Source organism: Dromiciops gliroides, chromosome 6 (assembly GCF_019393635.1).
Source record: "Dromiciops gliroides isolate mDroGli1 chromosome 6, mDroGli1.pri, whole genome shotgun sequence".
Lineage (NCBI taxonomy): Eukaryota > Metazoa > Chordata > Mammalia > Microbiotheria > Microbiotheriidae > Dromiciops > Dromiciops gliroides.
The window spans coordinates 258,740,911-258,885,089 of NC_057866.1; the positions used below are offsets into that span (position 1 = coordinate 258,740,911).

Consider the following 144,179-nt stretch of genomic DNA (forward strand, 5'->3'; position numbering starts at 1 on the left):
TCCTCATGACAACCCTGGGAGGTACGTATTGTTATTATCCCCATTTTTCAGATGAAGAAATTGAGGCAGAAAGTAAGTGACTTGCCCAGGGTCACACAGCTAGTAAGAGGCAGGATTTGAATTCAGGTCTTCTTAACCCCCGAGCCCAAGACTCCATACCACATCACCTCAGCACCTCTATGAGGGTTACAGAGCTAGTAAGTATCTGAAGGGGAATTCGAACCCAGGTCACAATCATTCACTCTCCTCTGTCGGATATGTCCTCTCCTGCAGGGCTTCTTAAACTTTTACCACCCACTACCCCTTTTTGCCCGAGAAATTTTTACACGACCCCAGACACACCGGTATATAAAATAGATATGCCCAACCTTTTACTGTTGCCCGATTTTCCTCGGCCCTCCCATTCAGTTAAGCTCCCCACAGCTGAAGAAGCTAGACTCTCCTGTAGGTTTTTCACATCGCTCAGTAAAAGGTGGATCTCACACTGCAATGGGTGTGCTAATTAACAAGTTTATTTAATGATTTTGACAACAAAGGAGGAGGTGGGGAAAGAGTGGAGGAGAAAAATCCTTCTGCTTTCGATTTCTTCCTTCTGCCTAGCTTCCCTTCTTGATTCTTTTCTTTACCTTCCCCTTCGCCTTCGCCTTTAGGTGCAGCTGCACCTGCGATGATTCTGCGGAGTCATTTAGACCGTCTTCCAGGATGTTTTTGTTATCCTTCTTGGAGAACAATCTGGAGAGGAACTGGTGACCACACCCAAAAGAAGCAAGCAGCGGAATTAGCCTGCAAATTGGAAATTTATGGAGCGCTCCCCCAATACACCCCCCACCCCCACCCCAGAGACTCTGACACCTCCCCCCACACACACACAGACCCCTAGATACACTCAGACACACACACATCCAGACTCACAGACACACCCAGAGACACACACACCCGCAGACATACAGACACACACCGAGGCACACACACCCAAACACACCACACCATTCCCTCCTTCTGTGCTCCTCCCCCAATATTTATTTAGCTTTTGGGAATGCAGTCACACAGAATCAAAAATCCACTAGACATACATATTAGTCCATTTTGGCCAGATAATCCCTATAATTGGTAGCCTACTCAACTGAGTAAAGCGGGACGAGGGGCATGAATTGTTATAGAGAATGGGAGGGGGGGGCAGTATATGTGTGTGGCTATCTCTGTTTGGAAAGGGTTTGGGTGTGTCTAAGTGTAGAGAGGCAACACCTCATAATGGAATGAACATTGGACTTGTAATCAGAAGACCTAGCGAAAGCCAGCACAGCTAGATTGAGTGAAAGGCTCTGGGTTCCAATTTTGACTCTGCTGTTTACTACTTTTATAATTGGCATGTCAGTTTCCTTATCTGTAAAATGAGAGGGGATGAACTAGGTGGCCTTGATGGGCCCTTCCAACTTTAAATCTGTGGACCTGTGACCCTGCAGTGAGGCACCATGGATTTGAAATCCTGCGACTTGGCGCCTCTACTTGCTAGTTCTATCACCCCAGGAAAGCTAGTGTCTGAGGCTGAGTTTGAACTCAGGTCTTCCTGACTCTATCCGCTGTAGTGCCACCTAGCTGCCCATATCAATATTTATAGACCTATAAAATAACAGAACAGGCTTAAGGATGAGTATTTATACAAATAAAGAAACAGCAACACAATGTATAACTAATAGACAACAGTGGCTACAGTACTTGCACAGCATTAGTTTATAATCAAGTAAATCTATTTCAGAGCATGCTGTAATTAACCTATGCATCACTAGACATATGCAATTATACACAAAGCACATATTACATGGGTATACATTAGTTTTACCTGTAGCATCTTAGGTTGATCTAGATTTAGCTCAAACTAGACTCTCCATTTTCCATCAATGATTTTCTATTATTTCCCAGTGCCAGTTTTCCCTCTGGTGCCCTCCTCTCTCCTGCTCCTTTTTACACCCATTAGACTGTAAGCCCTTGGAGGACAGGGACTGTCTTTTTCTTAATTGTATTCCCAGTGCTTGGCACATAGTAGGCACTAAAATGTCTATTAAATCGAATTAATGTGCCAGGGATGGGGCTTGCTGCTGGGGGTACATGTACAAAGAAGAAAACAACTCCTACCCACAATAAGTTTACATTCTAATGGGGGAGATGACAAGTATATGTAAAATATATATATACAGCATAAATCTGAAGTGAATAAATACAAATATATACAACCTAGTTAAAATATAATATAGCTTGGGAGGGAGAGAATCAGGCAAGTCTTTAGTGATTTATTAGATGGTACTTGAACTGCATCTTAGAGGGAAAGACTCTAGAAGATGGAGGTAAGGGGGGAAGGGATGCATTCCAGGCATGTGTGCCAAGTCATGGAGATGGGCAATGGGCTGTTCCTTGAGAGGAACAGAAAGGACAGTTGGCAGGATTTAAGAGGGCAGGAGGGGAAGTCATGCCCAGTGAAGTTGGAAAGCTAGCTTGGGTGCAGGTTGTGTAGGCTAATAAAAGCTAAACAGAAGAATTTGGATTTTATCCTAAGGGACAACAGGAAGCCAATAGAATTTATTGAGTAGGGGACTCATATGGTCAGATCTGCATTTAAGTCAAATTTTTGGCAGCAGTGAGGAGAGAATAGCGTCATGGACCAGAGGACCCAGAGAGGAAGGAGAGTGTATCCAGGATGAGAAGGATGGTCAACAGCATATCAAAAGCAGAAGATAGGTCAAGAAGGGTGAGAACTGAGAAAAAAATCATCCAGTGTGACAACTAAGAGATCATTGGTAACTTTGAATAAAGTAGTTTCAGGTGAGTGGTGAGGTTGGAAGGTCCATTTCAAAATATTAAGGAGCAAGGCAGTTAGGTGGTGTAGTGGATAGAGCATTGGCCCTGGAGTCAGGAGGGCCAGAGTTCAAATCTGACCTCAGATACTTATTAACTATGTGACCCTGGGCAACTTATCTAGCCTTGATTGCCTCCCCCAAAATTGACTAAGGAGAGAGAGAGAGAGAGAGAGAGAGAGAGGGAGGGAGAGGCAAAGAGTGTAGACAAATCTTTCAATAAATTGGCTGAGGAAAGGAGAGTTCTGGGAAGAAAGCTTGAAGGAATGGTATGGTCTAATAAAGGGTTTTTAAAAGAGTCTTGAGGATATTTGAAGGCAGTAGAAAGGGAACCGATTGATAGAGATAAGTCAAAGATTTGAGAGGTGACTGTCTCAGGATACAATCTGTAGGAGAAGATAAGAGGGCATGGGATCAAGTGCCCATACCCATCTGGTTGGTCTTAGTATGGAAAAGGGTCACCACTTTTTTCTAAAGAAACTTGGAGAAAAGAGAATAGAGTGAAGGATGATGTCAAAGGATTTTGAGGTGAAGAAAAGAGAAGATATAACTGGCATCAATATAGCCCCTGAGGTAGCACCTGAGAATGATGAGGACCTAGCAAAGTTAATTCACTCCAATCACTTACTGCCAAAGGATGATTTGGTTGGACTCTTTAATGAGAAGGTGAAAAGTTATGAATACTTTCCCCACCAACTAAATGAAAGAGACCACCCCTGAGTAGCACAAGGACTACCTAAATCAGACCCTGGCTCAGGCAGTAACATCTACAGTGAAGAAAACACTGTATACTGTAACCCAATAGACTTGCATAGGCCTAGTTTTGTCAAAAGTAGTAGAATGAATCCAGAAGCAGTAAGTAACTTTTCTTCATAGAATTTCAACTGTAGACACTTTTAGGGTAACACTTATGGGAATAACACTGCTGGTTGGTCTGGGCTCTTCCTTATAAGTACAGGTCTCAGAAAACAATTCTAATGAAGACTGTGTTTGGCCCATACTATGAACTGGTCAATCAACAAACCTTTATTGAATGTATACTATGTTCTAGGCACTAGGGATACAAAAAAAGGTAGGGGGCATGAACAGTCCCTGCCCTCAAGGAGTTCACAGTTTAATGCAGGAGACAACATGCAAACTGGAAATCAGTCTGGAAGAAAGTATGGTTAAACCAAATCCTACACAGTATATCACAATAAGCTGCACATGGGTATACAATCTAAATATAAAAGGTCACATCTTAAAAATTAAAGGACAGGGGCGGCTAGGTGACGCAGTGGATAGAGTACTGGCTCTGGATTCAGGAGTACCTGAGTTCAAATCCGGCCTCAGACACTTGACACTTACTAGCTGTGTGACCCTGGGCAAGTCACTTAACCCCCATTGCCCCACAAAAAAAAAAATTAAAGGACAATGAGCAGAGATACCTTTCACAACTATGACTGGGGGGAGAATTATTAAAAGATAAAGCAAATAATTTTCATTACACTAAATTAAAAAGCTTTGGCACAAAGTAACTTTGATTAGAATAAGAAAACAGTTATTGATTGGGAAAAAACTTCACACTAAATATCTCTGATAAAAGTCTGATATCTAAGATGATAAACCTGAGGTAAATATACAAGATCAAGAGCCATTCCCCAATAGGTAAGTGGCAAAAAGATGTGAATGAGCACTTTTCAAAAGAGGAAATGAACAATTAGCTATTAACAATCATGTTAAAGAATTCTACAAATAACTAATAAGAGAAATGCAAATTAAAACTCTTCTGTGTTTCACCATTCATTAGAAGGGAAAAAATAACAAAGACAGCAATGGAACATAAATCTGGAAAACAAATTGAAACTACTCAGGAAAAGTCACTAATTTATATTTGCCCTTTATCCTAGTGATACCCCCACTGGACAATACACCAAAGAGGTCAAAGATTGAGCAAAACATGGCATATATACAAAAATATTTATCAATCTCTTTTTTTATGATAGCAAAAAACTGGAAACAAAGTTGATTCCCATCAAATGGGAAATGACTGAAGAATTGTGGAATATTTAATGTAAATAATACAATTTAATTTGGGAATTTTCATGTGAAAATGTTATCATTAAGAAACAATGGGACAGCTAGGTGGTGCAGTGGATAGAGCACCGGCCTTGGAGTCAGGAGTACCTGAGTTCAAATCCGGCCTCAGACACTTGACACTTACTAGTTGTGTGACCCTGGGCAAGTCACTTAACTTTCATTGCCCCCACAAAAAAAAAAGGAAAGAAAAGAAACAATGAATATGAAATTTGGGAAGATTTCTACAAACTTATGCTAAATGAAAAAATCAGAACCAACAGAACAATTTAGACAGAAAGCACAAGAATATAAGAGAAAAATAAATCACTGAAAGATGTCAGAATTCCAACTAAAATAATGATCAATCTTCCACCTGAGTAAGGTGAAACATCCCTTCCTCCTCTTGGCAGAGAGGAAGTGAAATATGGGTAGAGAGTGAGGCATATTATTAGACATGGCCAATGCATTTGGTTTCTTTTGTTTAAAAGAACTTATTTCTTATGTAGCCCTGCATACCACCTGCTACTAATTCTGCCAAGAAGAAATAACTCTGGATACCCTGGCACTGACTTCTGCTGTGGAGGAAGAAGCCTGTAAATTGGATCAGACAAGGTGGTTTATGCCATGGACCAAAAAGAGGTTGTATCTTTTTTTTTTTTTGGTGGGACAATGGGGGTTAAGTGACTTGCCCAGGGTCACACAGCTAGTAAATGCCAAGTGTCTGAGGCCGGATTTGAATTCAGGTCCTCCTGAATCCAGGGCCGGTGTTTTATCCACTGTGTCACCTAGCTGCCCCAAGAGGTTGTCTCTTAAAGAGACAACATTGTTTTCTCTCAATCCAGGGAGAAATAAAGTATCTAAAGTTTTGAGTTGGAAATTATTGGGAAAGGGTCTATGTCTGCCTCAGGGACTTAATGATGAGCTGTGGCAAAGAAAAAGCAGGTGGCAGCATGGGGGCAGAGACAGACAGAGACAGAGAGACAGACATACACCCGCAAAGAGACAGAGAAAGATGGACAGAGACAGACACAGACAGATAGAGATGCTCTTATGAATTAAGCCAGTGAGCAGTGCTTGTGTGCTTGTGTGTGGGTTTTAGTGACTCAGTCTCCCTGTCTCATCTAGGTTGGAAGTCCAGGCCTGTTCCCACTTTAGCCATCTTTGTCCTGCTGTTTCTGACTTGGGCTGATTTAAATCCCCGTAGGCAATCTAGTGCTCCCCTCTTCTAGGGGTTCCCTATGTTACTGCTGAATTTAGTGTGGACACATCCTATTAACTTAGCCCACTGCAGCTCAGAATTCCTGAACTCAAGAGATCCATCAGCCCCAGCCTTCCAGGAGAAGAGGATGCAGGTATGTGCCCCCATTGCTAGCCTGTGCTTATGTTTTGAATAGGGATTAAGAGTATGGTATTGAGTTGACTACATGGACAGGCAATTTGACTGGTCAAATTTCTGGTTAAAAGGTGCCTGATCTGATATGGAATAGGACCTTCTAAATCTATCTACATTTATCCCTGCAGGGCATATTTCTCAGGTCCTTGGAGCCTCCCTGCCCCTGTGGCTTCAGGTTAAGTCCCAAGGCACTATTCTGTTATACACAGAAAAAAGAAAATGTGTCCAGGTAATTCCTGAAGAGACAACAGTATTTACAGGATATCTGACACAGGAATCAATGATGAACACCAGGTAGCACTAAATGGCCGGGAACATCTCTGTCAAGGTCATACAGGTTTCACAAAACAACATCTGAGGTGCTTTAAGACCCAGAGTTACTTTAAGGACTTGGGAGAAAGTTCAGGGTTTGGATTTTAATTAATTAATAAATTATAATAATAATTTATATTATTAATATAATTAATTATTATATAATAATAATTTATACAATAATTTATATTATATTAATTTATATTATTATATTTATATTATTAATATAATTAATTATTATATAATATTATATAATTATAATATTATTAATATAATTAATTAATTAATAAATTATAATAATGAATACATTTACTGCTAATTTTTCTGTTTGGTGCAAAGAAAAATCTAGAAGGATTATTATGATCTGTGATGGTCCCAAGGAATGGGCCTACAGAGTCAAGAAGGAGAACTCATGAAAATCTTGCACAAGCCTAACAAACTATTGACAAGTGCAGAAATCTGTCACTGCCTTTGGGAGGGTAGGTAATCACTTTTTTTTTGTTTACAAGCATTTATTAAGCATTTGTCAGGCACTTTCCAAATATTATCTCATTTGATCCTCACAACAACCCTGGGAGGTATGTGCTTTTTTTTAAATTAAATTTTATTTTATTTTATTTTTGCGGGGCAATGAGGGTTAAATGACTTGCCCAGGGCCATGCAGCTAGTAAGTGTCAAGTGTCTGAGGCCAGATTTGAACTCAGGTCCTCCTGAATCCAGGGCCAGTGCTTTCTTTATCTACTGTGCCACCTACTTGCCCCTGATAAATACTATTATTATCCCCATTTTACAGATGAGGAACTGAGGCAGAGGTTAAATGACTTGTTCAGGACCACACAGGTAGGAATGATGCATGAGTAAGGGATTGATCATGGTTGTCCTTCCCCATCCAACTCTCCACACCAACTCTCATGCTCCAAGTTTGGCAAGGAGTGTGCAGGGATCACCCCTTTAGTATCCATGGAATTCCTCCTCAGCATGCAATGAAAAGACTTGTAGTCACTAAAGACTACGAACTCCTGAGTTATCATTGCTGACAGGAAACAGTCAGAGGATGTCTCGTCTGTTCATTCTCTGAAAGAGGGTTAGGTGAGAAGGGGAGGACCCCTTTATCACACTTGCCCAGTAGCAGGCTCACCACAGACTTCCACATGCATAACTGGAATGTTGGCTGAGTATGTGTCAGGGGGTATACTGGAGTAGGGAAAGAGGGAAAGATTGGGGGGCTATAATCAAGTTCATGACAATTTTTAAAAATTGAAAATAAAAACAGAATAAACTCCCCAATAAATTAGATAAATTTTAAATAGTACTCTTCCATAATTGGAATAGCAATCAAGAAGGGAAATAATAAAAGCTATGGTTCTTGTGGTTTTAAAAAAGACAGATGAAGCTCTGAGAAACTCATGCCTGGCAACTGAGAAGAGAGACAGATAAGAAGGGAAAGCCCTGTTCTTGAGATGTCTTTCCCAGAGTTCAATTGTCCAGAGGTGTTAGCTTTCAGTATACAGTATCCAGAAATGATGGTGGCATTAAAAAACAAAAAGGAGTGGAGAATGGAGATTATAAATAATTTGCTTAAGGATGACTTGGTTAACAATGAAATTATATAAACTTAAAATACACAACTTTGTAGGATGGAGTTAACGTAGTTCTAAGAGAACAAAAGAGAAAAACAGAAGATTAATAGCTATTTTTCAGTTTAAAAATTAGAAAAACCAGCAAGTTAATAATACTCCAAAGCATTTTTGATCACTAAGATCAAAGGGGAAATGAACAGAATTAAAAGCAAAAATTTTGAATTGATCAATTAATAAGCATTCATTAAGTGACAAAACTTTTTTCTATTTTGTGGTTCAGTTGTTTCATTCATGTTAGACTCTTTGTAACCCCATTTGGGGTTTTCTTGGCAAAGATACTGGAGTGGTTTGCTATTTCCTTCTCCAGCGTCCCCATTTTACAGTTGAAGAAACTGAGGCAAATAGGGTTAAGTGACTTGCCCAGAGTTACACAACTAGTGATTGTCTGAGACTAGACTTGAATTCAAGTCTTCCTGACTCCAAGCAAAGTGCTCTATCCACTATGCCACCTAGCTGGCCTCTAGGGTAATACATACATACATACATATCTACATACATACACATGTATATATGTATGTATATGTTTATGTATATACCTAGCACAGTGTGTGTATATGTTTATTAGAGAATGCTCAAGGAACTTGTGTTTTTTGTTAGGACAAGGAATTCTTGAATTATTTAAACAAGTTTCTGAAAATGAAAAATGGGGAATGGAAAAGAAACATGACATTCAGGGAGGAAAATGAAAAGAGGACTACTAGCAGAAGAAAAATGGAAAAGATTTGCAAAAATTATCATAAGGTTTCTCAATCAAGAATAATGGAACCACCACATTTGGACCCTAACATTACAGATGCTTACAAAGAAATTATAAATGGCACTAATAATGGATAGAGCCTCAGGGCTTAGAGTTAGGAAGACCCGAGTTCAAATCTGGACTCAGACACTTCCTAGCTGTGTGACCCTGGGCAAGTCACTTAACCTCTGTTTGCCTAAATTTCCTTATCTGTAAAATGGGGATAATAATAGCACCTGCCCACTCAGAGTCACTGTGAAGATAAAATTAGATAACAGTTATAAAGTACTTGGCCTAGTACTGACACATAGTAAATGGTATATAAATATTATTATTATTATTATTATTATTACTCTATACTATAGTGAAAACAAAATGAACAATGTTAGCTTTTTAAACTCCCAAGTAGAAGTGAATGCCACTCTCAGCCCTGAAATCTCCACTTTGTAGTGGTATTCCACAGATGTATCTGAATGTTTTTTAGGGATGAACTCTCCAATACTTCACTTTCAGAATCTAAAGGAGAAAAGAGGAAATTACCTGATTGCCCCATGTTCCTGGTAGACAAGTTAAGTGAAGGTCATCTGGCATTTTGATTCAGCAGAAGGAACACCAGAGATTCAGAGATTGATGCTATCTGGTATCTTCTTTCAGGGTTTGCTTTCCCCCAGTCAGTCTAAAAAGAGTGACCATCCCCAAGTTTTCACTATAAACCTAATTTACCCTGGAGATCATGGCTATTCACATTTCTGACATCTTTCTTATAAAGCATGCCATTTCTTTTTTTTTTCTTTAAATATCCTTGTCATGGGTATAGGATGGGCTCAACAAATTATGGCATATGAATAGAATTGGATACTACTGTGCCATTTCAGAAAACCTCAGAAGATTTATATGAAGTGCAAAGTGAAGTAGTAGAAACAAGAGATCAATGTCTAAAACAGCAACAACATTGTAAAAACAAAAAACTTTGAAAGACTCAAGAACTCTGATCCACACAATAGTCAACCACAATTTTAAAGGACTCAGGATGAAACAGGTTATTTCACTTCCTGAGTGAAGTAACTTTAGAGTATCTCACTTTATTGCAATGGTCTAGAACTGAACTTGAAAAATATTTGAGGTATTCCTGTATATCACAGGAGTAAGTTAAGAAATACTTATTAAGTAACAACTATGTGCCAAGTAGAAAGAAAAGCAAGTAGGAGTGGCAAAAATACATAAATGCCTTGAATCAGTATTTTCTCTACTCTCATCATACCTCTGTGAGGCAATGACAGTTGAGAAAAGACCTACTATTAACAAATATTCTTAGAAACACTATTTTTAAAAGAAAAACCTCAAAAAACCAAATTAGGGGTATGTAAATTTAAAATGTTATATTAATTTAATCAAATAATATTGTGTCAAAAGAAACTATTAATATAAAGTGAAATAAATATGGAAGATGTATATAAAAAAGATGCACATGGAAAAAAAGAATCAAAAGAACAATATCACAATAAAATCATGGAGTTCAAGACAACAATAATAGCAAGAATTTCCTATAGACACAAGGTAAAAAGGTTTAAAGGGACAGTGGAATTTTATGGTCTCTGAACATTTCCACCAATTGTTTGACTAAATGTAGTTAAATATAACATCTAGTTTTAGATGTCTGAAAGGCAGTTGGAGATGTGAGATTTATAAGTAGAGAGAATTGGGTAGGAAAAATTGTTTTGAGAGTCATCATGGTAATTAAGTATATGAGAGCTGATGAGATCACCAAGTGAAAGGTGGTGGGTTTGGTGCCTACAGTGTATATAGGAGCACCTAGGTGGTTCAGTGGATAGAGCACTGACTCTGAAGTTGGAAGGACCTGAGTTCAACTCTCCCCTCAGACACTTATTAGCTGTATGACTCTGGGCAAGTCACTTAAGCCCAATTGCCTTAAACATCCAGGGTCATCTCCAGTCATCCTGATACCTATCTTGCCATTGGACCCAGATGATTCAGGAGGAGAGAGTGAGGTTGGTGACTTTGCACAGCCTTCCCTCACTTAAATCCAATTCACTGTAAGTCATGACACCACCCTGATGTCATGGTCCTTTGCGAGAATGAAGGACAAACAACAAACAACAACAGTGTTTATAATAACAGAATCAAAACTAAAAAAAAAAAAAGATCCAGAAAAACATCCGGCCATTTTGCATTCTCTCTGGCAAAGAATCCAGAAGGTCTTTTGGCAATCCCCTTCTCTAAAAGACTTATTTACATTCTGTAGTGACCTTCAAATCAACTGTGTACCATGCAACTCCTCCAGTGGGTTCTTTTAAAATGCTCAATTACATGATGGCATACTTAGAGAACCCTAGAGAATAAACTAAAAACACTAGTCAAAACAATAAACAACTTTAGCAAGATTGCAGAATATAAAATGAATCCACACAAATCATCAGCATATATCACCAACAAAATCATAGCATAAAGAGAGAAATTCCACTTAAAATAAATGCAGACAACATAAAAATTCTTAGGAGTCTACTTGGCAGGACATGTAAGGAACTAGATGAACACAATAACAAAACACTTCACAGATCTAAACAATTGGAGAAATAATAATTTCTCATGGGTTGTCTGAGCTGATATAATGAAATGACAGTTCTACCTAAGTGAATTTACTTATTCAGTGACCATACCAAACACTACCAAAGAATTATTTTATAGACCTAGAGCTAGAAAAAAAAATTCTTCTGTAAGAAAAAAAGTTAAAAAACCATTGAAGGAATCAATAAAAAAGGTGACAAGAAATACCAGATTTCAAACTATACTACAAAGTAATAATCATGAAAACAATCTGCTACTGGCTAAGAAATAGAGTGATTAATCACTGAAATAGATTAGGTACACAATAAATAGAAGTAATGTAGTGTCTGACAAACCCAAGGATCCAAGCTATTGGAGCAAGAAATCACTATTCAACAAAAACTGAAGGGAAAATTGGAAATCAGTCTGGTAGATCAACAACTTAGACAATATACCAAGATAAGCTCAAAATGGATACACAATTTAGACATAAAGGGTGATATAAGCAAATCACAGGAACATGATAAAAATTACCATGTACGTATAAAAGAAGACTATATGAGGAAACAAGGCAAAGAGAGGATTAGGGGAAGTAAAATGGATAATTTTAATAAAATGGATAATTATGAAATTTAAAAGGCTTTGCATAAACAAAACCAATGCATCCAAAATTTAGAAGGAAAGCAGTAAACTTGGAGAGAAAATCTTTGCAACAAATTCTTCTGATAAAGGTCTCATTTCATAAAATATATAAGGAATTGAGCCAAATTTACAAAAAATAAGAGCCATACCCCAACTTATAAATGGTCAATGAATATTAATAGCTGGTTTTTAGAAGAAGAAATCAAACCTATCAATAGCCAAGTGAAAAATGCTCTAAATCACTAATTAGAGAACTGCACATTAAAATAACTCTAAGGTACCACAAATGGAAAATGGAAAAATAGGTACCTTAATGAACTGTTGGTGGAGTTGTAAACTTATCCAACCTTTCTGGAAAACAAGCTGGAACTATGCACAAAGGGCTACAAAACTGTGCATACCTTTTGATTCAGTAATAGCAATACTAGGTTTGTTCCCCAAAGAGATAAAAGGAAAAGGACTCATGTACAAAGAATTCACAGCAGTTCTTTTTGTGGTAGCAAAGAATTGGAATTTTATGGGATACCCATCAATTGGGGAATGGCCAAACAAGTTATGATATATGATTGTGATGGCATAATTACTGTGCTGTAAGAAATGTTGAAAGGGATGGTTTCAGAAAAATCTGGGAAAACTTATATGAGCTGATGCAAAGTGAAGTAAGTAGAACTAGAACACTGTACACAGCAACAGTAATATTGTAGTAATAATAAAATGTGAAAGACTTAGCTACTTTGAGCAATATAGTGGTCCACAACAATTCCAAAAGACTCATGATAAAAAATGCTACCGATATCCAGAGAGATGAACTCTGAGTGAAGATTGAAACACATTTGTTTTCACTTTATTTTTCTTGCTTTTTTGGCAACATGACTCATGTGGAAATTTGTTTTGCATGACTTCATGTGTATAATGGGTATCATTTCTTGCCTTCTCAAAGGATGTGTGATAGGGTACAAGGAGAGATATAATTTGGAACTGAAAACAAAAACTTTAAACATTTTTAAGTGTTTATTCATGGAGCCTTCATCTGTAGGAATCAGAAGATCCAGGAAGACTTCCCAGGAATTTTAGAGACTTTGAACTGGAATGTGTGTGGGCCTCACATTTTCCAAGAATTCCCATATTCCTGGCTCTGTTTGAGAAAGGTCCATAGGAAAACTTGTGACAGAATTGTGCATTTTGGGTAATATGTGCTACATTCCAGATTCTACTCACTAGACTGACTTTGAACCTGGAGAGAAAGAAAGAAAGAAAAAGAACCTGTGACACTGTATGTTTCTCTCCAGGTCCACCTTTTAACTCTGCAGCACTCCATCTAATATAGTACTCAACAACAGGCTTTACATGATAACCCAGGTCCCTGTTTTACTCACAGTAGGCATCCTGTATCCTTTTCTTTCAATGAATTCTTTGAAAGCAACTGTTCCATGAAGGTCCATGAGTGTTGCATCCTGAAAAGGAACCAGATATAGTTTAAGAGGTGAGTCATCAAAACTTTATTTTTATGACAGCTCTGAATAAGAGTACTGCTTTGAAACCACACAACCAATGAATGTGAGGGGTAGAAGGGAAGCATTTTTTCTTCACATAGAAGAAATGCAAATAATAGCAACCAGATGAAGATAAAGCTTTCACATCATGCAACTAGTAAAAAAAAAACACCAAATTCAAAGAACTGTTTAGCTGTATGTAGAAAACAATCTAAAAATGATCAATTCAGTTCTGGCAGCCTCATAATAACTGCATTTTAGCTCAATGACATACTATATCTTGCTATATCAAGATATTGAAAAGAAGTTTCATTTTTGACAAAGATAAATTTGTACAATAAAATATCAAAATTATATTTTATGGTGGGATATTAAGGCTTTAAAATTTATTGAACATAAACATTTTGGTTTCTGTTTTTGAAAATATTTTAATGTTTTAAAAACCATTATTAGGACATCAACAAAAATGACCAGTTCTTTATAAGAAAGGGAAAGAAAAAGAAGTTTGTATATAACATTTTAAATCTTTATTCTGCGTAGTAATTCCTTAGGCAGTGTGATAGAGTGGACAAGGTATTGGACTGGGAATCAGGAAGACCTGGATATAAATTCCACCTTAGACATTTTTTAGTTATGTAATCCTGAATAAATTACTTAATCTCTATGTGCTTAAATTTCCTTATTTATAAAATGAGGGGCTTGCAGTTTATGACAGTTAAGGTCCTTTCTTGCTTTATGTCCATGATCCTATTATTCCTTCCTTCCTTCCTTCCTTCTATTCTTTCCTTCTTCCTTTCTCTCTCCTTCCTTCCTTCCTTCCTTCCTTCCTTCCTTCCTTCCTTCCTTCCTTCCTTCCTTCCTTCCTTCCTTCCTTCCTTCCTTCCTTCCTTCCTTCCTTCCTTCCTTCCTTCCTTCCTACCTGTGGTAAAAAGTTTTAACAGTCGGTTAGATAATGGAGAGACGCCAGGTTTTTTTTTTAGGACCACCCTTTTGGGGAGGAGACCAACAGCATGAGCTACACACACCAGTCCGCCTGCGACGCACGCCAGATTGCCTGCTGAACACTCGACTTCCGGGGTGCGAGCTTAAAAGGCAAGGAGAGAACGGAAGTGAGGCCTTTTTTCCTGCTCTGCTGTTCTCCTGGCTGCGCTGCACAGACAGACGCGGACTGGAGTTTGACTCGGCCCGGCTCTCGGTTAACAGCACGCGCTTGACTCGGTCTCTCTCCCCAAAGGTGGCCTTGGGTTTTGGTGAGTTTTATACAGAATATAGACTAAGCCTAGACTTAAGACGATTTGTATTGTGTTTCTACTTTCCTATCCTTCTAATCAATATCACCTTGTGACTACCATACAATAAAAGGTCTATCTAGAAAACTAGAAGCTTCTTCCATTTACTAGTCTGGGAGATAAATTAAGGGAAAGGTTAAGTAGGGTAGATTTATGATCTAATATCCAATTTTAATCTCACATACCTTCCTTCCTTCCTTCCTTCTATTCTTTCCTTCTTCCTTTCTCTTTTCTTCCTTCTTTCTTTCCTTCCTTCCTTTCTTTTCCTTCTACTTTCTCTCACAATTCACGCCTCCTCCCTAAAAGCTCACCCATGTAGCAAATAAATTAATAAGTATGGAGGAGTGTGGGTGCTGGCTCCATTGTACCCATGTAGGTTATATGTTCCCACATGGGTCTGCTTAGATGTGGCTCATAGGGAGAGCAAAAATACACACATACATATATGTATATATGTGTATACACATACACACACACACACACACACATATATATATATATATATATATATATATATATATAAAATCTCCTCCTTCATTTCTTTAAGGAAAACTTTGATTACTGCCAAGAAAGGAAGCAGGAAGTTGGGGATAGTGGCTACCACTTTGCTCTCCCCAGAGGGGGGTAATGGGTTAGAATTATGTCTAACTCCTTCCTTAAATATTGTTAGTCTAGGGGAAGTAATTTTTAGGTTCAAGAAATATTACTGATCTCTATTCCTCAACAGGAAGGAGGGTCCCAAGCTGTATATAAAAGACTTGATTTCCTTTCCATCAAAAGCCAGTTTTATAATGGACACACATAGCAAATAGCAAGTAAATCAATTTATCCAACTCTACAGCAAAACAGAAATCAGAGACAAGTATAGGACAAGCATATAGGAAAATATATACCAGACAATACAAAATGAGTGAGCTCCCATTGGGAGAAGTGTAGTAATTCATTAGGCAGTATGGTGGAGTGGACAGTTTTATAAGTCTTTGGGCATAATTCTCAATCAATTGCTCTTCAAATTGGTAGGATTAGTTCATAATTCCCCCAACAGTGTAATTAGTGTCCCAGTTCTGTTACATTCCTTTCGACATTTGTCTTTCTATCATTTTAGCCAATCTGATAGGTATGAGATGGTATCTCAAAGTTGTTTTAATTTGCATCAATACTGATTTAAAGCATTTTTCATATGACTATATATAGTTTTGATTTCTTCCTCCCCAAACTACTTCCTCACATCCTTTGACCAGTTATCAATTGGAGAATGACTCATAGTCTTATAAATTTGACAGTTTTCTATATACCTTAGGTATTTTGTCTGTGGTTATTTTAAATGAACTATCTCTTGCTATCTCTTTTTGCAGGGCATTGTTGGTGATATATAGGAATGTGAATTTTTTCTGTGGATTTATTTTATATCCTGCTACTTTGTCAAAATGATCATTTATTTCAACTAGATTTTGTTTTGTTTTGTTTTTGTGGGGGCAATTAGGGTTAAGTGACTTTTCCGGGGTCACACAGCTAGTAAGTGTCAAGTGTTGGAAGCTGGATTTGAACTCAGGTCCTCCTGAATCCAGAGCTAGTGCTTTATCCACTGGACTACCTAGCTGCCCCTTCAACTAGCTTTTTAGTTGAATCTCTAGGATTTTCCAAGTATCCCATCCTATTATCTGCAAAAAGAGATGGTTTAATTACGTCAGTGTCCATTCTGATTTCTTCAGTGTCTTTTTATTCTCTTATTGCTATTGCTAACATTTCTAGTACAGTGTTGAATAATATTGGTGATAATGGGCATCCTTGTGTCACTCCTGATCTTATTAAGAAGGTTTCTAGCTTTTCCTCATTACAAATAATATTTGCTGATGGTTTTGGGTAGATGTTTCTTATCATTTTAATGAAAAATCCATTTATACCTATGCTTTCAATTGTTTTTTTTTAAATTGGGTAGTTTTCAACATTCATTTTCATAAGATTTAGCGTTCCAAATTTTTCTCCCTCCCTCCCTCCCTTTCCTTCCCCCTCCACAAGATCACAATCAGGTTATATATGTACAATCTACAAGTGTTCTTTTTATCAGTTCTTTCTATAGGGGTGCATAGTAAGCTTCCTCATTAGTTCCTTGGGATTGTCTTGGATCATTGCACTGCTGAGAGTAGTTAAGTCATTCACAATTACTCATTGAACAATACTGCTATCACTACACACAATGTCTTCTCAGCTCAGCTCACTTCACCATACATCAATGTTCATTAGTCTTTCAAGGTTTTTCGGGGATCATCCTGTTTGTCATTTCCTGTAGCACAAGTCCATTCCACTACAATCATATAACACAGCTTTTTCCATCATTCCTCAATTGATGGACATTCCCTTGATTCTCAATTCTTAGCTAGGACCAAGAGTTGCTATAAATATTTTTTGTATAATTTTTCTCCCTTTTCTCTTTTTCATGATTACTATTGTTAACTGTTTCCCTTCCATCCTATTCCCTTCCTCATGATATTTATTCTATTATCCATCTTCTTTCATCCTATCACTCTTCAAAAGGGGTTTGCTTCTGTCTGTCCCCTCCCCCAATCTTCCCTTCTTTCTTTTGCCCCTCTCTCTTTATCCCCTTCCCCTCCTATTTTCCTGCAGGGCTAGAGAGATTACTCCATCCAATTAAATGTGTACATTATTCTCTCTTTGAGCTAATTCTAATGAAATTGAAGTCTTTGAGCCAATTCTGATGAGTGTTAGGCTCATTTACTGCCCAGATTAAATAGATTACTCCACCCAGTTGGGTGTGTCTGTTAGCCCCTCCTTGAGGCAGCTCTGATGAGTTTAAGGTCTTTGAGCCTTTTCTGATGAGTGTAAAATTCATTTATTGCCCTGCTCCTCTCCCATCTCTTCCCCAGCTCCATAAGCCTTTTCCTGTTACTTTCATGTAGGATTTCACCTCTGCCCTTCCCCCTCCCCCAGTGAATTCCCTTCACCCCTCATTTTAACCCTATAGATGTCATCGACTAGGTAAGTGACACAGTGGACAAATCATCACCCCTGGACCCAGGGGGATCCCAGCCAACACCCAGCCTCAGACACAAGATAGTCGCCCACTGTATGACCCCAGGTATGTCCCCCAGCTCCAGTTTTTTTAAGGTTCTCTAGGGTCTTGTATTTGAAAGTCAAATTTGCCATTCAGTTCAGGTCTTTTCATCACAAATATCTGAAAGTCTTCTTTTTCATTAAAGTCCCATTTTTTTCCACTGAAAGATAATGCTGAGTTTTGCTGGGTATGTGATTCTTGGTTGTAATCCCATTTCCTTTGCCGTTTGGAATATCATATTCCATGCCCTCCAGTCCTTTAATGTAGAAGCTGCTAGATCTTGTGCTATCCTGACTGGGGCTCCACAGTACTTGAATTCTTTCTTTTTGGCAGCTTGCAATATTTTCTCCTTGACCCGAGAGCTCTGAAATTTGGCTATAATATTCCTAGGAGTTTTCTTTTTGGGATCTCTTTCTGGAGGTGATTGGTGGATTCTTTCAATTTCTATTTTAGCTTCTTTACTTCTAGAATTTCAGGGCAATTTTCCCTGAGAATATCTTGGAAGATGGTGTCTAAGCTCTTTCCTTGATCATGGTTTTCAGGTAGACCAATAATTTTCAAATGATCTCTCCTGGACCTATTTTCCAGGTCAGCAGTTTTTCCCAGAAGATATTTCACATTGCCCTCTATTTTTTTATTCATTTGGATTTGCTTTATTGTGTCTTGGTTTCTCATAAAGTCACTGGCTTCCATTTGTTTAATCCTAATTCTTAGGCAGTTATTTTCATCAGAGAGCTTTTGTACCTCCTTTTCCATTTGACTTTTCAAGCTGTTGACTTTTTTCTCATGTCTTTCCCGCATCACCCTCATTTCTCTTTCCATTTTTTCCTCTACCTCTCTAATTTTATCTTCAAAGTCCTTTTTAAGCACCTCTATGGCCTGAGACCAATTCGTATTTTTCTTGGAAGCTTTAGATATAGGGGCCCTGATGTTGACATCTTCCTCTGAGGGTGCCCCTTGGTCTTCCTTGGTACTGAAGAAACTTTCTATGGTCTTCACCTTTCTCTGTCGGCTCATCTTGCCTTTCTTTTACTAGACTTTTATCTCCTTAAAGTGGGGCACTGTTTCCAGGCTGCAGTATCCCAAGCTTAAGAAGTCCCAGGTGGTATGATTTAAGGAGAATCAGGTTCTTCACTCACCTGGCCTGTTCCCTGGTCTGTAGATGACCCCAGACCAACTTGCCAATCAACCAGCTTTGTGTGTTGTGGTTGTTAGCTCTGATGAGCCTGTGCCCCTCCCCCACCTGGGCCACTTCTACTTGAGCCTACCACCTGGTTCTCAGCAGGGGTGTAAAATCCAAGTTCTGCCTTAACCCCAGCATAGACCCCTATAGTCTCTCCCCTGCCCAGGACTCAGCCCACTCACTAGACTGCGAGCTTAGTTCCAGATGACACTGGTGCTTCAGCTGATTCAGAGGCTCTGGGGGTCTCCTTCTCTGGTGAGGCCTTCCTGGAACTGGATCTGTGTCAGGATGACTGTGGGGTTGGGCCTGACTCCTGTATCAGCACAGCAGCTCCCTCCTTCTGACCTTCCAAGCTGTTCTTGGTTAGAAGATGATTTCAGCATATTCTTCTGTGAGTTTTGCTGCTCCAGGCATTTTCCTATGACCTTATTTGGATGTTTTTTGGAGCGATCTTGTCATGAGTTCGGGAGCTCACTGCCTTTCCTCTGCCATCTTGGCTCCACCCTGGAAGTCCCTCAAGTGTTTTAATAGGAATGCGTGTGATATTTTGTCAAAAGTTTTTTTCTGCATCTATTGATATAATCCTGTGATTGTTGTTCTTTTGTTATTTATATGATTAATTGTGTTAATAATTTTCCATATATTGAAGCAGCCTTGCATTCCTGGAATAAATCCCATGTGGTTGTAATGTATAATCTTTGTGATCCAGTGTTGTAGTCTTCCTAGCTAGCATTTTATTTAAGTTTTTTGTTTTGTTTTGTTTTGGTTTTTTTGGTGAGATAATGAGGGTTAAGTGACTTGCCCAGGGTCACGAAGCTAGGAAGTGTCAAGTGTCTGAGACCAGATTTGAACTCAGGTCCTCCTGAATCCAGGGCCGGTGCTTTAAGCTCCCCCCCCCACCCTATTTTTTATTTCTTAATGGCTTGTGAAGTCATTAGCTTCTCCTTGCCCAATTCTAATTTTTAAAGTGTTATTTTCATCAGCAAATTTTTGGATATCTTTTTCCAATAGTTGGCTTTTTCCATCATTTTCTTGCTTTTTTTGCATCACTCATTTCTTTTCTCAATTTTTCCTTAACCTCTCTTCTCTGAATTTTAAACTCCTTTTTAAGCTTTTCCAAGAATTCTTTTTTTTTTTTTTTTTGGCTTGTGACCATTTTACATTTTTCTTTGAAGTTTTACAGGAAGCTGCTTTATCTTCTTCCAAGTTTGAACCTAGATCTTCTCTATCACCATAGTAGCCATAGTACTTGGGCTCTTTGTTGGTTTTTTTTTTTTTACTCATTTTTAAACAATAGCCTATTTTGGGGGCTGTTTACTTAATGTTAAAGTTGGGCTCTGTTGCTGTCTGTGTGAGATAATGTCTCAGGCTTCAGGTTCATCTAATTTGAGCTCTATCTGGGGGCCTTTGATCTCTTGGTTCTTCCAATGTTCTATAATCCAAGGCCAGGTGTGGTCACTGCTCCTCCAGCTTATGCCTTGGCCTCAGGTATTCCTTTCTACTCCTGAGTCACAACGAGGGTCCCCAGCACTGCTGCAACCTCAAACACTTTTTCTCCCTGCAGTCCCTTAAGTGGCTGCAAATGTCACCTCACCCCTCTGCCTTAGAACCAAAACTAGGGACTTTGCTCTTCTGTGGCTGAACACAACCAACAGTGTCCTTGGCTCTCTGCTATTGTACTCATCCTGTGTGCTTGCTTCTCCTCATTTGCAGCCACAGTCTGTTACCTCATCTGGTCAGGGCACCTGGGCTACATGTCCAAAACCAGTGGAAGGCTACCACAATCTTCCTCTGAGCAGTGACCCATCCCAAAACCATCTATGGGACAAAAGCTGCCAAAGCTAAGGCTGCCACCACACCTGCCCCCTGGACTTGCTGTTTGTTGACTCAGTGGTATCTGTCTGGAGGTATCTGCACTTCAGTCAAGCCAGACCTCCACCCCAAGAGGTCAGATCTTTCCTAACATCCTCCCAAATTGTCTTAGGCTGGATGACTGCTTTATCCTGACTTTTAATTAGTTCTGCTACTCTAAAATTTACTTCTAGACATTATTTTAAGTTATTTGTGGAGGAACTTAGGAGAGCCAGGTAGTTTCCTGCCTCATTCTGCTATCTTCCCACAATTCTTCTATACCATGACTTTGATCTCTTTAGTTTAGTTTACTCTTTAGTTTAGACTTTATTCTTTTGGGGGAAATCTAAGGGAGCCCTGAGTTCAAGTTTTAGGATTTTACTAGACAGAGTTGTTGGGTCATTCATAAAAACTAAATTGTGACTCCATTGCTCCCTTGCATGCCAGAATCATGATCTGTGAAGATAGAGAACAAGACATGCTTCAGCTCCACCCAAATGGGTAGATGGAGGAGAAAGGGGGAGACATCTTTCACCCAAGTGGGAGGAAGTCAAGAGTGAATAAATTGGGGAGGGAGGGAGAAAAATTTGGAACTAGAAATCTTATTAAAACCAAATGTTGAAAACTATCTATACATGTAACTAGGAAATAATAAAATACTTTAATAATTTTTTAAAAAGAGTGAATAAATTGACCAGGTTCCAGTGTGAAGTAATCACATTCAGAAAAATGGCAAGTTCTGTCTTGCAGATCACTCATTAAGCAGATCAGTGTGTCAGACAAGGCTCCAGCTGCTCATAATTATGTTTAATTTGGTATAACAATATTTTCACATCTTGTATTTGAAATTGGCTCACTGATATATCTACCCTGGGCCTTCTTCAGAGGTCAAAAGTTCCTAAGATCCTCCCATCTAGAATAGCTCCTGCCTCCTACACTGCTTTGGTCCTTCCTTCCAGCTGAGAAACTTACACTTACCATCAATCAACTTTCCTATATGGGACTATACCTAATTATGGTCCTGTTGGGTCCAAGGTAAAGCACAATTTAGTGACATTTTGGGTATAGTTCCAAATAGCATTCCAAAACTGATGGATCAGTTCATAGCTCCACAAACAGTACTTTAGTGTGCCTGTTATCCCACAGATTCCTCAATAATTGTCACTTTCCTCATTTGTCATCTTCATCAATCTGATGGATATGAGATGGAACCTCAGAGTTATTGTAATTTAAAATTTTTATTATTAGTATTTTTATTTGTGGGGCAATGAGGGTTAAGTGACTTGCCCAGGGTCACACAGCTAGTATGTGTCAAGTGTCTGAGGTCAGATTTGAACTCAGGTCCTCCTGAATCCAGGGACAGTGCTATATTCACTGTGCCACCTAGCTGCCCCCTATTAGTAGTATTTTTGAGGATTTTTTTTCATATGCTTATTGATAGCTTAGATTTCTTCCCTTAGACCTGCCTGTTCATCTTCCTTGACTATTTATTTAATAGTCAGATTCCTAAATAGGAATGGTTCTTGTTCTTATTTGCATCAATTCCTTTATATCTTGTATATCATTCATTTATTAAATAAATTTGCTATAAAAACTTCCCTCCTCCCTTAATTCTTTTTTCATAGAAGGATTTTATAGAATCCTTTCTTTTCCTATTTTAAAAAATAATTTATGTGACATTGGAATTATTTTTTCTAATATTTCATAGAATTCACTTGTTAACATATCTTGTCCTATCTAGGGAAGAGGGTGTATGTTGAAGGGGCAGGAGTGTTCAAATTTTTTTTCCTGAGATATCTCTATTTATTTAATTTCATCAATTAATCAATCAATTAATTAATTAATTTCACAAATCTGGATACTTCCACATACACAGTATAACAGAAGAGATGAGTATAGATGAAACTACTGATCTTTATTGAGTACAGCTTGCTTTTGGGGGTGGGAAAGTAGAATAAATTCAGTTTTAACCATTAAAACTATCCTGCCTATCTGGATCCCTTCTAGCCTTCCTTATGCTTTTTTTTTTTTTTTGCACGTTTAAAAATGCTTCAGTGACCTTTTTTCCTTTGGGGTGGGGCAATGAGGGTTAAGTGACTTGCCCAGGGTCACACAGCTAGTAAATGTTGTCAACTGTCTGAGACTGGATTTGAACTCAGATCCTCCTGAATCCAGGACCAGTGCTTTATCCACTGTGCTACCTAGCTGCCCTCTGTATCACCCAGCTGCCCCTGCAGTGATCTTTTCTTTTTCTTTCTTTTTTTTTTTTTTGGCAGTCCTATACTTAGCTCTCTGTCCCTCCATCTCTATCCTGATGATAAACAAAATACAAAAGAATTCTTTTCTAGAGCTAGAAAAAATAGTAACAAAATACATCTGGAAGAGCAAAAGGTCAAGAATATCAAGGGAACCAGTGAAAAAATATTAAGGAAAGAAATTTAACAGTTCCAAATTTCACACTGTATTTTTCTTTCTTTCTTTCTTTTTCTTTTTCTTTTCTTTTTTTTTTTTGTGTGGGGCAATGGGGGTTAAGTGACTTGCCCAGGGTCACACAGGCCGAATTTGAACTCAGGTACACCTGAATCCAGGGCCAGTGCTCTATCCACTGCACTACCTAGCTGCCCCCACACTGTATTTCAAAGTCACAATCATCAAAACAATCTGTTACCATTACAGCATCCTTTCTTGTGTTACCAAAGAATTGGAAGCAAAGTAGATGCCTATTGATTGGGATATAGCTAAACAAATTTTAGTACATGAATGTAATGGAATAATATTGTGCTATAAGAAAGGAAAAATGTGATGAACAAAGAAAACCAAAGAAAAATCTCCATGAACTAATGAAGAGTGAAGTAAGCAGAACCAAGGAAACAATGCACATACTGATTACAATAAGGTGAGTCAAAAGAACAACCACATGCACACATACACAAAGTCAAAAGTGAATATTGAAAATTACCAAGAATAAGTATGACTCAAGTGAAGAGATTGGAAAACACTCCTACCCTACTCTTTTGTAGGGATGAAAGATCCACAAGCTTTGCACATTGCACATCTTTTCTTTTTCTTTTTTTCTTTTCTTTATTTTGTAAGGCAATGGGGGTTAGGTGACTTGCCCAGGGTCACATAGCTAGTAAGTGTCTGTGGCTGGATTTGAACTCAGGTCCTCCTGAATCCAGGGCCAGTGCTTTACCCACTGCTCCACCTATCTGCCTTCTTCATTGCATATATTTTTAAGCTTTTTTGAGCAGTTATGTTGATATTTTCCTCCTTATATTTTTTGTCTTTAAAATACTATTTATTATATGGGATGGCTCTCTGGGAGAGAGGATATCAGAAGGTATTGAATACTGGGCATTGGAGGGAGTATTAGAGGATACTGGGAGAAACTATATAAAAAAGATATCAATAAAAATATTTTTTAAAAATCATGCCCTTTTATAAATTCCATTATATTAATTGAGGTGGAGGAATGGAAAGTCCCAATTACAAATTGATGATAAATGATATTTATCAGACCCTGGGCTAAACCATCATCTATGAATATTATTCAAATATTCTTCGGGCCTGTCCTATAACCAGGGAACTTAATATAATCTCTCTAACAATTAATTTATTATTTTAAGTGTAGAAATGATGGTATGCATTGTTATTACATCTGAAATTACATATTTCTCAAAAGATCCTAGAATCAGGGAGAAGCATCACAAATTGACTAAGGTAATTTTTAGCCCAAATGAAAATGAGATTATGGATCATGTGACATGTGAACATACCTTTTCTAGAAGATTCTTTTTCAACTTTTCGTATTTGGAATGAACTTCCATTTTGGGATCCAACAGAGGTTCATTTGCTCTTCGTTTCTTCCATAACTTGGTGTGCAGATACCAGGCCCCATAGCTGAACTTTTCCCAGTCTGGTTTGTAAGGATTCTGTAGAAAAGAAAGCAATTCCTAACATCATTTCAGATGCTCTAGTTTGTTATTACAGTTCAAAAAGTAAGTCCTTGGTTCCTTGATTCAGTTGCTGTTTGAGAAGACCAACAATATTGTGAGGGTACTTAAATTTAGTTCCTGTCCTTGTATTTTAAGGAAGACACTTTTCATTGGTTTGAGTTTATATCAATAACCAAAACATTTAATCTATTAGATAATAGCTTCATGTTGTTTCCAGAACAATTTAAATTTTACATGTAAGCAAACCAATAATCATGTTTATTGTCAAAGATTCCATTGATTACTCTAAAAACACCTCCATCCTGTGGCAAAACTTAAATAAAAATAAAAGCTAAAAATAATAAAAAATTATGATAAATCTCCTCCAGGAGTCATGTTGTTGACACTGGACTTGCACAATATTCATTAAGAGACAAGTATTTACTTAGCCTGGTACTGTAAGTCATATGCCTTTATTTGGGAAGGGGAGAGGAAAAGGAGGCCTTGTGCCAACTGTGAGGCCCTTAGGAAGGAAAAATTTGCTTCCTTCTAAGCCAAAGTTTCTTAACCTGGGGTCTATGAATGTTATTTTTAATTGATAACTGTATTTCAATATAATTTGTTTGCTTTGGAACCCTATGTATTTTATTTATGCATTCAAAAGCACTATTCTGAGAAGGGGTCCTTTGGTTTTAGCAGACTTCCAAAGGAATCCAGGACACACAAAAAATAATAACCATTATTTATGTTATGTTTACAATAACCATTTGTTGTCGTCAAATGAAACTCCAGGGCATGGCAGAAGAACTAGGCACTATTGTAACCCTACCAACTTTCACATCTGATGTTTTCCCTAGAAAAAAATGATGTGTTGATAGTTCTCTTCTGGATGTTGCAAAGTGGAAAAATAATTGTAGGAAACTCAGGAGAGACATTCTCTCAGTTTGACCATATGAACTGGAATAGTTGCAAAGGTAAGCTCTTCTCATGCCCTTTTAAAATATGATCAAAGGTCATCTGAAACCAAGATATTTTCTTACTTGCAATGAAGCAAAACTAGAAGGTTACTCAGTACAAAGAGTCCATCCCTTCTGCCTACTTTTGTTTTACATAGTTCTAGAAATGCTAGCTATAAGCAAAACAAGAGAAAGAAATGAAAGGTATAAACTGAGACAAAGAGACAGATGGCATAATAATTTACTTAGAAGACATCTAGAGAACCAGCAAAGGAACTAGAGATGATTAAGAGTTTTAGTAAGATAACAGTATACAAAAATAGATTCACAAATCCCATTAGTATTTTTCATAAAGAAAATGTAAAACCTAAAAGGTGATAAAATGAGAAATTCCATACAGAATACATAGTCAAAATTCTTTTTGGGGGGGGTTGGTATTGGTCAGACTATATGGTTGTAGAGGTTTTTTCCAACACTAAAATTCTGTGACTTGGGGGAAATATCTGGGAGCTTAACTACAAAGATAGATAACATTCCTGTATGGTCCTTTCCCCCCCAAAAATTATATATTTGTGAAAGTTCCATGTGATGTTGAGAAATATGTATATTCTTGAACAATTCCCATTTAGAAAATGCCATACACCTATACAAACAACTACCAAACACTCTTTACAAAAATAAAGGAAGACAAATAATTGGAAAGATATGCTGTGTTCATCGTTGAGGCGTGTCAATATAATAAGAATCATGCTACCTAAATTAATTTGTAGGTTTAGAATCATACCAATCAAATTTCCAAGGGCATACTTTACAGACCTAGAGAAAAAAATAACAAAATTCATTTGGGGGAACAAAAGGTATTGCATGGGAAATAATGAAAAAAGTAGGAATGAAGGGAGCATAACATTACCAGAACTCAAATTATATTACCTTCTTTTCTGGACTACCCTCTTGAATTTTCTTTACCATGTCCCATAAATGTCTTCATCCTAGAAGGTCACTCTAGTCCTGAATTCATACACTGGAAGCACCCTCTGATCCTGTAGTCTCTCTCTCTCTCTCTCTCTCTCTGATTGGCTGGCTCCTCCCAGAACCTTCATTTAAGGAGGTCATCCATCAGCCATGTCTAATTCTTCAGCATGCCGTTGGGACTTTTTGTACCATTTCCTCTCACCTCTCCATGAGATACCTTTGCCCACCCCCTTTTCAGCTTCCTTTTATATGGTGTCTTTCACCATTAGAATGTAAGCTCCTTGTGCCAGGAATTTTCTTTCTTCTTGTATTTGAATTCCCTGGTATTAACCATAATAAGCACTTAATAAATGATTGCTACCTGACTGGCTGACATTACAAAGTAATAATCATCAAAACTATTTGGTTCTAACAAAAAAAAAAGTAAGCCAGTAGAACATACTAGATAAAAAAGACAAATCAAACACAACTCTTTACTGTTCGGTATGTAGCCTGAGCCACAGAGCCTATTGGTGTGGGACTCTCTTTTCATTGGTGGAGATTAATCCCCTCCACCTGTGTGAGGGATGGGGCCGAGTTGGCAAAAGTGGGAGAGAGGAGAACACCAGGCTCTTTCAATCTCTTTGAGTATCTTGGGCTCTTCAGCCTCTTCAGTCTTTGGGTTTCTCTCACTTCCAGCTGCAAGAGTGAAGATGGATGATGCCAACCCCACTTCAGGTTGCTGAAGGGAAAATAAGACTGGGAAGAAACCAACATGAAAGGAATTGGCAGTCCCCAGTGTGCCCCTATCCCCAGCTTGCTACATTAGAAACATCAAGGAACGTCCCCCTGCTCCCAATGGGAGATTTCCTTCACTCTGTATTGTCTGGTAAATATTCTCCTATGTATGCTGATTTCTATTTGGTTATGGGATAAATTGGTATCTTTGCTAGTTGCCATGTGCCTGTGCTCATTGTGGAAGTAGTATTTGACTGAGAGGAAGTAAAACCTTGAACATAAAACTTGGAGCCCTCATTTTCCCATTAAGAAGCAGTGATCAGAAGATTAGCTTGAAGCTGAAAAGCATATCTGCTAGACTAATAATATTTCATGGAGTAGATAGACATAATTCTAGCCTGGTACTCCCTCTCTATGAGGAGAGCAGAGTGGCCAAGCTTCTAGACCCAACCTCCTGCTTCCCCTCCCGTTAGGAAATAAGGTCTCTGGGGGCAGCTAGGTGGCGCAGTGGATAGAGCACCAGCCCTGGATTCAGGAGGACCTGAGTTCAAATCCGGCTTCAGACACTTTGACATGTACTAGCTGTGTGACCCTGGGCAAGTCACATAATCCTCATTGCCCCACACACACAAAAAAAAAAAAGAAAGAAAAGAAAAGAAGGAAATAAGGTCTCCCTTGGAGAAAGAGTGGTAGGGAGAAGGGCTAGAGATGTTTATTCTGCCTCACTTTGAGCCACACAATAACAACCCATACTACATGTAGGGAACAGTCCTTGCTACACATGGGGGCTATTTCCATAGAAATATAATTTTTAGTGTCTTATTTCTGCAAGAATTTTTTTTCTTTCTAGTCTCATTTTCCCTTTAGTAACCTGAAGTGTGGTTGGCATCATTCATCTTTTCTCTTGAAGCTGGGAGCCAGAAGAGCCCCAGACCTCAAGAAATTGAAGAGCCCAAAGAAAAGAGACCAGAAAAGCCTGGAGCTTTTCTCACTCCCTCTCTCACCAACTTTGCCCCATTTCTCATGCAGGCCCAGGGCGTTGACCTCCAACAGTGAAGAGAGAGTCCCATACCAATGGGCTTTGGGACTTGGGTACAGTTGGGATACAGATAGAACTAAGAACAACAATTTATGGATCAACTTCTGGGAAAGCTGCAAAGAAATCTGACATAAATTATTTATAGACCATTATCTTATGTTACATATCACAATAAACTCCAAATGAACACATGGCTAGGAAATAAAAACATTTCATCATTTTTTTTTAAATTAGAAGATAACAGACACTAACATTCATACTTATAGCTAAGAGAAGAATCTTAACCAAGCAAGGGATAGAGAAGATAAAAAAGATAAACAATTTCAAATATATAAAATTTAAAATCTTTGGAAAAACCAAAATGAGTATGTGAACCAGAAAAGAAACTGTGTTATGGGGGGGGGGAATCTTTGCATCATATTGTGAAGATAATTCTTTGTCAGGTATAAGCTATTATATAAATTTTATCTATTACTGTTGTTGCAATAATCAACCTCATGGGTTTATTGTAAGGAAATCTCTCTTTAAAGTACTATATATGTAGTTTACTATAAAAATGGCAAGCAGGATGCTATCAGAAAAAAAATAGACTTACATGAGCTGACACAAAGTGAAATGTACTGTATACAAAATAACAGCAATATTGTAACATGATCTGCTGTGAATGACTTAGTTACTTTGAGTAATACAATAATGCAAGACAACTCTGAAGGACTTAAGAAAAATGCAATCCATTTACAGAGAAAGAACTGATGGTATCTAAATACAGATTGAAGCATAATTGTTTTTTAGTACCTTTATCTGAAATTTTGTTTTTGTCTGTTTTCTTTCGCAACCTGGCTAATGTGGAAATGTTTTGCATGGCTAAACATGTATAACTTATATTGAATTTCTTGAGTTCTTAAGAGGGGGAGGGAGGGAGGAAGAGAATTTGGAACACAAAGTTTTAAAAAATTGATGTAAAATTTGTTACCTGTAATTTGGGAAAATAAAATTCTAAATAAAAAATTTTTAAATCTTTGCACCAAAGTTTGATATGCAAAATGTAGAGGAAATTGATATATAGATATATATATAGATATAGATATGACCAAGAGTTATTCCCAATTAGATGTGTTCAATACACATGAAGTCTTCAGAAGAACTGCATATTCTAAACATTATAAGAAGCACTAGTAATAAGAGAAATGCACATTAAAACAACCTGGACATGTATTCACTCTATGATCTTTAAGCTTACCTTCTAAGTCTAAATTTATGGTCCTGTGATCATTCTGAAAATGGGATGCTCAGGACCAAACAGAGAAGGAATTTTGTTACCAAAATTTTCAAAGAAATGAAATAAAGAATAAAATCACACCTAAAATAAAGCAACCTGTACTCACAAAATTGATGAAGACAAAAAGCAGAAAGTCAATATTGGATGGACTATCAGAAGACAGGCATATTGTTGTTGGAGCTGTGATTTGGCCCAACCATCCTGGGAAACAATTTGAGATTATGGGGGAAAAAAGTCACTAAAATGTTCACACCTTTTGTTCATTCCCACTATCCAGCATGATACGCCATATCTAATACATGTCATACATTTTGTGGTAGTAAAAAAAAAAGTGGAAATAAAATGTGTGCCTATTGAAAGAAGAATAGGTAAGAAAAGAACTGTGGGATACAATAGTGCAGTCAGGAATGAAGAATATGTAGGGATAGAAGGATGATTCAAAGAAGAAAAACGAAAAAGGATGTAGGTAGGCAGAAATTCTAACCAGTGCTGGGGGATGGAGGGTGAAAGAATGTGGCTTTGGGCAATTAAACCATTCAGTTTTGGAACTCCATCTTTGGATCTAAGTCATTTTAATTAGTGAGTACAAACTTCCCTAACCTGTTGTATTTAGCCAGCCTCAGACCATGCTTCACATCCCATATAATCATCAAATAGGGCATCTTGCCATTTGCCCTGAATCCTACCCCACCTCCCTCCCTCACCACCTGCTTTTCATCTCTTGCTATGGAAATAGGAATCAACTCAAAATTACCAACGGGACTAGAAAGACTGCTTCCTGGCTCCACTCACCACCTTTGTGACTCGGAAAACCAAAGTTTCCTTCCTTAGCCACCCTTCCTTTACATGTGCTGTCTCTCCCTATTGATCCTTGAGAGTAAGATGCCTTAAGACCTCAGATTCTTAAAAGCTAAGAATTAAAATGAAAAGAGTAGACAACCATTTCAAGCTCAAGAATTTGGCAAAGCCTCAGAGATCTGCCAGTTCTTCTTTCCTCTGGTACCTGCTCTTCTTTCTCCTAGAAGAGTTTTGGAAGGGGAACTTACCTTCGTCCTCTTCATTTTTCTCTCATAGTCAATCTCCTCCAGGACATATTGCATCTCTTGTAGTGTTGTTAGCCCCACACCCTCCTTTAGGTCCAGTGGCATCTGATTCATTTCCATCAAGTGGAAGATGTTGTAGCCCTTTGGATATTCATAACTGGTTTCAAACAGTTTCAGCACTGTGGCCACATCCATTTTGTCACTCTCTCCCTAGTACATCAATATCACATTGTAAGCATTACTCTTAGGCAATTGAAAATCAAACAATCTCCTGCTTTTTACCTAGGAGGGCATTACAGTGCTTCAGGATATTTTGTAAAGGAAGGGGAAATTATTGAGAGAAAAGTTTCAATCAATAGATAAGCATTTATTAAGTATCTGCTATGTGGTGGGCAGCTAGATGGAGCAATGGATAGATAGTGTTGGCCTTGGAGTAAAAAAGACCTGACCTCAAATCCTTCCTCTGATATTTATTAGCTAATGTGCTCTCTTAGAGACAATATGGCCCTGGGGATTTTTTGCTTGTGTTAACTGCCACATGGTCAATACTTTACTAATATTCAATATTAATTAATAATAAATACTTACTGCCTAAAAAACATTTATTAGCTGGATGATTCTGGGCAAGTTACTTAACCTCTGCCTGCCTCAGTTTCCTCATCTGTAAAATGGGGGTATGAATAGTACCGACCTCCCAGGGTTGTTGTGAGCATTAAACGAGATATGTAAAGTGCTTTGCAATCTCTAAAGAGCTATATAAATGTTGGCTAGAAAAATAAGAGTTCTTGCCCTCAAAGACCTTATTACGTTTTACCTGGAAGACAATATATGGGGATATGTACGCACATTTTGTGTACTGTGAGAGTTGGAATAATTCCCCCTGCTGGGAGGAACATTTTGTGAGCTCTGGCCTGAGGACATACCCATGTGGCCTTGGTGTTAGGAAGTGATGTTTGCTCATGAGTACTGCCGATCAAAGCTACCAGCCAATTAGCTTGGAGCTGTGTGTGTGGACAGCCCTGTTTCCTGTTGGAGAAGAGGTTTCTGGGAGGAGGAAGGGACGAGGGTCTCTCTTTCACCCAGGACCTCGGTTTGAGTGGAGTTGAGATGCTGGCTCCCTGAGATAGATAAATGAAGGAATTTTGGCCTCTTTCTCACTGATCACTAGATCCTAATGTACCTTAATAATTGCTTAAAAGTCTAAACTCTTGCTAAAGCTTCTAATTTATGGCGACCACTCAATAGATTTTTAGATAGTCTAGCTAGAATTTTAGCCCTGTCCAGATAGCAACTTTACAGTACATATGTACAAAAATAAATATAAGCCAATGGGATGGGAATAAGGATGAGGAATGGAGCAATAGCAGTCAAGAAGATCAAGAAAGTCTTCATATTTCATCTGAAGTGAGCCTCAAAGGAAGACAGGAAAAGAGGGGGGAGAGCATTCTAGGCATGGGGAGATGGTTAACGAGGCCATGGAGACAGATGGAGTATTGCATGAGAGAAACTCACTTTGCTGGCCCCAGGATTTTCCAAAGGGAAGTAGCCTTAGAAAGGCAGACTAGGGACAAGTTGTATAAGGTTTTAAATACCAAACTGAGGAGTTTGCATTTGATCTTAGAGGTAATAGGGACCCATCGAAGTTTCTTGAGCAAAGGAGTAACATTTCAAATCTGGATTGCTACTTCTCAGTGCTGCTTTAGTGGCATAAAAGAGACAAGGTAACATAGTCTTAAAGACTATATATACGGGGAACTAATTTTCTGTTTCAACAAAAAATCTTTACTCTCATTTTGTAAAGATGAAACTCTTAGTAGTGCTATAAAATTGTTCTAGCATACCTGGACCTGTGACCCCTTCTACCCAAAGCTTCTCTGCAACTTTTAACCCTTGAAATTTGTTGGGCGCACTGCAAGGTCAAATGATTTGCCAAGGGTCTGTGCCATAGCCAGTCTATGTCAGGGATGTGCCAACCCCTGGTGCCTCTAAATGTCTCTAATTCAGTGGTTGATTCAGTGAATGAGATTTTGCATTTCTGGAACAAAGGGCCAGTAAGACAACCCCATCCAGGAGGGAGGCACCAAAGTCTGTGGCATCAGCTTTGCCATCCTGGCTGCTCTTCTCTTCCTAACGTGGCCCAGAGATCTGAGAGCAACATTGCTAACATGTTCTGACCTGGGCAGAGCAGAGCAGAGCAGAAATGTCACCTCTGCACTCCTAGACAGCAGTTCCCTTTGTGTATTCTGATCCCACTAATTTTCTTGGCTTTCTTATCACACTGTTACCTCATATTGAGCTTCCAGATCATTAAAAAAACAAAACCAAAAAAACCTCACATCATTTTTTCCCAGATAAACTACTATGCATCCATTGTTCCCTATCTTGTACTTAAGAACCCAAGTATAAGACTTTACATTCATTCCAATTAAAATTCCTATGTTTTGATTCAACATTCCAGCCTTTGGGATCCTGATTCCATCATTAAGTGCTCTAGTTCTCCCTCCCACCTTTGTGTTATCTGCAGATTCGATGGCTATGCCAGCTATGTCTTTATCTAAGTCACCATTAAAAATGTTAAGTGGCACAGAACCAAGCATTGATTCTTGGGGCACTCCACCAGAGACCTCCTTCCAAAATGACATGGAACTATCAATGATGACTACTCTCTGGGTCCTACTATCCAACTAATTGGAATCTACCTAATTATAATGTCATCTAACCTACATCTCTCTTTTGTCCCCCAAAGGAAGGGCATGAGAGACTTTGTCAGATGCATCATCATTTAAGCATATCAGTAGCATTCCACCCGATTCATCAGTCTAGTAACACCATCAGAAAAGGAAGTGAGAATGCCCTACTATTCTGCATAGGTCTGTGGAACAGATTGGGCTAACTGGAGGGGTGGGTTGCTTGTCAATCCAACCATTCTTAGTGCCACCCTCTTGAAAGATTATTGTTACAGTTCTAAATAAAGGAGTAGTATCCCTTGGAGAGGTTGAACTCCCCATAGGAAGACGTTGCTGTTTTAAGAGCAATGTCCTAAAGCCTTCTTCCAGACAGGTTTGACCGGTTTTATTCTGGAAGGCCACACATCTATCCCCAGGATCTGAGTAAGTGTAGGGGACTAAGTATTATTGGGCTTTCTGGTCACATAAGGGCATAAAATGCCCACCCCCTTGTAGTCACAGCTCTCCAGACTTGACAGATGTCCCCAAACCTCGTGGGTCACTGCACCCTGCCCTGCTGACCACATATATTTCCATATAGAGGCAAGGGAGGCAGTATGTCTACAAACTAAGTACAAAGTCTCCTTGAATATTCTTTCTATGGTCTGGCTAAGTAAACTTCCTTTTGTTAACATTTCAATGACCTAAGGTGCCTTCTTTTGTTTCCACATTTAACCTGAATGAACAGGGTACAAGGCTGAGTAAGGTCCACTCCTAATAGCTGTTTAGATGCCTAGCAAGACTAAACGCTTTGCTTTCCATGTACGTGTGTGTGTGTGTGTGTGTGTGTGTGTGTGTGTAGGCAGAGTGAGGGGGAGTGTAATTTCATTCCCAGTGTTGTGCTATAATAAGCCCAGAGGATTGGATCAGTGCCCAGGGAGGTAGAAGCCCAGAAAAGAAGGAAGATTTGTTTCCACCATTTCTAGGCTTAGGCAGGAATCTTTTATGCTTTTTTAAAAAAGTGTCAGGTTAAATAAAATCTATTCTCTATTCAACATTTTGTTAGCCTGAGACCTTTTTTTTTTCCCCAGAGACTAAGACATGAATCAGATTTTGATGTTTCTAAGGGAAATTCTAGTTGGGGGTATGAGTGAAAAAAGGTGATTGAGAAGCCTTCAAGAATAAACCTTGTTTTTGTAAACACAGTGATTCAGTCCTGGCATATGTTATTTTTATATACCTAGCCACATTTATCTGAATGTGGTTCATTAGGTGCTCTCTGTCTATAAATTAAATGACAAGAAAGTCAACAGAGGGTACTTGAAAGAACACTGGGGAGCAGCTAGGTGGTAAAGTGGATAAAGCACTGGCCCTGGATTCAGGAGAACCTGAGTTCAAATCTGCCCTCAGACACTTGACACTTACTAGCTGTGTGACCCTGGGCAAGTCACTTAACCCTCATTGCCCCACAAATAATAATTTTAAAAAAGGAACACTGGAATTGGTGTCAAAAAGGCTTGCATTCATATCCTAGTTCTGTCACTTAATACTTGTGCAACCCTGGTCAAGTTCCCTTATCTGAGCCTCAGTTTCCCCATTTATAATATGGAAGCAGTTTGGTGGCAAAGTAAATAGAGCAGCAGGCTTAGAATCAGAAAGATCTGAGTTCTGGCCTTAGATACTATCTTTGTGACTCTAAGCAAAGTCATTTAACCTTTCTGTGACTCAGTTTCCTCTCAGGGCTGTTGTAAAGATAAAATGAAAGAACACGTGTCAAGTTCTTTGCAAAGCACTACAAAAATATTAGTTTTATTGCACTACTTATTTCACCTAGTTGCTCTGAAGACAATGCTTTATGATCCTCAAAGAATTATAGAGGTACAAATTCTGAATTGTGTGAATTATTGTTATGAGAAAATTCGTTTGGTGGTTGGGGAGGGGTTATATTCAAAATCTGCTGATTTTCTTTTGAGTTTGTCTCTAAAGTGGTAAAGTTCAATTTCCAAGTTGACCCTAATGAAGGAAGTTCATGGGGGGCTGCCAACTTACAAAAGCAGAAACCCAGTCACAGAATTCCTTAGCAGTCCGTTGCAAATGTTCTTCCAGCCCTGGGAGGTAGCTAAATTCTTCCTCTTCTATCTTTTCTTCCCCACGCAAAAGCCTGTATGGGTTCTTCACTGGTGGTGGCTTGGGACTAGGAAAGAGAAGATGAACAAATCAAAACATAGAGAAAGTCAGCCATAGAAAAGCCTGGTGTCGTGTGAAGCCTTGGGGCTACAGAGAAAGGGAGGTGCAGAGCCCAGAGGTCTACCAACAGCCCCTCTTTCTTTAGGTCAGAGACTATCCAAGGAAATCTTTCAGTCATATTATGGTTGCTGGCAGCACTTTGGGACAGTATCCATATAAACTATGACAACAATGCATTCTTTTTAAAATTGTTTTTGTTTTTGTTTTTGTTTTAAGTGAGGCAATTGGGGTTAAGTGACTTGCCAAGGGTCACACAACTAGTAAGTGTTAAGTGTCTGAGGCTGGATTTGAACTCAGGTACTCCTGACTCCAGGGCTGGTGCTCTATCCACTGCTCCATCTAGCTGCCCCTCTTTTTTTAATTTAAATTTTATTTTTTTGCGGGGCAATGAGGATTAAGTGACTTGCCCAAGGTCACAGAGCTATTTAGTGTCAAGGGTCTGAGGCCGGATTTTAACTCAGGTCCTCCTGAATCCAGGGCCAGTGCTTCATCGACTGTGCCACCTAGCTGCCCCCCAACAATGCATTCTTAAAACCAGGGGCTCTTACATTTTCTTTGGCACTTTGGTGAAAAGTATAATATTAATGTTGTACATAATAACATTGTTGTTGTTGAGTCATTTAAGTCATGTCTGACTCTATGACCCCATTTGGGGTTTTCTTGGTAGGTCTGTCATTTTCTTCTCCAGCTCATTTTACAGATGAGGAAACTGAGGCAAACAGCATTAAGTGACTTACCCAGGGTCACGCAATTAGGAAGTGTCTGAAACCAGATTTTAACTCAAGAAGATGAATCTTCCTGACTTTAGGACTAGCACTCTAACTACTGTGGCCCATATAATAACATATACTATTATATATTATATATCATGGCATGTAATATTATGTACTAGAATATTATATACTGAATATTATAATAGATAATATTATGTATACTTAATTATATAGATAATCTTATACCCAAAATAATAATGCATTCTTAAAACTGGGGCCTCTTGGGGGGCAGCTAGGTGGCACAGTGGATAAAGCACCGGCCCTGGATTCAGGAGCACCTGAGTTCAAATCCGGCCTCAGACACTTAATGCTTACTAGCTGTGTGACCCTGGGCAAGTCACTTGACCCCAATTGCCTTATCGAAAAATTAAAAAAAAAATCTTAAAACTGGGGCCTCTTAACTTTTCTTTAGTATTAAGCACTCATTTGGCACTCTAGTGAAAAGTATAATAACAATAATATCATTTTACATAATAATATACTAATAAATATCATGATATATAATATCATATACAACATAATATACATCATGTTATATATCATATACAATATCATATCATTATTTTTATACACAATAATATATAACATATTATATATTACACACAAGAATATATAATATGCTACATAACAGTATATAGTATAACACAATTATGTATACATATATATGTAATATATGGTAATAATTCATTCTTAAAAACCAGGGGATCTTAACCTTTTTCATGTCATAGACTCCTCAGAATAATGTTTTTAATTCAGAAAATAAAATATTTCGGATTAAAAAGGAAAACAATTATATTGAAATACAATTATCAACATATTGAAAAAAAGACAAGTTCATAGACTCCAGGCTAAGAGTCTCAGCTTTAAAGCAATGAATTATGGTTCATGATTGAACCCAGAAGCAGACGAATCTCCCAGTGTTGCTCATTAACAAAACACTCATCGTGAATGTGAAATATTGTTATTAGGAGATTTTGTTTACCCATACAACTACACAAATAAGTTTTACTCAGTGTGGTAGTAATGAGAAGAACAAGGTAAGGCACGATGGAGTTATGAGGTTAATGAAATCATAGACCTCTGGAATCCTGAAGTATGACTCCAATGAACTAGCCTGACTGAATTGTTCAGCTCTCAGTCACCCATCTGGGAGTCCTTGGTCTGAGTCCCTTCCAGTCTTCACAATTCTGCATCATTCTACCTAGTGAGAGAAGTGGTTGCTCAGTTGGCCCAGGCAATGCTCTTTCCCCTTCATTATTAGTAAGAGATTTCACTTAGAAGCATCACCCTGCTCCTAAGGTTCTAAACCTTACTATATGGCAACCTTACTTAAGAGCAGTCTGGGAAGTGAACCAACAAAATGTCTTGTCATTTGACCAAGGGTGTCCCTGAGGAACAATACTCACCCTTCCAATGGCAAACACTCCCGAGTTTTCATCATGCCATCCCAGGGTTTTCTCGTTATTTCTCTGCCCTCCTCACAGTAAGCCCATTCATCCTCCAAGCACTTTTCTGGATCGAGGATTTTCAGAACCTGCTTAAAGAGCTACAAAGATAAAGTATACACCTTCACCAGGATGAGAAGAAAAGGTGGAATGAAATGGGGCCTACTTTTAGAAACAAAACAAAATCAGTCCACTCCCTCTACTCTGTTGCATTTACTATGCCTTGTCAGTCAGCGCCATTTATTGAATGAAATGTGGAGCTGATGCAGGTTGGTCAGACTTGGTCCCTTTCCCCACAATGGAGGGGAAATACGATGGCTTCAGACTATTTTTTCAGACTGATTTCACCTTATCGCTCCTCCCCACACTATGAATTCTGCATTCCAGTCAAACTGGCCTACTTCCTCTAGCTATAGCAATATTCCATTTTGCCTGTTTGCACAGGCTGTCCCCCACGTCTAGAATACTCTTCTATCTCCCAGACGACTCCTGGGGAGCCCTGACTCTCCTCCTGCCTCATCTCATGTGTCTTCCCTGATTCTCTCAGTCATTAGTGTTCTCTTTTGCTTAAAGAGCAATAGAGGAAGTTGAGTCATGTGGCAGCAGGAATAGGGAGTATGGTGTTCAAACCACCCAAACTGGCTGCCAATCCCACTCGCCATGCTCCATGATCACACGCAGCTCTTCCTGCCTCCTAGAGAAATGCCTGTTGATTACGTATGCTGCCAAATTCCATTATTTTACCACATTACTAAGCATCGCACAAAGTTTCTAGTGATCCAATTCTGCCCCAGACATATTCTGAATTCATTTGATCTCAGTTAATTATCTCAGTCAACAAATTGGGCAGGATGACTAAACCAGAAACTGCAAGGATAGAGAAAATCAATCATTGATGCTTTAATTTTCAACAAATATTTACTCAGGATTGTGGAGGCAAAGAAAGAGGGGCCTTGTATCTTTCCTTTCTTAACTGGAGTCACTTTGTTTTAGAATTAACTTCCATGTTGGTTTAAATTGAGCAAGTCACGTCTGCCGTAGCCCTTTTTGCAAAGCCTTTTGAAATTGTGTTCTAGTCCTCACCTTATCACTATGCTCAGCAAGGCTGTAAGAGATCACAAAACCATGTCAACACTAGGTCTGTGTATTCTGTTACTGTATGGGACATCGTAACCCTAAGTTTAGTAAAATTCTGTGGTCCAGTGTATTTGCTCCCTGCTTTGTGTATGTGTGGATAATATTTTGGATACATTCATATATAAACATATCATATATTATATTTTGCTTTTGTATGTTATATTGTGTTATGATGTGATTGTGATTTATGATGTTGTATTGTGTCATGCCGTTATGTTTTCTTGTGTTATGATTTGATATAATGTGATGCTATGTCATATTATACTGGAGGGGAAGAGCTTATATTGAGAGCCTACTTGCCTGAAAGGTTTTCTCTGTAAGCTAACTGACCTCCTCATGCCATGAGATAAAAGCTTCATTAGTAAAGTATTAATTTTTTACTGACTTATACCTCAGACCTTTAACAATGGATCTTTCTGGGGACAGCTAGGTGGCGTGGTGGATAAAGCACCGGCCCTGGATTCAGGAGTACCTGAGTTCAAATCCAGCCTCAGATACTTGACACTTAATAGCTGTGTGACCCTGGGCAAGTCACTTAATCCTCATTGCCCCGAAAAAAACAACAACAACAACAATGGATCTTTCTGACACATTACCTACTATAGGCTATGCTATGGAGGATCAAATGATATATAAGCCATGGTCCCTGGCCTCTGAGAACCTATAATTCAGTTAGAGAAATAAGACATGGACATAAATGATGCTACCAGGAAGAATTTAGGGAGCATTATTGCTGGAATTTGAGGGTCTGAGTAAGAAACTGAAGATTTTTAAAACAATAGTGGTGTTTTTTTTGAATGTAAGGGCTACAGGGGCAGCTAGGTGGCACAGTGGATAAAGTACTGGCCCTGGATTCAGGAGGATCTCAGTTCAAATCCAGTCTCAGATACTTGAGACTTATTAGCTGTGTGACCCTGGGCAAGCCACTTAACTCTCATTGCCCCACCAAAAAAAAAAAAAGAAAGAAAGAAAGAAAGAAAGAAAGAAAGAAAGAAAGGGCTACAGAAGAGAAAGACAGGGGCAGCTAGGTGGCACAGTGGATAAAGCACCAGCCCTGGATTCAGGAAGACCTGAGTTCAAATCCAGCCTCAGACACTTGACACTTACTAGCTGTGTGACCCTGGGCAAATCATCTAATCCTCATTGCCCCTAAAAGGAGGAGAAGGAGAAGGAGAAGGAGAAGGAGAAGGAGAAGGAGAAGGAGAAGGAGAAGGAGAAGGAGAAGGAGACAGATATGGGAAGTAAACAAATATTCAGGAAGATGTTATCTTGAAAACAGGAGATAGATTTCTGGACCACCATTTAAAATATAGGAATGAAGGGCTTGTGGCTAGGGGTTGGGAGTATTAAATGAAGACCAAGAAGAATATATTTGTTATAAGTGCCTGAAGTAGTGTGAAGGTGATTTAAAAAAAAAAAGACTTGGAATGAAAGATTAAGGAAGGAAGAAAATTGTTCATGAATACCTACCTGCCAAGGCAGATACTACAGAGTACATCAAGGTCTGCAAATAAAGAAAGACAGTACAGAAGATAAAAGACGATTTCCAAGAAGATCAACAAAAACAATAACACATTTTCTCAGATGTCTTTACACTAAATTGAATTCAATCTGGTAAACATGATCTAAGCACATACTGTGTTCAGAGCAGCGTGCTAAATGCTAAGGAAGATTACCATGTTTACCTAAGACATGGTTCACTACTTCAGAGAACTTACAGACTGGCAGGGAGATAAGACACAAAGATGAGCATAATAGACAGCATTACATTATACATGCATTAAAGAATCACAAGCCAAAGTGCTCTGGGAGGTCAAAAGGGAAGGATGAGTTTAGAGGTCAAGTAGTAGTATGAGACAGACTCAGGCTTGAAAATAGAAACCAAAAAGGGGAAGCCACATGGAAAGCATTTTGGAGATCAACAGGGACAGAGTGAGAAGAAATACTGTCCACAGAAAATAATATAATTCTATTGGCTACCTTGACAGAAAGAGGAAGTATATGAGGAGTTGGCAAAAAGGATCACAGGTCTAGTACAAAGATATGACAAGGTAGAAATTACCATTCTATCTTGTATTTGTCACATAGGACAAGAGGAGAGCTGGACACATTGTAACATGAATATAGGTTTTCCTTTTCTTTCTTTCTTTCTTCTTTTTTTTTTTTTGCAGGGCAATGAGGGTTAAGTGACTTGCCCAGGGTCACACAGCTAGTAAGTGTCAAGTGTCTGAGGCCGGATTTGAACTCAGGTACTCCTAAATCCAGGGCCGGTGCTTTATCCACTGTGCCACCTTGCTGCCCCTCAAAGAGTAGTTACTAATGGTTTTATGTCAAATTGGAAAGTGGACTATACCCAGCATCTGTGCTTAACTCAGCTACTTAACATTTTTATCAATGATTTGGAATAAAGGCATGAATATCACATTTATCAAATTTACAGATGATACAAAATTCAGAGAGATAGAAAACATATTGAATGACAGAACCAGGATCCCAAAAGACCTTAATAGGTTAAGACAGTGAGTTAAATCCACTAAGGCAAAATTGAATGGGGATATTATGTAACTCTTATATTGGGTTCAGAAATCAAATTTACATCTATTAGATGAGAAAGGTGCAGCTAGACAGCTATTCCTCTGAGAAAGTTGTGGGTGGGGTGTTGAGTTGATTGGAAGCTTAACCAGAATCAATGGCATTATATATAAATCAAAAAAATTTACTGCACTCTTAGGCTGTCTCTTGCCCAGACTACAACTGGTGAATTTTGTGTCATTCTGAGTGACACATATTATGAAGGATATTAATATGAGATTGAGGAAATGACTAGGAAAGAAACAATAAGGCTAAAACAATGTCAGGAGAAATTTCTTTAAAATGAGAATAAATTGGGGGCAGCTAGGTGGCGTAGTGGATAAAGCACTGGCCCTGGATTCAGGAGAACCTGAGTTCAAACCTGGCCTCAGACACTTGACACTTACTAGCTGTGTGACCCTGGGCAAGTCACTTAACCCTCATTGCCCTGCAAAAAAAAAAAAAAGAACAAATTTGCAATGATTACTAATGGAATTTCAGAAAAGAAAATGGAATCACTATGAAAGCTCTGAGACTAGACAGTCTACTTTTAAAATTGAAGAAGAGATAATGAACTTAAAGTTTTAATTTAAAAATTGACACCTTGAAAAACAAATATATCAGACAGAACAAAAATGCAATGATAAAACAAAAATTATTAAAATAGAGTAAAAATATAGTTTAATTCCATGTTCAATCAAAAACAACTAACTTAGAAGACAGGGTTCAAAGGGGGTAATGTAAGACTCATTGGCCTCTCAGAAAACATAAGGAAAGAAAAAATCTGAGTACCATATTTCAGGAAATCATAAAAACAATGTCTAGAAGAAACCAAGTGGTACAATGAAAAGAGCACTGGGCCTGGAGTCCAGAAGATCTGAATTCAAATCTAGCTTTAGACACTTAACATGTGACCATGTGCCAGTCACTTCACTTCTGTCTGCCTCAGTTTCCTCAATTGTAAAATAGGGGTAATAATAGTACCTCCAAGGATTGCTGTGAAGATGAAATGAGATAATATTTATAAAGCAAGTTAGCACAATGCCTGGCACATAGTAGGCAAACAGAGTAAAGTAAAAAAATCTATAAAAAATATAATACACTGCCCAAGGAGTACCACAGATTTAACAAACCCAGATATGAAATGTCCACCTCAAACACTTCTATGTGTGTATGCGTATGTGTATATGTATCCATACATGTTATGTGTATAAGTATATATGTGTATGTATCTATGTGTATTGTATATGTACATATATATTGTCAGAAGGAATAGCAGGATTAGGAAATAAGGAATACCAGTCAGAATCCCTCAAGACTGTCATGGAAAAAGAAACCTCTGGGGAAGAAATAAACTATTAACAGTATTTATGACTTCCAAGTATTTTGCCTGAGAAAATCTTTGCTCAATCTCTGAAATATTCATACAGCAGATAAAAGAAAAGAAAGGTAAATAAATATAGATACATTAAAAAAGGTAGGTGATATTCCACCTTGTATAAGGGTCATTGATGGAAGAAAAAGAGAAAAGATATGTATTTTAGTTTTCAAAAAGAAATAATATGAAAAAAGGAAGAGTAAGGGAAAGAAGGGAATTAACATTTGTTGAAAGTGGGATGCCACAGATAAAGGCATATTTCAGATATAGATAAGGAGAGAAGGGACTTCATGAACTACAATCTCACTAGGACTAGGCAAGGCAAGGTTAAATAGATTATAGTAACAGAACTTAAATAAAATGAATTGGAGTATAGGGTTGGGAAAGGGAATGGCTCAAACATTCAACTATGGAGATTTGATTACCAAAAACAAAAATTGGGGTGCAAAATTCAGTGACTTGAGGGTACAGGAAAAAGAAAGGAAGATGGCTAAACTAAGACTGCCCTATGCAATACAAACTACATTTTCCTACTACTAATTTCTTATTTTTTTAATTGGAGAAAAAAGAAAAGTATATAACAAAATTCAATGGAGGAGAAAATACTTAACAATCATCACTTTTAATATTAATGGTATGAATTCAGATGTAAACAAGAAGATGGTAGAAAAATGATTTAGGAAGAGGGGCAGCTAGGTGGTACAGTGGATAAAGCACCAGCCCTGGATTCAGGAGGACCTGAGTTCAAATCCGGCCTCAGAACTTGACACTTACTAGCTATGTGACCCTGGGCAAGTCACTTAACCCTCATTGCCCCACCCCCAAAAATTATTTAGGAAAGCAAACCGCAGTAATGTACTGCATAAAATAAACACATTTAAAATGTAAAGATTCACAGGATAGAGATTGGAGCTAAGATTTCACTGGTACAGCAAATGCCCAAATAAAGAAACTCCCTGTAACCTTACAGATCAACATCTCTCTAATTTATACACTTAAAAAGTTGCTGAGTGAACTAAGCACTTAAGTGAATCTCCCAAGATCACATGCCAGCATATATCCAAAGTGGGACTTGAACTCAAATCTTTCTGGATTCAAGGATGGCTTTCTCACCACTGTGCCAAAGTGAGTTAAAATGCAAAGTTGGAATAGAAAGAGGAAAAAAAACCACTTCAGGATCAGATAGCTTCACAAGTAAATTGTGTCAAACATTCAAAGAACAATTAATTAAAATATTACATGAACTATTTGCAAAAATAGCAAAAGAGGAGATCCTATAAAATTCCTTCTATGACAAAGATACGTTTCAAAAAAGAAAAAGAAAACGATAGACTCAAATCCCTAATGAATATTAATGCAAATATTTAAAATAAAATGTTAGCAAAAAGTCCAAAACAACATATCACAAAGATTATGCAATATGCCTAGTCTGGATTTATCCCATGAATGCAGAATATTTACTAATAGTAAAAATGTAAACTTAATTAACCATACTAATAATAGAAACAGTAAAAGTCATGACTGTGTTATTCGATTTTGAAAAGGCCTTTAACAAAATACGACATCCGTTTCCTTTAAAAAACACTAGAAAATAGGAATAAATGAACCTTTTCTTAAAATTACAAATAATATCTATTTAGTAGAATAACAGTATAAATGGGTAGCCAAACAAATTCCCTCCTTGGCTATGTAATGTATATTTTGCATATAACACATATGTATGTATGTATGTATGTATGTATGTATGTATGTGTGTGATTTCATTACCTCTCTGTAATAGAGTGGAGAGCACATGCCATCATCATTCCTCTGGAATCATTCCAAAGATTGGTTTTGTTTTGTTTTGTTTTGTTTTGCTCTACTCCTCCATGGAGGTCCTTTCTTCATGTGTCTCTCCCAAAGTTTTTCTAGGACCAATCCATTAACTCTCTTGTGCAGGTATAATGATAAGTTCACTATCCTACTTCAATTAGGAGTCAGAGCTCCCTTCATGTATGTAACACATAGCACACGGTTATATTTTGATGTACAACCCAAGTGGGTATTATAGTCATATCAATGGAACAATAGAGAAAAATTATCTGAACATACAGCTGAAAATTAAAATCAAATTAATAAACCCAAAACAAACCCCAAAGAGGACATTTAGAAAATTTAAGGCAAAATAAACAGAATTAAATGTTTAAAAATGAAATTAGTAAATAAAGCAAAGAATTGTGTTTTTAAAATAGAAATAAAGTTGATAAAGCATCAATAATGTGGTTTTTAAAATAGAGCTGAAAACCCAGTTATCAAAATCAAAAAGGAAAAGGAAAAACCACAAGCAGACAGAAATATTTTAATTATTTGAAATTTTTACTATGTGCCAGCAAAAAGACCTTTAAAGTGGAAAGATATCTACAAAAACATGAAATACACAAAATGAATAAGAAATAGGTAACCTAAACAACAGAATCTGAGAGAGGTTGAATAGACCATATATAAAGTGTCATGGAAAAAAACTTGATAGAGCTAGTCATGTTGACAGGTGAATTGAAATAAAAAAAAAATGTATATATATATATACACATTATTGCTTCTAGAAATAAAATAAGAAAAAGGAATTAAAGTAATAAACATTACCAGCAAAGAGGATAAATTATCTCTGTTTACAGATGGTATAATGGTTTATTTAGGAAACTCCAGGGTACCAACAAAAACTAACCAAGATTATGAATAGCTTAAGCAAAGTAACAGGAAATAAAAACATTTTAGAACTTCTGATTTTTAAAAATACTCCAGTGGACTTATGATCTAATCAATGTGGAACATTTCCCCCATCAGTATAGAATCCAATGAATCAATGCCTCCTCATTCTGTGTGTTTTTTCTTCATATTCTTCCATATATTCTCCACAAAGGATTCAACTAGTGTGCTAGATGTAGTTGTGAGGACCAAATAATTGAAAAATAGCATTTGAACAACAACAAAAAATATCAAATATCTGGAAGTTAATTTCTGATATGTTCCTTTCTAATTTCATCTTTTATGGATTTCATTATTTTTGAACCATTCTGCAGGTTTTTGTTTTATTCCATGATCTCTGAGGAATTTTCAGGATGATGTCTCATATCAGGCATTATTGATTCTCATTCCTTTATATTATACTATTAAGAGAACTTTGCATCTTGTATTCTTTCTTCAGTTTTTAGGTTCTTTTGTTGAATTGCCTGCTTACATACTTGGCATTTATTAAGATTTTTTATCTTGATTTCTTCCCCCCTTTTCTAGTGAACAGAGCCTTTGAGGCTAGCACACACTGGGTGACCAGTTTGGGTCCCTGCCCTGAGTAACCTCAGGGAGGACTTGTCCCAGATGAATTTTACACATTTTTCAGGACTGATACAACTGCCTGCACTGGCAATCTGGAGATTTCTCTCTTTTCCTTCACAGGGAGGAACCGACACATGACACTTCTTGTAGGGTAGAAAGGCAACAGAGATATGGGTGCAGAGAGTAACTGCAGTAGCTGAGGGACTCGTCCCCATACCAAGGCTAGGCTACACACAAGTTCACAAGTTTGCTTGTGCTCCTGCTTTAGATACATAGGGAGTATTAGGAAGAGATGTTGAATGAGGGCTCCTAGTAGTAGGTTCTCCAATATCAGTTACATTCTTTGGAGATTCTGTCTGATGCTGCTGTAAGTATGCTACAATTGATGCTTTATTCCTTATCAGAGGCTTTAGAGGGTTGACAAAGTTAAAGAAAGTGATTCCTATGCTGTCTTGCAGATTGATTACATGGCATGCTAATGATCTTTTAAAAATTTTTGTTGATATATTTTGTTTGTCCATTTGTTTAGAATTTTCCCTATGTCCCTTCTCTTAACCCCATCCCAGAGAGTTATTCCTTAAAAGGAAGAATTTTTTTGGTCGGGGGGGGGGGGGGGGCAGGTAGGTGGTGCAGTGGATAAAGTGGATAAAGTGAAGGAAAATTCAGGAGGACCTGAGTTCAAATCCAGCCTCAGACACTTGATACTTACTAGCTGTGTGACCCTGGGCAAGTCACTTAATCCTCATTGCCTCACAAAAAAGGAAGATTTTTTTTCAAAAAAGAAAAAGGAAGATTAAAAATTCATCAAAAGCAATCACCATATCTAAAAAAAAGGAAGAAAGGAAGGAAGGAGGGAGGGAGGGAGGGAAGGAAGGAAGGGAAGTAAAGGAAGGGAAGGGAAGGAAGGAAGAAAGGAAGGGGAGAGAGAGAGAGAGAGAGAGAGAGAGAGAGAGAGAGAGAGAGAGAGAGAGAGAGAAAGGAAGAAAGAAAGAAGTGTTTATTGAGTGCCATGTGCTGCTGACCACTGTGCTAAGCACCTTACAAATATTATCTCATTTGATCCTTACAACCCTGCATGGAAATTGAGACAGACAGAGGTTAAGGGATTTGCTCAGGTGCACATAGCTAGTAACCTATCTCCCTCCAACCTTATTTCCCAACATATATTCTTCCCTCCAGTGGCACTGACCTCCTGGCTGTTCCATGAACAAGACACTCCATCTCTCAGTCCTGGGCATCTTCTTTGACTGTCCCTCACACCCAGAATGCTCTCCCTTCTCATCTCTTTCTACTGGCTTTCCTTTAAGTTCTACTAAAATCCTCCTACTGAAAACCTTTGACCCTGAGCAAGTCACTTAGTCCTATTTGCCTCAGTTTCCTCCTCTGTAAAATGAGCTAGAGAAAAAAATGGCAAACCACTCTAGTGTCTTTGCCAAGAAAACCTCAAATGTGTTCCCAAAGAGTTGAATACATTTGAAACAACTGAAAACATAAAGAAAAATTGCAGAATAGGGGGTGCATAAGTGGAAAGTGGCAAGATAGAGGATAAAATGGACTGTGTGATGTATGATAATCAAATCCATGGGTGAATCATGCCAAGTCTCTCAGCAAGAATAGATGCTACAGGTGAATGGGAGAGATCGCATAAGGGTGAGTGAGACTGAAATGGGAAATAGCAGTCCTTTTCTGATGCAAAGAATTCAAAATTGAGGAGATGCCCATCAATTGGGGAATGGCTGAACAAATTGTGGAATGAGATTATGATGGAACACTATTGTGCTATAAGAAATGATGAGGAAAAAAAGAAATGATGAGCAGGATCCTCTCAGAAAAACCTGCAAAGTCTTACATGAGCTGATGCAAAGTGAAATGTACTGTATATAAAGTAACAGCATTATTATAGGATGATCAGCTGTGAATGACTTAGCAATTCTCAGCAATACAGTGATCCAAGACAACTCTGAAGGACTTATGAAAAATGCAATCCATCTCCAGAGAAAGAAATGATGGTGTCTGAATACAGATTGAAGCATAATTTTTTTTTAGTTTCTTTTTCTTAAGTTTTCTTGTCTGTTTTCTTCCACAACCTGACTAATATGGAAATGTCTTGCAGGACTACACATGTATAATTTATATTGAATTGTTCATGTTCATGACAGGGGGAAGGGAGGGAGAGAATTTGGAACAAAAAGTTTTTTAAATGGGCATTGAAAATTGTTTTTACATGTAATTGGGGAAAAATAAAATTCTAAAAATTATTTTAAAAAAAGAGAAAAGTAGATAAGTGGAGTAGACTAGATAAAGAAGAATCAGAAATAACTGAACTCAGTTAACTTAGTGTTAGATAAACCTGAAAACATATATTTTCTTTTCTTCTTTTTTTTTTGCGGGGCAATGAGGGGGTTAAGTGATGTGCCCAGGGTCACACAGCTAGTAAGTGTCAAGTGTCTGAGGCAGGATTTGAACTCAGGTCCACCTGAATCCAGGGCTGGTGCTTTATCCACTATAGCACCACCTAGCTGCCCCTGAAAACATATTTTCTAGGAAAGAGCTCCCTATCTGGTGAAAACTCATAGATAAATTGGAAAGAAATCTGGCAGAAAGTAGACTTCAATCAATATCTTATACTATATTCCACATTAAATTCATATGGTCATATGACATGAATATTAGAGATCATACCATAAAAAATGAGATGAGAAATATATTGTATATATACATTTCAGAGCTATGGGTATGGGACAAAATCTTAAGTATAGGGATAATTCCAAAAGATAAAATAGGCATTTTGACTACATAAAGTTAAAAGGTTTTTGCACAACAAAATTAAAACATCTAAGATATCAAGGAAATCTGTCAACTTAGAAAAATCTTCATAATCAAATATCTCTTATAAGTGTTTGCTATTCAACATAAAAAGAGAAATAACAGAAATACATATCACCAAAAATCATTCTCTAATAAAGAAATCAACAGATATGAACAGTTCTCAAAAGAATTACAACAACTGTATGAGAGAGTGATCTAAATCACCAATAATAAAAGAAATGAAAGTAAAAATGTCACAGAGGTTACACCTTACACAAGTTAGCAAAAATGATGAAAGAAAGTAATTGCAAATGTTGGAGGACTTGGCAAAAGACAGGCACATTAATGTATTCTTGGTGGATTTATGAAGCAATACAACCATTCTGGAAAACTACTGGGAATTATGAAAAAGAAATGACTAAAACTTTTATAGTTCTTGAGCCAGAGAATCCACTTTGGGCATATATAATATAGAGTTTATTAATAAAAAGAAAGGCTCCAATATCAAATACCCACTATGTTAATATCAGTTTTTGTGGTAGCAACGAATTGGAAACAATCTAAATGTTCATCAATTGGAGAATGTTTAAACAAATTATGGTACCTGAATGTAATGGAATATAACTGCTGTAAGAAATGACAAATATGATTGATACAGAGAAGCATGTAAAGAGCTATACGAAGTGAAAAGAACAGAGCTAGGAAAACAACATACACAATGACTACAACATGTAAATGGAAATAACAGCTGCAGAACACTTGAAATAAAATGTTATGACATTATAAAAAATAACCTGGGTCTCAAAGAACAGATCCCTCCCTTTGCCCTTTGTGGATCATGGGAAGCTAAGCATATGATATCAGATTTTTTCTGATGCATTGATTGGTCTTACTGATTCTTTTTCTCTTCCTCTTTTTCTTTCTTTCTTTCTTTCTTTTTAAAATTTTTGTTATAAGGTATGGTATTCCAGAAGGAAATAGGAGAGAGCAATAAGGGGAAATCAAGATGATGAAAAAGGAAAATATATCAATAAATTATCTTTAAAAAAAAAAAAAGCCTGGGGCGGCTAGGTGGTGCAGTGGATAGAGCACCGGCCCTGGAGTCAGGAGTACCTGAGTTCAAATCCGGCCTCAGACACTTAACACTTACTAGCTGTGTGACCCTAGGCAAGTCACTTAATCCCAATTGCCTCACTAAAAAAAAAAAAAAAATTTAAAAAAAAAAGCCTGAAGGCAGCTAGGTGGCATAGTGAATAAAGCACCGCCCTGGATTCAGGAGGACCTGAGTTCAAATCCAGCCTCAGGCACTTGACAGTAGCTGTGTGACCTTGGGCAAGTCACTTAACCCTCATTGCCCTGCCAAATTTTTTTTTAATTAAAAGATACATGGTTATCTATTATTTAATACCTGTTACTTGGGTGTTATGAGGAAAGCATTTTATAAACCATAAAATGCTATGTAGATGTCAGCTTTCAACAGTTGTAGAAAAAAATAGCCTTCCTTTCCCTTATTGTCTCCCAGCCAAAGAAAAAAAGAACCTTTTTAAAGAAAAATCAACTGGTCTGCCACTGTAACTCCACTAACCCTGTCATCACAGGAAGCAAAAGGGAGTGAAGGGTGTGATTGCTGCCACTTCAAAGCAGCAAAGATGAGAAGAATGTGTGTTCAATTTGTCTAAACACTTTTTCCTCGCTTCCCTGAAGTGTTTTCCTTTCAGGGAAGTTGTCTAGCCACACAAGTGAGTAGCAATTTCTATGGCCACAATAAGACACTGACACATTCAAAGTAGTGGGTGGAAAACAAGAATGAGATAGTTACCTCTAGAGGCAAACTTTCTTCTAAGTTGGGATAGACAGCCAGAGGATGCTGAGTCAGGAAATACTCAATCTTATCCGCGTTCTCCCTCTGTGTTCTCTGGGTTGGGGAGAGCCTTGAAAAGAACTCTGATATTGCTATTGACTTTGGCTGCCTCTTCTGGACAGAAAGATCTTTTCTGTGGCAAATGAGGGGGAAGAAGGGCTCTTTTGGCTTATGGGTGATGATGTCCTTACAGGGAGGGGTACTGCCTTTCCGGAAGTCATCCACACCACTTTTGAGGAAGATCCACCGCTGACTGTTTAGAGCATCTGGGAACTTTAGTCCTGATTTGGAACTTCTGAAGCACTTGGAAGATAGTTTCTCTCTGTACCTGGAAAACATGGCATCTGGTTACTATGTATAATAAAGGTAGAGAAGGAAGGGGGAGGAGTGGAAGATGACACAAAGGGGCTGCAATGGGAATCCAAGGAAGGGTAGGTGTCCATCCTGGCCTCAGCAAAATGTCTCTCCAGAATGCTAAACACGGATACTGAGAGGCATTGTGGCACAGACTGGAAGTCAGGACACCAGGTTTAAAACCCTCCTTCAGGAGGAAAGACAGTGAGCTCTCGAACTCATGACATGATCTCTCCAAAAAACATCCAAATAACACCATAGGAAAATGCCGGGAGCAGCAAAACCCACAGAAGAATGTGCTGAAATCATCTTCTAACCAAGAACAGCTTGGAAGGTCAGAAGGAGGGATCTGCTGGACTGATACAGGAGTTGAGCCCAACCCCACAGTCACCCTGACACAGATCCAGTCCCAGGAAGGCCTCACCAGAGAAGGAGACCCCCAGAGCCTCTGAATCAGCTGAAGCGTCAGTGTTGTCTGGACCTAAGCTCACAGTCTGGTGAGAGGGCTGAGCTCTTGGCAGGGGGAAAACTATAGGGGTCTATGCTGGTGCTGAGGCAGAACTTGGGTTTTTCATCCCTGCTGGGAACCAGGAGGTATGCTTGAGTAGCAGTAGCCCAGGTGGGGGAGGGGCACAGGCTTGTCGGAGCTGACAACCACAACACACAACACACAAAGATGGTTGATTGGCAAGTTGGTCTGGGGTCATCTACAGACCAGGGAACAGGCCAGGCAAGTGAAGAACCTGATCCTCCTTAAATCATACCACCTGGGACTTCTGAAGCTTGGGATAGGGCAGCCTGGAAACAGTGTCCCACTTTAAGGAGCTAAAAGTCAAGTAAAAGAAAGGCAAGATGAACAGACAGAGAAAGGTGAGGACCATAGAAAGTTTCTTCAGTGACGAGGAAGATCAAGGTGCACCCTCAGAGGAAGATGTCAACATCAGGGCCCTATATCTAAAGCTTCCAAGAAAAATATTAATTGGTTTCAGACCATAGAGGTGCTCAAAAAGTACTTTGAAGATAAAGTTAGAGAGGTAGAGGAAAAAATGGAAAGAGAAATGAGGGTGATGCAGGAAAGACAGAAAAAACTCAATAGCTTGAAAAGCCAAATCGGCCAAATGGAAAAGAAGTTACAAAAGCTCTCTGATGAAAATAATTGCCTAAGAATTAGGATTGAACAAATGGAAGCTAGTGACTTTATGAGAAACCAAGACACAATAAAGCAAATCCAAATGAATAAAAAAATAGAGGGCAATGTGAAATATCTTCTGGGAAAAACTGCTGACCTGGAAAATAGGTCCAGGAGAGATAATTTGAAAATTATTGGTCTACCTGAAAACCATGATCAAGGAAAGAGCTTAGACATCATCTTCCAAGATATTCTCAGGGAAAATTGCCCTGATATTCTAGAAGCAGGAGCTAAAATAGAAATGTAAAGATTCCACCAATCACCTCCAGAAAGAGATCCCAAAAGGAGAACTCCTAGGATTATTATAGCCAAATTCCAGAGCTCTCAGGTCAAGGAGAAAATATTGCAAAATGCCAAAAAGAAAGAATTCAAGTACTGTGGAGCCCAAATCAGGATAGCACAAGATCTAGCAGCTTCTACATTAAAGGACTGGAGGGCATGGAATATGATATTCCAGAGGGCAAAGGAATTGGGATTACAACCAAGAATCACCTACCCAGCAAAACTGCCCATAATCTATCAGAGGAAAAAATGGGATTTTAATGAAAAAGAGGATTTGTGATGAAAAGACCTGAATTGAATGGCAAATTTGACTTTCAAATACAAGACCCTAGAGAACCATAAAAAATTGGAGTTGGGAGACATACCTGGGTCGTGCAGTGGGTGACTGTTTTGTGTCTGAGGCCAGGTTTTGGCTGGGATCCCCCTGGGTCCAGGGTGGATGTTTTGTCCACTGTGTCACCTATCTGCCCTATGATGACATCTTTAGGGTTAAATTGAGGGGTGAGGGGAATGCACTGGGGGAGGGGGAAGGGCAGAGGTAGTATGAGGTAAAATCCTACATGAAAGAAACAAGGAAAGGGCTTATGGAGTGGGGGAAGAGATGGGAGGAACAGGGAAGTAAATGAATTTTACACTCATCAGAAAAGGCTCAAAGACCTTAAACTCATCAGAGTTGCCTCAAGGAGGGACTAGCACACACACCTAATTGAGTGGAGTAATCTATTTAATCTGGGCAGTAAATGAGCCTAACACTCATCAGAATTGGCTCAAAGACCTCAATCTCATCAGCATTGGCTCAAGGAGGGAATAACAAACACACTCAATTGGGTGGAGTAATCTCTCTAACTCTGCAGGAAAATAGGAGGGGAAGGGAATAAAGAGAGAGGGACAAAAGAAGGAAGGGAAGATTGGGGGAGGGGACAGACAGAAGCAAATCCCTTTTTTTTTAGGGCAATAAGGGTTAAGTGACTTGCCCAGGGTCACACAGCTAGTAAGTGTCAAGTGTCTGAGACTGGATTTGAACTCAGGTACTCCTGAATTTAGGGCCAGTACTTTATCCACTGCACCACCTAGCTGTCCCACAAATCCCTTTTGAAGAGGGATAGGATGAAAGGACATGGATAATAGAATAAATATCATGGGGAAGAGAATAGGATGGAAGGGAAACAGTTAGCAATAGTAATCATGAAAAAGAGAAAAGGGGGGAAAATTTTACAAAAAAAATAAAACTCTCCTTCAGGAATTGACTATGTGTCCATGAACAAGTCATTTAACATCCCAGAACCTCAGTTTCCTCTTCTGAAAAATGAAGATAATAAAGCATGCCACCTCTCTTACAGGCTTGTTGTGAAGAAAGTACTTTACATATATAAATTATAAAATGCTATATGAGAGCCAAGATGGCAGAGAGGAAGCAGCAAGCTGCCTGAGCTCTCCTTCTGTTCCCTCAAAAAGAACATTAAATCAGACCTCTGGATGGATTCTGAAACTACAGAACCTGCAAAGGGACAGAGAGACACAGTCTTCCAACCAGAGATCATTTAGAAGTCTTCAGGAAAAGGTCGGTCTGACTCGGGCAAAAGGGAGGCCCAGCACAGGGCAGCAACCCAGCGCTGAGGGGGTCAGGGCAAGTCAGCAGGAGCTGCAGTCCACAGCCAAACAACTGAGGCCCCTGGAACCTGGCTCAAAAATCTGGTGGCCAAGAAGGACAGTGGAAAAACCTATTTGCACCGGCCGGGAGGGCCACGAACAGGGCAGGTGGGATCAGACACCAGGATCAGGCAGGTGCCTGGCCGAGTGCACTAAGACAGGAAGTGCAGGGGGGCGAACTACACACACTATAAAGGCCTCAGAGTAAAAAGCCGGTCACACAGCACCTATACCCCTGCACAAGAAGCCCAAAACAGGGACCCTGGTGCCCCCAGAGCAGACCTCAACTCAACTTAAAAAATAAATAAATAAGCTGCAATAATGAGTAAGAAGCAAAAAAGAGCCCTCTCCATTGAGAGCTTCTGTATCAATAGGGAAGAAGACAATGCAAACTCAGATGAGGACAATACCCTCAAATTGCCTACATGTGAAGCCTCACGAGGGAAGGTGAATTGGTCTCAAGAACAAAAAGCCTTCCTGGAAGAGCTTAAAAAGGATTTTAAAAATCAATTGAGGGGCAGCTAGGTAGCGCAGTGGATAGAGCACTGGCCCTGGAGTCAGAAGGACCTGAGTTCAAATCCGGCCTCAAACACTTAACACTTACTAGCTGTGTGACCCTGGGCAAGTCACTTAACCCCAATTGCCTCACCAAAAAAAAAAAAATCAAATGAGAGAGGTAGAAGAAAAAATGGGGAGAGAAATGAAAGCAAAACAAGAAAACTATGAAAAAAGAATCAGCAGCTTGGAAAAGGAAGCACAAAGATTGACTGGCCAAATGGGAAAAAAAGTGCATAATTTCACTGAAGAAAACAATGCCTTAAAAAATTCATCTGGCCAAATGGAAAAAAAGGTGCATAATCTTATTGAAGAAAACACTGCCTGAAAAAATTCACTTGGCCAAATGGAAAAAATGGTACATAATCTTACTGAAGAAAACAATGCCTTAAAAATTAAAATTAGACAGTTGGAAGATAAGGAATCCATGAGACAACAGGAATCAGTCAAGCAGAATCAAAAGAATGAAAAAATAGAAGAAATGTGAAATACCTCATTGGAAAGACAACTGATCTGGAAAACAGACCCAGGAGAGACAATTTGAGAATCATTGGACTGCCTGAAAGCCATGACCAGAAAAAGAATCTAGACACCATACTCCAGGAAATTATTAAGGAGAACTGCCCTGATATCATAGAATCAGAGGATAAAATCATCATTGAAAGAATCCACCGATCACCTCCTGAAAAAGACCCCCAAAGGAAAACTCCAAGGAATATTGTAGCCAAATTCCAGAATTATCAGGTGAAGGAGAAAATACTCCAAGCAGCCAGAAAGAAGCAATTTAAATATCATGGAGCCACAATCAGGATTGCTCAGGACCTGGCAGCTTCAACATTAAAGGACCGCAAGGCTTGGAATATTCTGGAAGGCCAAGGAGCTTGGATTGCAGCCAAGAATCTATTACCCAGCAAAAATGTGCATTTTCTTTCAGGTGAAAAGATGGACATTTAATGACATTGGGGACTTTCAATCTTTCCTGGTGAAAAGACCAGAACTGAATAGAAAATTCAATCTCAACATACAAGACTCAAGAGAAGTTTAAAAAGGTAAACAGAGAGGGGGAAAAAAAGGTTACCCTATTAGGTTAAACTGTTTATATCCCTATACGGGAAGATAATGCTCATAACTCTTAAGAATTGTAAATGTATTTGGGCAGAGAGAAGGACTTTACATAGAGGGTATAAATATAAATTGTCTTTGAGGTGATGATACAAAAAAAGAATTAAGGGGTAAAAAAGGGAATCTATGGGGAGGAGAGGAAAGGGGAGGTGGAATGGGATGAATTATATCATATGAAGAGGTAAAAAAAAAAAACTATTACAATAGAGGGAAAGAAAGGAGGGGTGAACATTGTCTCAACCCTACTCTCATTAGATTTGATTCAGAGAGGGAATAACATATATGTTCACTGGGATAAAGAAACTTAACTCATTCTTTAGGGAAGCAAAAGGGGAAGGGAAAGGGGGGACTGATAGAAGGGAGGACAAAAGCAAGGGAGAAAAGGGTAAAGAAAAGAGAGGGGGGTGATAAAAAAGAAGGGCAGATCGGGGGAGGCAAGGGTAAGAAGTAAAACGTCGGTGAGGAGGAATAGGGTGAAAGAAGGGGGGGGAAGTACAAAGAGGGTAAATAGAATGGAGGGGAATAGACAGTCAGTAATAATAACTGTGAATGTGAATGGGATGAACTCTGCTATAAAATGGAAGCGAATTGCAGAGTGGATTAAAAACCAGAACCCTACAATATGCTGTTTACAAAAAACACATTTGAAGCAGAGAGATACACACAGAGTAAAGGTAAAAGGCTGGAGCAGAATATATTATGCTTCAGCTAAAGTAAAAAAGGCAGGGGTAGCAATCCTTATCTCACACAAAGCTCAGGCAAAGATAGATCTCATTAAAAGAGATAAGGAAGGAAATTACATTTTGCTTAAAGGTACTATAGATAATGAAGTAATATCAATATTAAATATGTATGCACCAAGTGGTATAGCATCCAAGTTCTTAGAGGAGAAGTTAAATGAGTTACAAGAGGAATTAGACAGTAATACTATACTAGTGGAGGATCTGAATTTCCCCCTCTCAGAATTAGATAAATCTAGCCGAAAAATAAATAAGAAAGAAGTGAAAGAGGTGAATAGATTGCTAGAAAAGTTAGACATGATAGATGTCTGGAGAAAATTGAATGGGGATAGAAAGGAATATACCTTCTTCTCAGCAGTACATGGCACATTTTCAAAAATTGACCATGTATTAGGGCACAAAAACATCATAGTCAAATGTAAAAAGGCAGAAATAGTAAATGCATCCTTCTCAGATCATGATGCAATAAAAATTACATGTAAGAAAGAGCCAGGGAAAAGTAGAATGAAAATCAATTGGAAACTAAATAATTTCATTCTAAAGAATGAATGGGCCAAACAAGAAATCATAGAAACAATCAATAACTATATCCAAGAGAATGACAATAATGAGACAACATACCAAAATCTATGGGATGCAGCCAAAGCAGTGCTTAGGGGAAAATTTATAGCTCTAAATGCTTACATGAATAAAAAGAGAAAGAGGAGATTAATGAATTGGGCATGCAACTTAAAAAGCTAGAAAAAGAACAAATTAGAAATCCCCAATTAGATACTAAATTAGAGATCCTGAAAATCAAAGGAGAAATTAATAAGATTGAAAGCAAAAAAACTATAGAATTAATCAATAAAACTAAGAGCTGGTTTTATGAAAAAAAAAACCCAATAAAATAGATAAAATATTGGTTAATTTGATTAAAAAAAGAAAGAAGAAAACCAAATTACCAATATCAAAAATGAAAAAGGTGATGTTACCACCAATGAAGTGGAAATTAAATCAATAATTAGGAATTATTTTGCCCAACTGTATGCCAATAAATTTGACAATCTAAATGAAATGGATGAATATTTACAAAAACACAAACTGTCCAGGTTAACTGAAGAGGAAATAAAATCCTTAAATAAACCCATATTAGAAAAAGAAATTGAACAAGCCATTAATGAACTCCCTAAGAAAAAATCCCCAGGGCCAGATGGGTTTACGGGTGAATTTTACCAAACATTTAAAGAACAATTAATTCCAATATTATATAAATTATTTGGAAAAATAGGTGAAGAAGGAGTTCTACCAAATTCATTTTATGACACAAATATGGTGGTGATACCAAAACCAGGCAAAGCAAAAACAGAGAAAGAAAATTATAGACCAATTTCCCTAATGAATATTGATGCTAAAATCTTAAATAAGATATTAGCAAGGAGATTACAGCAAGAGATCACCAGGATAATACACTATGACCAGGTGGGATTTATACCAGAAATGCAGGGCTATTCAACATTAGGAAAACTATTAACATAATCAATCACATCAATAAGAAAACCAACCAAAATCATACGATTATCTCAATAGATGCAGAGAAAGATTTTGACAAAATACAACACCCATTCCTAATAAAAACACTGGAGAGTTTAGGAATAGGTGGAGCTGTCCTTAAAAATAATAAACAGTATCTACCTAAAGCCATCAGCAAGTATTATATGCAATGGAGATAAATTAGAGGCCTTCCCAATAAGATCAGGGGTGAAACAGGGATGTCCATTATCACCCCTATTATTTAATATTGTACTAGAAATGTTAGCTTTAGCAATCAGAGAAGAGAAAGGAATTAAAGGAATTAGAATAGGCAAGGAGGAAACAAAACTATCACTCTTTGTAGATGATATGATGGTATACTTAAAGAATCCTAGAGAATCAACTCAAAAATTACTTGAAACAATTAACAACTTTAGCAAAGTAGCAGGATATAAAATAAATCCACATAAATCATCAGCATTTCTTTACATGACCAACAAAGTCCAGCAGCAAGAGATAGAAAGAGAAATTCCATTTAAAGTAACAGTAGATAATATAAAATACATGGGAGTCTACTTGCCAAGACAAACTCAGGAACTCTATGTACACAACTACCAAACATTCTTCACACAAATCAAATCAGATCTAAATAATTGGAAAGATATCAATTGCTCATGGATAGGCAGAGCTAATATAGTAAAAATGACAGTACTGCCTAAATTAATTTACTTATTCAGTGCCATACCAATCAGACTACCTAAAAATTATTTTATAGAGCTAGAAAAAATAATAACAAAATTCATCTGGAAAAACAAAAAATCAAGAATATCCAGGGAAATAATGAAAAAAAATTCACAGGAAGGTGGGTTAGCGGTACTAAACCTGGAGCTTTACTATAAAGCGGCAGTCATCAAAACTATCTGGTACTGGCTAAAAAAATATAGTGGTAGATCAATGGAATAGGCTAGGCTCAGGAAATGCAGTAGTAATTGACACTAGTAATGTAGTGTTTGATAAACCCAAAGACTCCAGCTTCTGGGATAGGAACTCAGTATTTGACAAAAACTGCTGGGAAAACTGGAAGATAGTATGGCAGAAATTAGGCATAGACCAACATCTTACACCTTATACTAAAATAAGGTCAAAATGGATACACGATTTAGACATAAGATGTGATACCATAGGTAAATTAGGATTGAAAGGAATAGTCTACCTATCAGACCTTTGGAAAGGAAAACAGTTTATGACCAAAGAAGAGATAGAGTATATTATAAAATGCAAAATGGATGATTTTGATTACATTAAATTCAAAAATTTTTGTACAAACAGAAGCAATGCATCCAAAATTAGAAGGGAGGCAGAAAGCTGGGAAACAATTTTTGAGGTCAGTACTTCTGATAAAGGCCTCATCTCTAAAATATATAGGGAACTAAATCAAATTTATAAGAATCCAAGTCATTCCCCAATTGAGAAATGGTCAAAGGATATGAACAGGCAGTTTTCTGATGAAGAAACCAAAGCTATCTATTCCCATATGAAAAAAATGCTCTAAATCTCTAATGATTAGAGAGATGCAAATTAAAACAACTCTGAGGTACCACCTGACACCTATCAGATTGGCTAAAATGACAAAAAAGGAAAATAATAAATGTTGGAGAAGCTGTGGGAAAATTGGAACACTAATTCATTGTTGGTGGAGCTGTGAACTGATCCAACCATTCTGGAGAGTAATTTGGAATTATGCCCAAAGGGCGATAAAGCTGTACATATCCTTTGACCCAGCAATCCCACTTTTGGGTCTTTTTCCCAAAGAAATCATGGAAGGGGGAAAGGGACCCACATGTACAAAAATATTTATAGCTGCTCTTTACGTGGTGGCAAGGAATTGGAAGTTGAGGGGGTGCCCATCAATTGGGGAATGGCTGGACAAGTTGTGGTCTATGAATACAATAGAATTGTGCTGTAAGAAATGATGAGCAGGAGAAGTTCAGAGAAACCTGGAGGGTCTTGTGTGAGCTGATGATGAGTGAGATGAGCAGAACCAGAAGAACATTGTACACAGTATCATCAACATTGAGTGTTGATCTACTGTGATGGACTATATTCTTCTCACCAATGTAATAGTACAGGGAACTCATGATGGAGGAGGATCTCCAAATCCAAGAAAAAAAAAAAAGAACTGCATAGTATGGATGCTGAGTGAACCATACTGTTTCTTTTGTTTTTGGTGCTGTTGTTTTTTTTTTTCTATTTTGAGATTTTTTCATCAGTGCTCTGGTTTTTTCTCTTATGGCATGACTCATGCAGAAATAGGATTAATATTATTATGTGTATATGTGTATGTATGTATATATGTGTGTGTGTGTTTGTGTGTATATATATATATATATAAATAACCTATATCAGATTACCTGCTGTCTAGGGGAGAGGGAAGGGAGGGGAGGGAGGCAGAAAAATCTGAAATTGTAAAGCTTGTATAAACAAAAGATGAGAACTATCTTCACATGTAACAGAAAAAAAAATACTTTATTAATTTTTTTTAAATTCTATATGAATACTCAGAGTCCTGTTACATTTATTAAGCACCTGTTAAAAGCACTCACTCAGTTCTGCACTGGGGGGTACAAAAATAATTGTGACAGCTAGCACTTAAATAGCTCTTTTTTTTCTTTTTCTGTGGGGCAATGAGGGTCAAGTGACTTGGCCAGGGTCACACTGCTATTAAGTGTCAAGTGTCTGAAGCCAGATTTGAAATCAGGTCCTCCTGAATCTAGGGCCAGTGCTTTACCCACTGTGCCACCTAGCTGCCCCACTTATATAGCTCTTAGAGGGTGGGCATCAGAGCCAGCTAGGTTGTAAATTGATAGAGGGCTGGAGCTCAATCAGGAAGACCGGAGACCTGTACTACTGTGTGGTGCTGTGCAAGTCACCTCACCTCTGCTTACCTTAGTTTCCTCATTTGTAAAATGAGGGTAATAATAGCACCTAACTCCTCTGGTTATTATGAGAATGAAATGAGATAAGCTCTGTAAAGTGCTTTGCAAACCTTAAAGTGCTATATAATTATGGTAACGTTATTATTATTATTACTGTTGTTGATAATAATAATAATAATAATAGCAATAATAATGGCAGCTAGGTGGTACAGTGGATAAAAGCACTAGCCCTGAAATTGTAAGGACCTGAGTTCAAATCTTACCTCAGACACTAGCTGTGTGACCCTGGCCAAGCCACTTAACCCCAATTGCCTTAAAACATTCAGGGCCATGTCCAGTCATAGTCACATATATTTTGCCACTGGATCCAGATGGTTCTATAGGAGAGAATGAGGCTGGTGACCTTACACAGCCTCCCCTCACTTAAATCCAATTCACTGCAAGCCATGACATCACCCCAATATCATGGTCCTCTTCAAGAATGAAAGATAAACAACAACAACAACAATTACTATTATAGTGTTAGCTATAATTATTATCTGATTTGATCTTCACAACAACCTTGGGCAGGTAGAAGCTATTATTTTTCAAAGATGAAAACCAATTCAGATTGTAATATATAACCTAGATCAAGTTGCTTGCTGGCCTCGGGAGGGGGGAGCAAAGGGAAGTTGGGAGAAAAATTTGGAATTCGAAAAATATCTTTACATTGTGAGTGAGATTTTCCCCACCCCTTAGAGATGAGTGATTTAACTATGGTAATAATCAATTTATAGGCTAATATGCTTGGGTATTCTTTAGTAGCTTAAGCTTATAATAATGGAGTAAGTAAAATAGAAGGCTGTGTTGTCAAATGGTTCTGAAAACACTAGGAAAATGGTTCTGAAACCATTTCAAATGAAACCATCAGCTAAATCCACTGTGGTTAGGCATCTACCAATCAGTCTACAGGTCAAGTACCAAGAATAACTCCCAAGTTAGAACTGGCCAATCAGAATCTGAGGAAAGCCATCTAATGGAAGTGGATGGATTCTGCTGTCTGCAGAAAACCATTTAATGGAAGTTGAATTTATCAGTACTAGTGGTTTCAAGCACCCTAAGTAAAATCGACTATGTTAGACTTCTGTTCCGTTCACTCTATGTATACTCATTCTACATGCACTACTTGTATTTCTGGTATCGAGAATGTTTCTGGAAGGAGTTTGTCTAAAAATAGTATGTATAAATACCTTTGAGCCCTTATTGTGTATAAAAACCCAGGGGACCTGTTGCTCAGGGTCTTTTGGTCCTAGACCTGAGACCAGCTTTATTGTGAGTCAGGTACCTTCTCTCAATAAACCTCTTTTCTATGGCTTGGAGACTGTTTTTTCTTCATCTGACCTTGCAACTTAGAAATTTTTGGGGGAGCAGCTAGGTGGCACAGTGGATAAGCACCGGCTCTGGATTCAGGAGGACCTGAGTTCAAATCCAGCCTCAGAAACTTGACACTAACTAACTGTGTGACCCTGGGCAAGTCACTTAACCCTCATCGCCCAGCAAAAAAAAGAAAAAAAAAGAAAATTTCGCGACAACATGTAATTGAGAAAAATTTAAAATAAAAATAAAATGTCAAAAAAAGAAGCCAAAGCAATCCAAACCAAGGGGCTTACAATCTAACTGGGGGCGGGGGCTGGTTAGGGAATGTCACATGTAAGTAGGGTGATACAATGGATAGAGTGTTAGACCTGGAGTCCCGAAGACCTGAATTCAAATTTGGCCTCACTTCTTAGCAGTGTGACCTTGGGCAAATCATTTAGCCTCCCTCAGCCTTAGTTTCTTCATCTGTAAATGGGAAGAATAGCCCCTACCTCACAGGGTTGTTGTGAGGATCAAATGAGAGAGCATCCATAAAGCACAAAGTGTTGAGGAATGATGTAAGTGCTAGCTATTGTAAATATATGGAAATAATAAAAGATGAAAGTGGTCAGAATAAAGGAGGGAGCCTGACAAAATATTTAGGAAGGGACAGTTGAATTTCAGTTTTCAGGATCTGGGATGTCTGCAGGGAGGAAGTAGCACCTAATATGGGCCTTGAAGAAAGAGAATTCAAGCAGGAGGAGAAAAGGAGGGAAAGGATTCTGGGAATAAGTGATGGCCTAAGCAGATTCAGGAGCATACAGAGTTAGGGTAGGGAATGGTCAGCAGTATAGTATATGTGAAACAAGGCCAAAAATGTCTACTGGAGCCAGATTTGGGGGTGGAAGGGTCTTAAATTCCTGAGCAGGGCAATAATATTGTCAGATATGTGCCTTAGGCAGATTATTTTAGCAGCTATGTGAAGGGTAAAGAAGTAGGTTTGTGGTTAGACTGTGCTGCCACAAGGCTTAAAGAGAATCTTACTTGTTGGGAGATTATCCAGACTCCCTTTCTCAAAAGGATAGCTGGTTGTTATCCTTCATGCTTGAAGAGGACCAAAATGACACCACTATGTTAGGGTCAAGGTACAGTGTGCCTAACTGTGGCTGATCAGACCAATAGAAGCTTGGAAGACTCTACCATAGGTCGGGCACAAATAGTCCGTATGAACATTTGGAGTGGAGCTGTCTAAATTTGTGCCTCTTATATTTCTTCTGAGCTACCACAATTCTGCTTTGCTCATAGGGCACAGCTCCTTTGATGGGGTCACACCATGCTAGGCGGTCCTGTGCCAGTGTCTCCCATGTCTCATTATTGATTCCAAAGTTCTTCAGACAGTGTCCTTGTATTGTTTCTTCTGATCTCCATGTGAGCACTTGCTTTATGTGAGCTCTCCATAAAATGGTTTTTTAGGCAAACATGTGCTTGGCATTTGGGCGATGAATGGAACTCTCTGCAGTAGAGTTCAAAGAATTCTTTTTTTTCCCCATTTTTTTTCAGGTCAGTGAGGGTTAAGTGACTTGCCCAAGGCCACATAGCTAGTAAGTGTCAAGTGTCTGAGGCCGGATTTGAACTCAGGTTCTCCTGAATCCAGGGCCAGTGCTTTATCCACTGTGCCACCTAGCTGCCCCCTGCAGTAGAGTTCAAGTTGAGAAATGACTCATTGTCTGGTACCTTATCTTACCAGGTGACCTAAGACAATTCAAATGGAAGCAATTCAGTTTCCTGGCATAGGACTGGTATCCTGTCCTGGTTTCATGGGTATACAACAATGAGGTCAGTCCAATATCTTTGTAGACCTTCAATTTAGTAGGTGGTCTAATACCTCTTTTCTCCTACACTTTCCTTTCCTTTTCTTTTTTTCTTTTCTTTTTTTTTTGTGGGGCAATGAGGGTTAAGTGACTTGCCCAGGGTCACACAGCTAGTAAGTGTCAAGTGTCTGAGGCTGGATTTGAACTCAGGTCCTCCTAAATCCAATGTGGATGCTTTATCCACTGGCTACCTAGATGCCTTCTCCCACACTTTCCTTTGGAGCCTCCCAAACACTGAAGTGGCTCTAACAATGTATGTATCAACATCATCTATATGTATATCCCTGAGAAGTCTATAGCCAAAGTAAGTGAACTTATCCACAGAATTCAAAACTTCTCCATTTGCTGTAACTGATGGTTCCATGTATGAATGCTGTAGTCCTGGCTGGCAGAAAACCTGTTTTCCTGTTAATTGGTAGGCCAAAATTAGCACAAGCAGCAGAGAATCAACCCATACTTTGTTGTGTCTCAGCCTCAGAGGCTGCATTGAGTGCAGTCATCTGTGAACAAAAAGCCACACACCAACTGTCCCTCCAATTTAGTCTTGGCTTGTAGCCTTGTAGCCTCTCAGAAGGATATGCATGATATCGCCATTTGTTGATGTCAGTCAGTTAGTAGCATTCTGATTGGGAAGGAGCATTTCTAGCATAAGCAGTTTAAAAAAGAAATAGAAAGGAGGAGACAGAAGTGGTGTTAGTCAGGAAGCACAGGTGCAGGCATGGGGAATGAGAGAGAGAAAGAAATGGCATGCAGATCTAGACCGTGCAAAAATCAGAGACACAGGCTGTCCGAATTGGGTTGGCATAGACAGAGATGGCAGAGAGAAAGAGACAGGTGCAAATGGTATGGAACTAGGCCAGACATCTTAAACCTCCAGGGCCCAAGAAGACAACACACACCAGCTGCTAGAGCAAGATTGAAAGGGCAGTGACTATGCAGAGATGGTTATAGCTGACAATCTCTAATCCCCTGCCATGAGTGATCTGACCATATCTCTCTCCCACTTTGCTGAAGAAACTGAAAACTAGGAAATATTTATGACCAAATTCAATTCCTTCTTATTTACCTTGCTTACATTTAATTTTTAAGTCTGAATTTAATGAATTCTAAAAAAAGAGAGAACATTTCCATGTATGAAGTAGCCTAGAAAATGAGGGTTTTATTGCAACAATGATTCTCTAGTAAGTTTACTTTGTTTTGAGCCTATATAATAAATCCAACATGCTGCTTTCAAAGCTGTTGTAATTATGTTTCCTTCTGTACTTGCTAGAGTTGTTCTCTTCTGTGATTTTCTAAAAAAAAAATAGAGGTGTGTTGGTTTGGGAGTGGGGTGGGTTTTTTCCCTTTGGCAACAATATCAATAATTTCCCTATTCCCTCTGTTTTCCCCACCCCACACCCAACCATTAAAAAAGGGAATTGCAATCCTTGTAACTTAATGAGTTTAAACTCTGGCCAAAGGGACTTAAAAGCATCCTGTGTTGGCAGGGATATATTTAGATAAATAAAAGCCAGTTCTGTGTCTCCAAGAGAGACTGTGAAATCCACCTTTGATTGGAAGACAAATAGAGGGCTTTTAAGCAATCCTGATAAAAAGACCAGCACTTAGAAGAAACTAAGAAATGCAAACATAGGAGTCAAGAGGAACCTAGAAAGGTAAGTACATTAGAGCAATTAGAAAAGGCTGTAATGATCAAGTCAAGAATTAATAAGCATTTATTAAGCACCTACTATGTACCATGTACTATGTCAAGATCCAAGGATATAAAGAAAGGCAAAGATAGTCCCTGGCCTCAAGGAGATCACATTCTAATGATGAAGACAATATTCAAATAACTACATAAATATGTGAATGTATATAAATATATATGCATATGTATGTCTGTGTATATATAAGCAGCTAGATGGCACAGTGGATAGAGCACTGGGTTTGAAATCAGGAAGACTCATGTTCATGAGTTCAAATCTGGCCTCAGACAATTACTAGCTGAGTGACCCTGCACAAGTCACTTCACTCTGTTTGCCTCAATTTTCTCATCTGTAAAATGAGCTGGAGAAGGAAAAGGCAAACCACTCCAGGACCTTTGCCAAGAAAACCACAAATGGAGTCATGGAGAACAAATGGAGTCATGGAGAGATTGAACACAATTGAAATTACTAATAGCAACAACAAATATATATGATATGTGTGTATGTATGTATAGAGTAATCTTCCTAAAGCTCAGGTCTGACCATGAATACTTTGTTTGATTTTTTAAACTCTTTATAACCTGGTCCCTTCCTAACTTTCCAGTCTCCTTATACCTTTCTCTCCTCTCCTTGCTGTTTCTCATCAATACTCTACATCTTTAGACTGTGCATTTTCAATGACTATCTCTCATTTCTATAATGTTCTTCTTCTGTAATTCCACATCCTAGCCTCCCTGGATTACTTCAAGCCTCATCTGAAATCCCACCTTCTACAAGAAGGCTCTCCAGGTCCTCCTTAATGCTATTAATATATGCGTGCATGCATTATACACATATGCACATACATGTATACATATATGTACATGCATTAATATATCAATAGCCCATCTATTCAAGTGTATCTGTATATCGATAGCATGAGTGTTCATATATATGTATACATATGTGTATATATAAGAGAGAAAGACCAACAACCTTCCTCTGCAACATATCCTTTCACAGGACCTGCATTCCCAAAGCAAACTTCTTCGGTGAGATAATTCTCTCCACTGAGTTGGAATGTATTTTACTTCTGAACCAAAGAGACCCTTTACTCTTGGGTATTTTACTATGTGTACTGATCTTTATAACTTCCCTGATTTCTGTTTTATTGCTTAAATAAGTTTGCTCCCTATCTTTGAAAGTCTTTTGCCTAAGGAGCTTTGGATGAGAATTAAGTTGACCAAGAATAAACTAGCTGTTATCATCCCTTTGAGAGCATTTATCCTGGACTCCTAAAAGAATTTTGTATTTCTAGAATGCACATTTCTGATATGTAGGAGAGATATTATTTTAGCTCAATATCCCTCTTGGATATAAGAATGGCTGAGTGAGCCACACTCCTCCTGTCCTCCCCAAAGTGGAAAATGCATTCTTCCTCGGAAACAAGAATATGGCATTTCAGATCCTATCTATGTAAATATATCCCTATAATAAGTTCTGCCCAGTCCCTGAAGTGGCTCTGGAGTTTAAAAAGCTACAGGTATAAAACTTCTAAATTTATAAACAGATTTTCCTAGATAAAAACATTTTCCTCACAGCAACCCAGGAGAGTAGTGAGAACGCAGCAACGGGGACCTTCTTGTTAGAGCTAAGAGTGAGAGACTTGTCATCTGAGCCTGGATGTTTGCAACTGTTAAGTTGCGGATTGATTCTATGGATTCAGATTAAAGTGTTGTAGAAATATCTGTTATAACTGAGCTCATTACTGTTATTTCCAACAGGATCAATTATTCATAATTAAGCTAATTATTGATAGTAACAAAAAGTGACTTGCTTCAGGGTAGCATGGGTGGAAAGTAAGTGGTAGCATAGGTTGTTGTGAGGATAAATTGAGATAATGTTGATCAAGCACTTTGCAACCCTTAAAGTGCTACATAAATTCTAGCTTTTATTATTATTTATTATTATTATATCATTCATTGTATTATCATATTGTATTGTTTGTTTGTTTGTTTTTGCTGGGCAATGAGGGTTAAGTGACTTGCCCAGGGTCACACAGCTAGTAAGTGTCAAGTGTCTGAGTCCTGATTTGAACTCAGGTCCTCCTGAATCCAGGGCCGGTGCTTTATCCACAGCACCACCTAGCTGCCCCCTATATTGTATTGTATTATTTGTATTGTAGTATACTATACTATACTATACTATACTATACTATACTATACTATACTATACTATACTATACTATACTATACTATCATCACATCACATCACATCACACCAATTATTAAACCTAATCTTATGGCTCCAAGTCCAGTGTCCCCTTTCCACAAAAGGATCATAGAATTGTAGATGGAGATCATTTTAACAGACTAGGAAATGGAAACCAAAGGAGGTTAAGTGACTTTCCCAATCGCAAAAGCTGAGAATCACTGGAGACATTTGAACCCAGGTCTTCTGATAGCAGAGCTTAGTGTTAGCGGTTGTGTATATATGTGTGTGTGTATATATATATATAATTTTTTTTTGGTGAGGCAATTGGGGTTAAGTGACTTGCCCAGGGTCATACAGCTAGTAAGTGTCAAGTGTCTGAGGCCGGATTTGAACTCAGGTCCTCCTAACTCCAGGGCCGGTGCTCTATCGTCAGGAGGACCTGAGTTGAAATCCGGCCTCAGACACTTGACACTTACTAGCTGTGTGACCCTGGGCAAGTCGGGGAAAGTGGCAGGCAGAACCCCTAGCTAGTGAGCAGTTTTCATGTTGTCCCGCCCCGTCCGTCCCCTTCTCAGCCCACACCCCCGAGCCCCATTGTGTTCCGTGTCCCTGGGTAACGCTTCCCCATAGCATGAACCCCCTCGGTGGCGTCCTCATTTCTCACCAGCTTGAGGTCCCTTTGCTTACCAAGGTTGAAGACTCCTGCCATCGTGGATGGAACACAGAGACTGAACTTGGGGCACTCCCCTGTCATTCATTATAACTGCCTGCTCTGAGCCTTCTTCCTCTTTCCCTTTCCTCCTCCTCCTCCTCCTTCACTCCCTGAAGCCACAACCACGGGGAAATCCTCCCTCCCTGGCTGTGGCAAAGCCCACGTTCCTAGCTGTTTCTGGACCTTCGGCCACCACTGAGCCTAAGTTTACCATAAGGAGCCGAAAGCTGTCCCCGTCGCTAGGAGACGGTTACTACAGCAACAAACCACCGCTGGGTGTTCTAGTTCTTTGAAGGAAAAAGTCCTCGGTTCACTGTCCCATCTTTTCCTTTTCCTGGGGCTGGATGGAGGTTTTTCTTGGTCCTATTTTTCCTTCCTTCCTTCTTCATCTGTCCATTGCTGGTTGTTGCAGTGATTAGTAGAGTTGTTTTTGTAGCAACAAAGTTCAGTTATCTTTAAAAGCCTGCTTTCTTCTTACACTGTGGTTTTGTTTCTCGATTTTTGTTTGTTTTGTTTTTGCTGGGAGGGAATGCTTAGAAAAGGTGAATGATAAAAATTAGGACTATAGACTTAGGCATCATCTAGTCCCTTGCTTCTTAAACTGTGAGTGTCGACCCCATATGGGATCAAGTAACTGAATGTAGGGGTCCGGAAAATTTTGGCAACAGTAAAAGGTTGTGTATGCCTGGGTCACATAAAAAATTTTCGGGCAAAAAGGGGTCACGAGTGGAAAAAGTTTAAGAACCCCTGCTCTAGTCGAACTACCTCAATTTATAGATGAGAAAACTAAAGACTAGAGAAGAGAAAGGAGGCCCCTCCGATTCCAGATACTGGGAGCTTTTTTTTTTTTTTTTTTTTTAGTGAGGCAATTGGGGTTAAGTGACTTGCCCAGGGTCACACAGCCAGGAGGTGTTAAGTGTCCAAGGCCGGACCCGAACTCAGGCACTCCTGACTCCAGGGCCGGTGCTCTATCCACTGTGCCACCTAGCTGCCCCTGGGAGCTTTTTACCATATACTCCCTGGCCACACACCAAGCAGTGACAAAAGTGGGAATTCTTAGAAGACCGTGACACCTTTAAAGGTGGTAAAGGATCATAGTTTCATCAGCTTGAGACCAGATTCCATCTTTTGCATACATTTCTTTTTCTTCTCCAAGGTGAAGAAGAGACACTACTCGGTGAATATAGTTTGGAGACCTATTTTAAGACTTAAATGAAATCTTGATTCCCTCAGTTGTGAGCACACCCTGCCTCCACCAATGCACCCTATCCTATGTAATGTACAGAATCCAAGAGAAGAGATTTCAGTACTCTAGTCCAAACTATGCCTTAATGGACAACCATTCTACAACTTCCTTTAAAAGTAATTATTCAGGGGCAGCTAGGTGGTGCAGTGGATAGAACACCGGCCCTGGAGTCAGGAGTACCTACCTGGGTTCAAATCTGGCCTCAGACACTTAACACTTACTAGCTGTGTGACCCTGGGCAAGTCACTTAACCCCAATTGCCTCACTAAAAAAAATAATAAATTAAAAAATAAAATAAAAGTAATTATTCAGATTTTATTTGAGCACCAGAAAGCCCACTAACTCCGGAGACAATCCATCACAGTTTGGAACAGGTCTAATTGTCAAAAAGTTGTTTGTTTGGTTGTTTGGATCTTCCCCCCTTATTGTAGCAGGAGTTTGATTGGAACACACCGAAACAGCCATGTTTAAGGTTCAGGGGTTATCCAATGGGACATATGTCAAATTGAATGGAGCTCCTGAGATACTCCCAGTGACATATGTGACTCCACAATGAAGAATGAAGGACTTACAGTTTGCGATGACCAGACAATCCCTTTATTGAAAATCTTTTGGTTGCAGTGGGTTGGGGGAGTTGTCTTTTTTTTTTTTTTGGTTTGTTTGTTGTTTTTTTGTGGGGCAATGAGGGTTAAGTGACTTGTCCAGGGTCACACAGCTAGCAAGTGTCAAATGTCTGAGGCCAGATTTGAACTCAGGTCCTCCTGACTCCAGGGCCGGTGTTTTATCCACTGTGCCACCTAGCTGCCCTTCAGTAGTCTTTTAAAGGGCTGATTGTCTCTTGGTCCCTCTCCCCATCTGTTGGTTGAGCTTCTGGGGACTTTGTAAGCCTCTCTCTTGGACTTCCTATAAAGGGAGAAGGAACTCCTTTTCCCTATAGCAGCTATAGCGGTTTGCACAAATCAGTGGGCACATGTATTGTCTAGACAAGTCTGAGCTTTGTCCTTGAACTTCTATTGCTTGTTTGTGTTTCTTTCCCTGAACACAGGTGCAAGAATGGTGATAATGAGAGTTGTATTTTTTGGAAGTGGCTACTTTGAGAGTTACTGGGTCTTGCTCATAATCCAAAAATGGATCAAAAATGGATGGGACTTGCCCAAAAGGCAGCTGTCCTGAGACTGTGTATTATTAAGTAAGAAGCAGGAAGAGAATCAAGCAGCAGTGGGCCTCTGACCCTGGGAGCAGAAAAAGGTCTGAGATTCCATCCCTAGGCCAAACTATGAAGAATAACCAGGGAAGAGCTGAGACCAAGAAAAAGCCTACAATTCTGTAAATGAACCTGCAAAATCTTTCAGCTAGCTGTTGGTGGTTGGGTCCAGTAGCAATCTAACCAGGGTCAGGTCCACAGTTGTGTTGTTCAGATCAAAACCTAGGCCAGATGTTTGCAAAGCTCAAGCCAAAAAGGCAGCAATCAGATTTCATTCTAGATCAGTCAGCTTTAGATGCAATGAAAGAGAAAGGGAGGAAGGAAACAAGTATTTGTTAGATATCTACTATGTGTCAGACAATATTTGTAAAGTAAATTGATTTATGAATATCTCATTTGAAAGATTGCAGGTCCCCAGACTAAGCTGTCCAGATGTCCTTGAAAGACAAAGTACTCAAGACCCAAATATAAAATAGGACCAAGCAAGGTCCAAACAAAATTTAAAGTTAGAAAAGTAAGACAGAAAGAATAAGTAAATTAAAAAGGAATTACATGAAAATGTTATCAATAAGAAAAATAAAAAATAATTAATAAAAATATTTTTTTTAAAAAAGAACTATTATGGGGACAGGGAAACCTGACACAAATTCAGAAGATGGAAAAAATTGAAAATAATGTAAGGTGTCCACTATCTAAAGCAACTGAGAAAAAGACAAAGAAGAAACAATTTAAAAATCCCTAGACTACCTTAAAGCCCTGAGCAAAAAAACCCCTATAATCATATTTCCAAAAAAATCATAAAAGAAAACTGCTCAGACATTTTATAATATAATAACAAAGTAAAAATATGAAGAATTTACTACTCCCACAAAACCCAAAATGAAAACTCCCAAGAACATTAAAGCAAAAATTCAGAGCTATTAAGCAAAGAAATAAATAAAACAAAATTACAAGAAGCCAGCAAGAAAAAATGGAGCAGGGAATTTGTAATATGATATTCTCAAAGGTAAAATACATAGACTTACAACCAAGAAAAACTTAACCAGTGAAAGAAATGTATCCACTGAGTCCTAATATAACTAGGGGTCATAGAGAGAATCGAATAAAATAGAGAACATGGAAGTATTTCCTTCTTCCCTTCCCCTGGAAATAGATTTATTATGTTTCAATTATCTTTAAAGAAGAAGGGAAGAGGGGATAAAAGTATACACCAGGGTTGGGGAGAGGAAAGGTGGGGAAATTATCTAATAATCATGGTACATAAGTGAAAGATTATTTAAACAAAAAGGAATGAATTGGGGAAGAGGTGATATTTAAGAATCAATTTCATAGGAAGTGAGCATCACTTTCATATGAACTGATCTAGGGAGAATAGAATATATGCACACATTTGGATGCAGAAATGTATTTTACTCAACAAGGGAAAAGAATAGGGTGAAAAGAGAGAGGAGAGAATGGGAAAAGTATACATTCAGGGAGAGATTAGTCCATAAGTAAAATCACTTTGCCTATGGACAATGAATCATGAAGTGCAGTGTAAATGAAAGAAAGAAAAAGTATAAACCTGCAATTGGGCTCTGAGAAAGAAAAAATGTAGAGTTATTGGGAAGTTGAAGCAGATTGCATCAAACATAGCACACTAGTGCTGAGTATACTCCTTCTTGCTCACCACCCTCTTGTTTGTAGACAGGTGTTAGAAGAAAAGATGAAAAGTAGGAGGCAGCTAGGTGGCACAGTGGATAAAGCACTAATCCTGAATTCAGGAGTACATGAATTCAAATCTGGTCTCAGACACTTGACACTTACTAGCTGTGTGACACTTACTAGCTAAAAGGTGTGAATTCACCCATAAAATGGAAGAGGAGAATAGAATAGATTACAAAGTAGAAACCAACAATTTGGATAAAGATTCACACAGAGTTAAAACTAGAGCAAAATACAAAAGTACTTAAAGGAAAGTGAAATTATCTACCAGGAGAAATAGATAATTAAACTGTAACAATGAGGGACCTCAAAGCACCCCCTTTCAGACCTACATAACTCTAACCCAAAAACAGACAAGAAAGAAATAAAGAACTAAGTGAAATTTTAGAAAAGTTAGCTATGGAAGACTTTGGTGATTATTGAATTGGAAAAGAAAGGAGTATGTATATTTTTCAGCTGTCCATAGCATCTTTACGAAAACTAATCATATATTATTGTATTTTTATAGCTAATGAAGAAATGCTAAAACCTAAAAATATTTAAAATGTCTTTTATGAACCACAATGCAATGAAAAATTATGTTCAAAAACTGAAAAGTTTCTCCACAAATTTAATTTACCTAAGATAAAAGGGAAAAGCTCAAATGGGAGAAAAACAAATTTTTGTATCAAATTTCTTTGATAAGGGTTTGGTATCCAAGATATGTAAACAATTTAAAAGTTGAAAATGGTTGTTTATGCCGTTTTATAATTCCCAAAATTTCCCTCAGGATCTCTTCTCTTTCCCTTCCAGAGTCATCATATATAACAAATGATATTCAATAAAGAGCCACTGAATAAAAACTAACTAGAGACTCAAAAATAACCATAAAGAATTAGTGGGTCAAAGAATAAATTATAGAAACAATAAATAATTTCATTAAAGACAAAGGTGATACAATATAGCAAAATTTTAGGGATACAAGCAGTTCTTAGGGTAAAATTTTTATCTTCAAACGCTTTCACCAATAAGAGAAAAAGAACAGATAAAAGAATTTGACATGAATTTTTTTAAATGTTAGAAAACCAAGAAATTTTGAAAGCTCCAATTAAATATCAAAATGAATAAAACTGAAAGTAAAAAAAACCCCAACCTTTTGAATGAATAAATAAGACTAAAGGCCATTTATAAAAAAATAAACTTAGCTAATTTGATTTTTTTAAGTATAGGAAGATGAAATTATCAGTCTCAAAAAGGAAAAAGGTGAATTCACAACAAATGAAGAAAAATAAAAGGAATTATTAGAAATTATTTTGCCCAATTATATGCCAATAAAATTGATAAGTGAGATGAAATGAATGAATATATACAAAATATAAAATGCTCAGGTGGATAAAACAAAAATAAATAATTTAGCCCAACCTCAGAAAAGAATTTAAATAAGACATAAATGAGTTCTCAAAGAAAAAAGACACCAAATTGATTTACAAATGAATACCAGTAAGCATGTAAAAGTTAATTCTAATATTACATAAGCTTTTTGAAAAATATAGGAAAGGAAGAGGTCTTAGCAAAACCATTCTATGATACAAACATGGTATTCATACCTAAACCAGATAGAATCGAAATAAAGAAATCTAAGGACTAATATCCTTAATGAACATTGATGCAAAATTTAAAATAAAATTTAAAGAATTTAAATGCAAAAAGACTACAATAACATAACACAAAAATTATACACCAAGTCAAGGTTGGATTTGTACCAGAAATGTAGAGTTATTTAAATATTAGGAAAACTATTAACAAAAATGATCATATTAATAACAAGAACAACAAAAACAATATGATTATACCAATAGCTGCAGAAAAAGCTTTCGAGAAGATACAACAACCATTCCTGATTTTTTTAATAGTAGAAATATAGGAATGATGGACCTTTCCTTAAGAAGACCAGAAATATCTAAAATCAAGAGACAGCATTTTAACAGGAATAATTTAAAGAGCTTTCCAATAATATAAGGAGTAAAGCAAGGGTGTTTATTATCACCACTCTAATTTGACATAATGAAATGATGGTTATAGCAAGACAAGAAAGAAAAATTGAAGGAATAAGGATAGGTACAGAAGCAACAGAATTATCACTTTTTTTTTTTTTTAGAAATAATGCCCTACTTAGAGAAACCTAATGAGTTAACTTAAAATTAATTGAAACAATAATCAGCAAAGTTTGAGGATATAAAATAAATACACACAAATCATAAGCATTTCTATATACTCTCAATAAAACAAAATAGGAAGAGATAGAGAAATTCTTTTAAAAATAACCATGTAATATATAAAATACTTAGGAATCTATCTACCAAAGCACTCATAGGAATTATAGGAATATAACTGCAAATCACTCTTCACAGAAATAAAGACAGACCTAAATAATGGAAGAAATATTTATTACTCATGGATAGATCAGGCCAGTATTTTTCCATGACAACACAACTTGAATTGTCTTATCAAACTAGAAAAATTCATAAAAAATTAATCTGGAAAAAAAAGTTTCTTAAGAGAAATAATTAGAAAAATAAGTGGGAAGGAAAGGAGTCTGGCAATACCAAATCTCAAACTAAACTACAAGGAAGAACTCATTAAAATAATTTGGTACAGGGACAACTAGGTGGCGCAGTGGATAGAGCACTGGCCCTGGACTCAGGAGGACCTGAGTTCAAATCCGACCTCAGACACTTGACACTTACAAGCTATGTGACCCTGGGCAAGTCACTTAACACCCATTGCCCTGCAATAAATAAATAAATAAATAAATAAATAAATAAATTGGTACTAGGGACAGCTAGGTGGTGCAGTGGATAAAGCACCAGCCCTGGATTCAAGAGGAACTGAGTTCAAATTCGACCTCAGTCATTTGACACTTACTAGCTGTGTGACCCTGGACAAGTCACTTAACCCTCGTTGCCTCACAAAAAAGAAAGAAAGAAAAGAAAAAATAATTTGGAACTGGTTAAGAAATTGAGAAGTCAACCACTAGAATGTTTAGGCACACAATTAACAGAAGCAAATAAGTACAGTAATCCAGCATTTGATAAACCCAAAGATCCCAGCTATTAGGGAAAGAATTCACTATTCAACAAAAACTACTGAGAGAACTAGAAAGCAGTTTGACAGAAGCAAGGAATAGACCAACCACTCCCACCATATATCAGGATAAGCTCCAAATGAGTACATGACTTAGATATAAAGGGTGGTATTATAAACAAATTAGAGGAACAAGAATCCAGGCTTTTTTTTTTTAACCTCATGATGTTACAAGTACACAAATTATGAAAAACCATACTCTTTGATGAATTAAAATTACAAATCATCCAAAGGGAAATGTTAGGACATATGGTGAGCATTAATTGGTTGAAGCATTTTGCCAATGATGATTTGTTCCCCAAGGATAACTCCGGGGAAGATCTCACATAAGAAATGTACAATTTAAAAGGGAGGTGGTAAAGCCATTTAGAGAGAGTAAGAAATAATCATAGCCTGAATGTAAAAATGTTCAAAGACCTAGAGGAAGGTTTCTAGCACATTGGATGGATCCTCTATGGAAGATTTATGGAAGGGCATGAACAAGAATATCGAAGGGTAAGAAAACATGGATGGGGGCAGCTAGGTGGTGCAGTGGATAGAGCACTGGCCCTGGAGTCAGGAGTACATGAGTTCAAATCTGGCCTCAGACACTTAACACTTACTAGCTGTGTGACCCTGGGCAAGTCACTTAACCCCAATTGCCTCACTAAAAAAGAAAGAAAGAAAGAAAGAAAACATGGATGGATCATGATCTGTACCATTGCAGGGAATTTTCACACTAATGCAATTACAGATCTATTGAAATATCATAACATAGACAGGAATCATGAAGTATATGGAGGCAGAGGTGGGCTGTGGTCTACACCATTGGAGGAAACATCCCTATTAATTAGATTACAGATCCAGTGATGCATTCAAGTGTGAGTGGATCTTTTTATCATGGCCCCAGCCCAAAAAAGTTCTTTTTTTTTTTTTTTTTTTTTAGTGAGGCAATTGGGGTTAAGTGACTTGACTTGCCCAGGGTTATACAGCTAGTAAGTGTTAAGCTTCTGAGGTCGGATTTGAACTCAGGTACTCCTGACTCCAGGGCTGGTGCTCTATCCACTGCACCATCTAGCTGCCCCCCAAAAAAGTTCATAATGTAATTATGTATTGTGAAGAGAACTTCAGAGATATATCTAAATTTGAATGATATTTTCAAAGGCCCATGATAATCTTTATCAAGTTGAGGTCTGTAAAGGATGTGTCAATGGTTATACTTTCCTGTATTTGTGAGGTTTTTTAGCCTTACCATGTGGTCAATTTTTGGAAATGTGCCATACACATTGAAAAATATATCTATTCCTTCCTACTTGGCATTCAGTCATTTTCAGAGAGCTATCAGATTTCTTTTGTATCATCACATCAAAGACAATTTATATTTATATCCCTTGTGTATAATCCTTCTGTTTGCCCAAATAAATTTACAATTCTCAAGAGTTATAAGCATTATCTTCCTGTGTAGGGATGTAAACAGTTTAACTTAAGTGAGTAACTTTCTCCCCCCTGTTTACCTTTTTAAACTTCTCTTGAGTCTTGTATGTTAAGATAGAATTTTCTATTCAGCTCTGGTCTTTTCATCAGGAAACCTTGAAAGTCCCCAATGTTATTGAATGTCCATTTTTTCCCCTGAAAGAGAATGAACATTTTTGTTGGGTAATAGATTCTTGGCTGCAAACCAAGCTCCTTTGCCTTCCAGAATATCATATTCCAAGCCTTGCAATCCTTTAATGTTGAAGCTTCCAGGTCATGAGCAATCCTGACCGTGGCTCCATGATATTTAAATTGATTCTTTCTGGCTGCTTGGAGTATTTTCTCCTTCACCTGATAATTCTGGAATTTGGCTACAATATTCCTTGGAGTTTTCATTTTGGGGTCTCTTTCAGGAGGTGATCGGTGGATCCTTTCAATGACTATTTTATCCTCTGATTCTATAATATCAGGGCAGTTCTCCTTAATAATTTCCTGGAATATGGTGTCTAGACTCTTTTTCTAATCATGGTTTTCAGGCAGTCCAATGATTCTCAAATTGTCTCTCCTGGGTCTGTTTTCCAGATCAGTTGTCTTTCCAACGAGGTATTTCACATTTTCTTCTATTTTTTCATTCTTTTGATTCTGCTTGACTGATTCCTGGTGTCTCATGGAATCCTTATTTTCCAACTGTCCAATTTTAATTTTTAAGGCATTGTTTTCTTCAATGAGATTATGCACCTTTTTTTCCCATTAGGCCAAATAAATTTTTTAAGGCAGTGTTTTCTTCAATAAGATTATGCACCTTTTTTCCATTTGGCCAGATGGATTTTTTAAGGAATTGTTTTCTTCAGTCAATCTTTGTGCTTCCTTTTCCAAGCTGCTGATTCTTTTTTCATAATTTTTTTGTTTTGCTTTCATTTCTCTCCCCATTTTTTCTCCTACCTCTCTCAATTGACTTTGGAAATCCTTTTTGAGCTCTCTTCCCATTTTTTCTTCTACCTCTCTCAATTGATTTTTAAAATACTTTTTGAGCTCTTCCAAGAAGGCTTTTTGTTCTTGAGACCAATTCAACTTCTCTCTTGAGGCTTCACATGTAGACAATTTGAGAGTATTGTCCTCATCTGATTTTGTGTTTGCCTCTTCCCTGTTGATACAGAAGCTCTCAATGGTGAGAGCTCTTTTTTGTTTCTTACTCATACTGCAGCTTATTTATTTATTTATTTGTTTGTTTGTTTGTTTATTTATTTATTTATTTATTTATTTATTTATTTATTTATTTATTTATTTTCAGTTGAGGTCTCCTCTGGGGGCACCAGGGTCCCTGTTTTGGGATTCTTGTGCTGGAGTATAGGGGCTGTGTCACCAGGTTTTTACACTGAGGCCTCTATGGCTTGTGGATTTCCCCCGCCCTGGACTTCCTGTCTGAGCATGCTAGGATCAGTAGGCCTGGTTGCACCTGTCCTGTGTGTGGCCCTCCAGCTGGCAACCTGCCCTCTCGACTGGTGCAGGTGGGTTTCACCACTGTCCTGCTGCACCACAAGATTTTTGAGCCAGGATCCAGGGGCCTCAGTTGCTCGGCTGTGGCCCACAGCTTCCTGCTGACTTGCCCCGACCCGTGCTGCGCTGCTCCTCCCCTTTGCCCAAATCAGACCAACCTTTCCTGAAGTCTTCTAAATCATCTCTGGTTGGAATACTCTGTCTGTCTCTTTGCAGGTTCTGTAGTTTCAGAATCTGTCCAGAGGCTTGATTTAATGTTCTTTTTGAGGGAACAGAAGGAGAGCTCAGGCAGCTTGCTGATTCCTCTCCACCATATTGGCTCCACCCTATCAGATCTCTTTTAATCATGTTCTTGCCTCATATGGAAGCATGGTAACCACCCTCAGAATATCACCTCTGGATTCACCTGAGGCATAATAAACTTTGATGCCTCGCTTCATTTCAGTATTATGTGGGTCTTTGTTGCAAGTGTGTTTCTTATAAATAAAATATTGTTTGGCTTTGCTTTCTAATCTATTCTGCTTACCCTTCTCTGTTTTGTGGGTGAGTTCATCATATTTATATTCATTGTTATAACTGTGTTTTCCTCCATTACTACCTCAAACATTTTCCTCTTGCCATCATGTTTATAAAGAAGAAGGGGATGGAGAAAGAGAAAGACACATATTGTAACTGATAATCTATAATTGACATAGCCTGGACCTACCCTTCTGCCCCTCATCTCTTCACCAAGTCCAGAGCTGGGTCCTTGGGTCTTACATTTATTTTCTTGTCTTTAAATCACCCTTTATCATCATTTCTCTAAAGTTGAAGTTTCTTTTGCTTGTGAACATTCCCTTTTCAAAAATATATTCTCTTACAGCCTCCCTTCTGTTTTACAAAACCACACATGTGCATGTGCATGCTATTCAATTTAGATAAGAGTGAGGCCATAAAATACCTATTCCTGACAAACTTTCCTCCATGTTTGAAAATTATTTTTTGGTATCCCGTTTATGAGAAGTAGTCTTCCCTAATTCTTCCTCATTTTTCACCAGTCCTTTTCCCCTCCTTTTCCATTGCTCCCTTAAAACCAAGAAAATAGAACAAAACCATATGCATTGTCTTGTGCTTGTCCTATTTAACGTCTTCCCTAACTTTTGAAGACAATAGGATTCTGAATAGACATTAACAATTTCTTTCCTTCTTAGAATGTAAGCACTTCACTATTTAACCTGTTCCAATACTCAAATATATTTACATTTTTAGTTTTCTCTGAACTCATATGTTTGCATTTTAAAGTGTCTATTGAGCTCTGCTTTCTTTGTCATGTTTAAATTCATGAATCGTTGAAAGTACTTTACCCTATTAAATATCCATTTTTCACCAGTAGCTTTATGTTCAGTTTTGAAGGCTAAGTCATTAATTTGGTTCCTCAATTTCTCTTGGAGAGAGATAAGATTCCAGAACTATCTATCAATGCTTCTCAGGAACTCCATTTAGATAACCCAAGTGGACATACATATCTTAAGGGCAACATTCAACCTTGTGTTGTATGTTGTACTTGTGGGAGAGTAATCCCTGACTTTAGGAGAAATATTCCCAAGCTAGTTTACCCCAAATTTTTGCCCCTCTAAGTAACAACTGTTCTTACCATAGCACTTTACTAAGGGCTTGGGATCTCCCTGCTCAGAGCCCTGGATAATTAGTTTCAGGTCCATTCATGTGAAATGCATGCTGGCTTACTTGGCAAGTTCCTCTTCCTGTCCCCTCTGTCTTCTGATCCATTTATTTCCACTAGTTTCTCCCTAGAGCAACCTCTTTCCAACCTTTGTCAGTTTCTGTATTTAGTCAGCTAGTCAGAAAGCATTTATTTTTTTTAGTGAGGCAATTGGAGTTAAGTGACTTGCCCAGGGTCACACAGCTAGTAAGTGTTAAGTGTCTGAGGCTGGATTTGAACTCAGGTACTCCTGAATCCAGGACCAGTCCTCTATCCACTGCGCCACCTAGCTTCCCTTCAGCAAGCATTTATTAAAGGTGCCAGGCACCGCACTAAGCACTGGGGATATAAATGTAAGAGTGTATATTGATTGAGTAAGCCAAGTTACCACAGTTCTACCTATAGTAACTGACAAAATAGTAACTGACACTATTTTATTCTCTGGTACTTTAACCAGTGTGAATAACTTGGATTCTATCAAACAAAGGCATTCAAGCAAAAAATGAAAAGATCTTGGTCAATTTAGATGATCAAATTAGATCTCTGACAGGCCATTGGCTGAATGGGCAGTAATTTTGCACAGAACAAGTTCTGATCATGGAAATTTGGTCACACCATAGGGTGCACTAGGGTGCCAGTATGGCTAAGAGAAAGATTTAGCATCAAGTAAGCATTTGGTACTGGAGAGAAGAAAGACTGACCTTTGAGAAGGAATCACTTAGGGTAAGGAGGGAAGGAGAGCCCTCAGGCTTTTGCCTCATCCTCCTTCCCTCTCTGTCCAACATCACCTAGGCTGGAGGAGGATTTTTCAAACTTCAGAGTTTGGGAATTTTTCTCATCTTCCCAATGGCACCCAAGCTAGTATCTGAGGCAGGATTCCAACCCAGGTCTTTCTAATCCCAAATCTGGTTCTATATCCACTATACCACCCTACCTCTCATACATATATCTATCACCAAAGCCTTTTAAAGTTCTGTGTCTACCCTTAGATACAGATAGGAAAACCAAGGCTCAAGGAAGAAATATTATTTGCCAGAAGTCACACAGGAAATAAGCAATTTTTTTCTGCTTCCAGCTTCTGGGTTCAACTGCAATCACTACCTGGGTGCTATCTCCTGGAAAAAAACAGAGGACTCAATCCACTCAAATTCAATTCAATTCAATAAGCCTTTATTATATGCCTGTTCCTGTGACAGGCATTGGAGATGCAGAGACAAAAATGAAGCAGTCTCTGTTATCAAGAAGTGTACATTCTAGTGGGGGAAAACAACATGTACATAGATAAGGAAATACAAAATAAATATTATGTCATTTCAGGAAAGGAGAGGAACACTCATAACTGGAACAATCAGGAGAGACTTCTTGTAGGAGACATTTGAACTGATACATGAAAGGAAGAAGAGGTTACAAGAGAGGTGAGGTGAGAAGGCATTCTGGGTGTGGACACCTGTGGCCTAAACATAATCCTTTGTGGGTACCTATACTACCTATGACATTTGGAGCCTTGTAGTAGTATAAGCAGCACAAATCAACTAATGTGCTACCTTGTATTAATTATTCATCAAGGGAATGTGCTGAGTTGTCCACCAGGTGGCAGTCTTTCAGAGTAACCAAACATTATTCTCCAAGTCTGTGCAGTCATAGGTGAACCTTCCCAACCTATTCTTCCACACTGGCTACTAGACGGTATTCAACCTGTAATTCCAACCACATGTTGACAACCAGATGGAAATGATATGAAATATTGCTCTGAATTGTTTTTAAAGAATAGGAATTATCTGTTAGATTCTATAGCTGGAATGTTCTGCTGAATGACTCTCCTCATTTGCCAGAAACAGTCAGTCAAAAATCTGTGATTATGTGCATTATTAGGATGGAAGAAAACTTTCTAATCAGTCCTCCATAAAGTCTGAATATGTAATTTTGGGGGATATATACTTACATACATGTATACATATATACACACATACATAAATACAGAGAGAGAGAGAGAGAGAGAGAGAGAGAATAGGTCAATTCATGGGAGCTTGTGGGTTTACTGAGAGAATTCTACAGAGAGAAAGTATAGAGAGATAAGAGGACCTAGCAGAGTCTTAGGATATGCCCACAGATTTGGGTTAGGACATGAGTGATGATACAGGGCAGCAGTTTTAACACTGATCCTGGAGTCAAGAAGATTTGAGTTCAAATCCAGCCTCAGACACTTAATAACTGTGACTCTGGGCAAGTCAATTAACTTTGTTTGCCTCCATTTCCTCATCTGGGAAATTAGTTGGAGAAGAACATAGCAAACCACTCCAGTATCTTTGCCAAGAAAATCCTAAATGTGATCACAAAGAGTCAGACACAACTGAAATGACTAAACAACAAACAAATAGATGATGATCCAGCAAAGGACAGGAAGGAGGAGAAGCAGGAGAGCGTAAAGTCATGAAAAGCCAAGGAAGATAGAGTATACAGGAGAAGCAAGTGGAAAGTGGTGTCAGACACTACAGAATTGACAATCCACTTGAGGACTGAGAAAGAGCCTTTGGCTTAAATAATAAAGGCATTATCAGTGACCTTGGAGAGAGTGCTTTCACCTGTGTGTTGAAATGAGAAGCTAGATAACAAGAAGATAACAATTAAGTGGTAGGTGAGAAAATAGAAGCAGAATTTCTGGCTAAGATGACCATGTGAAAGCTTGTAAAAAGCCTAACTCTCCCCCCAAAACCAGAAAATATTTGAAAAGAAACACAGAAAGACCAATGACAATCGTAAACAATCTTGAGACAATATCATTGTACACATAGACAAAAAATTGACTGAAGGCAGTAGTGAAAGGTAGAGGTGTCTCCCTAGGGAAGGCAGCATGAGCCTCAAATTCTACCACCCAGCCTGTTTGCTCCAAGGTTTTCCCAGGGAGCCCTGTTTCAGCGCTGCCACAGGCCACCCACTTCTTGATCTCTCTCTTTGTCTCGAGGGCTGTCCTTTAATCACACCTTGGACTGCTGGCTCCTGCCTCCTGACCAGTCTCCCTCAGGCCATACCATTTCCAGTTTCTTCCTGCAATAAGTCAGGCATCTTAGGTCTCACAGCACTCTATGTCACCATCTGTCATTAGGTTGGATATTGAGGGAGGGTCTTGAATAGCCTAATCACCTGATACCTTCAACATACCTCTCTCTAGCCGCTGATACTGTGTATGGACTCATTTTTCAGTGGTTGACATACACCCATTTCAATATATTCTTCCCATTCTAGTAATTCTGGACATTCCTAGTAAGGCTGCCATGGTACAACTCCATTCCCCATGCCCCACTACCCACTCTCTTCCATTTGCTTCAACTCTTCTCACCCACACCAATCCCCATCTTTCCCTCTGCCATATGCCCCTCCCCCCAACAGGATTCTTTGCTCTCACCATGATCTCCAATCCATCCAACTCTCATTTCTTTCTCAGTCCATCAGCCCTTCAATGTCTACAGTCTAATTTTATCAATCCTTTGGGGAACCAGTTCAACTCTATGCTATTCTCCACAACCAAATACTGCCCTTGTCCTATCACATGTACTATGCCTTGCCAATCCCCAACCTTGAATTATTCCCCATCACTGTTGTCTCCTTTGCCCCTATTCATGTGCAGTTGTAGGAAATCAGGAAACCATTCTGACTAGGTCTACACCTGTACCCTCCTTGCAATGAGGCAATTATTTTCTACTTCCCTAATTGATTTGGTCTCTAGCTAACTGACTGACTAATTCACCACAGAGGCTATTACAAGTATTTTCATTCCTTCTCAAGCTGTCATTCTCCTTCACTGCACTGTCTCAGTTGAAAAGCTTACCACATACTTCACACACACACACACACACACACACACACACACACACTCAAGGCCATTTTCTGAGAACTCCATTTCCCCCTCCTCATCTCATATCATTTGGCTATATATCTTCATTATCTCCTTCTTCACCCAGTCTCTATTTTTAGTCAGTAAGTCAACTAGCATTTATTAAGTGCCTACTAGATGTGAGGCACGTGACAGCTAGATCGCTCAGTGGATAGAGTGCTGTGCTTGGAGTTAGGAAGACTAAGTTCAAATTTGGTCTCAGACACTAGCTGTGTGAACTTGGGCAAGTTGCTTGATCTCTTTTTGCCTACGAGGCAGCTCAAATTAGAGTAGATAGAGAGCTGGGTATGGAGTAAGGAAGACCTGAGCTCAATCTATAAATGAGCTCTCTAAGAAAAAATTCCCAGGACCAAATGGATTTACAAGTGAATTCTACTAAATATTTAAAGAACAATCAATCCCAACATTTTGGAAAATATTTTTGGAAAAAATTGGTAAAGAAGGAGTCCTACCAAATTCCTTTTATGACACAAATATGGTTTTGATACCTAAACCTGGGAGAGCAAAACCAGAGAAAACTGTAGATCAATTTTCTTAATGAACATTGATGCAGAAATTTAAAAATAAAATAATAGCAAGGAGATTACAGTAATATATCACAAAGATAATACACTAGGATCAGGTGGGATTTATATCAGAAATTACAGGATTGGTTCAGTATTAGGGAAAGTATCAGCACAATTGACTCAGTAACAAAACCAACAAAAAATCATATGATTATCTTAATAGATACAGAAAAAGCCTTTGACAAAACACAACACCCATTCCTATTAAAACACACAAAAATAGGAATTAATGAAACCTTGCTTTAAATGACAAGTATCTGTCTAAAATCAAGAGCAAGTATGAAATGGGGATAATTTTGAAGCCTTGCCACTAAGGTCAAGGGTAAAGCATTTTCACCACTATTATTTAATATTGTACTAGAAATGTTAGCCATAGCAATAAGACAAGAAAAAAGAAATTGAAGGAATAAAAATAGGCAATGAAGAAAGAAAACTTTCACTCTTTGCAGAGGATATGAGGGTATACTTAGGAAACCTTAAAGAATTAACTAAAAAACTAGCTGAAACAATTAACAGCTTTAGCAAAGTTTCAGGATATAAAATAACCCCCTCGAACCATCAGCATTTCTATATACTACCAACAAAACTCAGTAGGAAGAGATAGAGAAATTCCATTTAAAATAACTGCAGACAATGTAAAATACTTGGGAGTCTACCCAAAGACAAAATCCAGGGACTCTATGAACACAATTACAAAATACTTTTTACACAAATAGAAACAAATAATAAACAATAAATACTTTTCACACAAGAAATCTAAACAATTGAAGAAATATTAATTGTTTATGGATAGACTGAGCCAATATAATAAAAATGGCAATCCTACCTAAATGAATTTAGTTGTTCAGTACCATACAAATCAAGCTATCGATCATTATTTTATAGAGCTAGAAAAAACAGCAAAAGTTATCTGAAGAACAAAATGTCAGAATATCAAGGAAATCAATGGGAAAAAATGTGAAGGCAGGTGGCCTAACAGTACCAGATTACAAACTATATTGCAATGGAGTAATCATTAATACATTTGAAATAGAAGTGATGGACCAATGGAATAGATTAGATACATAATACACAGTAGTAAGTAACCATAGCAATCTAGTGTTTGATAAACCCAAAGATCCAAGCTTTGGGGGGCAAGAACTCACTATTTGACAAAAGTTGCTGGGAAAACTAGAAAAACAATTGGCAGAAATTAGACATAGACCAACATCTCACACTGAATACCAAGATAAGGTAAAAATGGGTAAATGATTTAGACATAAAGTATGATTTAAGTAAATTAGGGCAGAATGGGGAAAAAATGTACTTGTCACATCAATGAATAAAGGAAGAATTTATTACCAGACAAGAAATAGGGAGGATCACAGAAAGTAAAATGGATAATTTTAATTACATAAAATTAAAAAGCCTTTGCACAAACAAAATTAATGTAGCAAAAATTATAAGGAAAACAGGAAACTGGGAACATTTTTCACAGAGAGTTTCTTTCTACAAGGCCTCATTTTTTCCATATATATAGGGAACCAAGCCAAATTTATGAAAATAAGAGCCATTCCCCAGTAGACAAATGGTTAGAGGATTTGAACAGCAGTTTTCAGAAGAAGAAATCATACTAATCATACCTAGCAGATTGACTAAAATTACAGAAAAGGAAAATGGCAAATTCTGGGTCGATGTAGGAAAATTGGGATACTAACGTACTATTGGTAGGGTTGTGAATTGATCCAGCCATTCTGGAGAGCAATTTGGAACTATGCCCAAAGAGCTATAAAACTATGCACACCCTTTGACTCAGGAATACCACTACTAGTTCTGTATCTCAAAGAGACCAAAGAAAAAGGAAAAGGTCCTACATGCAGACAAATATTTCTAGCAGCTCTTTTTATGGTGACAAAGAATTGGAAGTTGGGGGGATGTCCATCAATTGGGGAATGGCTGAACAAGTTGTGGTATATGATGCTGATGGAATACTATTGTACTGTAAGAAATGATGAACAGGCTGCTTTTAGAAAAACCTGGGGAAACTTATATGAACTCATACAAAGTATTGTAAGCAGAACCAGGAGAACGCTGTACACAGTAACAGCAATATTGTGACAATGATCAACTGTGAAAGACTTAGCAACTCTGATCGACATTAATCCAAGACAAATCTGAAGAATCCATGATGAAAAATGCTACCCACCTCCAGAGAGAGAAATGATAAACTGAATGAATACAAAGTGAAGCATACTTTTTTACTTTCTTTATTTTTCTTAGGTTTGGGTTTTTTTTTTTGGTCTCTTTTCTTTTGCAGAATGTCTAATATGGAAATATGTTTTGCATGACTTTGTATATATAATTGATATCAAATTGCTTGCCTTCTCAAGGAAGGGGGAGGGGAAAGAAGGAAGGAGAAAGTTAAGAATGCAAAAATATTTAAATGAATGTTACTTTTTACATTTATTTGGGAAATATTTAAAGAAATAAAATGTTTTTAAAAATAATTACATATTAAAAATAACAACAAAATCTATATCATGTTCAGTTACTGTGAATTCTTTTGTATTTTTAATACTGTTACTTTGGTTTTCCTCTTTTTAATTGAATTAGCTAATGGTTTCTTTTATTTTTTTCATAACTCCTACTTTTATTTATTAAATCTTTTTTTTTTGCTTTCAATTTTACTAATCTCTTCTTTGATTTTCAGGATTTCTAAGTTACATGTTAAGTTTGTTCTGTTCTTTCTCTTGCTGGTAAGCATATTTGGAGAATAAAGGTTCTCCTAAGGACTACTTTGGCTGCATTCCCCAAATGTTGGTATGTTATCTTATTGTTGTCATCATTTTAGTAATTTCCATGATTTGTTGATCTTTGACACACTAATTCCTTAAGATTAAGTTACTTAGTTTCCAGTTAATGAATGTTTAATCCTTTCTTCAATGGCTCTTTGTTAAATATCATTTTTATTGCATTGTGGTCAGTAAAAACTGTGTTCCCTATTTCTGCTTTCCTGCATTTCTTTGTGAGGTCTTTATGTCTAATCCATGGTCAGTTTTTCTAAAGGTGCCAAATACAGACAAGAAATATATTTACCACTTTCTCTTTTCATTCACAAACATCCAGGAATCTATCATATTTAACTTCTCTGAAATTCTGTTCAAATCCTTCTTCCTTTTTTTTTTTTTTAAATTTTCAGTTAGACCTGTCTAGGTTTAAAAGAGGATAAACAAGAAATACTTAATAAAAGGAAGTCACTAGAATTTAGAGGGGTCAGGGAAGGTTTTCAGTAAAAGATGGGATTTTCATTGAGATTTAAAGGAATCCAGAGAGGTCAGTAGGCAGAGCAGAGAGGAGGGAGAGTGTCAGGCTTGGGAGCCAGTCCAATAAAATGACTAAAACTAAGTTTGTTCAACAGCCAGGAGGTCAGTGTCACTGGATCACAGGGTATATGTCTGAGAGTAAAGTGCATGAAGATTCAAAGGTAGGAGGAGAATATGTTATTAAGGGCTTTGAGAATCAAACAGAGCATTTTGTATTTGATCCTGGAAGTGACAGGGAACCGCTGAAGTTTATTGAATAGGGGAGTGACATTGTCAGATCTGTGTTTCAAGAAAATCACTTTAAGGACTGAATGTAGGATAAGTTGAAGTAGGGAATGACTTGAGACAGGCAGACTCATTGGCAGCTATTGCAATAATCCCAGTGAGATGTTAAGGACCTGCCCTATAGTGTCAGAGGAAAGGCGGGAGGTGGGGAGGGATACTGGAGAGATGTTGCAAAGGTGAAATGGACAGGCCTTAGCAACAGATTGGATGGAGTGGGGGGAAATATAATGGGGAGTCCAGGATAACTCATAGATTGTGAGCTTTAGGGACTGGGAAGATGCTGCCCTTTACAGTAATGCAGTATGAATGATAATGCTGACAATTATGATAATAACCAATCTGTCCAGCCCCACTCCAAGCCGGAGGAAATTAGATTAAACCATAGAAAAAACAACCTTTTCTGATCATCAACCACCCTCCAAAGCACTTTGCACCTCTCTCTAGCACTTTTATGTTTAAATACATTATAATTATTTGTATTTATCAGCCAATCAAAAACATTTTAATCATACTAGGTGCCAGTGCCTGGCGTGTGTATATGTATAGATATATATGTGTGTGTATGTATATATGTGTATATATGTATATATACATATACACACGCATATGCTATATACACACACAAATACCTATATATAAATATCTATACACACATATATAAATACATATGTGTGTATGCATGTTGTTTACTTCCTTTTGAGGAAAAGAATGCAAGTACATATATCAATATATGAATAAATTCAACTCCTTTCCCTCTTTCTCTTTCCCTCTTTCTTTCCCTTCCTTCGTTCTTTTCCTTCCTCCTTCCCTCCCTTCCCCTTCTCTCTCTCTCTCTCTCTCTCTCTCTCTCTCTCTCTCTCTCTCTCTCTCGCTCGCTCGCTCGCTCGCTCGCTCAATTTGTAGTCAGATGACCTGGGTTCAAATACTGATTGTTACTCTGGGGTCCTCAGTTTCCTCATCTGTAAAACGAGGACTAAATGATCTCTGAGGTCCCTTACAATTCTAAATTTATGATGTATAGATTCCAAGATTGGGATAGAGACGGGATCAGTGATTTCCTTATCATAAGGAACTCCAGGGTGAAGAAATACCCTCTAAGAACCAATACAGGTTAGCTCCTTCTCTGCAACGTAGCATCTTAGCCCTGTGATACTAAGTATAAAAGTAAAAGTCGAGAGGAGGGAGGATTTGGGCAGTTGGTCTGATCGCAGCCCACCCCCCACCCCCCTTCTCCTCCAAGAGCCACACCCACGGCTCTTTGTTCCCTCCTCCCGCAGAGCGGAGGTCCCCTGGCTTGGAGCACTCGGACGGGACACTCGAGGGACACTCGAGGTGGGCAGGGCTATCCGGCAGTGCCCGTGGCCCTGGGCAGGTGCTCAGCTATCAGGATGCCCCAGAAGCCGTCACTGCGGGGCACATGACTGCAAGCTCAGCCTCCCAGGCTCCCTCCCCGCCCGCCTCCGGCCCTCCCCCGCCTCCGCCCTAGCTGCTGCTCCGGGCACAGCCCCTGCCGCCGCCTGCTGCCCTCTCTCCTGCGGTCTGCAGCGGCCGGGACGAGCCGGGCCCATACAGCACTGGCCTGCAGTCTGCCGCGCGTCCGCCGGGAATGCGGACCATCCCCTTTCCATCGGAGCTTTTCTAGGAAACCGAAACCAAGAACACAGGAGCTCTTGGTCCCTCACCTCCCCCCGGGGCTCTGTGAAACGTCAGCTCAGCTCCGCCTTGCTTAGCCGGCCGGGCCGGGCCGAACGGGAGAGCGGAGGCGAGGTCACCGCGCGGCCGGGAGGGGCCGAGGGGGCCGAGCTCCATCCAGCTCCCGGCCGCCGGGCTCAGCAGACGCAGCGGCTTGGGGTGCTCGCTGAAGGCTGCTCCTGGCGCCCCCGCTATGGCCAAGTGCTGCTTCTACGCCGTGGGGACGCTGTCCCTGCTGCTGCTCGTCTGCAGTGTCACCCTGCTGGTGGCCCGCGTATTCCAGAAAGCTGTGGATCAAGCGATCGAGCAGGTGGGTGACATGAACTGGGCGCGGGGGTCTGTGCAGTGAAGTGATGGGCTGCTCAGAGGGGACCCCGAAAGGCGCCTCACACCCCGAAGGAGCGTGAATGTCCTTCTGTCCCCAGATCCTGGTGCCACCCCTGTAGGAGCAGGACGGCCCTCGATCCCGGCGCCCCACTCCTTCCTGCTACTGTTATTGCTGTGGCTGCTGCTTCAGTAGGGGACGGGAGTGTCCCTCTGTCTCCAGATCTTGGTCACACACACACACACACACACACACACACACGCACACATACACACACACACCACCCCACACACACCACACACGCCACACACACACATCCCACACCCCTCACACACACACTCGGACACCACACATACACTCGCAGGCGCGCGCGCGCACACACACACACACACACACACACACACACACACACACCCTTTTCTTCCTCCTGATGCTGCTGCTCTTGCTGCCTCTGTAGGGAACGACAGTGTCCCTCTGTCCTCTTTCGTGGGGAGGCTGTTTCTGGCAAGCGGCTGACGTGTATCGGTGGATGAATTGAGCGAAACCCAAGGGTCGGCCCTGTTCTCCCTCTCTGTCCCCTCCAGTCTTGCGAGATCATTGTGTCAGACTCAACGCAGCTCAGGGTGGAGGGGTGGTGTGTGCTTTACCCTTTTTCAGAACGTGCATTCTCCCGGGAGTCTTCTCTCGTGTCTGCTAACTTTCCGCCCCCCCCCCTCCCCTCCCCTCCTCACCCTCCGTCAGTCTTCTGAAACCTAAAAACAACAAAGGAACGAAATCAAAAGACAACACGGTAGATTGCGGTCGTTCTGGTGGCTAAGAGGCCTTTCAACTTGGGGTGGGGGAAAGGCTCAGGACTCCAGTTAGTGTTGTCTTGTTTTTGTCAGGAAGGTGGGGGAAGGGTGAATGGGGCGGGGTTGGAAGTGACCAGACCAGCTGAGATTCAGTCCCCACGCAATCCAGTAGAATTGGGATGTGGGACCGAAAAATGGGACTCCTCCTTTTGGCCCCGGGGGAAAGAGAAGGAGGACTTCTGTCCTTTCTTCTCGTCTGTTGACTGCCTGCTTGAGTTAACTGTTCCTATCTTTTGTCAACAACAGGCCACTTTGATCTAGTGTTCCTTGTGGCTCTTCTCAAAACTTCATCTTCCTTCAAGCATAAAATTCTTAATGACTCAAATCATAATCTAGGACCTACAAAACCTAGGATTTCACAAGATCATAACTCTAGAAGGCCAAGCCCTTCGTTTTACATGAGGACTCAGTTAACTGAGGCCCAGAGGGGTTGTGACTTGCCCAGTGTCCATGAATTGCTTGAAGTTGAATTTGAACTCATTTTTTTTCCTGACTCCAAGTCTAGGACTATCCAGTGGCATGTACTGCCTCCAAAGCAGTCTCTGAAGTAGTTAGCATAACTTTTTATCGTCCCCTACTTGATTGATCAGAAATTATATAAGGAAACTGCCTCCTGCCTCTGACAAATCACTTAATCTACCTGAGTGTCAGTTTCGTCCTCCTTAATATAAAGAGCTGGGCTGGATGACTTCTGAAGTCCCTTTCTGTTCCAAATCAGTGATCCCATGATTCTGTCAGAGAAGTGATGTTACCAGATTATGATCATGTGGCTAGTAAGTGGAGTCTGGGCTTCAAACTGAAGCTCCTAACTTTGAGTTCCCAAACTTCAAAGCCTCCCCAGACCTGTTAGAGTAGGCACTTTATTGACACACTTTATTGCACATAGAAATTGGGGGGAAATATTCTTAAAGGAACTAGCAAAATCTTATCTTTATTGGGCCCTTTTCTTCATAAGTAGGCTTGAGGGATACTTGGTTGCTTTTGAAAGTTACTCTTGATGGGGCATTTCTTGCATCCCAGCCACCAGGGAGTTCAACACCTCTCTTGTGTGGCAATGTTTTCTAGTTGGTGGTGTGCATCAGCTGCAGGGGAAATTGGGCTCCAAGAGAGGGGTGCCAAAGTGATAGGAAGGGTAGGCAGCAGTAGCTGAGTTCAGGAGAGGAAGAGGCATTCCAGCAACTACAACAGTATCAATGTTGGCACTGGAGCAAAGCCCTGGTTGCCCATCCTAGTTATAATAGTCACTAGTGGAAAGCCTACTTCCTGTTCCATAAGGAGTGAAAGGGTCTATCCCAGTGATGAAATTTTTCTTCTTCTGTATTTCAACTTAATTCAGCAAACATTTATTACTAGTACCTATCATAGTATTGTGAATTTTTCATCTTTCATTTTTAATTTGATGCAACCAGGATTAAATAGTTCCTATCTTTTTTTGTTTTTAGTGAAGCAATTGGGGTTAAAATGACTTGCCCAGGGTCACACAGCTAGTAAGTGTTAAGTGCCTGAGGTCGGATTTGAACTCAGGTAGGTACTCCTGACTCCAGGGCCAGTGCTCTATCCACTGCGCCACCTAGCTGCCCCTCTTTTTTAAATTTAATATTTTCCCAATTGCATGTAAAAATAATTTAAACTTTTTTTTTCAAATTTTGAGTTCCAAATTCTCTCCCCCCCACATTGAGAAGGCAGGCGATTTGACATAGGCTATACATGTGTAGTCATACAAAACACATTTCCATGTAAGTCATACTGTAAAAGAAAACAGGAAAAAAAAAAACCCAAGGAACATAAAGAAAAAGTATCATTGATTTGCATTCAGTCTCTACCAGTTTTTTCTCTGGAGATGTTCAAAACCTTTTATCATGAGTTCTTTAGAATTGTCTCAGATCATTGTATGGCTGAGAATAGCTAAGTTATTCACAGCAGATCATCATACAATATTGCTGTTACTGTGTACAATGTTCTCCTGGTTCTGCTCATTTCACTTTGCATCAGTTCATGTAAGTCTTTCGAGGTTTTTCAGTGCCTTAGTGTTTTAATTTTCCCACATCCCCTCCAACATTTGTCATTTTCCTTTTCTGTCATATTAGCCAATCTGACAGGTGTGAGGTGGTAGCTCAGAGTTGTTTTAATTTGCATTTCTCTAATCAATAGTGATTTAGAACATTTTCTCATATGACTACAGATACCTTTGATTACTTTGAAAACTGCCTATTCACATCTCTTGACCATTTATCAACTGAGAAATTATTCTTATTTCTATAAATTCCACTCAGTTTTTTATATATTTGAGAAAGGATGTATTTATCAGAGAAACTTGCTGTAAAAATATTTTTTCACAGTAATGATTAGCAACTATGGATTTCCCTCCATACTATTTTCCCCATGTTTACCCTATTTTCTCATCTTTCACCCTGTCCATTCTCAAGTGTTGTTGTTTGTTTTTTTTTTTATGGTGCAATGAGGGTTCAGTGACTTGCCCAGGGTCACACAACCAGTAGTGTCAAGTGTCTGAGTGTCATGGGGGGAAAAGGTGGGGGTCTTAGGTATTCCTCAATAAATAATTACTCACACACAGTCCAATTAGAATTAAAGTGGTCTTTTATTTGGTGCTAGAGAAAGTGACTAAGGGGTAAATCAAAGACTTCACCCATGGGGAGGAGGATTCAGAAACATTCTCCTCCCAGAACAGAAGGAAGGCAAAAGCTTTTACAGAGGATAAATGGGGTATCCATTTGAAAACTGGAAAGTTCCCTTTTGGGGGTAGGGTGGGGAAAGCTTGGATGCTTGTCATATTCCTGAGAGTCCAGGAGGATTTTTTCTAAATGATTCTCCTGACCTTTGGGATTATCTCTGTCTTCTAGCTCCTGTCAGGCAGTAGCCACACCTAAGTGGCTTTCCTGCTATAGAATTTTATATCCTCTTACTTCTTAGGTGTCTGTTCTGATATCTAGTTGGCCAATATAAACTTTAATAGTCCCTTGATTCTTTGATATGTCTGTCCTGTTATCTGGTCATCTTTGGTTTTGCTTCTCACAGAAGAAACTTACTCTAATTTATCCTAAGCCCATGTCATGAGGTTGGATTTGAACTCTGGTCCTCTTGACTCCAGTGCCAGTGCTGTATGCACTACACTGCCTAGCTGTACTATGTGGACAGTAAGTGAAGTGCCCTTGAATCAAGAGTTGTTTCTCATTCTGGGTCTCACCAATAACTCCTCAAGATTCTGGACAGCCCTCTTAATTCCTTTATGTCTTAATTTTCTCATTTACTAAATAGGCACAATATCATCTCTCCACCTATATCCATCTCATGGGGATAATCTAAGTATCGATTAGGCCATTTTGGTGAATTGGTTGGAGGATATTATGTATCTTTCTTTCCCCATTTCCTCTTTTATGGTCAAGCTGGCTTTCTATCATTATCTGGTACTTTTGTAACTAAATGAAAGAAAGTAGGTAACCCCAGCAGCATCTAATGTCCAGTCTGTGAGTATTGATGTGAAAAGAGAGACTAGCTACAGATGGGAAAACACCAATGGGTAGCTTTTCATTGGCCAGCTTCCAGAACATTTAGAGGTCAGGCCCTTTTTTCTAGGGCTGGTAAAGCCAAGAGTGGCAATGTCCTAAATTTCTGAGCCTTCCCAGCAACAACAGAGACCATCCTCTGTTTTGAAAGTTAGATAAAGGGGGACAGCTAGGTGGCACAGTGGATAAAGCACCAGCCCTGGATTCAGGAGAACCTGAGTTCAAATCTGACCTCAGACACTTGACACTTACTAGCTGTGTGACCGTGGGCAAGTCACTTAACCCTCATTGCCCCACCAAAAAAAAAGGTTGGATAAAGACTTCAAGGGCCCCTTTACATGTCTTTCTGTAATACTAATACTATTTTCTGCCTACATAGCAATTTGCTGTTTTCAAAGCCCTTTCCTTTGGATTCTTAAGCCTCATAACAACCTCATGAGCTTAGTAGGGCAGCTGTGATTATCCATATTTTACACATATAGAAACTGAGGCTTAGAAACATTATTGTTATATCATAAGTGAGTTCATCACTAAAAATGTATCAAGTGCCTACTATGTGTTGGGCATGGTGTTAAACATTGTGCCAATATGAGGTAGTGGCAGTGTGATGGCTATATTGCTGGGTTTGGACTAATGAAAATTTCAGTTCCAGTATGATTCCTGACAATTACTTACTAGCTGTGGGATATTGGGGAAGCTATTTACTTTCTGGGTGCCTTAGGCAACTCTAGGCCTTAAAATGAGGTAGGTGGGCTGGGATGTGTGTTGATGGAAGAAGTTCCCACACCTGATTTATTATTTGAATTTGTAAGAAGGGCTGCCCCAGTGAGATTTTTTTTTTAAGTGAGGCAATTGGGGTTAAGCGACTTGCCCAGGGTCACACAGCTAGTAAGTGTTAAATGTCTGAGGCCGGACTTGAACTCAGGTACTCCTGACTCCAGGGCCCATGCTCCATCCACTGCGCCACCTAGCTGCCCCCCCCCCAGTGAAATTTAAGCAAGGTTTAAGGTCTTCTGAGGTTAAAAAAAAATCATCAAGCTATATGGGCAGTGAATGGAGTGCTGGACCTCTAATCAAGAAGAACTGAGTTCAGGGGCAGCTAGATCAAAAGCTAATCAAAGTAGAGATAATAAATTTGAAATAAAGAAAAACAATGAACAATAAAACTTAATAAAAACTAAATAAAACTAGAAACTGCTTTTATGAAAAAAATCAATAATATGGATAAACCATCATTTAATTTAATTTTTAAAAGAAAGAAGAAAACCAAATTGTTGTTGTTGTTAAGTCATTTCAGTTGACTCTGGCTCTTTGCAACCCCATCTGGAGTTTTCTTGGCAAAGATATTGCAGTGGTTTGCCGTTTCCTACTCCAGCTCACTTAATGGATGAGGAAACTGAGGCAAGCAAGGTTAGTGACTTTCCCAGGATCACACAGCTAGTTAAGTATCTGAGGCCAGAATTGAACATAGGAAGATGAGTTTTCCTGACTCCAGGCCTGATACTCTATTCATTGCCCCACCTAGCTGTCCTGTATCAAAAATGAAAAACATGAATGATTATCTTAATAGATGCAGAAAAAGCTTTTGATGAAATACAACACTCATTTCTGTTAAAAAAAAAAGACAACAAAACACTAGAAAGCATAGGAATAAATGGAATTTTCCTTAAATTGATAAGCAGTATCTACCTAAAACCATCAGCAATCATTATTTATGATGGGGATAAGCTTGAAGTCTTTTTTTTTAGTGAGGCAATTGGGGTTAAGTGCCTTGTCCAGGGTCATACAGCTAGTAAGTGTCAAGGGTCTGAGGCCGGATTTGAACTCATATCCTCCTGACTCCAGGGCCCATGCTCTATCCACTGTGCCACCTTGCTGCCCCATGAAGTCTTCCCAATAAGATCAGGGGTGAAGCAAGCATACCTGTCTTCACCATTATTATTCAATATTATACCAGAAATGCTATTCATAGCAATAAAATAAGAAAAAGAAATTGAATGAGGCAATGAGGAAACAAAATAACCATTGCAGAAAATATGATGGTAACTTAGAGAAAAAACTAAAAAATTTTGTTGAAATAGGTAACAACTTCAGCAAAGTTGCATGATAGAAAATAAACCTACATAAATCATAAGTATTGCTATATATTTCCAAGAAACTCCAGTGGCAAACTGCAAATAATATAAAATATTTAGGATTCTACCTGCCAAGACAAAATTAAGGCAGCCAAGATTAGAAGGAAAGCCGGAAACTGGGAAAAACATGCTCATAGCAAGTTTCTCTGATAAAGGTCTCATATCTCAAATATATAATGAAGTCAAATTTATTAGAATATATCATTCTCCAATTGATAAGTGGTCAAAGTATATGAACAGGCAGCTTTCAGAAGAAGTCAAAACTATCTATGGTAATATTTTAAACGCTCTAAATCATTATTAATTAGAAAAATGCAAATTAAAACAATTCTGAGTTTCTACCTCATACCTATCAGATCAGCTAATATTAGCTAATAAAGAAAATGACAAATGTTGAAAGCGATGTGGAAAAATAGGGACACTAATGCACCACTGGAATTGTCAACTGATGCAACCATTCTGGAGAACAATTTGTAATTATGCCCAGAGAACTATAAAACCATGCATGCTGGAGCAGCTAGGTGGTGCAGTGGATAAAGCACAGGCCCTAGATTCAGGAGGACCTGAGTTTTTGAATTTTTTTTTTTTGAATTGAGATTTGAATCTGGCCTCAGACACTTGACACTTACTAGCTGTGTGACCCTGGGCAAGTCACTTAACCCTCATTACTCCACAAAAAAACCCCAAAACAAACAAAACACACACACACACACACACACAAACAAACAAACAAATAAGCTAAACAAACAAAAAACCCATGCATACTCTTTGATCCAGTAATACCACTAAAAGGTCTATATCCCAAAGAAATTCAAGGAAAAGGATGTATATGTACAAAAATATTTATAGTGACTCTTTTTGTGGTGACCAAGAATTAGAAATTAGGGATATGCCCATCAATTAGATAATGGCTGAATAAGTTATGGTATATGATTGTGATGGAAGTGATGGGCAGGATGGTTTCAGAAAACCCTGGGAAGCCTTATATGAACTGATGCAAAATGAAGTAATCACAACCAGGAGAACATTGTACACAGTAACAGCAGTATTGTACAATGATCAACTGTGAATGGTTTAGCTATTCTCAGCAACACAATGATCCAATCTAATTCCAAAGGACTTATGATAAAAAATGTTATTCACCTCCACAGAGAGAACTGATATAGCCTGCAGGTTGAATGATAATTTTTATAGCTTTCTTTATTTTTCTTAGGGTGTTTTTATGTTTTCTTTTACAACATGGCTAATATGGAAATATGTCTTGCATGACCATATGGATAATCAAATGAAATCACTTGCCTTCTCAAGGAGGGGGGGGTGAAAGAAAGGAAACTTGGAACTCAAAATTGTTTTTTAAAAAGAGTGTTAAAAATTGTTTTTACATGCAGTTGAGAAAAAATAAAATGATGATTAAGAAAAAACCCTCAATCACCCTAAAGCTACATGGAATGGTTTACTGAGGGAAGTTTTTGAGCCTGGACTTTTGATGGCAGAAAAGAGTCAAGACTTCTCCCACATCTCTGGGGATGACAAAAAAAAGTTTTAAGAGAGTCAAAAGATTGAGGCTTCAGCCAACCCTAAGCTAAGGACCATTGATTGCCCTAACTGAGGAGCCCCATGACACTCTAACTGAAAAGAGCACAGTGATGCTGCAGGTTAAGAGAGCCTGCAGCTGAAAGTGGAAAATGCCATAGTTGCCCATTGAAGATCAAGCCCATATAAGTCACCAGATTGACTTCTCAGAAAGATGTAGTACCCAGTGACCAAGAGAGCTGCCTAGCCTGGCTGGCAGTAGCAATGTATTGGCTCATCCAGCTGAAACACTGTACCCTAGAAGCAGCAAGCCCTGAGAAATGGAGCTAACATCATCAATATACTCCCTGCTTCAGAGACAGAAAAAACATTAATATTCTGGAGTTCAAGAGTGATGAGTTGCTCTGACCATATATGCTCCTACATGTTTGCTTCACCATCATGTACTTGAAGCTCATGTCCATCCTTTCCCTCTTATCCCAGGGCTCTTGGTATATTGGTGGGAGAGTGTACCCTTAGTTTGGGAAGATATGCTTTTTAACCAATGTTCTTGCTATGCCATTTGAGTAAATGCCTTTGGTAAAAAACTGAGTCTCCTGGATGATTGTCAAGGAGAAACATACCAATGGGGGTTTGTGAGCTAGTATTACAAGGATAGCCACCTACAGCGTTACCCCTAGAATCAGCAACCACTCTGGGGACCCAACCAACCAGCAGCAGTAAGAAATGGGCAAGCAATCCCAGAAAGAGTGTTACAATATAGCAATATTATTATATAGCATTATCTAGCAATAACAGTAATAATAAAAAATAATAACAGTAACAAGTGGCTTGGTCACTTAGCTAGTAAGTGGTAGAGCCAGAGTTCAAAACCAGGTCAGTCTTCTGAACTCTCCTGTCTAAAACTCTTTCCTATATGCCACATTTAATCTATGTGCATTATTACCTTTTGTTTCTCCCCAATAGACGAAGTTTTTTTTTCTTTGTATTTTCAGTGCCTTATACAATATCTGTCATGTAGTAAGGGTGTTATAAAAATTTTTGGAATAAATAATGAACTTGTTCTTTGAAATTCTAAGAAACAGCTGTGTTCTGTTAATTACCTTGGATATTTTTAATTCACTCAAAAATAATCTTGTAGCTTTTTTCCTCATCTAAACTGAACTTCTGGCTACAATTCTCATCTCTGTCCAAACTACTTTCTCTTGACAAATGGGACAGGGTCAAGTCCAAGGACAGAAAACAGGAGGCTAAAAATGAAACTCCTGTGCTATCTGATCTAATTAATTCCAAGAATTTAGTTAAATTAAGATCAGAAAATTGTACTTTGCAAATCTTGTTTTTTTCCTTGGCTTTGCAGGTTTTTGTTTGTTGTCCCCTTTTAAAAAAGAAAGTCCCTTTTGAAAAACTCCAATTTTACCTCTACGAAACTTGAGGGGAGGGAAAAGGGAAGTAGAAGTCTGTCAGGAGTACAATAAAAGCCAATGGCGGGGGCGGCTAGGTGGCGCAGTGGATAAAGCACCAGCCCTGGATTCAGGAGTACCTGAGTTCAAATCCGGCCTCAGACACTCGACACTTACTAGCTGTGTGACCCTGGGCAAGTCACTTAACCCCCATTGCCCCGCCAAAAAAAAAAAAAAGCCAATGGCAGGTGGGGATCTGAAGCTTCTTCCTTACTGAGAAATCCTTTGCTTGAGATGTTCAATCTGATCCTCCTAGAAGTATAACATTGTGGAGCTAGCATTGTACTGGCAGGAAAAAGACTTATGTTCTGGTCTCAACTAAGTCATTAACTAGTTATATGACCTTGGTCAGGCCATTTCACTTCTCCAGCCATTTTTATTATCTGTAAAATAGGGATCACTTGCACTCACTGCCTCAAAGAGTTGTTATAAAGAAAATGCTTTTTATTGCTTGTTTTTGTTTTTTTGCGGGGTGATGGGGGTTAAGTGACTTGCCCAGGGTCACACAGCTAGTGTCAAGTGTCTGAGGCCGGATTTGAACTCAGGTTTTCCTGAATCCAGGGCCGGTGCTTTATCCACTGCTCCACCTAGCTGCCCCCAGAAAATGCTTTTTAAAGCCTTAAAATGCTGCATAGATGTGAATTACTTATAACATGAATGTTCCCTTCAGTTCAAATATTCTATAATCTATTACATAGTCAGAATTATTACTTTTATTATATTAATTCATCCTACCCACAAGCCTGTCTTTATTGCTATAAATAACGACTCCTCTGGAAAATGAGGTAAATAGATAGTACAGGGGATAGAGCATCAGTCCTGGAGTCAGGAAGAGCTGAATTTAAATGCAGGCTTATATCCTTACTAGCTGTGTGATCCTGGACATGTTACTTAATCTGTGTGCCTCAATTTCCTCAACTGTGAGATGGAGAATAACAAGCACCTACCTCAGAGGGTTATTTTGAGGACCAAATGAAATAGTATTTGTAAAGTTCCTGGCTAAATGCTAATTCCTTATACCCCTAATTGCATTGATATAGTTCTTGTGCATATCTTGGTATTTTATACATTCTATTATTATTTTAACTGAAATTACTCTTTCTCTTTCTTCCTGCTAGGTTTTATTGATATTATAAAGAAATGCTGATGATTTGTGTGTCTTTATTTTAAATCTTGCAACTCTGCTGAAGTTGTTTCCATCTTTTAAATTGACTCTAGAGTTCTGTGCATCATCTCTTCTGCAAAAAGGGATAGTTTTGTTCCTTTTTTACCTATGCTTATTCCATCCATTTCTTTTTCCCATTTTATTTGCTACAGCTAGCATTTCTTGCTGTTGTTTGTCCTTCATTCTCAAAGAGGACCATGACATTGGGGTGATGTCATGACTTGCAGTGAATTGGATTTAAGTGAGGGGGTGCTGTGCAAGGTCACCAACCTCACTCTCTCTTCCAGAGCCATCTGGGTCCAGTGGCAAAATATATATATATATATATATATCAGGATAACTGGAGGTGGCCCCAGATGTTTCTAAGGCAATTGGGGTCAAGTGACTTGCCCAGGGTCACACAGCTAGTAAGTGTTTGAGGTGAGATTTGAATTCAGGTCATCATGACTCCAGGGCCAGTGCCCTATCCACTGCAACACCTAGCTACCCCATAGTGTTTCTAGTATTGTGCCAAATAAAAGTGATGACAAAGGTCATCCTTTCTTTACCCCTAATTTTATTGTAAAGAATTCTAGTTTTTTTCTCCCCATTACATATAATACTAGCTTTTTGTTTTAGTTGTCTGCTATTTATTATTTTAATGAAAGGTTGATTCATTCCTATATTTTCTAAAGCTTTTATAAAATTGAAATGGGTGTTTTATTATGTAAAAAGCATTTTTATATCTATTGATATTTTAAAGCAATAGTATGTTTAAGTGAATCTTTAACTGACTGAACAGCCCAGCTAGGAGAAAATTAATGGACAAATATTAACTTGAAGGAAGATCCCCAGTGTCATGCCATTGGCTTTGTTCTAGGACCCATTCTTTTCAACAATTTTATCTATGATTTAGATGAAGATCAAATTTACAAATGAAGGATATGAATCAAATGAAATATGAATGAATGGAAGCTAATATCATATGGGTTTGGAAAGGGGCCACCCCCTGAATATCGACTACACCCATAGGATGTGGTCTCTATGAAAGGAAAAAATGTATAATTATAATTTATGATTATAAATTTCAAATATAATTATATTTACATAATATAATTATGATACAATTATATCCATATTATGTAGTTATATAAATATAATTGTTATAATTTATATTTATGTTTTAAATTATACATTGTAAAATAATTACACAAAATTACCATTTTAAGATATTGATTGTGAAATTCTTTTTTATTTTTTCCATTAAATAAATTATACTTTATTAAAAACATAATATAGACATGTGATATATACTTCAGAATATTAAACTTATATTTTTTTCATCTTGGCATACTTGCTAACAACCTAGGGTTCCTTCAGAAGTAGGGGAGCAGAACCAGCAAAAGTCCAAGAAGGACAGGCTCAGGAGGCAGTGATGAAAAGAGAGAATAATTCTCTTTTTTTTCTTCTGCCCTTCCATCAAACAAAGAAAACATCATGGTAGCCAGAGGGGACCCCCATGGCAAGACACTATGGGTATCCCAATGGAGCATATGATCCCTGAGTGCTCCAGATGGCTAATCCAACTTCCATGAAAGATTTTACACTTGGGCTGCTGATTCTAAGTCAAGCAAGCAGAAGCTTGACAAAACAGATGGTCTTCACCCAAGCCGGCTAAACTTGTCTTAAAGTTCTATTAAACAAGGGAACAAAATTACTTCCTTACTTAACAACTCTTTGTTCTCATTCCCTATACCTGGAGAACATACTTTCCATGTTTCCTTTTTATGGAATCTTTTTTTGTTTTTGTTTTTTTTGGTGAGACAATTGGGGTTAAGTGACTTGCTCAGGTTCACACAGCTAGTAAGTGTCAAGTGTATGAGACCGGATTTGAACTCGAGTACTCCTCAATCCAGGGTTAGTGCTTTTCCCACTGAGCCACCTAGCTGCCCTCTTTTTATGGAATCTTTCAGTCCATTTCAATTCAATGTGCATCTATTAAGCATCTACTGTGAGTCAGGAACTATGTTAAATGTTGGGGAAGATAAAAAGACAAAAATGAAAATAGTCCCTTTCTTTAAAGAGCTTATAGCTTTGCTTGGGGGGAAAAGGTGGGTGGATGGGAAGTCTGGGAGGGTAGGAGTGACTGTGTACCCAGATAAGTAAATGGTAAGTATCTAAAAAGTCAAGAGTGTGGCAGCTAGGTGATGCAGTGGATAAAGCACCAGCCCTGGATTCAGAAGGACCTGAAATTCAAATCCGGAGTCAAACACTAGACACTTAACTAGCTGTGTGACCCTGGACAAGTCACTTAACCCTCATTGCCCCACTTAAAAAAAAAGTCGAGTGAATTAATAACATTAAAAACAGCAGGAATTAAGAAAGGTGGTATTTCAACTGAAACTTGATGAGAGCTAGGAATTAATAGGAGCAGAAGTGAGGGGGGAAGGGCTCTTTAAGTATGCTGTATGGTTTGATTAAAGGTACAATGACAAGTAATAACATATTGTATCCAGAGAAATGTGCATTAGAGCCAGACTATGAAGGTTTTTCTAAATACCAAAAAGAGGAGTTGGTTTTTATCTTGACAGAAAAGGGGGGCCACTGACCCTTCTTAAGAAGAGGAGTGAACATAGAAATGTTTTGTATGACTGCCATGTATAATCTATATCAAATTGCTTGCTTTCTCAAGGAGGGAGGAAGGGGAGGAGGGAGGGATAACTTGGAACTCAGATTTTTAAAAAAATGAATGTTAAATTTTTTTGTTTACATGTAACTGGAAAAAAATTAAATGTAAAAAAGCTTATGTAAAAAAAAGAAGAATGATATGGTTTTGTAGTTGTAGTCATAGAATTTTGGAGCCAAAAGTTATTTTAGAAATTATTCTAGTACCTTAATTAATCTCATCTCTTGCAATAATCAAAATCCAAGACATTGTTTTATTAGCACACATATATTTGTAATGGACCCATCATTTGTCTATTTGAATTAGTAAGATACTGCAAGCAAAAACAATAGTTCTTTTTTTAAAAATATATTTTTTGTTTTTATATCACCTTCGCTTACAATTCTTACTTCCTCAGAGAATATATCTGTCCTCCTCTTATAACAAAAAATTTTTGTTTGTTTGTTTGTTTTTTGTTTTTGCAGGCAATGAGGGTTAAGTGCCTTGCCCAGGGTCACACAGCTAGTAAGTGTCAAGTGTCTGAGGCTGGATTTGAACTCAGGTCTTTCTGAATTCAGGGCCAGTGCTTTATCCACTGCATCACTTAGCTGCCCCCAACAAAAAAATTTTTTAAAAGACAGAAGGGGAAAGCACTTTAGCAAAACTAACAAACATATCAACCTAGATTGACAGTATGTGAAACATTCCAAACCCATTGTTTCCCACATCTTCAAATAAAGGAGGCACATTTGGTGCCTTTGTGACCCCATCTGGGGTTTGATTTGTTGATTGGTTGGGTCCAACTTTGATCATTATAATTACACAGAATTCGGTTTGAGTTTTTGTTGTCATTGCTTTTGTTTCCATTGCTGTAGCCATTGCATATATGCATATATGCATATATATGTTCTCCTGGTTCTGCTTACTTTACTCAGAATCAGTTCATATAAATCTTTCCATATTTCTCCTGTATGTATTTATTTCTTATAGCATAGTAATATTCTATTTCATTCATGTATCATAGTTTATTTTGCCGTTCCGAATTAACGGGCATTTACTTTTTTCAGTTCCTTATCCTTGAGAAAACAGCAATGCAGTTCTTAAGTCCTAGGTCCAGATTCATGGAGTTAGAAAACTTTGCATAAGAGAGTTTATGGACTTAAATAATGGGTTTTTTCAAAGACATAAATTATATATATGCTCGAAAGAGGTCTAAAAGTGCCACTTGCCATGAGTTCAGTGGTTCCCAACCTTTTCAAGTTTGATGACCTCTTTCTGCCACCAATAGGCATCTTCACTAGCTGCTGTCTTTCGACAAATGCAGAATTTTCTACTTCCTCATAAGTGTCTCTTGACTTCTCCAAACTTCTTTTCAAGTCCTAGCTAAAATCCCACTTTCTACAAGAAGCCTTTCCTGATCCCTACTAGGGTTAATGTCTTTTCTTTATTGATTATCCCCAACTTATCTTGGATATACCTTGTCTATATGCAGTTGTTTGCATGTTCTCTGCCCTATGAGACTGTGAGATATTTCAGAGCAAGAGTTATGTGTTTTTTTTAAAAATTGTTTCTTTTGGCTTTTCCTTGTATCTTCATGGCTTAACACAGTATCTGGCATATAGTAAGTAATTAATAAATACTTATTGACTGACAGATTGATTTGATATCATACCAATATATTATCTATTAGCTATGTAAATGTGCAAACAGAAAAGTTACTGTGAATATGGTGGCATTTGTAAATGAATTGGTATCTTATAATTTACCATAGCAACTACACACATTTGAAAAATATAAAATTTAACTGAGAAATTTGTTGTTGTTGAGTTGTTTCAGTCACATCCAACTCTTTGTGACCCCATTTGGGGTTTTCTTGCAAAGATAATAGAGTGGTTTGTCATTTCCTTTTCCAGCTCATTTTGCAGATGAGGAAATGGGGCAAACAGGGTTCAGTGACTTTCCCAGGATACCACAGCTAGTAAGTGTCTGAGACTGGATTTGAACTTAAGAAGATGAGTCTTCCTTACTCCAGGCATGACACTCTATCCACTGCAGTGCCACCTAGCTGCCCCAATCTTTATAATAAGCATTTGCAACTAAACAAGATCATCATGCGAGCATTTCAAGATTAAACTGGACAGAAATAGGGGGCAGAATATGCGGATCATATGCCAACATCGTTTTTCTTATTTGTCCTTTGTTTTCAAAAAGGACCATGACATCAGGCTTGCATTGAATTGTATTTTAAGTGAGGGAGTGCTGTGCAGAGTCACCAACCTCACTCCCTCCTCTAGAGCCATCTGGGTCCAGTGGCAAGATATACATCAGAACAACTAGAGATAGCCCCAGATATTTAAAGCAATTGGGATGAAGTGACTTGTCCAGGGTCACATAGCTAGTAAATGTACAAAGTGAGATTTGAACTCAGGTCCTCCTGACTTCAGGGCCAGTGCTCTATCTACTGTGCCACCTAGCTGCCCCTTGTGCTAATGTGATCAACTTCCAAAGCAGGGATTCTTGACCCAGGGTCTGCAATTCCCAAGGGATCTGTGGATAGGTCTCAGGGTATACATAAGCTTGAATGGGAAAAAATTAGATCTTTTTTCCCCACTAATCTCAAACTGAAATTTAGCATCTCCTTCTATTATGTTTTTTTTTTTAAATGTTATTCTAAGAAGGGGTCCATAAACTTTGCCAGAATTCCAAAAGTGCCCATGACACAAAAAAAGGTTGAAAACCCTTGGGCTGGGGGCAGCTAGGTGGCTCAGTGGATAAAGCGGTGGCCCTGGATTCAGGAGGACCTGAGTTCAAATCTGGCCTCAGACACTTGACACTTACTAGCTGTGTGACCCTAGGCAAGTCACTTAACCCTCATCGCCCCACAAAAACAAAACAAAACAACCAAAAAAAAAAAAACCCTTGGGCTTTTTGGACTGAGGAAAAAGAGAAAATATTTCTGAAGATTTATAAGACAAACTCCTCTGTCAATAACATCAAGTTATCGTCTTTGCATTCTGATATCACAGTACCCATGGTGCTTCATGAGGAAATAGAAATAGTCCCTCCTCCCCTTGTCATCTTTACCTCCTGACTTCCTTCAGGTGCCTAGTGGTCTCACCTTCTGCAAAGAGCCTTTCCCAGGCCTTTCTTTCTTTCTTTCTTTCTTTCTTTCTTTCTTTCTTTCTTTCTTTCTTTCTTTCTTTCTTTCTTTCTTTCTTTCTTTCTTTCTTTCTTTCTTTCTTTCTGGTGAGGCAATTGGGGTTAAGTGACTTGCCCAGGGCCACACAGCTAGCAAGTATCAAGTGTCTGAGGCTGTATTTGAACTCAGGTCTTCCTGAATCCAGGGCCAGTACTTTCTCCACTATGCCACCTAGCTGACCCTTCCAGGCCTTCTAATCCTAATGCCTTCCCTCCAAGATTATTTCCAGTTTATCCCATATATATTTTGTTTTTACATAGTTGTTTGCGTGTCATCTTGCCCATTAGATTGTGAGCTTCTTGAGGGCAGGGACTGTCTTTGGCCTCTTTTTGTATCCCCAGTCCTCAGGCCAGTGCCTGCCACATGATAAATGCTTGCTGGTTGACTAATTTGGCAGCGAGTCTAACACTGGTACCTTGTTAGTTCCGCATCAGTGGTGGGATGAGTTTCATCGATGCATTGGTGGACATTTTTTAAAGGGACTTTTACTTAGCACTCACATAGCAAGGACATGCAATAAGGATATAGTGACACTTACTTTCTACAATATGCTCCCCCCTGCTTTCCATGTGGAAACATGTTGAGTCAGCCTAGCAGAATATGACAACTCGCTTGGTCTTTGGATATCCACTGTGTCTGAAGGGCATCAACAAACCCCATGTAGGTGGGATCTTTCATGACCTTAGGTAACTAGGAAGTTACATCGACCCAGCCAGAGACCACTGGGAAACTACATCCAAGGAGGCACATATTAAGCTTTGCCCCAGTCCTGGGCCAATCAAGTCTTATTTTTGTTGTCCTTTTGGAAAAATCTAACAACCTATGGGCTGTTAGATGGTGCAGTGGATCACTGGGCTGGAGTTAGGAAGACTCATCTTCATGAGTTCAAATCTGGCCTCAGACACTTACTAACAGTGTGACCCTGGGCAAATCACTGTTTGCCTCAGTCCCTCATGTATAAAAATAGCTGGAGAAGGAAATGGCCAACCACTCCAGTATCTTTGCCAAGAAAACCCCAAAATGGGGTCACAAAGAGTTGGACACAATTGAAATGACTCAACAACAACCTAACTTATGTCGAGGAGGGGGACAGGGGGAAGAGGAGAACTCTAGTAAATACACTGGTCTTATCATAAATGGGAAGAGTAGCTGGACTAGATTGAGTAGTGCTCTTTGTGGCCCCCAAACAAACAAAGGCCCTTCTTTCATAGTGTGAATTTCTTCTGGTAATGCTGTATGGCTTTGAGTCACAGAATACCACAGTCTCTGAGCAGTTAAAAGTGCTGATCAGCCAAAGGACAATGAAGTGTCTCATGGTGGGCATGAATAGGCTGTACCATATTAGCAGTGAAGATTCGCAAAGGGCATTTTCAGGAGGCAGAATAGCATAAGGAATACAAGGCTGTCTGCCAAGGCAGGAAGAAAGCAACCAGGTTCTACTTCTGATATATCCTGGTGGTGTAATTCTGGTCAATTTTCGAATTTCTCAGGGCCTCCAAGCCACCCCCAAAGACCAGAAATTGCAAATCAGGTGCCAATTTACATTTCCTTTGGGAGTTCCTTCCAACAATGAGATCACAGATCTGTACCTCTCTCTCTCACTCCCTCTTCCTCTCTCTGTGTCTCTTTGTGTCTGTCTCTGTCTCTGTCTCTCTCAGGATAGATAGATAGATAGATAGATAGATAGATAGATAGATAGATAGATAGATAGATAGATAGATAGATAGATAGATAGATAGAAAGAATATATACACATACATACACATACATGTACACATACATCTGTATACCCATACACATATAAATCACCAGGAAAGGAGATACAGTAAGAGAGGGAGAAGAGATGGACTAGTCATGTATGCCATCAAAATCCTTTTAATGTCCAAAGTTTAGAAAAAAAGCCTCCTTCCTATTGTAGTGGACCCCTTTTGAACAATTTATAAGAGGCTGTGGAAAGGCTCATAAGATGAGAATGGATGGATGGGGTCTGATTTGGATCCACAGAACAGGAGCGCCCATGTTGAAGAGATCACAGGTAAATGGAAACAATTCATCTTAGACAAGCTATCTAGCCCCTAGCTTCTTAAGCTGTGGGTCATATATGGGATTGCATAACTGAATGTGATGGTTGTGAAAAATGTGGCAACAGTAAAAGGTCATGTATACCTATTTTCTATACCTATATACTTGGGATCTTAAAAAATTATCAGGTGAAAAGGGGTCACAAATGTAAAAAATTTAAGAAGTCCTGATCTACCCCCTAGAAGGTGTGTTTACTTGATATGGATTCATGTTTCTATCAATATTTTCTAATATGTTTGGGAGGCAGGGCAAAGAGGGTTAAGTGACTTGCCCAAGGTCACACAGCTAGTGTCAAGTGTCTGAGGTCAGATTTGAACTCAGGTCCTCCTGAATCTTTATCCACTGCACCACCTAGCTGCCCTAATATATTTCTAAAAGTCCAAAATAATTCCAATAATAAAGAGAATCACTATATACTGCCAGGTTTATTTTCATCAGCTAGGCTAGAACACCCTTCCCAGAAATATTATTTAATTGAAGGCCAAAGGTTTGTAGGACTCCCAAATCCCATTAAACCATTTAATAGTATTTCCTGCCAGTGCAAGCCTCCAGCCTGACAGAATCTATGACCAGGGATCCATCACTCCTATCATGCTTACTGGCCAGCTTCCATCACTACTTGAGCAATTTTATGTTGTTATGGCCTAAGATTGAAACATTGAGTTTTTTCAGATTTCCTCATTCCATTGTTTCTGAGTTTCTCCTCCTAACAAAATGTCCTTTAAAGTGCTCCTCTATTTTACCCGACAAGCATTTATGAATAAGCACCAACTATGTGCTAAGCCCCAGGAACAAAAAAATAGGCTCTGCTCTCTAAGAGCTAACAATCTAACAGGAAATGACACACAAACAATTATACAGAAAGAAGAGCTACATAGGATAGAGTAGAAATCATCTTGGGAGAAGGCACCAAGATTGCAGACTTTTGGAGACAAAATATTTCTACTAATTCATTACTCTATGTTTAAGCACCAGTCTGCTAGAAAGTTTTATTTAATGTAACATTAAATCTATATCCAAACTATTTCTACCTTGGAGACAGACATTCAAAACTGGCGTGATCCCCCTTGTCCTCAACTGCTAAAGATTATTTTAGGTAATATTTATAGGAATATTGAACAATGAAAAGTTGTCTTATATAGACATCCAAGAATTGAGTAACCATATCTCTATCCCCTTCCTCCAGAGAGATTGCCCTTAAATAAGCCTATAGATAGAGAGATATATGATGTGATATATATAGAGAGAGATATAGATGGAGGAGAGGCAAGACTGCTTACTCTGACTAAATAACTTTTCTTGGTTAAATTTCTCCTTATCACCCTTAATACATTCACTAAATGAAAGTCTTATCATTTTTCACCTATGACCCTCCTTTCCAAGAATTTTGGAAAGGGCTTTAGAGAAAAATTTCATTTCTTAATACTTTTAGTTTTACTAAAAAATGACGTTGATTTTAAATGTTTCCACAAAACTATACAATTTAGAAAAGTTATAAGGACACACTTTCCTGTTTTCTGTTTTTGTTTTGTTTTTGTTTTTTAGTGAGGCAATTGGGGTTAAGTGACTTGCCCAGGGCCACACAGCTAGTTAATTGTCAAGTGTCTGAGCCCAAATTTGAACTCAGGTCCTCCTGACTCTAGGGGTGGTGCTCTATCCACTGCGCCACCTAGCTGCTCCTCTCCTGTTTTTTAACTAATTTAACTTAAAGTGTTAGTCAGTTCTTCCAAATGTTAACTGCTTTTCTCTATTCAAGTTAGTGGGATCCTGTCCTAGCCCCAAACCTTGGGGTCACTCCATGAGTATTCTCACTGGCTTTTCATGAGGCCTGAATCAATTACCTTCCTCATCCCTACATACTGGGTTTCTTGGCTTCCTTCAAGTCTCACATTCTGCAAGCAGCCTGTCTTCCTTTTGAGGAATTTATTCTTTATATATGCAGGTTGTTTCAAGAATCTTCTATTGATACTTAAAAATGAAGTAAGACTTAAGACTTTAGGGACAACCTATATCTTATTCATATATAGTTGTTTGCCTATTGTCTCCCCCATTAGACTATTAACTCCTTGAGGGCAAGAGACTGGGGTTTGTCTATTGCCTTTCTCTGTATCCCCTTTGCTTAGTACAGCCTGGCACACAGTAGGTGTTTAATAGATGTTTAGATGAAAAAGAAAAAGAGGAAGAGGAGGAGGAGGAGGAAGAAGAAGAAGAAGAAGAAGAAGAAAAGAAGAAGAAGAAAGAAGAAGAAAAGAAAAATTATCTAAAATTGAACTGCTGACTCTAAAGGTGAAGTGGATTTACCTGAAGGAAAGCCTTAGAGTTGAGGTTGAATGGCATCTTGCTGGGGACATACGCTTCAACTTTGAGAGGCTGTGATTCTGGAAAGTATAATAAAGCTCAAGACCTGAATTCTTCTGTGATTTGTCTATACTTCTTAGGTTAGGTGCTTCCAGGGTTATCAGTGACAATCATGGATTGTTAGGCCCTGTGGGTGGCTTCATGAATTCTCAATTTATATTTAATTATTTTTGTACTCTAAAGACCAGAAAGAACACTCCAGTGGTACCCTTATGGCCTGAAAACTCCCCCAAACCAGAAGCAGCTTCTCATAGTGTCTAATGCAGCTCCCCCAAATTATTAGACACTTACTAGCTGTGTGACCCTGGACAAGTCACTTAACCCCAATTGCCTTAAACATCCAGGGCTATCTCCAGTTGTGCTGATGTATATCTTGCCATTGGACCCAGCTGGCTCTGGTGAAGAGAGTGAGGTTGGTGACCTTGCACAGCCTTTCCTCACTGAAATCTAATTCAGTGCAAGTCATGATATCACCCAATGTCATGGTCCTCTTTGAGAATGAAGGACAGGGGGTAGCTAAGTGGCGCAGTGGATAAAGCACCAGCCCTGGATTCAGGAGGACCTGAGTTCAAATCTGGCCTCTGACACTTGACACTTACTAGCTGTGTGACCCTGGGCAAGTCGCTTAACCCTCATTGCCCTGCCCCCCCCCCCAAAAAAGAGAGAGAGAATGAAGGACAAACAACAACAACTTTCCTGTTGGGAAATCATGTGAACAGGGAAATTCAGCTTCATCAATTCAAAGAACAGCTACTCTTGGAGGCAGCTGAAGGCTGCCTGAAGATTAATCCAGGAGGGTCCAGGACCCATCTGAGCCATACCATTGCCTCACATGAGTAGTCATAATAAAAGAGTATCTGTGGGAAAGCTATCAGTCTTCCTGTCTGAGAATACACTTTTGTTACCACTTTTTTTTTTAAGTGAGGCAATTGGGGTTAAGTGACTTGCCCAGGGTCACATAGCTAGTAAGTGTTAAGTGTCTGAGGCCGGAATTGAACTCAGGTACTCCTGACTCCAGGGCCAGTGCTCTATCCACTGTACCACCTAGCTGCCCCCTTGTTACCACTCTTAACAGACATAGCCACAGAAACTTTACAGTGGCTAGAGAAGTTATTTCTCACTCATGTTTAAAAATGTTTGGCTCTATACATAATTAAATTTGAGTCAGCCACTTAATAGCATTTATGTAGTACTTTAAGATTTGCAAGATGTTTTACATGCATTATTTCATTTTTTCCTCACAACTACCCTGGGGAAACATATGGTGTGTTCATAAAATTGATTTACCATTTACCATTATTGTTACTCTAATAAATGTTATGGATGCTTACACAGAGAAACCTCATCAATGAATGTTTGTGATTAAACTTTGTAGACTATTCAGTAATATGAGCATCAGCCCCTCTGGGAACAATCCACTGACCTGATTCCTCAAGGTGCCAAGAGGCATCTCCCTCAACAAAGTTCACTCTTTGCCTAGCCAGAAGCCTTGTGTCTTCCTCCAAGGTGGCTTTCTGACAAGTTGTCATCAATCAGCACTGCTCTCAAACAAACATGGGATACTCCTGTTTCCAAGTTTGGGGAATATAGAAGCCTATCCTGATCCCCACCAAGAAATTGACTGATGACTGGGCTACCAAAGTGGGTTTTTATGGTTCTAGCTAAGAGGATTTATAATTTCCATTTAAATTCTTACTGATGATCAATTACCTAAGTTTATTATAAAAGGTAATTATCGATCAAAGCTAATATCATTAGCGTTTATCAATAATTTCCAGATTTGGGAACTGCATGCATCATTAGCAATTGATTACTAGATCTGGGGGACACATGAATACAAGAGTAATTTGACAAATCTGGGAAACACATGTTATTAGTAGTTATTTACCAAATTTAGGGTAGAAACAACATTGCTAAAGCATACCACTCAAGTGTTTATCTTATTATAGGAGAAAAACCCATAATAATTGATTAGTCACAAAATATAGGCTGAAAAAATGGAGTTACTCATCCTAAATTAGCATATTTATTCCAACTATCCCTGGGAGGTAGGGACTATTAATATGATGCCCATTTTTTTTTTAATTTTAGTGAGGCAATTGGGGTTAAGTGACTTGCCCAGGGTCACACAGCTAGTTAAGTGTTAAGTGTCTGAGGCCGGATTCAAACTCAGGTACTCCTGATTCCAGGGCCGGTGCTCTATCCACTGCGCCATCTAGCTGCCCCAATATGATGCCCATTTTATAGATGAGGAAACTGAGGCCGAGAGAGGTTTTGTGACATGCCCAGGATCACATAGCTGTTAAGTATTTGAGGCAGAATTTGAACTCAGGCCTTCCTGACTCTAAGTCACACCTTCTCTTCCTTTCCCCTCTTTTCAAAGCCCAGGCACCTAGACCTTTTTGAGGTGGCCAGATGGGAAGAGCAACATGACTGGTCACAACCCTTGAGTGAGCAGGGAGTAACTAACTCTAATCTTTCAGGTGATACTGAGGACCACTGGGTCCTCTCATCTGTCCTGCCATTGTATCATGTTCTCCTGGCCTTACCATCAACTTTGTCAGTTTGCCCTCTAGATCCCAGGAATAAAATGGGCATAATATACAGTCTCTTTACTTGTGAGCAAGGTCATCGTGAAGTTACAGGTCCTTGTGAGATTATGTACAAAAAGCCTTTCTGAGATGGTTTCCCTTAACTCTTACATTATTCTCTGAAGAGGTTACTTCACCAAAAGGAAAAAGAAATTGGCTCACGACAATGGGTAGAATGAATCACTCCTTACTGCTTATGCCAGTGACTCAGGATTAGAATTATTAAGTGTTTGTTTCAGCAAGTCTTTTTTTTTTTTTTTTCAGAAGAGCCTTGGGCAGGTACAATTAAAACCTGTTAGCTTCCAAGGCTTGTAACTGATGACACAAGCATAGAAAATGTTTCATTCTTCCTTTAAGTGGCTTGTAATAGGGGGTATAAACCAGTTTGGAAGCTCCAGAGCCGAGTTATCAGCTTTTTGTGGCCCCCATTGAGTCAGTCTGTGACCTAGGCTTAGCAATCTCTATATTCGTCAATGAAACACAAGAGTTGATTGTCTGGAGATGCCTTGATTTTTTTTTTTAAGTATTCATTTTGAACTTAAACATAAAAAAGCATTTCCATGTGCTCAGAAAGGATTCAATATTAAACCATAAATTTCCATTTCACACTGTTTGTAGTAAATATTATACATCATTTTCAAAACTACCCTGCTTTTCTGTGCTTCCTTCTTATCTCTGCTGTGTCCTTAATTTTTTTCTATGCCTTGATTTTAAAAGGCATATATATGTTGCTTTCATGGTGATACTGACTTTTCAGATACTCTAAGATTCTTGGATAGAGCAGAGAATTAAGACTATATTATATGTGTATATATATGTATATATATATATGTATATATATATGTATGTATATGTATATGTGTATATATATATATATATATATATATATATATATATATATATATATATATATATATATATATATATATATATATATATATATATATAAAGTTGTAACAATCAAAACAATCTGCTACTGGCTAAGAAAGAGAGAAGTGGATCAGTAGAATAGAATAGGTACAAATTACACTATAGTAAATGACTATAGTAATCTAGTATATGATAAACCCAAAGATCCAAGCTTTTGGAACAAAACTAATTATTTGACAAAAACTGCTTGGGAAAACTGGAAAACAGTATGGCAGAAAGTAGGTATAGATTGATATCTCACATTGTATACTAAAATAAGGTAAAAATGGGTACATGATTTACACATAAAGGGTGAAACCATAAGCAAATTAAGAAACCATGGAATAGTTTATCTGTCAGTTTTATGGAAAGAGGAAGAATTTAGGACCAAAGAAGATATAGATAGATAATTTTGATTATATAAAATTAAAAGGCTTTTGAATAAATGTAACCAAGATTATAAGGGAAGCAGAAAACTGGGAAAGAATTTTTGAAACAAGTATTTCTGATAAAGGCCTCATTTCTCAAATATATAGAGAATTGAATCAAATTTATAAAAATACAAGTCATTCCCTAATTGATAAAGGGTCAAAGGATATGAGCAGGTAGTTTTCAGACAAGGAAGTCAAAGCTATCTATGATCAATATGAAAAAATGCTCTAGATCACTATTTTTCAGAGACGTGCAAATTAAAGCAACTCTGAAGTATCACCTCATACCTATCAGAGTGGCAAATATAACAAAAAAGGAAAATATTGGATGTTGGAGAGGATGCGGGAAAACTGGGATGCTAATCCGCGGCTGGTTGAGTTATGAAAAGATTCAACCATTCTGAAAAGCAATTTAGAACTATGCTCAAAGGGCTATAGAACTGTGCATCCCCTTTGATCCAGCAATACCACTGTTAGGTTTATATCCCAAGGACATCCCCAAAAGAGAAAAAGACCTATTTGTACAAAAATATTTATAGTGTTTCTTTTTGTAGTGGCTAAGAATTGGAAATCAAAGGAATATCCATCAATTGAGGGAATGGCTAAACAAGCTGTGTTATATGATGGTGATGGAATATTATTGTGCTATAAGAGATGACAAGCAGGATGATTTCAGAAAGGCCTAGAAAGACTTGTGTAACGATTGGAATGACGGCACCTGCTGGATACTTACTGTAGAAGAGTTCTGCCCATGAAGCAAAGGTCTTTGAGGGCAAGACCAGGCTTCAGGAAGTGACGCGGACTAGTGGGAGGAGGAAGGAAGAGACTGGCGCTCGGTCTCACTCTCTTTCCTGAGGACGTTGGCGGAGAAGGGAGCTAAAAATGTGCTCTCCCTTTAATAGATAGAAATCTAGGCCTTTCTCTCTCTCTTTACCAAATTCTCATTCTCCTTAATAAATGCTTAAAAGTCTAACTCTTGCTGAAGCTTATAATTTATTGGCAACCACTCATTAGATATTTTAGACAGACTAGCTAGAATTTTAGCCCTTAACAGATGGCTGACCACGAAGAGGAAAGCTAAACCTCAGTCTTCTTCTGATCTTCTGGTTGGGTAAGAAATTTCCCCTCCCTCTCCCTTTAACTGCTAAGTACTGGTGTACTGGCTGTGTTTTCCTTTAAATTTTTTCAAATGGACCTTTTAAACTCCCTAATTATCCTATTTTTGATTTTAGTCTGTTTAACCAGACAAATGGGAGATAAGATCATGTTAATGCTTTGTTTTTGTGGATTTTCTATTTTTCTTTTTATTTTTGTTAAAAGAGCCAGCAACTTACTCACACAAGGAAATATCTCTCCCTCTCCCAACCATGCTTTTTCAGAGAAACCTGAAGAGATTCCCGCAGCTTTTCCCAGTTCTAACAGTAATTGTTGCTTTAATTTTGCATGCCTGGAGGCAATGACCCACCCTCTAGAAGCTTTTAATCCCCTAGCACCTGGAGGCAAAGTGGGGGAAGAGGAATCCAGGCCTGAGTTCAAAATCAAGTCGGATTCAAATTGTGCTGGTCCCTCCCCTCCTCCCCAGACCCCACCCTCTACTCCTCCCATGGCCAAGCCCATTGCTTCCCCGGCCTGGGAAGTCCAGAGAACTGATGCGCATGCTCAACTTTCTCTAACTACATTTGCAGCTTCAGGCTCAGCCCTTTCCCAGCCTGGCTGTGCTTCTGAGACAACCTTAGAAAGCCCTTTAAATTCCAGATATGCTTGTTTTGTTCATAATTTTGCTAACCTGCTTTTGTCTTTAATTAGTAATCTTATAAAGCATTTGTATGGTGAAAAGACTGACAGACAATATAGAGGGGTTAAAGAAGAAAAACTTAAGCTGAATAAGAATGACAATCATCACCATAGTTCAAGACTCTGCTTCTTTTGCCATGGAAGGGTACATATTTTACAGAAATGTAGAAGTAAGCAGCAAGGTATTGATATGAGTATTGGGGATTTTAGATATCGGAATCAAAAGTGTTCTGAATTCACTCAGAGTAATAATGTCAGTTCAGAGGTTACATAGGATTTCTATGCTATTATATATACATTTTGAAATTAATGGTATGGGTTTATTTTCATAGAGATTTTCATGCTTTTGAGATTGTGTCTTATACTTAGTTTTTAAAACAAGGAGAATATTTGTAAAAGCTTTTTAGTCATGTGATCAAGTTTATATTTTATAATACTCTTTAAGTTCATGTTCATTTAGATTTCCTTAGTTTGAATTTCACTGTCTTTTATTGTTCCATGTGTATTTTCTTCTATTCATTTATCTAATTTTGAAAAAATTGCAAGATGGTTTTGATTTCATAATACAGTGTTAATTCTAGGAGTATTGTGCTCCCATATTCTGAGTTGTTTGTTTTTGTTATTTTTTCTCAACTGATTATTTGATCAAACTCTTTAAAACATTTCCCTGGCAAATTGTTTGCCATGGCAAGTGTAAATTGATTCTAGAAGTATTATTTTTGATAAGCATATTCCAAAAAAAAAAAAAAGAGGGGAACATTTGTAAAAGTTTTCTTTTTTCAGAAAAAAGTTTTCTTTGATATTCTGTTGTGCTTTAACTTGTATTTAAATATGTTCTGATTTTTCACAAAAGTAATTGTATACTAAGTGCAAAAAAGGGGTATTATTTGAAATTGTTGCATAATTATATATTGTGTTCTGAGTCAAGATGTATTCACATTTTTTGCAATCATTTATTATCCTCAATTTTTAAATCCATATGAGACTTGGATTATGGGAACTTATCATTTTAAGACATTAATTGCCTTTATTCTGAGTTATCAGATGCCAGTTGGCCAAGATGCCATCCAATCACAAGAGGAATACATGCAAAGAGCAGACATTGAACTGTTACATGAGGGGAGACATGCACGAAGTTAAGGTATGGCCGAGGGAACGGCTTTTGACAAATGTTGAGGTTGGATTCTCTTGGTTTAATATTTTATTTTATTTTTCCCCACAATATTGTACAGATGGCTGGAAGTATTCATCCCACCCATCTCACTTCTACACCTGGCTTCTATGCTCCCTCCTATATGCCTGATGCCATGGACATCTCAATCCCATGCATCTGATTAAGTCTGACTCAGTTTCTTCCAATATGTTCGGTGGCTTGGACATATATTCCATCCACCTATTTTAAGCCTGGCATACTGTATGAGCAGTACATATTGCTCAAGTGTGGGAATGCTCATATCCCATCATTTCTCTGTTCTTTTATGGTAACCCCCATAATTATCTCAGGTGTCATGATAAATACAGTGTTGAATTTGGCCTTGACACCTGTTACCAATTATATTAGATTTTTTAATTTCTCATAATGGCATGAGGATAATTAGGCAGATGATGCAAAAAGTGATGAAACAAAGATAAAAAAATTATTTTTAATAATTAATATCGCAGCAATTGTCTTCTCAATTACCCTCCATAAGGGGGGGACTATAGTAATATTATAATTTTAAAGAATGGTTCAATTTTTGTTTTATTATATGTTTCATGTGTAACAACTAAGATTCTGAATTCCCTTAGACATGTTTTTGAAAACTTTCATTGTTTGATTTGATTATTGACAAAGCTATTTTAAAGTTGTGTTAAGCTCAATTTTGTAGGAAATTTCCTGGCTGATTACCAGCATCCACACATCAACCCCTGAAAAGACTTCCATTCCACGACTACACCTAGAGGACATCTGAGAAAAGACTTTCAGAGACTTTAAATGAACAGTTTTGATTTGTTGTTTTTGTTGGTTTTTTCTCTTTCTGTTATAATATACACCATCTGTAACATGTATTCTCTGCAGAGGCCCTCCCTTTGCAAGACTAATGTCAAAGCGTCGGTTCATGAGGACAAAAAAAAAATCGCTCCTCTGGACAAAACTTTCCTCTCTTCCTTTTCTATATTGTTGTTCACATATTATTAGTTAGCAATAGTTATTATATTGTTTTTACTGTTCCATCAAGGAAACATTTTGTTTCTTGAGGAACAACAGGGGGGACTGTAACGATTGGAATGACGGCACCTGCTGGATACTTACTGTAGAAGAGTTCTGCCCATGAAGCAAAGGTCTTTGAGGGCAAGACCAGGCTTCAGGAAGTGACGCGGACTAGTGGGAGGAGGAAGGAAGAGACTGGCGCTCGGTCTCACTCTCTTTCCTGAGGACGTTGGCGGAGAAGGGAGCTAAAAATGTGCTCTCCCTTTAATAGATAGAAATCTAGGCCTTTCTCTCTCTCTTTACCAAATTCTCATTCTCCTTAATAAATGCTTAAAAGTCTAACTCTTGCTGAAGCTTATAATTTATTGGCAACCACTCATTAGATATTTTAGACAGACTAGCTAGAATTTTAGCCCTTAACACTTGTATGAACTGATATAAAGTTCAGTGAGCAGAACCAAGAGAACTTTGTGTACAGTGACAACAATACTATTTGATAAAGAACTGTGAATGACTTAACTATTCTCAGCAAGATAATCCCAAAGGACTAATGATGAAGCATACTATCCACCTGCAAAGAAAGAATTGATATTGATTGAATACAGACTGAAGCATGCTGTTTTGCACTTTTATTTTTTCAAGTTTTCTTTTACAAAATGACTAATATGGCAATGTTTTACATAACTGTACATGTATAACCTATATCTGATTGCTTACTGCTTCAGGGAGGGGATTAGAGGGGGGACGGATAAAATTTAGAACTCAAAACTTAAAAAAAAGAAGAAAAAATAGAAACAGCCACTTTAGTGTTTTAGTATTGATAAACTTTCCATTCCTACTTCTTCCTTTTCTCTGTTAAGAGGCAATCTGGGGGGCAGTTAGGTGGCGCAGTGGATAGAGCACCGGCCCTGGAGTCAGGAGGACCTGAGTTCAAATCCAGCCTCAGACACTTAACACTTACTAGCTGTGTGACCCTGGGCAAGTCACTTAACCCCCATTGCCTCACTTAAAAAAAAAGAGGCAATCTGGTCTGGTAGAAAGAGCAGTGGTTTGGAATGAGAGGACTTGTGTTCCAACTTCACTCTCATTTCTGCCACCTGTGTGACTTTGGACAAGTCACTTACTTCTATTTCCTTAGTCAAGTTCTTACTTCCAGGTCTCAAGGAACTGATTTTCCATCTTCTCATCTGTAAAATGAGGAGTTTAAATTAGCTGACCCTTTTCAAAGATTTTTTTGAGATGGGGTGTGCTGGCACACCTGCCTCTCAAAATGTACAAGAAGTTTCCAGGACATCCCTGCTTCTAGCTTTAGCTCCATGATCCCATGATCCTTCCTAGATAGACATCAAAGAGATCTATAGTGAAGAGAGAACAGGTGGGGCCCCTGAGAAAGGCCCACCCATGCTGCAATGGCAAAGAAGCATGTATTGGAGAAAGCCAAAAACTCTGGAGAGGAAATTGTTTTTCGTCCTTCTTTTTCAAAGGGGACAACAGTGATGTCTTGACTTGCTCATGAACTGGATTTAAGTGAGGCAGAGTTGTACAATGTCATCAGCCTCCCTCTCTCTTCCAGAGTCATTGAAGTCCAGTGGCCAGAAAAGATGATGAATAGACTGGTAATGGCCCAGGATGCAGTGCATGATCTTGGCATCTTCCTTATCTTACCAAGCTCTAAGTGTTCCACAGCATCTGCTTCAGCCACCTTCATGGCTGTTGGAATAAATTTTTCTCACCTGCCCATTACAGAGGAAGTCTTCACATGCTTGGGGTAGATACCCCCTATCTCCCCCACAGATTTGAGGCCTGATAGGGGGGATGCAAAAAGTGGATGAGCACCCCTAAAAAAGGGCTCAGCAAGCCCTCACACCATTGTTGCCAGCCCTACCTGAATACTCCGTGCACTCCATCTTGGTGATAAGGAGGGAGCAGAGACTCCGTGCACACTGACTCCCTCTGCACCTCCCCCACCCCACACTCAACCAACTGGGAGCAAGAACAGAGAGCAAAAAAAACCTCCCAGACTCTTGGGGAAGCTATGCCAGCATACCCCGAGATTCCCAGCATGCCTGGAGAGGAGTTAGACTTTGAAGGGAGAGCTAAGGAGAGGGAGAGGTCAAATATTTGCAGGAGTTCAGCTGGGAAAGGGCAGGAAATCTGGGGTCAAGCCATCAACTATTGGGAGGGAACTCAGAAAGGGGAAGGATGGAAGGGGGAGGGAAGGGTCATAAATGAGAAGTTACCCAGTTAGCAAACTTTCACTATCTGGGCTTTTTAAAAAAAAAAAAAAGGTTTTCCTTGTTGTGATGGATTTAATTTTCTTTTCTTCACTAAGAAATAAAGTCTGCTAAATGTTTATTGAGAACCTGTCCCCTGCTCTATCTCAGACAACTCAAAATGCCGTAGAACAAGTTGTGGACTAGCTATTTATAAAACTAACAGAGGCCCAGCCTAGGCCTGTTCTTGCTTTGGGAGCCTCCCTCTATCTGCCTGGGCCTGCCTAAGGACTTAACAGCTACAGCAGGAATGGCCGCATTGAAGGGGAGATGAACTCAGTCCTCTTATCTTTACAATGAATTTTTAATTAAGGAAACCCCATCCCTAAAGCCTCTAGTACCTACAGATTTGGTGAGCCAAGGGGATTTTAGCTAGTTACATGAAGGAATGATAGAAGGAACAATGCATAGCTCTCAAGCCCCCAGTTTCTGGAACTCAAGATAAAACTTACTAGCTGTGTGACCTTGTGTGTATCCACATGATCTCTCCAGCTACAATGTAACCATCTAGAGGTCAGGGCCCATCTCTTGTGCTTTTTGGTAAATCCCATTGTCCCTAACACAGCATCTTGTACATAGTAGGTTTTCAATAAATGCTTGATTAGCTTTTAAGGTTTTATACTCAATGACAAAACAATGCAATAGATTCTTTTTATTGCTTTCCCTTATAAGTTATTATAATTTATGGCATGTAATGTTAAATTATAATAATTATATACAATTACATTTTTACTTAGAAAAATGGGCATTCCCCCCACCTCCCTGTCATTGAAAAAAGAAAAGGAAAAAATGCATAACAAATATTTGTAGTCAAGCAAAACAAATCTTGGCATTAGTCATGTCTAAAATGTATATGTCTCCCTCTTCATCCTGAGTCCATTACTTCTCTGTCACGAGATGAGTACCATGCTTCACCATCAGTCTTTTGGAATTGTGGTTGACCATGGCATTAATCAGCATTCTTAAGTCTTTCAAAATTGTTTGTCTTCAAAATGTTGCTCTCATTATAGAAATTATTCAGCTGATTCTCCTCCTTTCCCGTTGTATCTTGTTTTTGTTTTTGTTTTTCTGCAGGGCAATGAGGGTTAAGTGACTTGCCCAGGGTCACACAGCTAGTAAGTGTCAAGTGTCTGAGGTCAGATTTGAACTCAGGTCCTCCTGAATCCAGGGCCAATGCTTTATCCACTGTGCCACCTAGCTGCCCTGTCCCTTTGCATCTTTTTAAAATAAGGGTTTTTATTTGTTTTTACAGAACCAAAATTTTCTCTTGTATCCTTCTTCTTCTTCTTCCCTTCCAGAGAGTCATACCTTATGACAATTTAAAAAAAAAAAAAAGAAAAGTGAGAAGAGGGGGGAAATAAGCAAAATCACTCAATATATTGGGGGAATCTGACTGTTTGGTTAACCTTTCTTGAAACAGTTGTTTAGAAAAGAGAGACTAGACAAAAGCATAAATGGGAAGGTTATGTCGGCTCTTCCCCCAACAAAAAAAGTTGCATTTATTTCAAAATCTTAATTCTATTGAGCAATGGTTTGCACATATATATGCTATAACTTTGGGTTATCGACCAACAGTTGTGCCATTGTGTGCTGAGTGTCTGGAGGTGGTCAACAGGCTCAGTGTTTGGCTGGCTCTTTATCAACTGTGTGGGGGTCAAGACTACCTTTGGACTGTGGCTGCTGGAGAGCTGGTGTAAGAAGACTTGCCAGGGTTAATGAAGGCATCTTACAGGTGGCATGCCTTATCCAGAAAGCCTATAATGGTTACAGGCCAAATCTTTTTTTCATTTAGCATGAAGAGAAAAAAACCCCTAAGATTTATTTTGCTATTGTCCCAAGGCACTGCCAAGCTAAGGTAGTAAAAGCAATGCCAGAGGGCATTCAACTGGGCATTTTTTTCTGTTGCTTGAAGAATGAGTTTTGAATTCCTATATTGATTTAAATCCAACCTCTATTTTCTGCACTCCTGCCTCCAGGATGTTATTACTGTACCAGGAAATAGGGATTCGAGTGGGGTAGGGAGCTTAGGCAATGGACACAAGTTGTTGTTGTGGTGGTCGTGGTGGTGGTTGCTGTTGTTGGGTTGTTGTTGTTGTTGTTTGTCCTTTGTTCTTGAAGAGGACCATGAAGTTGGGGTAATGTCATGACTTGCACTGAATTGGATTTAACTGTGCAAGGTCACCAACCTCACTCTCTCCTCCAGAGCCATCTGGGTCCAGGGCAAGATACACATACATCAGGACAACAGGAGATGACCCAGATGTTTAAGGCAATTGGAGTTAAGGGACTTGCCTAGGGTCACACAGCTGGTAAGAGTCTGAGGTGAGAGCTGAGCTCAGGTACTCCAGGGCCAGTGCTCTATCCACTTCACCACCTAACTGCCCCATTATACTATCTATTTTTAATCATATATAACCTTGGGGAAATGGGCCAGTGGCTTCTCAGAAAGAGGGAGATGTTGGTGAACCCAGGGGGTTCTCTGTCACCCCTCTGACTGAGTTCCCCCTACCCAGGCTTGGGCCGTGGTCACTGAGGCAGCAAGTCTCCTGGGAAACTTTGTGGTCAAGGCCTAAATTCCATTGACAATGCTTGGCTGGAATCCCAGGGTTCCAGAGAATCCGGTGTACAAACCTTGCTCTGTTAAAGTCTAGAACAGGTTCTGCCAGGTCAAGGCTGAAAGGTTGAAAAATTACTCTTATTCTCTTAGAATTATTTTTGGGGCAGCTAGGTGGTGCAGTGGATAAAGCACCGGCCTTTGATTCAGGAGGACCTGAGTTCAAATCCAGCCTCAGACACTTGACACTTACTAGCTGTATGACTCTGGGCAAGTCACTTAACCCTCATTGCCCCACACACACAAAAAAAAGACTTATTCTTGCAGAGACTTTATTTGATTACTTCGTGGTTTGTTGTTGTGTGGTTTTTTTTGCTATAAATACTGGGCTATTTGGATAATAAAGCACAAATAGTTAATCACACATAATGTCATGCTGGTGTGTCAATGATTAATCATCTCTGATCCTCAACTTCTGTCAAGGGAATTGAACCCACAACCCCAACAAAGAACTTCAGTGGTTTTCAGCCCATTTGTAAAAAAATATTAAAATGCAGTTCTTTCTAATTGGTTTGAAAGAACATCCAATTAACATCAGGGAAAAAGGAAAGAAACTCACTGGATTTCAGCAGAAAGCCTTTACATAATTGGTGAATTGGACTGAAAATGAATATCATGATTTAGAAAGTGCAGTCAGTAAGGCATGTTTTCCATTCATTCTTTGTGATTTGTCTGTTTCCGTTATAACAGGCATTAAAACAGAGTGTCAAATTTAACTGAACTTTAGACATCTCTTTGAGTCATTGTATCAAAAAGTGTTAAGCCAAGATTTTCAAAAATAACAAAGTCTATTAGATCACATTGCTCTCATAGCAAAATGTTTCTCCTGTGACTAAATGAAACAATCTAAAATTATTTTAAAATATGATTTAATCTCTTCTCATCCTTTCAAAATAATTGTTTTCTGTGTCTACATTATGTAACAAGAGCCAGACACACAGCCCAGGAGGGAAAAGGGTCCTTAGCTCTAGACTCATGCATGTAAACTCAGGTTATTTGGGGGAAAACACAGCCTCTTAAGATAGTGGTCAAGCTCTTTTCTCACATGCTCTAGCTCTTTATACCCCTAACCCACAACCCAGAGGAGAATTAAATAAAGCTTAAGTATGGCTTAAGTCTAGGGTATCCTCCAAAGGGAGTAGAAAGGTGTTCAATTTAGGAATAGGAATCAGGAATAGGACAGCTTTTTTCCCCACACAAAAATAATAGTTAAAACACAAAAGACAAGGAAATGTATATTGATACAATGACTCAACTTCTAATATAGTCTCCTTGATCTTAATATTTTAAATGTTGGACATTTATTGTTGTTGTTCTCCAAGAGGACCATGAAGTTGGGGAAATGTCATGACTTGCACTGAATTGGATTTAACTGTGCAAGGTCACCAACCTCATTCTTTCCTCGGTCCCATGGCAAGACATACATCAGGATGACTAGAGATGGCCCCGGATGTTTAAGGCAACTGGAGTTAAGTGATTTGTCCACATACAACTTGTGTCTGAGGTGAGATTTGAACTCAGGTGCTCTTAACTCCAGGGCCAATGTTCTATCCACTGCACTACCTAGCTGCCCCTATTGAACATTTAGTGAGACTGTTGAAAAGGCACTTCATTTTTTACACCCCCCCCCCACTATCCTTGAAGCTTTCTTGAAGTCCATGTCTTCTCAACTAGCCAAGCAAAGTTTATGGTTTATCATCCCTTCATGGTCATCTCCTCTTAAAAGGACTTTGGGTTTGGGGCAACGAGGGTTAAGTGATTTGCTCAGGGTCACACAGCTAGTAAGTGTCAGTGTCTGAGGCCAAATTTGAACTCAGGTCCTCCTGAATCCAGGGCCGGTTCTTTATCCACCTACCTGTCCCTAAAAGGGCTTATTTGCAGAAAACTCTTCTTACTGACAGTCAGCTTTGACTGAGGGACCCATGAATTCCTGATCTGTTGAACACACAAGGATTACCTCAGTAGAACATGCAGTCCGGGGGCCAAGGACCAGCCCCATGCCCTACTTGGGCAGGACATATACTAACCTATGTGTAACCAACTTGCCATCTGATAGAAGTGGAGAGAAGGAGAACCCCTTCCATCCCTCTTGGAAGACCCAGGGGGAGTTCCCTATCACATGTTCTAGAAAAAGGAAGAAGAAAGTGAGAAGTTCAAAGACATTTGTTTAAAGAAAGCTGAGTCAGTAGGTCTTGTTGACTCAGTGGCCAGTAAAGGGTTTGCTTTATCATCTCAAAGTATCAAGTCTTTTAGCACTGAGCTAGAATGGCTCAGTAGAAGGGGCCTGGGAAGCTCAGTTCAGCTCCACAAATATTCTATAAGTTTTGCTGCAGAAATTTTATGATTACCCACTGTTATGGTTATAGGTGTAAAGTTAGCTCTTTCATATGGAGCAGTTTGGTGATGAAAGGGACAGAAAGAATACTTTTGCATAAATAAAATAATTAAAAGCAATTGATAAAAAGGCACAAAATGCTAGCTTTTTTCTTATGTCTGAAAGAAGTAGGAAAAGAACTTTGGCTTATTATTTTTTAAGGCAACAAATGAGCCTATTATGTCATTGCACTTGCAGATACGAACAAAGGCAAAAAAGATATGACAAGTCATAGAATACATCCAGTTTAACTTGTTTTTTTTTTTTTTTTTTGCGGGGCAATGGGGGTTAAGTAAGCGTTAAGTGTCTGAGGCTGGATTTGAACTCAGGTACTCCTGAATCCAGGGCCAGCGCTTTAGCCACTGTGCCATCTAGCTGCCCCTTAACTTGCTTTTATAGGCTATGAGGCAGTTGCTCCTCAATCCGGTGAAACTCCTTGTGCCTCTTCACCTTAGACTGCGGACTCCCCTGATCTGGCCCCTATTCTTCCCCTCCCCCCATGTAAAGTCTTGCTTTGTTGCTTAAAAAAAAAGTAAAGAAACACACTTGTCAGATAAGATTTCAGCAGTTTGGGTCAGAAAGTAAATTATTTTATAAATATAAAATTTTAAATCAATTTATAAAAAATGTAGAGTATAAATAAATAGAAATACATATAGAATAATTTTACACATATATATATAGCTATATACACATATACCAATTTTTGTCTAATGGTAGCCATTGGGGGGGGGAGTGGAAGGGAGGGGAAAAAAGAAATTCACATGATCATTTTTTGCATATTTGAAAGAAGTAGGGGCAGCTAGGTGGCACAGTGGACTGACCACCAGCCCTGGATTCAGGAGGACCTAAGTTCAAATCCGGCCTCAGACACTTGACACTAGCTGTGTCAAGTTGCCTAACACCAATTGCCTTACCAAAAAAAAAAAAAAGAAAGAAAGAAAGAAAGAAAAAGAAATAGTAAATTGTGCTTGGTAGATTTGCAGTTTCATGTGTAATCCTCTTTTTTTATTGTACTGTGTTATGGAAATGCTTGTTTTATTCCATAAATTAAAAATAAAATAAAATTTTTAACAGATGTAAGGTGATACCTCATTTGTACTTTAGGTTTAATGGTTTAAAGCCGTGCTGTCAAACTAAAATAGAAATATAAACTGCACATAAGGATCCTGTTTTGAGAATTGATAAATGGCGGGAGCTGCAGAGCATTATCATTCTTCAGTTCATTTCCAGGTTTTAAGACCTAGGAGAGTAAAACTACAAAAAATGAAAAATAATATAACTTAGTTGGAGGTTGAGAGATTTTTCAATAAAGACTGTTGATTTCATAGGGGGAAATTTGTTGTGTTGGTAGTTCTAGGAGGCTCTAATTTAAGTCACTGAAAAGCGTTGGAAGTTGGGCTGAGAGTTTGGTGAGGAAGAATGGGGTTGGAGAAGAAAATTCAGCAAGGGATCCAAAAAAAAAAAAAAAAAAAAGGAAATTGGTTGTACCCTGACTGAAGAAAACAATAGCTGGAGCAGTGGGCTGACCATAAAGCTTTGGCTACTCACTCCTGATTGGGTGGAAAAGACTGGCGTTCTAGTTCTTGCCCTCCAGCGCCACCTTGAGTAGAAGAGAGGTGAAGCATCTCGGAAAGATGTTTTCTTTGATTCTCTGACTTGAGATGGAAAAATTGAAAAGAGAAAGCGTTTTTTGCAGTTGTTTCACTGTATAAAAAGAGATGCTGAAGGAGAAGTGGACGATGTAGAATCCTGGTGAGAGGAAAGCAGGTTAGATTTGCTCGCCTTGCTTGAGGAAGGAGTCAAGTGAGGTTCTCAACTGTGAACTGTTTGCTAAAATATGGTTTTATTAGTTGTCTGTCCTTTCATTCATAGGTTTAGCCTTTCTCTTTTGTCGATGAAAGTATTTAGCTTAAGAACTGGTGAAAAGTGAAGTGAGCAGAACCAGGAGAACATTGTACACAGTAACAGCAACATTGTGAGAATGATCAGCTGTGAAAGTCTTAGCTACTTAGATCAAGACAGGGATCCGAGAGAATTCCAAAGGACCCATGACAAAAAAATGCTATTCATCTCCAGAGAAAGAACTGACGAACTCTGAAAACAGATTGAAACAAACTTTTCTTTTAACTCTTTACCTTTATTTTTAATTTTGTTTGTGTTTTCTTTTTCAATGTGGCTAATGTGGAAATATCTTTTGTATGACTTCACATAAATAATTGATATCAAATTGCTTGCTTTCTCAAGAGTGGGGAGGGACAGGAGGAAAAGAGAATTGGGAACTCAAAAATTTTTAAATGATTGTTGAATTTTTTTACATGTAATTGGAAAATAATTAGCGAAATTTTAAAAGTAGAATATTTAAGGGAAATATTTTTAAAAGAAAAGTATTTAACAAAATACATTTTAAAGTGCTTAGAAATATAACCTCCCCCCTCATAGCTGCTTTGGCTGCATCTCGGGAGTTTACATCGTTTTTCTCATTGGTGCCCAACAACTAGGTGGCATAAATGTCTGCTGGATTTGGAGTTAGGAATATCTGGGCTCAAATCCTATCTCACACACTCAGACACTTACTAGCTTCATGACCCAGGGCAAGTCACTTAACTCTGCTTCAGTTTCCTCATGTAAAATGAGCTGGAGAAGGAAATGGCAAACTACTGGTGTGTCTCTTCCAAGAAAATCCCAAATGGGGGTAACAGAGAGTCAGAGACAACTGAAGCAACTGAACAACAACAAGACCCTAGTGTAGTAAACAGAGAGAGCTGAACTTGGAGTCAGGAAGGAATGAGTTTCAATCCTGCCTCAAACAGGAGCTGTATGACTCCAGGCCAGTCCCTTAACCACTATCAGCCTCAGTTTCCTTCTCTGTAAATGAGAATAACAATAACAAAAACAATAGCAACTACCTTGCAGGATGATTGTGAGGCTCAAAAAAAATGAGCATGTCTAAAGTGCTATACAAATCTTCTTGTCATTTTCTTTAATGAAATGGTCAATTGTTTTCATGATTTGTTCTTTGACTCACCAATTCTTTTGGATTAAATTAGTCTCTCTTTAAATTCTAGTCTTTTCTTCAAAGGAAACGATTATTAGAAACAATTTCTGTTAAATTAGGTGCCAAGCAAAACTGTTAACAAATGGAATGGATAAATATTTACAAAAATATGAACTACCCAGATTAACAGAACAGGAAATAGAGAATGTAAATAGCTGAATCTCAAGAAAAGGAATTGGGAGGACATCCTTATGAGTAATGAGACACCTCTCCCAGCCTCCACCAGTTTCTGACTATCTTTTGGCTCAATTCTGAAGGAATTCTGCTTATTTTTCCTTATCATTGAGCTTTCTGGCACCTTTTCAGATTTTTTATGTAAAGAGATGGAGGCTTTTCCCTTGACCTTTCATGACCTTTCTTTAACTTAAGTCAAGCACAGTCTTTTGGGGGAAAAATTTTTCCTACTTTTTTGATAGGTAATTTCACTACTAGAACCACAACCTAATCCATAATCTCTCTGGACATCAATTTTCTTATCAATAAAATGGAAATAATTAAAGTTTTCAAGGAAAAAATCCACTTACCTGACATAAATATTCTTAGCAGCTTTATTATAATAGCAAAAATCTGGAAATGACTTATGTGTTCAACCACTAGGGAATGTAACAAATTGTGTCATGTGAATGCAATGTAGTATTGTCACATCATAGAAATGGCAAATATGAAGATTCAAAGAGATTTGGAAAGATGATTATGAAGTGAACAAGAGCAGAGATTTACAAAATCTGAGCAAAAAAGCTCACACTGATCACAACTATGGTAGAAATAAACTTGGAAAATAACAGAGTTTGGTAATGTTTTACATAATTGCACATGTATAACCTATATCTGATTGGGAGAGGGAAGGGGAAGGTGGGAGCTATAGAATTGGAACTCAAAACTTTAAATAAAAATGTTTATTGGAAGGAAAGTAACATAGAGAAATAGTGTGGAGAGATGTGGAAATAAGTAGGGTGTTTTCTTGCTGTTGTGTAATGTGCTTGTAAATCACAAATAACAGAAGTTTATGATTTTATGTGTGATTGGTTTTTTTAATTCTTGTTTGTGTATTTGAATGTTTTGTTGGTGGTTGCTAAGTTCACTATTTTAAGAAAATAAATACTTCTCACATGGCGCTTAGGATAAATTAGAAGAAGTTTTTCCTGTGAGAAGCAAAACCAAAGATGACCAGGTAGCAGGACAGGCATATCAAGGAATCAAGGGACTATTAAAGTTTAAACTGGCCAGCTAGGTATCAGGACAGACTTCACTAAGAAGCAAGGGGAGATAAAATTCTATAGCAGGAATGTCACTTAGGTGTAGCTACTACCTGACAGGAGCTAGGAGATAGAGATAACCCCAAAGGTCAGGATCATCATTTCAAAAAAAATCCTCCTGGACTCTTAGGACTACGACAAGCATCCAAGCTTTCCCCACCCTACCCCCAAAAGGGAACTTTCCAGTTTTCAAGTAGTCACCCCATATCTCCTCCATAACAGCTTTTGCCTTCCTTTTGTTCTGGGAGGAAAATGTTTCTGAGTCCTCCTCCCCAGGGGTAAAAATCTTTGACTTACCCCTTGGTCCCTTTATCTAGCACCAGATAAAAGATTATTTTAATTCTAACTGGACTGTGTACAAGAGTGTAATTCTTTACAGAGGAATACCTAAGGACCCCCACTTTTTTTTCTTGTGACACTTCAGACAATAGGAGTATGTGTAAAATATTCATATATCACCCATGCATACATATTAAGCTTTGGCAGTCACTGTGGGGAAAGTTTTTTCTATTTCTCCTGATACTTATAGCCAACACAATCTGTAAATATTGTAAAACTCCATCTTTTCCTTCTTTTCCCCAGAACACTGTATTAAAGAATGGTACTGATATCTTTGACTCCTGGGAAAACCCGCCGCCTCCGATATATATGCAGTTCTATTTCTTCAATGTTACCAATCCAGATGAAATCCTCCAGGGGGAGGACCCTCGAGTAGAAGAAGTGGGACCATATACCTATAGGTGAGTCTTAAATCGCCTACTTTGCTACTATAAATGATCCAAGAAAGTCCCTGATATGCTGGGTAGCCTTCCTGTGGAGCTGGGTACCTATTACTCATGGGGAGCAGTCCAACCTTTTGCATGTGATCATTGTGCCTGTTGGAAAAGCCAGTGTCTGCCCTAAATCCTGCTGTAGTTCAATCACCTAATGGGCATTTATTAAGCACCTCCTATGTTCCAGGTGCTTTGTTAAGTGAAGTAGATGAAAAGAAAAAAAAAATTAACTAGTCCCTGCCTTCAAGGAGCTAACATCCCATAGAGGGAAACAAGGTATATAAATATCAGAAGCAGCCAAGTGGTAGAGCACTGAACCTGGAGTCAGAAAGATGTGAATTCAAATCCAAACTTAGACACTTAAAAAAAATTTTTTAATAGTATTTTAGGGGCAGCTAGAAGGTACAGTGGATAAAGCACCAGCCCTGAACTGATTCAGGAGGACCTGAGTTCTAATCCAGTCTCAGACACTTGACACTTTACTAGCTGCGTGACCCTGGGCAAGTCACTTAACCCTCATTGTCCCACCAAAACAAACAAAAAACAACAAAAATAGTATTTTTTTCCAATTATTTATAAAAACAATTTTTAGCATTGGTTTTTACAAAATTTTGAGTTCCAAATTTTTCTCCCTCCTTTCCTCCCCTCCCCTCTTCCTTAGACACTTATAATTGTGCAACCCTGGGTGGATTACTTTAACCCTCTGTCTGCTTCAGTTATCTCATCTGTAAAATAAGAGTAATAATTGCACCTACCTCCCAGGGGTGTGGTGAAAATAAAATGAGGCAATATTTATAAAATGCTTCATAAACTTTAACACATTGTATAAATGCCTATATAAAGCACCATTCTTTTGGTCATCATTGTTATTATACATAAATACATAATATACGGGGCAGCTAGGTGGCACAGTACATAAAGTGCCGGCCCAGGGGCAGGTAGGTGGTGCAGTGGATAAAGCACTGGCCCTGGATTCAGGAGTACCTGAGTTCAAATCTGGCCTCAGACACTTGACACTTACTAGCTGTGTGACCCTGGGCAAGTCACTTAACCCCAATTGCCTAAAATATCTGGGACCATCTCCAGTCATCTTGATCTATATTTTGCCACTGGACCCAGATGACTCTGGAGGAAAAAGTGAGGTTGGTGACCTTGCACAGCCCTTCCTCACTTAAATCCAATCAACTGCAAGTCTTGACATCACCCTGGTGTCATGAACAAAGGACACACACACACACACACACACACACACACACACAGAGGCAATGTAAGCACAGGGTAATTTCAGGTGATGTAGGAAACACTAGGCCCTAGAGGGATCAGGAAAAGCTCCAGGTAGGAAGGTGACACCTGAAATGAGCTTTGAAAGAAGCTTTGGGTTCTAAAAGGCAGGAGAGAGGAGTGGGTGCATTCCAGGCAGAGGAGCCAGCCTATACAGAAGCATTGTTGTTGTTCATCCTCCATTCTGGAAGAGGACAAATGACATCAGGAGGGGGATGTCTTCACTTGCAGGTGAGTGGCATTGAAGTAAAGCAGTGCTGTGTCGAGTCACCAGCCTCACTATCTCCTCTAGAGTCATTTAGAGGGATGGGATTCCCATTTAGAGATGGGAATGTGCAGTGGCAAGAGTGGAGAATTGTACATAGGCCGATTTGCCAGCAACACCAAGTGTGTGAGAGGGAAGGATAAAATGTCATAAGGAGAAGAAGGCTAGAGCCTGGTGGTAAAGGCTCTTTCTCAAATGGAGGTGTTTGTATTTTATCCTAAAGACAATAGGAAACTACTGGAGCTTTTTGAGAAACCGGTGATGTTTTGTTTTGTATTGTTTTGTTTTGTTTTTGGTGAGGCAATTGGGGTTAAGTGACTTGTCCAGGGTCACACAGCTAGTTAAGTGTCAAGTGTCTGAGGCCACATTTGAACTCAGGTCTTCCTAAATCCAGGGCCAGTGCTTTATCCACTATGCCACCTAGCTGCCCCCCGGTGATGTTTTTAGACCCTGGCCCAAGGACTCTTCATCTTGGCAGCTGTGAAGAGGTTGATCTGGAGGAAGGAAACACTTGAGGCTGGGAGATCAATTAGGAGATTAGGAGAGAGTGATGTGGTCCTGAACTAGGACCCTATGAATGGAAAGAAGAGGATGAATGGAAGGGAGGAAAGAGATACTTTGAACCTGGGATAGATAAGACAGAAAACTGGTTAGATGTGGTAGATGAGGACCAGGGAAGAGCTGAGCATGACTGAGGTCACACCAGTGGGTGACTGAAAGGACAGGAGGATCCTTGAGAACACTAAGAAAGTTAGAGGGACTGGTAGATTTGGGGGAAATTTGATTCCATTTTGGACAAGATGAGTGAATTAATATACAGGATTTGCTTAGTGAATTGAGCCATAGGCTCAGTGTTTAAAAATGTAGCTGTTGGTGCAGCAAGGTGACACAATGGATAGAGTACCAGCCCTGGATTCAGGAAGACCTGAGTTCAAATCCGGCCTCAGACACTTGACACATACTAGCTGTGTGACCCTGGGCAAGTCACTTAACCCCAATTGCCTCACCTAAAATAAATGAATGAATGAATGAATGGTTGGATGGATGGATAGATAGATAGATAGATAGATAGATAGATAGATAGATAGATAGATAGATAGATAGATAGATGGATGGATGGATGGATAAATAAATATTAAAATGTAGCTGTCTCCATCTCAGTTGGAAAAACAGAAAAAAAATTCTGAGACTGGATCTCCTGGCTTTATGTGCTTTTAAGTTAAATCACCTTGACCTTGAGAAGTGAATTTGTTCCTTTTACCAGTGCTTAGTACTGTTCCTAGCATATAGTAGGCTCTTAGAAATGTTTATTGACTGATTGCCTAAAAGATATTGACCACATTTTTTCTTTTTTTTGGGTAGTATTTTCTTTTCTTTTCAAATTACATGTAAAGATTGTTTTCAAAGTTCATTTTTGTAAGATTTTGAGTTCCAAATTTTTCTCCCTATCTCCCTTCCTTCCCAAGACAGCAAGCGGTCAGATGTAGGTTACACACACATATACAATCATGTTATACATATTTCTACATTAGTCATGTTATAAAAGAAGAATCTGAACAAAAGGGAAAAACCACAAAAAAGAAAAAATAACAACAACAAATAAAGTGGGAATAGCATACTTTGGTCTGCATTCAGACTCTATGGTTCTTTCTCTGGATATGGAGAACATCTTCCATCATGAGTTCTTTGGAATTGTCTTGGATCATTGCACTACTGAGAAGAGCAATATTGCATAATGTTGCTGTTACTGTGTACAATGTTCTCCTGGTTCTGCTCACTTCACTCAGCATCAGTCCACTTAAGTCTTTCCAGGTTTTTCTGAAATCTGCCTGCTCATCATTTCTTACAGTACAATAGTATTCCATCACAATCATATACCACAACTTGTTCAGCCATTCCCCAATTGATGGGCATTCCCTCAATTTCTAATGCTTTGCCACCACAAAGAGAGCTGCTATAAATATTTTTGTACATGTGGGTCCTTTTCCATTTCTGAAGATATCTTTGGGGTACAGACCTAGTAGTGGTATTACTGGGTCAAAGGGTATGCACAGTTTTATAGCCCTATGATCATAGTCATGGCCCACATTTCACATAAATGTACAGCAATGCTTCATTTTCATTTAAATGAGTTTTATAGATAATTTGTAACACCCTTAACTTGACAAAGGAGAAGGACCACCCTCTGTGAGACAGAGGTGAAGGAGGAAACATCTGGGTAATGTGAGATTAGGACAAAAGAAGAAAAGGGAATCATTGAATTTTAGAGCCAAAAAGAACCTTAGGAATCATTCAATCTAACTCCCTTATTCTATGGATGAGGAAATAAACAGTCGCCATTTTGTACAAGTTCATACCAAGTCATGGGGCAGGTAATTATGAGACTTGGAAGAGCTCAGGACCACAGGACATGGATATTTAAATCCCAGCACTGCCGCTTGCTACCTGTGTGACCATGGGCAAGTCAATTCACCTCTCTGGGCCTCAGTTTTCTTATCTGTAAAATGAAAAGGTTGGGAAAAATTATCTCCAAGGTCCCTTCCATCTTTCAACCTGTCATCCTGTGGTCCAAAGTCACTTTTCTTTTCTGCGTCTCAGTTTTCTAATCTGTAAAATAAGTTGACTAGATCATAGGATCCCAGCTGACCTTATGACTATATGACATTTATATATAGACCAAAGGTCTTCAGTTTGGTTTAGCTAAAAGAATAAGCTACATTCCTTGTTCCTCTTGAGAGTCATTTGATCATGACAAAGCCAGTGTCACACCCTGTCTGCCACAAGGGTTTAAGTAGATGGTTGATTGTGAAACCTTGACATTGCCATTTTGGAGCAGATTGATTTCTCAACCATTTGTTGGAAGATCTGGAAAACTGGCAGTGATTAGAAGCCTATATGATTACATTTATAGTTTTTAACTCACATTGATTTTTGTTGTTGTTGTTGTTGTTGTTTTTGTAGTGACTTGCCTAGGGTCACACAGCTAGTAAGCATCAAGTGTCTGAGGCCAGATTTGAACTCAGGTCCTCCCGAATCCAGGGCCAGTGCTGTATCCACTGCACCAACTAGCTGCCCTATAGTTTTTAACTCAAATTTTTGAAGTATAAGAATGAAAAGATGAATTTTAAAAGTCAACCCAGAAATATGTATAAATGAGTTAAATAAGAAATAAAAGAAAAAAAAGTTGAGTAAAAAGTAAAAAAAAAATACATCTAACCACAAAGATTGCATAGAGATTTTCCAGAGGTGATAAGTGAAATTCTCTTAAATCACCAGGAGACCAGTGACTTAGAATATTACTTTCAATGATTATTGCCTATAAGACCATGGGCAGGTGATTTAAACCTTCTAAACCTCAGTTTACATAGGTATAAAATGAAGATGTTGGACTAGGTGGCCTGCAAGGTCCCTTCCAATCTGGTGCTTTCCCCTTTCTATAATGCAGTGAGTATCATGGGAGTGGGAGGGGGGAAGAAAGAAGTAATAAAAATTGTAGCCCTTTGAAGATGATCTGACTGCCATTTTATTTTCTTTTGTCATTCTAGCTTTTATTTGGAGTTTTTCATCTCTCATATAACACCCAACTCATGACATTTTCTATTAAGTCAAGAAAACCAGCTTTTATATCAATGAAAGGAAAACGTTTGTTTGTAAAAGCGTCATTTCTTATTAGACAAAGCTTAAAAGAAATTTTTTTTCTATATTCTAGGGAGTACCGACCTAGAGAGAATATTCACTTTTGGGATAATGGGACAAAAATATCTGCAACTAACCCCAAGAGCTATATCTTTCAACGGAACCTATCTATTGGAGACCCTGAAGTTGACTTGATCAGGACTTTAAATATTCCTGCCATAGTAAGTAGATTTTTTTTTGCGGGGCAATTAGGGTTAAGTGACTTGCCCAGGGTCACACAGCTAATAAATGTTAAGTGTTTGAGGCCAGATTTGAACTCAGGTTCTCCTGAATCCAGGACCGGTGCTCTATCTACTGCGCCACCCAGCTGCCCCGGAAGTAGATTTAATACTGTTACTGAGGCAGTTAAATGGTATGGTGGGTAAGTGTTATAGATGGAGAGTCAGGAATACCTGAGTTCAAAGCCCACCTCACATAATTACTAGCTGTGTGAACCTAGGCAAAACACTCCACCTTTCTCAAACTCAATTTCTTCATCTGTAAAAAGGAAATAGTGGCAAATTCTTTCCAGGGTTGCTGTGAGAATCAAATGAAATAATAGATGTATAACCCATTGTAAACCTTAAAGGGCTATATATTGTTATATTATAATGTAATATAATATAATGTTACGTTGCATTACATTGTTATGTTATATTGTAAATAATACATCTTATATTATATAGCAATACATTGTATATTATATAATATAGAAAATACCTTGTATTGTATAATATTTAATATATTGTTACACTCTGTGTATTGCTTACAACATATAATATGTGGTATATAATATGTTGTATATAACATATATCATAACAACATAATATATAACAATATGTTTGTTATAACATTGTATTATAGTATATTATTGATATTATTGTATATTATAGTAATTATATTATACAAGTGTATTAATTATCTGTGTATATACACATACATGCACATTCATTAAACTGTGCCATTAAATGTTATACAATAATTAAATTATTATAAGTAATAACCATGTATACTATATCAATTCTAATAACCATTATGATAATCTTATATTGTTATTAATTATTACAATTTTTACATTAGGAGAAAGGTCATTTTGGACTTAAAAACATTCTTAGTGCTATTAATATTTTCCTAGAAATATTGGTTCTCACTTGTTTTCCTTCCTTTAGAAAATGTTAATACCAAATAGAAAGGATATTTGTGTTTACATAGGAGAACAGAAAAAGAGAATTCTATATGAAACTACTTTTCTTTCTAAAGTTCTTTGGTTTTGAAAGTCTGTTAAAATACTAGTTGGAGATCTGGGCTCTGCCTTCCCTGATGATAGGGGTCATGTGCTAAGCAATCATCCTGTAACCTGATGGTCCAGAAGTCTTGGAGGAGTTTTAAGCTATGTAAAGTTTCTGAGAGGGTAATCAGCAACTCTAGTTGTAGAATTCACAATTTGCTTAAAATTTTTCCTTTGGAATTGAAGGCTGCTAAGGCATTACCAAATGTCCCGCTTTCCAAATAGAGACCTTAGTGTGTCTGAAAGAACCTTTTCCCCATTACTTGATTGTCCTATTTGCTACTAGCCACTGAGAGTTCTAATGAAGCTACAAGTTGAAAGTCAATAGGGACTGCATGGATAGGACTGAGTCTTTCTGCTGTGCTTCCCCCACGTGATCATTCATCGGTGAGAACTTATTGAAGGTTCCTTCTTTGCCTTTTTTTTTTATATTTAGAATTTTATTTTCCCAAATTACATATAAAATACAAATTTTGACATCATTTTTTAAAACTTTGTGTTCCAAATTCTCTTTCTCCCTCCCTCCTTCCCCCCCTCCAAGAACTCGATCAATTCAATATAAGCCATACCATGAGCAGTCATGCAAAATATTTCCATGTTAGCCAGGTTGTGAAAGAAAACAGACAAAAACAAAACTTCAGATAAAGGAACTAAAAAAAAAATATGCTTCAATTTGTATTCAGATACCATTGATGTAGGAGGCAAAAAAGGGTTAATAGAAAAATATAAGACCCAAGCTCTAGTACAGATATTAGCTCTAAAAGGGAGTCAGATCCCAGTTAATGGATAACTTATGTTAGGTTCTCTTACCCATAGTGATCAACATCCATAACAGACCAGAACAAGTCAGGTCAAAATAACAATAAAGGAAAAAGACAACCTATAAAATCTCAGCTTTAAGAAAGATATCCAGGCCCCTTCACACCCTAAGTGGTGAAAGTTCAATGGAAGCTGCCAGAGATAATGGCAGCATTGATGCGATTGGCACTTTGGCTGGTTTTTACCATCTGAATTTGTTTTTGCCTGTCAGACTGCCATGGAATGGACGAAGATCAATATTCTGAAAGAGATCCTGGAAGGACTACTAAAGACATATCAGCAAAAACTGTTTGTGATCCACACTGTTCACGAACTGCTGTGGGGGTACAAAGATCAGCTCTTCTCGCTCATTAGTATTTTCAAACCGGACATCCCACCATACTTTGGCTTGTTCTATGGGGTAAGTGGACTTTTCTTTTAAGAGACTATTTGTTATAGTGACAAATGGCTCATCCCCTTCTGCAGGCCAGACTGAGGCTTTATTGTTCTAGAAAAACCTAGTGTCAATAAAAGGCTTCTTTCTTCTCGAGCTGTTGTCACTTCTTAAGGATGGCCACCTGGGTCGCTAAATGTTTCAAATAGTAAGTTAAAAATACCATAAGTCTCTGAGTAGCAGATGACCTTGTAAGGGTGTAGGCACTAGACACTTTTAAGTTTAATCTAAAATATTAATATTGTCTTCATCACTCTGTTAAGCGTAGGCAGCAACAAAACCATAATTCAAGCCTGGATTTGTAGAATGCTCATTTCTAAAGTGTAAATGCTGAACTGAAAATTGAACAGCGCCCATTCGAGCTAGCTCCAGCGCACACCTGACAAATAATGAAAGTGGAAGGACAATAGAGAATACCACATTTACTTTTGAGGAAGTTGTTCCAAATACATTTAACTTAGATGTAGGACTCAAGGGACAGTGGAAGAGTGGAAAGGAGCCTAAAGTTAAGTTATTTTTCTGCATCCACTTTTATCTAATACTGAACCCATCATTTGCCCTTTTAGTGCCCTAAAAGGGCATGGGGATAATCTATCTCAGTGAGATCAGGTGGGAATTTTATTGTGCTACCAGCAAAACTGTATTTTAAACAATGCAATGCAGAAAATAAAATCTTGGATAAAATAATCCAGGATAGCACTTTTTCTTCAATAAACATTTATTAGATGCTTACTATGTACCAAGCAGATACTGTGGATACAAAAACAAACAGCAACAGCAACTAAAAGAAAGTTCCTACTCTCAAGGAATTTACATTGTGATTTTGTCCTTTTTTGTTTAAAAATATTGTTTCATAGAAATCTCCTGTTTTTACATCATCTACATCTCCCCACAAATCCTTCCTCTCTCTTCCTCCCAGGGAGCCTTCCCTTAATTAAAAAAAGAGGAGAAAAAAATCAGCAAAATTAAGAAACACATTCAAAAATTCTGACAGTGTATGCAATATTCCACACCTGTAGTCCCACCCCTTGCAAAGAATGCAGAGAGGTACCTTCTCATGTCTCTCTCTTTTTTTTTTTCAGAGCCGCATTTGGTCTTGATCATTTTTTTGTTGCTGTTTTTCTTTCCTTGTATTTATTGTATTTCTTTCCTTGTATTTATGATTCTCCTGGTTCTGCTAACTTCACTAAACATCAGTTCATACAAGTCTTCCCATTTTTCATCATTTCTCACAGCTCACTAATGTTCTATTACCTTCAGGCATCTTGGCTCATTTAGTTATTCACCAATCAATAGGCATTTCTTTGCTTCCATTTCATTGTTCCTATATAAAAGTATTGCTATAAATATTTTGCAATATATGAGATTTTTCTTTTTTTATCATTGACCTTGGGGTATATTCCTAGCAGCAAGATCTTTGGGTCAAAGGGTATGGATATTTTAGTAATTTCTTAACATAAAATAATTGCTTCCAGAATAGTTGGACTGTTTCACAAGGAACTTATGTTCTATTGGGAGCAATAACACATACATATAAAAAGAAATAGGAAATATGTGTAAACTAATTTCAGAGGAGGGTCAGGGCACAAGTCCAATATGATGGGCAGTTTGTTACAACGTAAGGGCAGGGCAGAGGGGAACTGAGGACACAGGAGGGATGAGGCTGGTGTGGATGAAGACAAAGAAGTGACCCCATTAATGGTGCCCAGGGGAAGGAATTTTGGCCTAGGTGGTCTATAGTGGAGCAAGAAAGTCTCTACACCTGTGCTTCTGATAACATAAATCTAACAAACCCTCAGCCATGTTGCCCTATGGGACTTGGTGGAATCCAATACAGAGGGCCACATGGGTCTGTGCAATTTTTTCACACCAAAATGGATAAACTAATGGCATCTTTAAAAAACAAAAACAAAAAACACCTTTAAGGGGCAGCTAGGTGGCACAGTGGATAGAGCACTGGCCCTGGATTCAGGAGGACCTGAGTTCAAATCCAACCTCAGACACTTGACGTTTACTAGCTGTGTGACCCTGGGCAAGTCACTTAACCCCAATTGCCTCACCCAAACACATAGACACACACACACACACAGAGCTTTATTTGCTGCAAACTTGGGGAGAGAAGGATTGGGACCAGACATGTGGTTTCTTTAGCAGAGAACTCTTCATTCAGTGAACTACCTCTGCCAATTTAGGTCAGTATCTTCTCTGAATCTGTAGTCTTTGCTAGTTTCCTAGAGTTCAGTGATCTGGCCAGGATGTGTGTCAGAAGGAAGAATTGAACCCAGATGTTTCTGACTTCAAGCTATACTGTCTCACCACCTGAGAAGAATCAAGCCAAACAAATATTAGTTGATGATTCATTGGTGACAATCAATAACTAGTAGGTCCATTATTGTTCATATATAACTGTTTGGTGGGGAGAGACAACATTGATTCTTTTCCTAGAAGCAGCTAAGGGGCACAATGGATAGTATACTGGGTCTGGAGTCAGGAAGACCTGAAATCTGGTATCAGATACTTACTAGCTATGTGACCCTAGGCAAGTCACTTAAAAATGTTTGCTCACTTCCCTCAACTCTAAAGTAAAGATAATAACAGCACCTCCTAGGGTTGTTGTGAGGATGAAATGAAGTAATTTTGTAAAGCACTTAGCACAATGCCCAACACATAGTAAATGCTTAATAAATGTTTATTTTTTTCTTTCTTTTTTCAACTTAATGTTCAAAATTCCCTTTTATTCTTTCCCACAGTGACATCAAAATTAGGTCCTGAAAATCAAAGACTTTCATAATAAGCACTTAACTTTTGAATGACCTTACATTTTTATATTTTTTATTTCTAGAAAAATGGAACTAATGATGGTGACTACCTTTTTCTAACTGGAGAAGACAATTATCTTAATTTCACAAAGATTGTGGAGTGGAATGGGAGAAGGTAAATTGGCTGACCTACCTATCCAGTCAGTGGCCTCTTTGGTGTATTACCCACAATTTTCATTAATTTAAATATAAACTAGATTTGTTAAGCATTGTACATTTTTTTTATTAAAAGCAGCTGAAAAATGTATGGTTCCTGAAGCTAGGTGTTTTGCATATATACAAATAACATGGCATTTTTTTGGGGGGGTGAGGCGATTGGGGTTAAGTTACTTGCCTAGGGTCACACAGCTAGTAAGTGTTAAGTGTCCGAGGCCACATTTGAACTCAGGTCCTCCTGAATCCAGGGCCGGTGCTCTATCCACTGTGCCACCTAGCTGCCCCATGACATGGCATTTTAAAAAAGCTTTTTAGATGTATGTGACCAGACATGAGTAAAGAAGCCTTTAAGAGTCTGGTCCCCACTACTTAGTAGTCAATCATTGCACCCTAACTACTACTGTTTATGGATGACTTTCAATTGTATTGTATTGCTTTCATACTTGATATTTTTTTCAATGCTACATTACTTTGAAATGAAACATGTTTGGGGCAAGGCAGTACAGTACATAGAGCACTGGACCTGGATTCAGGAAGATTTCATGTGTTCAAAACTGGCTTCACACACCTACTAGCTGTCTGACCTTGGGCAAGTCACTTAACCTCTGTTTGCCTCAGTTTCTTTATCTGTAAAATGGGAATGATAATAATAACATGAACCTCTCAGGACTGTTGTGAGGATCAAATGATATAATATTTGTAAAGCACTTTGCTAACATAAAAGTGCTAAAGAAATGCACTGATGATGATGAATGTAGTCAGAAGTGTGAACAGGCTCTTGTAATAATTTTTCTAAATGAGTTATGTTTTAATATTTGTCATGAACATATCATAGTGGAATATGATCTTAAATTTATTTTTATCTTAAAGAGAGCT

General features: G+C 38.5%; 2 protein-coding genes across 2 annotated transcripts in view; one reads left to right on the forward strand and one right to left on the reverse strand.

Annotated features, from left to right (window-relative positions):
- Positions 1-559: 559 nt before the first annotated feature.
- On the reverse strand, positions 560-69,437 carry FAM47E (family with sequence similarity 47 member E). Its single transcript, XM_043973135.1, has 8 exons — positions 69,338-69,437; positions 51,182-51,551; positions 38,118-38,257; positions 35,741-35,885; positions 31,029-31,235; positions 24,861-25,016; positions 13,572-13,649; positions 560-743 (listed from the first exon to the last, which is right to left on the reverse strand). The coding sequence occupies exons 1-8, from the start codon at positions 69,406-69,408 to the stop codon at positions 597-599; spliced, it is 1,314 nt and encodes a 437-aa protein (XP_043829070.1). The 5' UTR covers positions 69,409-69,437; the 3' UTR covers positions 560-596.
- Positions 69,438-91,069: 21,632 nt separating this feature from the next.
- Positions 91,070-144,179, forward strand: part of SCARB2 (scavenger receptor class B member 2) — a 75,523-nt gene continuing 22,413 nt past the window's right edge. Inside the window, exons 1-5 of the mRNA XM_043970028.1 lie at positions 91,070-91,334; positions 132,377-132,534; positions 137,823-137,970; positions 140,107-140,295; positions 143,171-143,262. Of these exons, the coding sequence (XP_043825963.1) occupies positions 91,218-91,334; positions 132,377-132,534; positions 137,823-137,970; positions 140,107-140,295; positions 143,171-143,262 (704 nt within the window). The 5' untranslated portion in view covers positions 91,070-91,217. The remainder of the gene's footprint in view (positions 91,335-132,376; positions 132,535-137,822; positions 137,971-140,106; positions 140,296-143,170; positions 143,263-144,179) is intronic.

What these genes read in the sequence shown, in the direction of transcription:
- FAM47E (XM_043973135.1), bottom strand. Translation starts at nt 69,408, where the DNA reads ATGAATGACAGGGGAGTGCCCCAAGTTCAGTCTCTGTGTTCCATCCAC. An exon ending in GAAAAATGAAGAGGACGAAG is followed by an intron (nt 25,017 to 31,028) that starts GTAAGTTCCCCT and finishes TCTTTTCTACAG; the next exon opens with AATCCTTACAAACCAGACTG. An exon ending in AAAAGAATCTTCTAGAAAAG is followed by an intron (nt 13,650 to 24,860) that starts GTATGTTCACAT and finishes GTTCCTTTTCAG; the next exon opens with GATGCAACACTCATGGACCT.